Here is a 144,179-nt window from a genome sequence, read left to right on the forward strand (position 1 = left end):
ATTCAGAAGTCTGGAGAAGAGAGTTGGACTGCCTGGAGAATGGGATTTTTCAAGCCAATCTTATCTGGATCTCAAGGGTTCCAGAAACCCAGCTGTTGTCTGAATTATGTTTCTGAAAGACTTGACCACTTTTTCTCCCCCAGATCTCTTGGGAGGTCAAGAATTCCTAATGTGCTGGTCCTTGGCAGCTGGGTCTCTCCCTTCTAGTCCCCCTCTCATTCCCCAGTCCAGTTTCTGGACTGTTTCACCCTTGTCCTTGCTTGACTGTTTTGGGATTTGAAGGGATCCATTCTCCTCTGCCATGAAGCCAGGCTTCAACAGTATGTGAACTGTGAAATTCCAGATGTTCAAGCTGGATTTAGAAAAGGCAGAGGAACCAGAGATCAAATTGCCTACATCCACTGGATCATTGAAAAAGCAAGAGAGTTCCAGAAAAACATCTATTTCTGCTTTATTGACTACACCAAAGCCTTTGACTGTGTGGATCACAACAAACTATGGAAAATTCTGAAAGAGATTTGAATACCAGCCCACCTGACCTGCCTCCTGAGAAACCTGTATGCAGGTTAAGAAGCAAGAGTCAGAACTGCACATGGAACAACAGACTGGTTCCAAATAGGAAAAGGAGTACGTCAAGGCTGTATATTGTCACCCTGCTTATTTAACTTCTATGCAGAGTACATCATGAGAAATGTTGGACTGGATGAAGCACAAGCTGGAATCAAGATTGCCAGGAGAAATATCAATAACCTCAGATATGCAGATGACACCACCCTTATGGCAGAAAGTGAAGAACTAAAAGCCTCTTGATGAAAGTGAAAGAGGAGAGTGAAAAAATTGGCTTAAAACTCAACATTCAGAAAACTAAGATCATGGCATCTGTTCCTATGACTTCATAGCATAAGGAAACAATGGAAGCAGTGAGAGACTTTATTTGTGGGGGCTTCAAAATCACTGCAGATGGTGACTGCAGCCATGAAGTTAAAAGATGTTCACTCCTTGAAAGAAACGTTATGACCAATCTAGACAGTATGTTAAAAAGCAGAGACATTACTTTGCCAACAACTGTCCATCTAGTCAAAGCTATGGTTTTTCCAGTAGTCATGTATGGATGTGAGAGTTGGACTGTAAAGAAAGCTGAGCACCAAAGAATTGATGTTTTTGAACTGTGGTTGGAGAAGACTCTTGAGAGTCCCTTGGACTACAAGGAGATCCACTTAGTCCATCCTAAAGGAAATCAGTCCTGAATATTCATTGGAAGAACTGATGCTGAAGCTAAAACTCCAATACTTTGGCCGCCTGATGCGAAGAATTGACTCATTTGAAAAGACCCTGATTCTGGGAAAGATTGAGGGCAGGAGGAGAAGGGGGCAACAGAGGATGAGGTGGTTGGATGGCATCACCAACTTTATGAACATGAGTTTGAGTAAGCTCCAGGAGTTGGTGATGGACAGGGAAGCCTGGCGTGCTGCAGTCCATGGGGTCGCAGAGAGTCGGACACGACTGAGTGACAACCGATTTGCCTCTGCTCCACTGCCCCCAGGGCAAAATACCTCTAGCACTATAAACACAGAAGTCAGGTGGAGGGTAAAGTGCCGGTTTTGTATTGTCTGGCTGGAGAACACAGCTAATAGCTCCTGGCTAATGGGGTTCCTATGACTTTCCCCAAACGTCCAGCCCAGTGCCATCCAATTGAACTTTCTACGATGATGAATATGTCCTGTACCTGCACCGTCCAATAGGTAGTCATAAGCCATGTAAGGCTCTTGAGCAGTTGAAATGTGACTAGTACAATGGAGGAAGTGAATTTTAAATGTGTATTTAATTTTAATACCTACATATGGCTAGTTACTGGGCTTCCTTGGTGGCTCAGTCCCTAGAAAATCTGCCTGCAATGCAGAAGACCCAAGTTCAATCTGTGGGTCAGGAAGATACCCTGGAAAAGGAAACAGCAACCTACTCCAGTAATCCTGCCTGGGAAACCCCATGGCAGGAGAAGCTTGGTGGGTTACAGTCCATGTGGTCTTAGGAGTCGAACACAACTTAGTGACTAAATCACCACCAATGGCTAGTGGCTACTGTGTGAACAACACAGCTCTAGACCTTGAAGCACAACCCATGAAGATGAGCCAGACACCACACAGCAAGAAGGGGAATTGCTGCCTAATAGCAACTGAGTCTGTATTAGTATCTTACTGCTGCTGTAACAAATTACCCAAACTTCATGGCTAAAAGCAACACAAACTTATTATCTTATAGTCCTAAATATCACAAACACATGTATTAATTTCACTGGGCTAAAACCCTGTTGTCAATGGGCCGTGTTCCTTTCTGGTGGCTCTAGGGGAGAATCTTTCCTGCATTCCTTGGCTCACAGCCCCATCCTCAATCTTCAGAGATACCAGCACAGCATCTTCAAGACTCTTTCTTCATCACATCACCTTCTGTCTATAATGACTCTGTGATTTAACTGGACTCACCCAGATAAACCAGAATAAACCTCTCAAGAAGACTCTTAAGAGTACATTGGACGGCAAGGAGAACAGACCAGTAAAATCCTAAATGATATCAATCCTGAATATTCATTGGAAGAACAGATGCTGAAGCTGAAGGTCCAATACTTTGGCCCTGTGATGTGAAGAGCTGACTCATTGGAAAAGACCCTGATGCTGGGAAAGATTTAAGGCAGGAGTAGAAGGGGATGACAGAGGATGAGCTGGTTGGATGGCATCACCAACTCAATGGGCATGAGTTTGAGCAAGTTCCAGGAGATGGTGAAGGACAGGGAAGCCTGATGTGCTGCAGTCCATGGGATCACAAAGAGTTGGACATCCTTAACCTAATCACATCTGCAAAGTTCCTTTTGCCATGTAAGGTAACATATTTGGAGGTTTGGGGGTTTAGGATGTGGATGGCACATTAGTGAGATGGCACTATTTTGACCACAACAGCCTAAATGGGGAGAGCAAGAGATGCACTTGCAGACCTGCCTCTAAAAACTGTCTTTGAGCCCTGATCCAGAGGTGTTTTCCACTGGAGGCTGGAGATGGAGAAGAATGAAGGGCCAGCACCCTGCTCAACTCTAAGGAGTGCCATTGCCCCTTTATGCAAAGGACTGCAAGGAGTTTTGCAGTGCACAACATTAGCAGCTGTATGTGGGAGCCCTGGGAGAAAGACTTCAGCCTATAGACAGATCATAATGAAGGAAGAAAGAGAAAAAGAGGTGGGCATATATGTTCATTCTTTCTCCGGGTTTGGCCAATCAGATTAGATCCTCTTCATCCCTTGGGGGAAGATTCAGTGAACAAAGGTAGAAAATGCATTATTTCCAAATACTTTCACCTCCTGGAAACATAAGGAAAGAGGGGAAATTTCTCCTAAAGGGCTTCTTGGTTCAAAGCATCCAGCTACTACTTGGCCAGAGTAAAGAAGCCTCCCCACATCGCAACACATACCCAAAACCTCCCCACCTCAAACGCTCCATGGACTGATGCAGCTGGAAGACCAATAAACCCCAAAGTCCCTCACAACCAAGATCACTAGATAAAACTGGCCCACAAAAATGTCCTGTGGGGTTGACTTTTCCCCACTGCCGAGGACCAAGTGAAATCAGCATTCCTTACCCCGCTCTCGGCCTAAGTCCCATTCACCATACCCCACCTCCCTTCAAGAAGAGGATTTGTCATTTAGCCACAGTTTTCCCCTCTACCCAGTACCAGTAACAAACAGCATTTCTCTGGCTCCAACCCCACACATCTCTCAGGGGAGATCCAACCACCATCAGATTCCCCACAGTGAGCTGTGGGGGCCCCAGGTGGGGCTCAAGTGTGCTCACCAATGTTCCCTCCCAGAAAACAGTGGCCAGTCTTCCGTCCTGCTCCCACAATGACATGTCCTGGCCCTTGATGTCTGGGCCATCACGTCCTCTCTCTCCTCTGACTGCACTATAGGCTGGGACAGGTCATAGCCTGACTTGCTCTCTGTTTCATAAAGGCTACAGTGCTGAGCCTGGAGACAGCAGGGACTAGCCATGAGGAGACTGGACGCTTGGGATCGTCTGCCCAGTAAGAAAGATGATTTGAGCAGAGTTTCTCAATGTCTACCTCAGTGTCCCTCTAGAAGTGGCCAGATAGCATTCTGGGTGCAAAAACAGAATGAAACCCATAGATTCAGTGATAAATGAAATGCTCACTCACTTCATTAACAGTAGCTCCTCACTCGGTCAGCAAACGAACTACATCCAAAATATTAAATCAGTCACACCTTAAGTTGGCTGCTCTTATGCTACCACTGAAAATCTTCTAATGGTCTCCCATGCACTTAAAAAAAAAAAAAAAATCATGGATACATCCTTATCCAGATGTTAAGGCAGTACTAGCAGCTGTATCAAGCACAGACCCAAATCTCAGTGGCCAAACCCAATAGAAGTTTAATTCTTATATCTGTGCTGTGGACTGAATGTTTGTGTCCACCCCACCTCCAGCCCTGGCCCACCCAAATTCATATGTTGAAACCCTAATCATCAATGTCATGGTATTTGGGGCCTTTGGGAGGTAATTAGCTATAGATGAGATCATGATGGTAGAGCCCCCAGGATGGAATTACTGTCCTCTTAAGAAGAGGAAGAAACTACAGCCATCTCTCTCTCCCTCTGTCCCTCTCTGTCTCTCTGTCTGTCTGTCTCTGTGTGTGTGTGTGTGTGTGTGTGTGTGTGAGCGATAAGAGCGTACAGCAAGAAGGCAGCCATCTGCAAGAGAGATACCTTTTCCTGGACTTTCTAGCCTACAGAACTGTGAGAAATAAATGTCTGTTGTTAAAGCCACCCAGTCTGTGCTGTTCTGTTATGGCGGCCAAAGCTGACATGGATAAAGTCCAAATGGGTGCTCCTGAATGAAGGGTACCTGGCCTCTAAATAATGATTCAGGATTCAGGCTCTTTCCATCTTATGGTTCCACCATCTTAAAATGTGGCTTCTAATGTTATCATATTGAAGAAAGAGCATAAAGTATGGGGCTAATGGAGGTGCCATTGCCTAGAACTCAAGTCGCATGACCACACCTAACTTCAAGGAAGGCTGGAAATTGTAGTCTGTGTGCCCAGGAGGATGAGGAGGACATCTAATAGGCTTGCCCTCCATGTTTACAATGTTCCTCACAATCTGGCTTTTGTCTACATCTCCAACTTTCTCCCAGGATCCTCCTGTTACCTGCTATGCCTCAGTCTTCTTTCCATTTTTGAATACCAAATCCCAAACCTCCCAAGCTTTTCCTGCTATGAAACTAGCTGTTCATCTGCCCATGAACTGTTCATCTTCACCTGATCTCTCATTGACTAAATTCTTCTCATCAGGCTCATCTTTATTCAAAGGACATCTTCGATCTAGAAATTCCACTGTAAGTGACTTTCACATACATTATCTAATTTTCAAGTCCTTAATGGATGTCATATATATATATATATATATATATATATATATATATATATATATTTTGGCACAGCAGGCTACAATAGCAAAACTTCCAGTAAGATATGTATGGACAACTGTCCTGATGGTGGTGATTGGGAACTGGTATGGGTTGAATTGTGTCCTCTCCCCAAAATTATGAAAAATGTCAAAACCCCAGGACCTCAGAATGTTATATTATTTGGAGACAGAGTGTGAACTGAACAACAATACACATACACACACACACACACACACACACACACACGTATATTTGTTGTTGTTTAATCCTAAGGGAGATCAGTCCTGAGTGTTCATTGGAAAGACTGATGTTGAAGCTGAAACTCCAATAATTGGGCCACCTGATGTGAAGAACTGACTCATTTGAAAAGACCCTGATGCTGGGAAAGATTGAAGGCGGGAGGAGAAGGGGATGACAGAGGATGAGATGGTTGGATGGCATCACCGACTCAATGGACATGAGTTTGGGTAAACTCCGGGAATTGGTGATGGACAGAGAGGCCTGGCATGCTGCAGTCCATGGGGTCACAAAGAGTTGGACACGGCTAAGCAACTGAACTGAACTGAACTGAATCACTAAGTCATGTCTGACTCTTTTGTGACCCTACAGATTATAGCCTGTAGGTTCCTCTGTCAATGGAATTTCCCATGCAGAAATACTGGAGTGGGTTGCCATTTCCTTCTCCATACACACACACACACACACACACACACACATGTAAAATTTACAGGTGTATTTATAGGTATTTATTTATTTACTGATTTATTCATTTATCTATAAATATTTTTAAATCCTTGATAAATAGCAGTAATTAGTTCTGGTTGGTAGGCTTATGGGTGATTTCTGGGTTTTTTCCCTTTATATTTATTAACTATTCTATAAGAGACATGTGTTACTTACATAACAGGTTTTTGAGTTTTTTTTTTATTATTTTAGAAGAGTCTTTGAGATTCTGAAAATTATATTGCAACACAGTGATATACAAGTTGATCAACAGCCAGTTAACAAAAGAACATTTTCTCCCTGAGACCTGGGCTTGGGTTGTTAGTGTCAGGGAGAAAGAGACCTGCAAATTTGCCATTGGCAGGATTGAGCCCTTCTTCCTGTTCCTGGATTGGTCAGCATGGGGAGGAAGAATGTGGGTACAAAGAAGAAGGGCTCACAGGACACAGCCCAGGAACAGAGGGTAAAGCTAAATCTTGCAGGCAGGGGATCTGGCTTCTGATGATCACTCCCTCCATTCATAATGTGTGTCTATACCAGAAAGGTCTCAATTATTTATTAACTTATGTTCATTCCATTTATTGCATTCAAGAAACTTTTACTAACTACTACACACCAGGTATTATATTGAAAATAAAAAGATGATTCAGATGTAGTTCCTACCTTCAAAAAGCTCGCATTGTCCTTGACATTTTGTTCTTTTATATTTACACAACTAACTGAAAAGATGAAGTCAGACATCTGAGAAAGAAAAGTACTCCAGTCCCATAAAATGCAAGCATTCCAATTTTTGACACTGGAAACTCCTGCCAGGTTAATAATAGGCGATGAAACATGTGTACAAAGCTCTCTGCAAATCTGATAAAAAGGCATTGTAAAAGATCCTGGACAATGTGAAGAGAGATGTACATGATAACAAGAACAAGCAGTAATAAGGGGATGAGATGGTCAGATGGCACCATCGACTCGATAGACATGAGTCTGGGAGTCTGGGAGTATCATGACTCCCTGGGAGTCAAACTCAGGGAGATAGTAAAGGACAGGGAAGACTGTGCTGTAGTTCATGGGGTTGCAAAGAGTCAGACAACTTAGTGACTGAACAGCAACAATATCTGGATAGCATTCTGTAAACTCTCTCCAGAATCTCAAGTCTCAGACCAAGAGAACCCAACTGCTTCATATCATCATCTCCTAAAGGCTGAGTTGCCTCCTTCTGAAATGTTACCCCTTGGGTTGTGTGTTTTTTGACCTGCACTGCCTGTTATCCTTAAGATTCCTGCAAGACACAGAGAGAGGCTCTGAAACTGAGGTAGGTCAGAAAAGAATAAAATTTGTGAAGCCTGGGAAGGAGGAGATTAATAAGCCCTCATCCCCTCCATCATCACCATCATCATTCTCTCCTTCAGGAGATTTTATTGAGCATGATCTGTGTGTTCAACACAACTGCAGCTACAGCATGAGCAACACAGAGGAGGTTTCCGCCCTCATGGAGCCCCCGTCCTCATCAAAGAGTGACAATAAAACAATTTCAGAAAACACCAGATAATGATAAATGTTTTGAAAGAGATAAGACATGGTGACATGGCAGGGAGAAGCTTGGGTCCTCAAGCGGGGAGAAAACTTGGATAAGGAGATAGGAGGAAGCATCCTTGGAGGTAAGAATCTAGGGATAAGAAGGAGCCATGAAGCTAAAAGTTTGTGAGGACCATTCTCCGTGCATGCGCCTTCCCTGGAGACCCAAGTTCGATCCCTAGGTTAGTAAGATCCTCTGGAGAAGGAAATGGCAACCCACTCCAGTTTTCTTGCCTGGAAAATCTTATGGACAGAGGAGGCTGGCGGGCTACAGTCCACGGGGTCGCAACAGCAGGACACGACTTGGCGACTAAACCACCACCACCATTCACCATGCAGAGGGAATAGCACAAGCAAAGGCTCTGAGCTGGGAACAGTCTTGGCATGTTGGAAAAGGCAGAGAAAGAGTGGTGTTTGCAACAGTGTGTAATCAACAGCAGGGACAGGAGAGGAGACAGGGTGGGAGAGATATGAGGGACCAGAGCCTGTGGGGCTTGTAGACCACATCAAGGAGGTTGAATTGTGTTCATAGTATTACTGACTATCTATTACCTTCCAGGCATTTTACAGATACTCTCTCTTTAAATCTCAGAGTAACCACACAAAGTTGATGTCATGATTGCCGTCTTATAGATGATGATGACACAATGCAGGGAGTTTACAGGATGTGTTCTGTGTTCCACAGTAAAGGGCAGAGCTAGAATAAATCCACATTTGTTGGGCTGCAAACCCTGTGCAGCTAACCACTGCACCACGCTGGGTAAAAGGATAGGATTTTAGTGGTTACAATACCACTGTGTCTTCCCCTCTCCTCTCTCCTCATCACCCCCCCAACTCTTTCCCTCAAATATCTGTGGTATGTGAACAATTTGAGGGCCAGTGCAAGACAGCCTCCCTAGAACCTTTCACAAATCTCAGAGCCCAGGACTCTGCATCAGCAAGCACTTCTCACCATTGAAAGGGAAACTTTCTTTCCCTCCCCTGGAGAAGTTTCTAACTTCTCTGATTAATATGTACTTAAAGGACTGGGGTTCAAATCCTGGTTCTTACTGGTGAACTTTATGACAAGCCCTCACCCCCTATCTAGGCCTCATTGCCATATCAGTAAAATGAGTAAATTTAAGAAGTAAAAACTCTACGCCCTGTTGATGGAAAGGTAAATGATTATTGACATTTCCAAAAGCAATCTATCAGCCCTGAGTGAAATTAAATGCATCTATGTCCTCCTGGGTACATATATCCCAGAGAAATTCTGGTTCACAGTAAGGGTTTATGGTAATAGATGTTGCCAGGGAAAATAAAGTTAAATGTAATGAAAGTGGTCCATGGAACATAGTGTTGCAAGGAGGTGACAAATTTCACATCCCTAGGGCAGAGTGGATAGATTTCAAAGGGATGGTATTAATATGCAAAATAAGTGAGCAGCCAGAAACACATGAAAAGACCTAAACCCTTTACTCATAATAACAACAAAAAAAAATGCCAATTAAATCTATAGTAAGATACCATTTCTCACCTATTGTGTTGTTTAGTCGCTAAGTCATGTCTGACTCTCTTGCAACCCCATGGACTGTAGCCCACCAGGCTCCTCCGTCCATGGGTTTTCCAGAGCAAGAGTACTGGAATGGGTTGCCATTTCCATCTCTAAGACACCACTTTTCACCTATCAGATTACTCCAAATAGACGGGTGTGACTTCACTCTATTGGTCACTGGGAACGGGGCATCTGTCTTCCTGTTCCACTGACCTCATCTGATGGCTTTGGCCTCAAGGTCATTTCACAGTTCAATACGAATGCCAGAATGCCACAGATACATCTACATTACAGGCCAGATAAAGGGGGAAATGTGAAAGACCAAAAGGAAGGAAAAACACTTTGTCCCCTCCCTTTTAAACTTTCCAGAAGTACCAAAAAACACTACACTGTGACTACATTTCATTTGACCTAACTTAGACACTTGGGCACACCTAGATATTACAGCCCAGTAATGGAACCCAGGAAATACCATCCTTCATTCTGGAGGATGCACCCAAATGGAAATGATGGTTTGTTAGTGAAGAGAGAGAGTTCAGTGTCTGCCAAAGGAGTAGGAAAATGGGCTTTTTGAGCACAGATTATGTGCCAGGTATTTTAGCAGACTTAGCACACCTATTCATAGGTTGACCAAAAATCTTTGTTTGAATTTTTCCATAAGATCATATGGAAAATTCATACAAAAATTTTGACCAACCTAATATATGACCATAAAGCATGGGATACACTTATACTAAAAATTTATTTGTGGCTTACCTGAAATTTGAATTGAATTGTGCATGCTATAGTTTTGTTAGTGAAAACTGGCACTCTTACACCCTCAGGTGATAAAGGCTAGCAATTAGCCAGGAAACTGTACGGTTTAGCAGCAAAGCAAGCCAACTCCAGGGGCTGAGTACAAGGGTTCAAATCCCCACAAGTGATGGGACCTTGAATAATTTCTTGGTGTTTTTAGTCTCTTCCTATGCTTCAAGTTCTTTGATTATAAATGAAGATAATAATAGGCTCTGTTTCTTAGGGGATAGTCGTTAGGATTGGATGAGCTATGTGAACAAAGCACTTGGACAGGGTGTGTCTAAATACATAGAGGAAGTCAGTTTTGGATAAAGGGCCCAGTCCACCATCTTGTGCTTCCTGCTGTCTTGTCCTCCTGTTGCTCTAGCAGGCTGTGGTCCAGAGAGCACGTACAACCATTGACTTTCTATATTTCATAGTCAGTACTATTGCTAATTATAATGATTGATCATAATAGCAGGAATTCTAATCATCTATCCACTGTGCTTTACGAGGTATGAAAACAATCTCCCTCATACTAACTCATGCTCTCACCCTCCATTTCCTCATAAAATAGCAGTGATGATACCACCTCTGGGGCTGCAGTAACTAGTGAGTGAGGTCGTGTGTGTTGCATGCTTGGCACATAGTAGGTGTTCAACAATCATGTGCTTCATTCCTGTGCTCTACTGTGTAGCCCTGCTGCTGCTGCTAAGTCGCTTCAGTCATGTCTGACTCTGTGCGACCCCATAGATGGCAGCCCACCAGGCTCCCCCATCCCTGGGATTCTCCAGGCAAGAACACTGGAGTGGGTTGTCATTTCCTTCTCTAATGCATGAAAGTGAAAAGTGAAAGTGAAGTCACTCAGTTGTGTCCGACTCTTCGCAACCCCATGGACTGCAGCCTACCAGGTTCCTCCATCCATGGGATTTTCCAGGCAAGAGTACTGGAGTGGGGTGCCATCGCCTTCTCCACTGTGTAGCCCTAGGTGTGCACCAAATAGCAAGTGTTTATGTATTGAATATTTGTCTCATATATACTTGAATATTGAATGTGTATTTATATCTTTATTGAATATATAGGTTGCTGTTGTTCAGTCACTAAGTTGTGTCCAACTCTTTGAGACCCCACAGACTGCAGGACTCCAGGTTCCTCTGTCCTTCACAATCTCCCAGAGTTTGCTCAAATTCATGTCCATTGAGTCAGTGATGCTATCTAACCATCTCATCCTCTCCCGGCACCTTCTTCTTTTGCCTTCAATCTTTCCCAGAATCAGGGTCTTTCCCAAAGCATTGGCTCTTCCCATCAGGTGGCCAAAATATTCAGCTTCAACATCAGTCCTTTCAGTGAATATTCAGGATTGCTTTCCTTTAGGATAGACTGGTTTGAATATATAGGTATATATTGAATATTTATCATAAATAAATGCCTCCATGAACCAATTCTTGTCAGTGCCACTAGTCATCCTCAAAGATAACTTATTGGGGAATCACCTGAGGCAGTTTTGAATTGGGGTTTCCCTCTCTGGGGGTCTGAGCTTAGTTGTTTCCATCTAGCTTGGCCTTCACACCAACATAGTAACTCAAACCTCATAATCACCGGCCAGTGCCTCTTCTGCTCCAAAAATCTTGAGTAGAAAACAGGCTCCAAATGAGAGGGGGTTTTGCTGTTCTCTCTAGTGCTGGCCTGGCTCAGAGCTAAGAGGACATGTGGCAGAAGAAGAAAGGATGCTAGGTAGTACCTGGAGTGCTGAAAGCACCAGGTAGGTCCCAAGACCCAAGGAATGTTGTGACTGCTGGCTCTTCCTGGATGAGTGGGATTCTGAGGACTCCATCCCATTTCCTGGCAATGCCAGGTGGAGAAAGACAGCCAAAGGGACAAGAGAGCTGGTATCTGGTGTGAGTAGGTAGGAGAGACAGAAGGGTGAGGCTTCCTCATGCAGGGGGAGTCTCACCAGGAGGGCTCAGACATCCCTTGTCTGAGTCTAACATAATCACATCTATGAAGTCCCTTTGCCATTAAGACTTGAGTCTTATAGGGGCTGTAATTCAGCCCACCACATCTTCCTCTCCTAACCTACTCTGCCAAGCCTTAAATTTCTCTCCTTGCTCATTGACCAGCTTAAACCAGGTTTGGAAAGAAAGAAGAAAGTGGAAGCAAGTGAAGTCGCTCAAGTCACTGACTCTGCGACCCCATGAACTGTAACCTGCCAGGCTCCTCTGTCCATGGAATTTTCCAGGCAAGAATACTGGAGTGGGTTGCCACCTCCTTCTCCAGGGGATCTTCCTGACCCTGGAATCGAACTCAGGTCTCCCACATTGCAGGGAGACTTCTTACCATGTAAGCCACCAGGGAAGTGGTTTGCCTCCCTTAAATAGATTGACTGATTAGTCAAACCTTGAGTTATTTCACAGACAGCACTGCACCTGTTCAAGTTGGGTGTCCAAGTCTCCAGGATTACCCAGAACCCAGAACCTTCAGTCTACAGAGCTCAAAGAATAGAAATGCTGCCACCAGAACCCTTTACGAAGCAAGGAGTGCTGCAGTAAGGAAAATCTGGCCTCCAGCAGCCCAAGTAGCTAATATGGACTGATTGGAGACTAGCCAATCAGCTTCCATGTTTTAAATTCCCTGAACCCTTTAAATTTCACCCTAGATTCTGGATCAGGGAAACAGACTTGTGAGCTTGGCCTCCTGTCTCCTTGCCAATCGACCTGTCAATACAGCTCTTTCTTCTCTCAAAAGCCAGTGCCATAATATTGGCTTCTTTGTGCGTCACATAGTGAGCTCCTGCTCAGTAACACTAAGACTGTTGATCTGTCCTAGAAAATGTTTTACAAGCGTGATCCGATCTGTGTTTTAGAGAGATGCCTGTGGTGGCAGTGTGCAGGAGGGAATGAGGAAAGAAGAAGGCAGTATGCAGGAGGGAGTGGGGAAGAAAGAAAGAAAGATTAGCTGGGGTGGGAGAGGATAAGGGTGAAAACCAGGACGCTGGCAGTGGGAGCAGACATGGCATGGAGGGTGATGGAGAAACCGACTGGAGATGGAGGTGGAGAGCTGGCTCTTCCTAGTTTCCGTCCTCATCTGATGCCTTCAAGCAAAGCGGGAAACTAGGGAGGAAGAAAAGCAGGTTTGCTGGGTGGGGAAAAAGTGGCTTTTATTCTAGTGCGTTGCATGGGAGAGGCCTGAAAAATATCACAGTTAACATGCATCCCCAGGTCCCAGGAGGAGGCAGAGGGACTTAAGAAAACAAAAGTTAAAGCCAAAAACAGTCAAAGGAAAGGGAGGGAGGAGGGGTTGGGAGGGAGTGGGAAGCACAGTCAAGGAGGGAGAATTCAGAGCGTCTCAAACACGTGAGAGCGCTGCGGAGGACTCAGATCCTGCCGGCTCCATCGAATGTGACTTCAAGTTCCCATCTGCTGCCTAATCATCCACGCCAGCCATTGCTTCCAGAGCACAAGGCTCTTAGGCTTCCCGGCAAAGCTGCAGCTCGGCACCAGCCGGCTGGCCTGATTTCGCAGAGATAAAGGCTGCTTGCGGGGACTTCATGGAACTCCAGATGGCACTCTGGGATGCCTGCCCGCACGCCTTATGCTTCCCAGTTCAGTTCAGTCACTCAGTTGTGTCCAAGTCTTTGCGACCCCACAGACTGCAGCACACCATTCCTCCCTGTTTGTCACCAACTTCCAAAGCTTGCTCAAACTCGTGTCCATCAAGACAGTGATGCCATCCAACCATCTCATCCTATGTCGTCCCCTTCTCCTCCTGCCTTCAATCTTCCCCAGCATCAGGGTCTTTTCCAATGAGTCAGTTCTGGGAAGTCAGTTATGCTTCCCAGGCCCCTGAATTCTCCTCTTTTCCTGCTTCCCATCCCCAAACGGCCTACACAGCAGCCCTTTATCTGTCTCCTTCTTCCTGCATCTGCCCTGTGAAGCCATGGAAAGATCATGGACTCAGGAACCCAACAGACTTAGATTAGTACCTTCACCAGCTATGTAGCCTCAAGCAAGTTTCTTAACCTCTCTGAGGCTCGGCTTCTTCACACAGAGAAAGAAATCAGCAATACCAGTGTCAATAGGCCTGTTGCGAGTAAATTGCCTAATACAGTGCAAAGTAGAAACCCAATCAGGGTCAGTCCCCATATCCTGCCTGACACACAGCCTGTGGCTCTCTTTTCAGAAGCAGTAAAGCTACAACCACAAGCCCCAGGGCCAGAATGACAGTGATGAGCACAAGCTTTACAGTGAGAAGGAAGGAGTTACCATCTGTCTTTGTCACTTCTCATTGATGTAATTGTGGGCTCATCATCTATCTAACCTCTCTGAGCCTTGTCTTCCTCATCCAGGAAATAGAGGCAGTAATAGCTCATGCCTGTGCTGAGGATCTACCATGTGCCCCTCCAGAAGTACTCGCCACCTTTTGCCATGTGCTCTGAGCCCTTAGAAGGTGTCGATCACATCAGAAGATGTCCCTGCCCTGTGGGTCCCATTGAAGTTCGGCTGAGGGCTGGGTGGCAGGGGGGGCAACTACTGGCAGATCAGAGGAAGGGAGAAGAGTGTTGGCTCGGTCAGTGCCAAGCTCCCTCCCTTCAGGGTCACTGTGGAGCAGTATGGTGCCCAGGTCGCCAGTCCTGGGGGAAGGCTCTAGACACTTCTACCCCCACTGCATCTTGTTACCAGAGCCATCAGGAACACAGTGCAGTCAAATACTGGGTGGAGCAAAGCTTTACTTTCACAGAGAAGAGATGGGACAAGGTCAGCTTCCAACAGTGGGTGTGGGTCCCCCCTGGCTGTCGGGTCTCTCTCGGTGCTGGGTACAGGGCAATTGGCCTCTGTGGACTCCTCTGTGCCACCGTGGAAGGAGCCTGTTCCCTCCCCGAGGACAGGTCCAACAGCGCTGCTGGCCAGGTGCCATGTGACACACACGCCTTAGAAAAAGAGCACCCATTGTGCCTGAAGCATGGAAAGATAATCCCACAGAGTGGGAGGCCCAGCGCAGGTGGGGTGGGCCCTTTCTCACGAAGGAAGCCATCAGTAGGCAGCTGAGTGGAGGCTCAAAGACGGCCGGCCGGAGACCAGCTTTCCCAACGGTCCCCCCAGCTGTCGCTTCCCTTGATGACAGCTCCTGTCCTTCCAGAGTCCAGCACCTGCCCCCTTCATCACACGGACCTCACTACCCCTGGGGACTTCGGAAATTGTCCTTTAATTAAAATATCAAGTTATCCTGTTTCATGCCAGGACCCTGCCTAAAGCTGATAAGGGATGAATTGATTAAAAGATGCCAAGGGCTTTAAAAAATTTCTGGTATAAACACTAAATGTCAGCTCTTATGTTACTTCATAGGGATTCTGTGAAAATTTAATGAGATTATTTTTGTAAAGTGCTTGGTAAACGTGTCTGACACAAAGGAAGACCCCAGCTAATGGCAGTACTAGGAGAGTGTTTATTCTTCCTGCTTTGACAAAGGGGAGGGAACTCCTTTCCTACGTAACAGAGGGAATAGCAGGACTATTTTATCCTTCTCTTCACCCCTCTCTCCTATGGGACAGAACGATCAGCTGGTGAGACCAGAAGAAGTGCACAGAGCAAGGTCATCCAAGGACACTTTGGGTCACTCCCTTGCTCAGCATCCACCCACAGGAGCCTCGGGTTCCTCCCTTGTGCCAGGTGAGGCATCTTGGGTGGAGGAGGCTATGTTCATCAGTTGCTCTGCCTCTCACTGTTTCACGTTCACCTGAAGAGAAGACGCAAAAAGGCTCCGTATGGTCTAAGGGCTAAGCTGTAGTCTCTAATTTTGCTTGATCATCAATATAGCTAATGATAAAGCTAACACCTGGGGCAGTTTTCAGAAAAAATGAAATTGTTACCCTATCTTAAACTAGAAGTTGATTTGGTATCATCATCACCATCATCATTATTATTGTTGTTATTCTACTAAAAAATAACTTGCAAACAAAAGAGAAGTAGCATTCGTTGCTTGGCTTTTTGAGAAAATATGCCATATGAACCTATTTTTGCAGAACTTGTCAAATCTTAGTCTTCCTCTAAAGTATAAACAAAGTTCTTGGGGCCAAAGATGCTATATATTCAAACTTATTCCTTAATATGGTAAACACTGTGGATATTTGTCATCCACCTAGCTGCCTAACACCTCTGGACTCTCACCCTTTGTCCAAAGAAGTCCTCATCTTACGAGGCTTAGTGCAAGGTAGAGGTTGTTATAGAAACCAGATAGTCATGTCCCTTGATGCTAGGGTACAGGCATGTGACCCAGTTCCCATGAGTTAGACAAACCCATGCCCAGCTTTGACCCACAGGCAGACCCCACATGGAGTCTATATTCTAGAAATGGAGGTGGCTTCTATCTCCAATTTTCAGCGGCATCTGTGACAAATATTGTATCATTAGTGGCCTGTCCCCAGCATCACCTTGTCAGATGTTGGCAGGGCAAGGGGGAATGTCTGGAACTGGCTGGGGAATCTCTACCTAATAAAATCTACAGCAAAACTATTTCTGTACCTGCAGTCTCAAGGTCTGGCCCTCCCAAAGTTTCTATGTTTACAAAGTAGCCTTTAATAATTTCCATTTCTACATAAAAGACCCAGAATTTGATTCTAATGTTTGAAGCTAAGAACTCTGAATGATACAGCCATTGAAATGACAGCCTCTTGGACCATGAACAACATGAGGGCAGAGGCCAAGTCTGTCTTGATCACCACTGCACCACTAAGCGTTCTCTTTGGCTTTTTCTTCCAGGTTATGCTCAGAAACTGTATCAGACAAGAATTCTCTGGTCGCAAGTGACAGAAATCCAAATCGAATTAATTAAGCCTGCCCCCAAAGAGACTAACTCTTATAACTGAAGCCTTGGGCTACTGTTGTCTTTCTGCTCAGTTGTGTCCAACTCTTTGTGACCCCATGGACTGTAGCCAGCCAGGTTCCTCTTTCCATGGAATTTTTCAGGCAAGATACTGGAGTGGGTTATCGTTTCCTCCTCCGGGGATCTTCCTGACCCAGGGATTCAACCCAAGTCTCCTGTGTCTCCTGCATCGGCAGGTGGATTCTTTACTACTAGCACTATCTGCGAAGCCCACTGTTTGCTTTAGGGACAGCTGAACCCAGAAGTTCAAACGATGCTGCAGCACACATTCCATTACTTTTCTTGGTTCTTTTTTTTTTTTCTCACTTGGCTTCACTCTCAGGTCATCTTTCTTATCACTTGGTTATAAAACTGCCACCCTTCATATCTCTAGGTTTACCTCATTCTTACCGTGATTCCAGAAAGAAAAGGAAAAAACACAAACCCCTCTCTCGAAATATTCACACCTGATCACCCAAATGACACTGACTGACCTCGTTTGGGTTTTGGAGTAAATCTGGGACCCATCATTGGATTCAGGAGAAGGAGAATTCCAACTCATTAGAGTGGGTAAAGCACTCACTTGTGCAGCGCAGAAGGTAATTACAGCTGGTGGTGCCTCACAGGAGTCACATTGCTTTAGGAGGGACTATTCCCCAAAGGAAAGTGACACAGAACATGCAGAAATGACAAAAAGGGCAGATTTCCACCTGGGAACCATAAGCGGCACAGAGTTGGTAGTCAATAAAAGCCAGTAGAAAGGAAACAAAAAGTCTTCTCCTAAAACCAGTATATTTTTCTCTCTCTCTCCTATCTCACTGGCCCATACATTCACATACAAGGAAGTGGATTCAAACAGTCCTGGGATCCTAGGAAAGTGGAAGACGATCACCCCACTATTACTTAGGCAACAAAGCTCAAGTCTCTTGTTACATCAGGAGGAAAAGACAAACCGTGAACTGAGGCATAAACTTCCTATTGTGAGGCCCCTAACTGGCAGACAGTGAATACCTCATCATTCTCAAGTAGATCATAAGCTTCAGGAAGCTTTCAGTAAATATCCTTTTATGTTGACATGAATAAAGTTGATAAGGTGTGGGCTATGTTTGAGGTAGTAGAGACTGAAAAGAGAAAAGAAAAAAAAAACCCTGTGTTTCTGATGTCCCTTTGCATCTCACTCATTTCCAGATACTGACATTGAACCACCACAACGAGCCAAGTATCATATTCCCAAAATATCTGCCAGACATTCTTGCCATTTCAGCCTTATTGAATTACAATGTGGTGCAGCCTTAGAAATATAAATCATGGAGAAGCAGGAAATGCATTTATTTCATTAACCCATGTAGCCTTCATTTAAGGCCTGCTTAAGCCTCTCTTAGGAACAGCTCTGCAACCTCACCCTGCAAATACATTACATTTTGCTTTCCAGCTGCAGCAGACCTAGTGATAGACCATCATTTAAGTCCTGCCTCTCCTCAAAAGTCCTTTCTTTCCAATGCAGTTGCCCAGATGGAGTGCAGAGCTTTAAGATGAGAACATCTTTGTATGTTTTTGTTTGTCATTTCTTGGTCTCCTGGGCAGTTGTTGGCCAGACTTGCTTTTCGCTTCCATTCCAATCAACCAGCCACATAGGGGAAGAACTCATTCCTAAGTCTGGCAACAAACATCTGGATGACATGCAAGAGCCCTGATGACCTTTGGCACAGAACTTGGTGCTCTGTGGAGGGGCTGCATAAGCAAGATGCTCAATTGATTGCACGAGTAATGAAGATAGATGATTCGGTCATAGCAAGCAACTTTGCATGCTTAGATGACAGAGCAGATTTTAGGATTGGAGTCTCTGGAGTTACATGGCCTGAGTTCAGATTCAGGCCATGCACTTACCAGCTGAATGACTTGAGTCCATGACTCCCCTTCTCCAAGCATCCATTTTCTCAGTGGAATTAATGTTTGCCTCCAGGGTCTGTTGAGAGGCAGCTTCAAGGAAAAAGATAGTATGGAGGGAACTTGTAACCCAGGGGTCCCCAACCTCTAAGATCTAATGCCTGATCCTCTAAGGTGGAGCTGCTGTAATAATGACAGAAATAAAGTGCACAATAAATGTAGTGTGTTTGAATCATCCTGAAACCATCCCCCACTCCTTCCAATGGAAGGAAATTATCTTCCATGAAACCAGTCCCTAGTACCAAAATGTTGGGAACCATTGCTGTAACCTACAAAACATTACTCGCTTTGTTATTATGACACCCAGACCGAAAAAGGCAAGAAACATATGCTTGCCTCAAGTGGCTCAGCTTGAGGCAAATTTCAGAATGTATCCTTGCCACCTTTCCTGTGAGAATTTCTTTGTTTTCTCATCCAGTCCCATTTCCCAAGGAGCCATGTTGGTCTGCATTCTTATTCTCAGTTAGCCTTTAATACATTTCTCCTGAAGCACTGATGGCTGGCTTATGTTCAGTGGCTTGATATGTGATTCCTCCTGGGGGTTATGGTGCTTAATCAGGAAGGAGACCCTAACTTCTTTCCTAACCACTAGAGACCTCACCAGAGTCCAGGGAGACATTCTGAAAACGTCACCATCTGGGCATTTCCCACACGATCACATTAAAGTTTTGGGAGAATGAATAAGGAGAAGAAGAAGAAAGCAAAAGAGAACCTAAGAGGAGTTACTTCTTGTCCCCCAGCATGAAGAAAAGCCTAGTGTCTGGGATGTGGTAGTTATTCCATAATCTTGAATGGATAAATAATGATAGAGAGAATGAATGAGCAAATTAAGTGAAGAGCCACCCTGCATATTCTTCAGTCACAAGTAAAAAGAATAAATGAAAGCTCACTTTGGTAGGGCACCTATGAGAAGTTGGCACCTATGTAGCCAACTACAATGGCAAGCTCCTGGACTAATCCTCTTTGCTGGAATTACCAGTAAGCAGAATAATCAACTTGCCTTTCACTGACAGGATTTTTACCTACCTGCTTTCCAGAGTGTGTTTTTAAACAGAGGGTGGGGATGGTGAAGAGGAACATGATCTTAGTAACACTGAAAGCCACAGGCTCTAAATTCTGTCATATCTGAGTCTAAGATCCAGTTCTGCCATGAATTATTTCTGTGTTTGGACAAATAACTAAACTTCAACTTCTATCTGTGAAGGAGAAACTCCTGTGGGATACGCCTTGCCCCACTGGTTTTTTGTTTTGTTTATATTTTTTTCTTTTACAAAAAAACCCTGCAAGACAGGGCAAATATATTAAACAGTTGTTTGCAGACATTAGACAATAAGCAACCTAGGACTATAATCGCCAATAGAAAGGAAAAAATGAGGTAACCAGAGGGCAGTTTCTGGTGAGAATCACCAGGAAGGGGAACCAGAGAAAATGACGGTACTCAGGAAGACCATGAAGACTAAGGCAGCTCGATTTGGATCACAGAGTGCTGGAGCGGAGGGCACTGTGCAAAGAAAGATCTCCAGAAGTCTGCACAGGGACACTAATTTGCTAATGTGTAGGGGGAAAGTAAGCAAAGAAAAATAACATGAAAGAGAACTTTCTCGGGAGCAGCAAACCAAACAACTTCTGAGCTTACCCAGGCTGGAAATAATTCAAATTCCCACCAGCCAGAGTACAGGGACATTGATGAATTCATGTAAGTACCCAAAAGTACTTTTAGAGATGAAAGTAACAATATCTGAAAATCACACATCTAAAAATTTCACTAGATGAAATTAACAGCAGATTAAATACTATCAAAGAAAAGTGAACTTGAAGACATACTCCCCCGCCCGCAAAAAAAAAAAAAATCCAAAACAAAGCACAGAAAGACTAAAAAATATGCCAACAAAGGCTCATTGTTTTAAAGAATAAAATGTGTGAACAATATCAAGCAGTATAACATATATAACTTGAGTTCTGGAAAGAGAATAAATATGAAGTGTATCTGAATACATAATGGCAATTTTAAAATCAAAATTTTAGCAAAAACAATAGACTTATAAATGTAAGTAGGTCAATGAACCCAAAGGATAAACACACAAAAAAAGCATACCAAGAGAAATCAGAGCCAAATTACTTTAGAAAAAGTGATAACTAGAAAACATGAAATGTTGTTCAGAAAAAAAAGACATGCTAGACACGCTATACACAGAGAAGAAAGAGGAAAATTTTCATAGACTTCTCATCAGAAACTATGGAAACCAGAAGACAGTGGCATATCTTTAAAGAACAAAAAATAAAAACTGTCACCTAAAATGTTATAACTGGAGAATATCTTTCCAAACTAAAGTTGAAGATTTTTGTCAGACAAAAGCTCAGAGAAGTTGTTACCAGCTAATCATTACTAAAAGAAATATTAATGAAAGTTTTTACATAAAGAAGGAAAATGATACCAGAAAGAGAAACTTGGCACACAAAGTAGTAAAAATACAGCAAAAGTGAAATCAGGAGTACACGTGAATTATATGGTCTGATTCTTTAATGAAGCTAACTCTATTTTAAAGATAATATTAAGATAATTAAAACAAACAGTAATGTACTGTGAGGTTTAAAACATGTAAAAGTAAAATGGGTAAAAACAGTAGAGGAAGTGAAAGTTTTTACATTATATCAAGTGGTATAATATTATTTGAAGGTAGATTGTGATTAAAGTTGGATGCAGTAAACTGCAGAGCCATCAGTTTACCAAAAAAAAAAAGGTCTGTCCTCACTCTGATATGTAGTTGTGAAGATCTGGGGGATTTCTAGCCATCCTTGGGCCATATTTTTGCAAGTTTCAGGAAAATAATCTCTCCATATACTCCATGTGGGCTTCTGTGGCTTGGGATGACACAGCCATCTACCTCCTTGGCATCATCTCCAGTCATTTTCCTAATATTCCTCTGCTCCAGTCACCCTGGTCCTTGTTTTCTCTTGAGTTCCTCAAATGTACTCCTTACTCAAAGCCTTTGCACTTGATGCTTCCTCTGGCTGAATACTTTCTCAGTACACAGCTGCAGGGCTTACTGCGTAACTGTCACCTAATCAATAAAGCTTTCTCTGACAACTGTACCAAAAATACTGCTCCTCATCCCATCCCCATTTCCTTGTCCTGCTTTATTTCTTCCATTGACTCATCATCATCTGTCACATTGTGTGTTTGTTTGTTTGTTGCCTGTCTCCTCTGACCCACCATGATTCTGGATCCCAAAAAGACCTGAGCATGTGATTATGAGTTGTTTCTCTCAAAGGGGAAGCATTTTCCCCCAAGTGTCTTAATTCATCATCATGATGCCCCAAATGGTGTTTATGAGAAGTCAGCCTAAAGCAGCACCCACTACCTGGGACCATCTGTACTTCATAGGGATTAAAGCCACAGCCATGGCCTCCTTGGAGCTAACCAGCAGGCTTGGTTCAGAGGTCCACATCTGGCTTTCTGCTTTGCATGCATCTTTCGTCTGGGCTCCAAAGTCTGATGGCTGATGCTTCTGGAATGCCCTAGGCACTGCTGAATCAGATGTTATTTAGCTTCAGTGATTCACAAATTCCAATTTGCAGGACTTTCTCAGGATGGCCATTTTGGGGAGCTCCTTTTCTCCATTGCCTCGTAAATGAATTTTTCCCACCCTGAATTTCACCTAACCGCAAGGAGTTCCTCTGGAAGTCCAACTGGAACCATGCCTGTACAATGGCCCCCTGCTCTAGGCTTTGAAGACACGGTGATGCTCTGCGTCTTGTGTGATTGAAGATGCTGTTGCTGTGCCTGACCCTAAGCACATCCATGCAACCCAGACTGATATCCTGTGTTTCCATATGTTTCCAAGAAGTTGCTTTGTGCTCTCAGGTCTCTAGGAGCAGGGTTGTGTTAGGCACACTAGCACAGGAAAGAATGTGTGGAGCCCTCTTTGGGGACACACCTGATTACATAGCTTTGGACAGAAGGGACCTGGCCACTGAAGGCCTATGTCCTCTTTACTGAGTTCTAAGACCCAGCAGGTTCTCAGGATGGGAAAGACTCACTGTTCATCCCATGCCAGTCTAGTATAAACAAATCTGAGTCAACTATGTTAACTCCATCTACTGATATTAGGTCTTCTAGAACCTGATGCCAATGGGGTGTTGGGGGACTATTGCTCTCCTATCCATGTTTGTTGGGAGAATGCACAGACTTGGGCCAGCATCTTCATTTCTGATGGTATCTACTTAGCTTCTGCATGGAAATGCCATTTCCATGAACAGGAATGGTGACAGGATGGGTCATGTGATCAAGGAGCCTGACTTGAAGGATCATCCCAGGTGCACAATAGAACAATTAAAGTCTTGGACTCAGAAGCTGGTCAGTCTGGTTTGTATTGGAACCCAGGTCCACATTTAACCATTGGATGATCTGGACAAGCTACTGTATGTTTCCAGGACTGCTTCCCCATCTTTGAAGTGTTAGTTGTTCAGTTGCGTCCAACTCTCTGCGATCCCATGAACTGTAGCCCACCAGGCTCCTCTGTCAATGGAATTCTCCAGGCAAGAATACTGGAGTGGGTAAGACATTCACTTCTCCAGGGGATCTTTCTGGTCCAAGGATCAAACCTGGGTCTCCTGCATTACAAGCAGATTCTTTACTCTCTCAGCCACCAGGGAAGCCCTTCATCTTTAAAAACCAGAGATAAGGAAACACAAGGAACATTAAAAGAGGTAAAGCATTAAAGGGAAGACTCAATGCTGCAGCTCAGTGGGTACCTGGTTGCTATTAACAATACTGATTTTTGTTTATGCTGCCCGCTCACCCATGGTAAACAGGTGGAAGTTATGACAGAGCCATTGTTATGGGTCCATCTGATTTTATTTTACTTTTCACTTTTTTAAGTACTATATACTTGAAGACTATGAAGGAAGTTAGGTTGGGGTCAGGTGACTGATTTCTAATGATGAACACCACATCCAGTCCTGATCATTAAGAAGTCCTGACTTGTGCTCTCTCTTGCCTTCACTGGAATAGATAGAAAAGAAGGACCCCAAGATGACAGAACCACAGGATGAAAGAAGCTCAGATCCTGGAGTACCCACGTGGAGATGGCATGCTCAGAAGAGCTGCCCAAGTTATATTGCACTTGGTGAGACTAAGGGCCCCTGAGTAACCCACATTTCAGGGTTGGCTACTTTAATATAACATAGCCCATCCAGACTAATTGAAAAATGAAAACTAGCACAGGGAGTGGACAGAGGAGCCAGTTGGTCAAGATAGAGTTGCTATTCCCAGTCAGGTAGGGACAGGAAGTGTAAATTTTTTATCAGTAAGAAAATAACTGTCAGTTTTAAAATAAAATGGATTGCTAATTTTCTACACAATTCCTTACTGGAACCACACAGTTGTGATAGAATGGGGCAGGTTTTATGATATGAAAACTTTAGTCTGCATTTTTCTGATCTTTATAGAACATCACTGCTCCACGTCCATGCCCCAAACTTCACATGGTTCTGTGAATTTAAAAAAAAAGAACCCTCTCCATAAATGTCAATACATTGGCAGCGATTTTCTGCAGTGGAAACATATTCTCCTTGAAAATTGCATGTCCTGGCATATGTCTCGTCTGGGGACCACCTGTCAGAGGAAGCAGCCATTTGTAATTAAGGATACACAGAATCATAAATGATCACAGCCAGTTCACATTAGAACGTGGCCACATATGTTTAGCAAAACACCAGACTTCCTGGATCATGATTGTGCTATACAAATGGACCTGAATTTAACCCTATAAAGCTCTGTTTTAAAGACACTAAAGCCTTTGCATACATTGTTCCCTCTGCCTGGAATGATCACTCTTCGTATAGTTAGTTCTTCATCTTCAGACCTCTCCCCAAGGGTCATCTCTTCAGGGATGCCCTCCCTGACTACTCTTTCTACAAGAGGTAGCCTTCCCTTAATTCTCTGATTCTGGGCCCTATCCATTTAATTTATAGCTGTCACTGCAATCTAATTTGGGGTGGTGTTTGTGTGTGTGTGGGGGGGGGTGTTTGTTTACTATCCATTTTTGGTGTTTGTTATTTACTATCCATTTTTCCCACTAGACCTAAGTAACCATGATATCCGTCCTATCTAAAATCCCAAATATATGAACTACTAAAGTCCCTGTAGTGTTTAAACCAGTCTCAGCTGAATTTTCTGATGTTATACCTGATTGTACAGCTAAAAATCTTCCTAAAAAATGTGTTTCCTCTCTATATTGCCTTTCCTGATCTCTTGTTTATAAATTAAACAAGAGATCTGTGTCAGATCCTGTATTAAGTGATTTATTTCATTTAATCTTTACAATAACTCTGAAAGTTAGGATCGTTTAATGCTATTTTATAGATGAGGAAATTAATGTCCAAAAGTTGCAACAAATATGGGTCACTTTTTGTCAGGTTTACACATCCCTTCTTTTCAGACAGCAGCCCTCCCCCACTCTGTGATTCTGAAGGAGCTGTCACTCAAGTATACCACAAGGGTGGGCACATGATCCAGGATAGCCAATCAGAGCATCTCTCTACATGGACTCTGTGATTGGGTCAGAGTGAGACATGTGACCCCAAAAAGCCAATCACGGTCCTTTTTTGGCACATAAAAGCTAATATATTAAACATCTCTCTTGACTCTAGGATCAAACTCTAAGAGGACTACATAACTCTGTTACTAGCTGGAGCTCTCTTGCTGCCATGCAGAGAGAACTTGCCCCCAAATAAAGCTTACATCCGGCAAACGTCAGTGAAAAAGAGACAGAGGAATCACTTGAACTCCTGGATCAGCTGTGCCTGAGACATACATCTTGGACTTCTCAGTTGCACGAAGCAGTAAATTTGTCTTGTTAGGTAACAGGGTCGCTTCAGTCGTGTCTGACTCTTCCCGACCCTATGGACTGTAGCCCACCAGGCTCCTTCTATCCATGGGAGTCTCCAGGCAAGAATACTGGAGTGGGTTGCCATTTCCTCCTTTAGGGGATCTTCCTGACTCTGGAATCGAACCAAAGTCTCTTATGACTCCTGTATTGCAGGCAGATTCTTTACTGCTGAGCTACCTAGGAAGCCCTAACATGGTCTAAATTGGGTTTATACCACTTGCCACTGAATAGGATGAAGCGAGCACCCATGTAGAAGCTCAATTAATACTAATTTTCTTGATTTTCCTGAACGTTACCACTTTACATTAACCTCACATAACCTCAGTGACATAGTTTACAATATGTTAGCTGTGGCAATCCAGACAGCTCTATTTTCTGGCTACCCTTTACATGTCACATTTGATTCAGCCTCTACAACAGGGTTTCCCAGGTGGCACAGTGGTAAAGAATCCACCTGCCAATGCAGAAGACATGAATTCAACCCCTGGATCAGGAAGATCCCCTGAAGAAGGAAATGGTAACACAGTCCAGTACTCTTGCCTGGGAAGTTCCATGGACAGAAGGAGCCTGGTGGTCTACAGTACATAGGGTCACAAAAGAGTCTGACACTTCTTTGCAACTAGACAACACCTGCCCAGATGGAGAGAACCCTGGCAGGGTGCAGGCAGAGGAGGCTGACATGGCAAGCAAGTGTGGCTGAGTTAACCTTTGATGCTATCTCCAGTACAGGTTGCAGGAACCTGGTCAACTTTTTGGAAACTAGAACTGAGAACATGTGAATTTGTAAGCTATCGGGTAAGCCAAGGTGGGTCATTAAAACCTGGGAGAAGAAAGTAAGGCTATGGAAACAGAATAATAAAATCGGACTGTGAGAAGGAGCAGAAAAGAGGGCCTGGATCCTACTTTTTCAATTCCTGGTTCCAACTGCACTGCCAGCTACATTTCCTCTTCTGAGAACTTTGAAGAAATTTCCCTTTTGTACTTAAGCTAATGGGTGGGTTTCTGTTACTTAATACCCAGGCTATCTCTTAACTAAGAGAAAAACAACCAAATAAAGACACAAGTTTCCAGTTCAGTTCATGGCAATTTATTTAATTTAAAAATAAAAACAAACAAAAACAAAATCAGTTTCCAATGAAAATACAAACATTTTGGGTGGTTATCCAGCTTTTTTTTTTTTTAATCCCCTATAGGCTGTCCTGGGCTCAAACCAATCAAATGAATGAAAACCAATTTTGACTGGAGCCATAAAGCATGTTGCACCAATTAAATTACACCAATATATTATTATAATACCTTTGAAATGCCTTTCAGACCAATAAATAAAAAAAGACAAATTCAAATAAAAAAGTCAACTTTTTATTACCAAAAAAAAAAATAGAAATTAAATAAAAGTCACAACATGGATTAAAAAAAAAAAATGTGCAGTCAAGTTTCTCTCTTTTTTTTTTTTTTTCTTCTAGGAATGATACCATGCCAGTAAATCCCTACAGAACATTTCCAGTTTGGCAATAAGCAGTCAGTCAGTCATTCACATTTGTACTCAAGACAACAGGCTTGGCCTACACTCACCTGAGTTTCACCCCAAGAGGTACTCTTTGCCATCTGCAGAAGCAGCACCTTATAACAGGGATGGAAATTCAGAGAGCACTTGGCATTTTCATTTCACCTGAGGTCTTGAAGCACTTCCTGAAAACTGATCATGCCTTGAAATTTACCTGTAAAAAGAAGTATTAACTCTACTCCTTTGGCAGATGTGTAAACTAAGACACTGAAAGGCCCACGGAGGCAAGGAAAGGACCAGGAGAGTTGACCTCGAATCTCCTGCTTGGTCCACCAGGTCATCAAAATGTCTCTCACTTGTAATTCCATGGAAATAAATCAAGCATGATTTCCTTGGCTGGAAGGGATGAGAGGACTTACTCAAGAAGGAAGGGAGCTGCTTTGCGGTCTTTTCCCTCTATTCCAAGTTTTTTCTTTCTTTAAAAGGACAGAGTCAACATCATATCCAGAATCAGAGGACGTTAGCAGAATGTCAGAACTAGGCAGGGACTTGACAGACCAGCTAATCCAGCCCTCATTGAAGAGAAAACTCAGCCCCTGAAATACTGCAGGTGCCTAAGACCACCAGCAGACTAGGACTCAATGCAGTCTCTGCCTCTGAGTGGAGAACCGTCTTTGCCACAATCCACTGTCTGGGTCTGCTGAGAAAGAGAAAATACATGTTTTCTCTTTTGGAGGCTAGGGATAGAATGACTTTCCTTAATAGTGTCACTTTTACTTAAAGATTATAAGGATGGAAAATACCAAACAGACACAATCACTTGGGCAAAAGGAAACTACATCAACCAGTAGGTAGATGTTATACCTAAGTCACACTGACAGCTACCAACTAGACAGGCTGCCATGCATGAGGGACCAGCAATGTGGCAGTATAGGCTGTCCAGAAAAGGTTGCATAAAGTGATACAAGGAAGAGGGAGCTTTAGAGGTTGGAGAATGGCCTCCACGCACCCACATACCCCACATACAATTTGCTAGCTATAGGTTTTTTTCCCTTTGAACCTATATTGGAATTCAGGAAGGAGGTGGAATTGAATGAAAGGAAACCCGCAAAGCTTCCCATATTACACTACTCGGCTCAACCCGAAGGGATGCACAAGCCAAAACCCCAGAGCTGGTGACAAGGGGAGAACTGGAGCCATCTCCTTTGGCAAAGGGCAGTTTCATTCTAATTAATGTTCTTAGTGTCTGAAGGTAAATTCCAATCTCAGCTCCCCATGTTGGTTTTCCCCCCAAACACCCCCCAAGACTAGTTCTTCTTAAATATCCAGGTGGCTTTCAGAAGTTGACCATCTTGAAACAAGAGTTTCAATTAGCTGGGGCCAGTAGAATCTGAGGTCGTCCCAAACTCCCAAATATGACCATCAATCCCAAACTCAGTATCTGAAGATGTCGCACCGTGGGAGTGATGTCTTCTCACCTGCAATGTGGGTGTCCAGGAGTTACACAAGTGAGTTATGTGACTTTTCAAGATAAGAGTCCTGTCACACCTCTCGTCTGCCTTCTCCAGAACCATCAGGAAGACGTCCAGGGAAATGTTCCCTCTCCCATTTTCTTCCTCCCAACCCACTCTGCTCTTTCAGCAGCTTATTCATTTGAGTGGCTGGAACCTTTCCCTCAAAGTCTAGGGGTTCAAACCCATGACAGAGAATACCTAGATTTGAGGGGGAAAACACCTTCTGCCTGACTTGACTTTCCTCCTTCAAATATCCCACCTACACTCTAACACCCAGAAGCAAACTCGCCTACCTCTGAGGATTCTACACTGAGTGGATGAGGAAACTGTTTACTGTGAGTAAACAGGGTAAATAGTTGAGTCAGTTATTCCTTTGGAGACTATAGCCAGTATCACATCCAATTCAAAACATTCATGCAGGTGAGAACCCACAAGGCAGCATTCCAGTTAATATTGAGACATTAAAGAAATTGACAAGTTGCCCCCTCGCTGGTATGGATCAATTTCCGTTCATTTAGAAAGATCACAGAGGGTCTCGAGCACTGTTCTACACCATAGTTTTGACCTCTGACACCACCAACTTTCCCCCTGTCCACCCTTGGGAGGTTGTGCTAAAGAGCCAGGCAGACACTAGGAAAGAAGAGGCAGACTACAAGAAGCCAAACAATCACCATGGGCTGACTCTAAGTCCTTAGCAGTGTCCAGAGCATTCTTTCTCTGACCAAGGCCCTGTCTTCCATTCAAGGTAGAGTAGCAAATTAACAAATGCCCCACGGTGGCATAAAAGAGACAACATAGATCCCATGGGATCTACACTAACACTCCCAGGGCTTAGCCAGGTCAAGGATGACAACTACAAGGCATGAGTGCCCCCACACCCCTTCCCCTCCCCATGACAGCCATTACTAATCAATCACAGCACTCCTTCCCACTGGGCTACTCAAACCAATGCACCCAGCAGCCCTTATCAATCGATCACTGATTCAAGCTCAGATAACTAAAATCGACATGCCCACCCTATGCAGTCAGACCAAGCCTGCTAATAACATGAGAAGGAGCGAGCTCTGAGTGATTTCGCAACAGATGGCTATAGTCTGTCCTGCCCTCCTCCAGAAGCATGTGGATGACTTCTAGAGAAATGCTTCCTCTCCCATATGCTCCCTCCCTATCCTGGAAGTGCTGGCCAACACCACCTCCCCTGGACAGCTGGTCCCCTAGGAGATGCCATAAAGCAAAATGCCAATTAGGATCCCAATTCTAACTGGCAATCAGCAGGACTGGCCAACTGCCCACCTCTCCCACATAGGCACTGACTCAGCTTTCAAATTTGGCCAAAGCCAAACATCACCAATCCCTTTGTCAGTCTGTTGTCACGGCCATCAAAGAGGTAACCAGCTCCAGAGCCCAGTCATCATTCCCACTCCTCTCCCTCATACCCACCCCACCCCACCCCTGCACCCCGGGAGCTAGTTGAGCTTGTTGCAGATCTCTAGCGCCTTCTTGTAGACCTGAGTCACGTCATCCATGTCCGTGAGGAGGGAGAAGCTGCTGTCTGCCAGCCGGTTCCGGTACCGCTTCAGGTACTGGGGCCGGGGCCGGTTCTGGAGCCCCTCAAAGTCCTGGATCTGGAGGAAGTTCTCGGCAGAGACGCAGCTGCGGATGCGCTGGCGGGTGGGGCGGTTCTCCTGCAAGTCGAGCAAGTCGAAGGAGTCGCTGGACAGGACGCTGTCATCGCTGATGACGCTGGAAGGCCGGCTGTAGCTCCGGGAGAGGCCCTCAGAGGGGACGCCCGGCTCTAGCAAGGATTCCAGTGTGGGCATTTCGGGGCTGGCCAGGGCCGGGTCCATGGTGCCCGCTGAGTACTTGCTGTTGTGCTTCAAGATGCCCTTCCTGCGACAGGAGAGGCTGTGGGATGGCACCCTGGCCGGGTCCGGGGGACTGGGGGAGGGGATGCTGCTGCCAAGCCCATCGTTACTGTCAAGCAGCTCCGAAGACTCGCTGCGCTCCGGGGATGAATAGTAACCCGATTCTCTCTGCTGGGTCTTTTTCAGGATACCTTTCTTGGGCATCGTGGCCGACTGTTTGGGGCTGAGTTTACCTGGCACTTCGGCCTCTGGGGGGCTTGGCAGGGGCACAGCAGTCCGGCACAAGTCCTGTTCCAGCTTGAAAGTGGGCGGTAAGGCCGGGCTGACGACACCCTCGATGAAGCCAGTGCTGTGGGAGCGATGCTCGCTGTTGCTCCGCTTCTTCAGGATCCCTTTGGGCCGCTTGGAGCTCAGCTTGGATGGGCTCTCGGGCACCGAGTCCTGGCCAGACTGAGGGAAGTCGTTCTCTTTCTTGGACTTCTTCAGCGACCGCTGACGCTCCAGCACGACCTCAGGGGCCCCAGGTTTGGCCAAGCCTTTAACTTTGGCTTCGGCTTCAGCCTGCAACCCTGTGGAACGGTGGTGCCAGTCGATAATGCGGGCCAAGAGTGGGGACTCGGAGCTGTGAAGGGCGTCACAGTCGCAGACACTGCTCTTGTAGCCCCAATTCACCCACCAATGGTTGGCGATGTCCTCGATGGTGGCCCGGCGGTCGGGATTCACCATCAGCATCCACCGAATGAGGCCTCGAGCATCTACGGGACAAGAAGCAAAAGGAACAATAAATTTTTTTGTTTATTTTTGGCCATGCCCTGCATGGACCAGTGATCGAACCCATGCCCCCTGCCATGGAAGTGCAGAGCCCTAACCACTGGATCACCGGAGAATTCTACGAACAATACATTTTATGGGAGCTTTGGGCTTTGCCACAGGGCTGACACTCCAGGAGACACTCATTTGAGGAAAATCCAAAGGAAGCCCTAGTTCAGCCACACTGTGGAGCGGGAAGCTGCAGCCTTCCAGACTGGACATCAGAAAGCACCAGCCAGACTCAGAGCCACAGGCCGGGGTGCTGTCACAGCCTGGCATGCTTCTTCACACAGGTGATGCAATGTCGAATTGTTGAGCTTTCCATCAACTCAGATCTTTATAAAATGGGGAAGACCAGGTAACCAGGAAAGAATCCAGGCCCAAGCCCAAGCAGGGCCCCACCATTCTTTTGGTGGGTATCATCTTACCAAAAGGGAAACAGGTGTAGATTACCATGACTTTCTTTAGTCCTCCAAAGGTAGACTTATATAAATACACACTGCTCGAGTCATTGGGAAAGTATGTCAGCACAGAGAGGGAATTTTAGGGCTAAAATGGCAAAAAAAAAAAAAAAAGAGGCTTATCAGAGAGGGAGAGACAGAGAAGGATGGAGCGGTGCTCATAGCTGGCATACCTGGGCACTGAAAGGCACTGTACTCAAGGCTGGCCTGAACCCCAGGGCCTCAGCCAGGCTGAGACCCACACCCAGCGCTCACCTCCTATCCCTCTCAGACATAATCCACAGCCTACCCAGCTGTCGGATCAGAGAGCTGATCTCTATCTGCTATCCGTTTATGGCCCGTCTGAAAAATTCCACTTGCAAATTTCTGCTGCCAAAGAATTAAGGGAAAGCCCCAAAGGGATGTTGAGGAGGCCACAGGAACCAACTGACTCTCGCAGCTTATAAATCACCTTTTAAGATCAAACTGTGCTTCCCCAGTGGGGGTTGAATTATATCCTGGGAAGGTGCCACCTCCCCTCTGCTACTTATGCAGCTAATGAGTAGCTGGCAGGGGCCTGGCAATGGCGCCGGGGGTGAGGCACACCTCTGTACAGCAACAGGATGTTCATTCATTCGGTCAAGAAATAGTCTCTGAACCCCTGTAATGTGCCAGAAACTGTGTTGGGACCATTTGGCTACTGAGCCAAAAAGGCTACCATAGAGGTCACCCTGAATTTTCTCCAACAAACCCCACAGGTTGGCTCATTGAAAAATATATACAGATATAGATATGTGTATATCTATATCTATTTATATAAAATAAGTCAATGTTCATTATTCAGATTCTATATTTGTAAACTTGCCCACTCACTAAGCTGTATTTGTAACCCCCAAATCAACACTCGGGGTGCTTTCCACAGAGGGGCAAAAAATGTGTTGCCCCCACTGTGCATTGTGTGTTCCCAGCTGAGCCAGAGCCAGGCAACATGGCACTGTCTTCTTGCTTCTGCTCTTGTGCTGTAAGTGTCCTTTTCATAATCCATTTAGTTCATGCTTTTCACATTGTTGCCCTTTTTGTTGGTGATTTCACTGTTGAAATGGCCCCCAAGTGTGGTGCTGAAGTGCTGTCTGGTGATTGTAAGGGCAAGAAGACAGTGAGGTGCCATGCAGAGAAAATGTCAGACAGGTATCAGACAAGTGTCAGACAAGCTGCTCTCAGGCATGAATTAAAGTGCTGATGGCTGTGAGTTTGATGTTCATGAATCAACAGTATAGTTTAAAAGAGGCATCTTTAAACAGAAATGTACAAAAGACAAGGACATGGAGTGATCCGTTGACAAAAACGTTGTGACCAGAGGCTCACAGGAGTCGAGCCCTGTATCTCCCTAGGAGCAGTGGCTCAGTATTCAGGAATTCAGCATTCACTGCAACTTTACTGAATTGCCACAAATAATGAGAATCAACTTGTGTGTGTGTGTGTGTGTGTGTGTGTGTACACATGTAGGATGCACGTATATGAAAGGTCTGTTAATTACATTCTAAAGTCGACTACCTATACACACCCCTTCTATACCCACATGATGCTCTCCTGTCAAGAGATGGAGCTTATGGCCTTGGTCACTTTGACTGATAAAACACGGCAGATGTGACCTTATCTGGCTTCCAAGGAGACATTAAGAAGACCTGGCAGCCACTTCTTCCTCCATCTTCAAGCCCTGAACTGCTATGTAAGAAGTCCAGGCTACTCCCTGGAGGGACAGGCCTGAGGAGGCTGCTCATAGAGACAGCCCACACAGAGGGACCCCAAGGTGTCCCCACAATTGGCCCCAACCTCAGCTACCATCTGACTGCAACTGCAGGAGAAACCCCAGCCAGGCCAGAGGAGCTCTCACCAATCTGGGAACCAAGAGACATGGCTCATCGAAGTCATTTAAACCGCTGAGTTTGCTAGGAGAGGGGGTCAATGGGACAGAGTTGTTCTCGGCCATGGTAATGAAACAACACCCATGCACCATACCTGCAGTGGGGCAAGGTGTGAAAGAGAGTAGTTGCCACCCTCGTGCACTTAGAGTCTACCAAGGGATTTTATGTCTACACAGACTCGAAGGGATTTCATGTAATACTTTTTCCAAAATGTGCACCAATAGCGGAAAACAGAATCTAAACCGGGTAAGAGCCTTGCCCAAGTTTGCACAGCAAGCAAACAGGACTCTTAGTCTGCTCTGTAGAACAACTGATCTGCAGGTACCACATTGGAAAGGTTTGGGGAAAGCGGACTAACAAGTCAGCTCAGCAAAGATCTGGGGAGGAGGAATAGCAGCTGTCTTCCTTACAGACATCGACACAAAAGCGGGACATGTGAGCTGGCCTCGCCCAGCCCAGCCGCTGGCTGTCCACGGGTGCATACCTGAGGGCTGCGTGGGCTCCCGATATTCACCACTGCTGATCTGCCGGATGAGGTTCTTGTGATCGAAACCATCGAAGGGCATCGTTCCGTAAACAAGAGTGTAAAGCAGTACGCCCAAGGCCCAGCTGTCCACCTGAAGCAGAGAGAGACAGGACAAGTAGATTCCCTTCCCAAACATCAGCATCACAGACCATGAGCAGCCACCCGCAACGACCCCAGGAAGGGAATTTAGCACCTGGCAGCCAGGTTCCCACCATGGCCTGACACCTGATATGTAGTGCACCTGGGGCCTGCTTCAGAGCCTGACCTTTCCGTTTCAAACAGTCCTAATTCATAGAACTTTCTTCAATAGATGATCTTCTTTGATCCTCACTATAATTTGGGGAAACAGGTAGGGCCCTGCGTTATTTTCAGCCCCATTTGACAGAGAGGCCCAAGGGAGTTAAATGGTTTCTCCGGAGACGCCCCATCCCAGTGATGGAAGTCAGACAGGAACACGGATCTCTGGACTCCTAATTCAGGAATCCTGCACCGTCTTCAAATGGCTCAGAGGCTGCAAACCCAAATGGCTACAAGAGCCAAGCAGGCAACAAACATGAACAAGTGGGGTACACAGGGTGTACACAAGTGGGGTACACAGGGTGGGGTACAACGTGCAACAAACATGAACAAGTGGGGTACACAGGGTGGGGTACAACGTGGAGTGTTGGTTTGAAGGCAAACTGTGGCGGGCAGTCACCCATCTTAAGCAGGCAGCCTCCTCCGGCTAGTGGGTGCCACTTAGTCAAGCAGGCCCAGCACTATTAGAGCCTTTGGGTTTTCAAGAGAAGTCAGAAAACAGACTTTTATGTGAAATCGCCCACTGATTAAATGTTTGTCCACTTTTTTAGAAAGACTAATGTGGCCAAATAAAGTATACTTGCTGGCCAGATCACAGGCTGCCAGCTTGTAACCTCGGAAACAGACCATCAGCGATCACAGGAGCATTCGTTATCTATGATAAATTTAGTGTCGAGTTTCTGCAGTTTTGTAAATTGGATCCTAGGCTCCTCCCTTACATTCTTATTTTAGAAAGACTTTACTGCAGTTGATGGAGGCTCTTGGCATCCATCTCTCTACCCTCCTGCCCTGCCCCTAAACACTCTCAAACAGATAAATATTTGGAAGAAAACATTTCAATCCACTGAACGGCTGCTATTTAAAGGATCCTAAGTAGATGACTCTGTCTGCAAATAGAACTATCTTTCTAAAAATGAGTAATCAGTCACAACTCACCCATTTTCAAAAGGACTTTCTCACATACACGTCTTTCATTGGCCCTGATAGGTTTAGGCATATAGAGAGATGCATTTCTCATGAGTCAGAAGATGCAATTAATGTATTAATGGAAATGTATTTCCATTAATGTATTTCCTGGATCAAAAATACATGCTGTCCAAAATGCATGCAAAAAGATTCACTGCAGACTGAGACAGTTTGCTTTCTGTTTTGTCTGTTTTGTTATAACAGGGGAAAACTAAAAACAATCTAAATCTAGGTAAGTGATTAAATAAATTATGGTATATGCATAAAATAAGTGTGTCATCACTAAAAACCATGTTTTTAATAACAAATTGAGAAAGTGTGACAATTTTAAGTTAATAAAAGGTGAGATATACACATATATAGTGGTCTCAATTATTTGAAATATGAGATCTACACTGGGGGGAAAAAACCCTTTTAAAAAATCACATAAATATTAAGTGCTTATCTCTCATGGGGAAATTTGGAGGCAACTTTATTTTCTCTTTTAGGCTTTTCTGGATTTTTCTTCCAGATATATATATATACACATATATGTTATGGCTTTTATAATCATATAAGGTTTTGCTTGCTTGCTTTTATGGGTTTTTTTTTAAGTATTCCTAGGTTAAGTTCTTTCCTTCCCTTAAGCCCCCCACCTTACACACCAGGCAAGCTGCTTACCTCTGGCCCTCGGTAAGGCCTCCCATTGACAATTTCAGGAGAGGCGTAGAGTGGGCTCCCACAGAACGTTTGCAAGAACTTGTCCTTCTGGTACAGGTTGGAAAGCCCAAAGTCCGCAATCTACAAAGAGAAGTGAGACCCAGGGAGCCTGTTAGCACTGCAGTCAGTGTCTGCACGAGCTCCGCTCACACCTCCCAGACTAGAGCATCTGAGGCGCCCCTGGCTGGCTCTGCCAGCTGGGTTGAGTCATCCTTTGCTCTCCAGCCCTGAGCTTTCACAGAAGGACCAGTTTGCACAACTGGGCCTGTGACTCCCGACTGCAGTGCTTGGCACCCACTGCGTGGTCTATTACTTAAAAATCACTCTGTGCAAGGACTCTCTTCTCACATCAGTAAAGATGTACCCTGAGAAATACCCACAGAATCACATGCTTGGTGTTTCTGATGAACACTAATGTTTATAGTTGCTACTCTGAGAACTGTCTGCGGCCTACCGAAAATCTCATGGCATCCATCCATGTGGTACATGCACCTACCTGTGCACCAGACATCGCCTACACACTGATCAGAACTGTGTTGTGCACACCTTGGAACCCTAGATGAAATGGACCCAGAGCACCGGGCTCTGTGTCACCACATTGCAGCCCACACTCCACCACCAGCCATCTGTGTGCCATGGAGCAGGGTCACTTAGCCACTCTGAGCCTCAGTTTACCTACAAGAAAATGGAAACCCATGATCCCTACCGTGTTCTAGATTGCAGGACTATTGTGAGAATGATAAGAAAAAATTAATCAAGGTGAGATTGTGAAGGCCAAGGTACTTTGTAACTTTCAAGTCTTTAGGGTCCAGCCAAATGTTTTTCTTAACCTTGCTTCTCTTGTATCACACACCCCTTGGAATCACTCTCTTCTCCTTTGGTTTCTTGAAGTGTTTTATTATCCTTCATGGCAGTGCTCTTCCATGTGTTTGTGTGTGCACCTATTCATATATTCATATAAGGCACATATGTTACATGTATACACATATTGTCACATGCATATGTATATTATACATTATGAATTATCACATATATTCATATATACTACATATGTACGTATAAATTTGTATATACATATACCCTGACATATACATAAGTATGTAGTATATATAAGTATATATATACTACATATATATAGTATCTATATACTATATACTACTTATGTGTGTATGTATATGTCAGGACATATGTATATACAAATATACACATACATATATATGTAAATTCACCTTGCATACTAGGTTGAGTCCCCTGAGTCAGGTGGCAGGTTCCACATCCACCCCTCATCTTTGTATCATCCACTGCTTAGCCCCTGTCCTCACCCAAGAAACACTTGTCACCAGAATAGGCCTTATATTTTGAAAAGCACAAGATAATTAGTAGATAATATAAAATAATAATAATAAACTTAGTTACCACTTATTGAATAACCTCCAGTTATTAGGCTCTGTCCTAAGCACCTTAGCTCCTTACACTCTCCAATCTAATCCTATCTAAAATCCCATTTACACAACAATGTGAATGTATTTCATGCCACTGAACGGTACATCTAAAAATATCGAAAATGGCAAACTTGACATTATGGATGTTTTATCACAGTTTTTAAAAAACCCACTGAACAGATGAGGAAACTGAGGTTTAGGGAAATTAGGTCTTTCATCTCAGGAGAGCTAACTAGCAAGCGACAATGTAAACCAGGTGTCTCTAAAGGTTCAAGCCGCTGCCTTGTGCTACCCGTGGGCAATCTGCAAATTTCAGCCAGTCTAAGACAGCCTTCCATGCTGAGCCTCTGAGGACTTCTGCCCTACCCTACACCCATTTCCACTCGAGCCTTATAAATAGGGTGAGTGATTTCATCCATCCAGCTGAGGCTCTGAATGCAGCGCCAAGAAGCCAGTTTTGTAAAGTCACCCCAAATGAATGGAATGGCACAGAAAGCAGTTGGCACATAACCGCACTCAGAAAATGCATTCTCGGGACTCAGATTGCACTTAATTGCCCTGAATTTCACTTTCTTATCAAGGCCCCTCCCTGCCTGGCTTGCAGGAAGTTGGTTAGAAGCTTTATGAAGCATGCCCTGTCAATCAGGACACGAAGGGACCAGCTGCAGCCCTGGAACATTCCAAGAAGTTGGCTAAGGCAGGAGCCGACACAGCACTGTGAACGCTGGTGGCATCTGGGGCACTGCGTGAGCTTCCAAATACACACACACACACACACACACACACACACAAGACACCCGCCACCACTACATGCAAATCCCCACATGCACACCCGAGTGCTCCAAGTCTAGGCATCCTCGCTTTCTTTGTAGCCCTTCTGAGAAGCGTGTTTATGTTATGTCCCACTCCCATCCTTACAGACTGATGTCTATCAGCCTCTCCCAGTAAAACTGTCATTGCTGCTGACATAAAATTAATAGAAATCTAGATTAGTCCATGTTCCTGGCACTTCAACAGAAAAGCAATATTAATCAACACATACACTTTTCCATCTTTGAGCCACTTGAACTTGGGCTGCAGCTCTAAAATTCCACACCGCATGGAGCGTATAACAACGGTAAGACAGGGAATGTCCACTGGTTCTAAAACTTCTCACAGTCTCCATTTCTCACCTGTAAAATGGAGGTAGGAATAGTATCCAACCCCACGATGTCATGGTGAAAATTAAATGATATAATGTATGTGCCAATTACCATTTTAAGCATTTTTACAACGTTGGAGCTCAAATACATGGCCCCCTTTAAATCCACATGGGTAACTTGATTAGCTTCATTATACTCAAAGCAATACTGGTTTTCCCTTGGAAGTAATTATGTAAGGTTTCTTTTTCAAATACATAGGATTTTTTAAGTGAATTGAACTCAATAAAAATATGAAAGTGAAATAACACAGAAGATACTAGAAAAAGGCAAAGAGAATGAAATAAAAGATATTTGGGGATTTGGGGAAATGATTATTTTATACATGCTGCTAAGTCACTTCAGTCGTGTCCGACTCTGTGCGACCCCAGAGACGGCAGCCCACCAGGCTCCCCTGTCCCTGGGATTCTCCAGGCAAGAACACTGGAGTGGGTTGCCATTTCCTTCTCCAATGCATGAAAGTGAAAAGTGAAAGGGAAGTCGCTCAGTCGCGTCCGACTCTTCGCGACCCCATGGACTGCAGCCCACCAGGCTCCTCTGTCCATAGGATTTTCCAGGCAAGAGTACTGGAGTGGGGTGCCATCGCCTTCTCCAATTTTATACATAATAAAACAAAAAAGAATCCCAGAAATAGTTCCAACCTGAAAAAGTCATAATGGAGCTAGTCCTGCCCCTGCTCTGGAAGTGAAGCATATGAAGGTTAGAGGACGTAAGAAGATACTATGTATACAACAGTGAGAACCACTGTGCAGCACACAACTCCACTCAGTGCACTATGGTGACCTGAATGGGAAGTCCAAAAGGGAGGGGTATATGTACATGTATGGCTGATTCATTTTGCTGGACACTAGAAACTAACACAACCTTCTAAACCAACTATACTCGGGTAAAAATCAGTTTAAAAAAGAAAAAGAATCTCTGCTGAAGGTCAGAGACAGAAGACCCATGTGAACACTGGGTTCTCTAAGACTCTCTGTAGCAGAACATCAGTTGTGTATTGAGACTGACTCTCCACCAAGGAGGCATCTGGTTTTGCTTTCAAAGTTGTATTTTGCTGACACACTGGTAAGCTTTGGAGGAAGGTAACCACTTTGCATTTGTACTGCTAATGGACTGCTGCTCTACCCTGTTCGGAACCACCTCTGTCCTCACACTGGGCTGTTCAATTCAGCCTGAACTCTGAAAAAGACGTCAATGCTCATGTCCTTAATTTCTGGAGTTTTGTTGTTTTCTAGAGGCGTGCCCTGCTGGATGAAAATCAGAGACACAAACTGGAAAATGATTATTCATATTTCAAAAGAATTAGCCTCGCTACAATATAGATGACCCTTGAAAATACTATTCGCCTAAGTGAAACAAACCAGACACAAATGGATAAATGTTACATGATTCCACTTATGTGAGGTACTTAGAGGAGTCAGGTTCATCAAGAAGCGGGGATGCCAGGACCAGGATGGGGGACGGGGGATGCAGGGGCAGGGGTTCGGGAATGGGGAGTTTCTGTTGAATGGGAATGAGTTTCAGTTTGGGAAGATGTAAAAGTTCTGGAGGTAGATGGATGCGGTGGTTGCAAAACAACGTGAATGTACTTAATGTTACTGAACTGAAAACCTAAAAATGCTAAACTTTATGTTACGTATATTTTACCACCACTGTTTTAAAAATTATTGTGAGTAATCCCTGGGAGTTCACCCAATGAAAAAGGAAGTACTGGCTTGCTGATGGTTAACCTCTGGGAAAGAAAGTCGATGTTGATAACATAAGCTGTGGTCAGACAGTAACTGCGGTGACTAAGAGGACGTGCATTGGACAGATCAGAGATTGTGCAGCTAGAAGAACCTGGAGCTAGCCTTAGACTCGGCACTGCCAGGTGATGTGGGAACTGCCATCAATTTCCTCATCAGCAAAACAGGAATAATAGTAGAACCCACCTCTAAAGCTGTTGTGAGGATTAAAGACATGTATGTAAAGCCCTGCAATAGCCCTAGTACTGGCCGACTCTATAAACTACAGCCATTAGGATAATGCCAAGGGTTTGGTTTACTTAACAACTGTTTGCTCAGAGTCCACCAAAGAGCCAAGAGAAATGATTAACATCCATTTCCAAAATAAGCATGTCCAGCCTTACAGAGGCTGCATCATATGATGAGAAAAGCAAGGGATGCTGGGTTTGAATGTTTGAGCTCAAATCCTGGCCTCACCACCTACCAGCTGGGAACCCATTGGAAACTGAGGCTCCCAGGCCCCGCCCAGAGCCTACAGTGTCAGGGTCTGCACTGTCACAAGATCCCCAGGGGATTTGCTTCATGTCAGCCACTCTGACCCTGGGGTCCTTCAACTGTAACTTAGAGGATGATGGTTATGATGTAACCTACCTCACAGGGCTAACATGAAATCAAATGAATTGGTAGATGTTAGCCTTTGACTGTGTGGATCACAATAAACTGTGGAAAATTCTGAAAGAGATAGGAATACCAGACCACCTGACCTGCCTCTTGAGAAACTTATATGCAGGTCAGGAAGCAACAGTTAGAACTGGACATGGAACAACAGACTGGTTCCAAATAGGAAAAGGAGTACATCAAGGCTGTATATTGTCACCTTGCTTATTTAACTTATATGCAGAGTACATCATGAGAAACACTGGGCTGGAAGGAACACAAGCTGGAATCAAGATTGCCGGGAGAAATATCAATAACCTCAGACATGCAGATGACACCACCCTTATGGCAGAAAGTGAAGAGGAACTAAAAAGCCTCTTGATGAGAGTGAAAGAGGAGAGTAAAAGAGTTGGCTTAAAGCTCAACATTCAGAAAACGAAGATCATGGCATCTGGTCCCATCACTTCATGGCAAATGATGGGGAAACAGTGGAAACAGTGTCAGACTTTATTTTGGGGGGCTCCAAAATCACTACTGATGGTGACTGCAGCCATGAAATTAAAAGACGCTTACTCCTTGGAAGGAAAGTTATGACCAACCTAGATAGCATATTCAAAAGCAGAGACATTACTTTGCAAACAAAGGTCCGTCTAGTCGAGGCTATGGTTTTTCCAGTGGTCATGTATGGATGTGAGAGTTGGACTGTGAAGAAAGCTGAGCACCAAAGAATTGATGCTTTTGAACTGTGGTATTGGAGAAGACTCTTGAGAGTCCCTTGGACTGCAAGGAGAACCAACCAGTCCATTCTGAAGGAGATCAGCCCTGGGCGTTCTTTGGAAGGAATGATGCTAAAGCTGAAACTCCAGTACTTTGGCCACCTCATGCGAAGAGTTGACTCATTGGAAAAGACTCTGATGCTGGGAGGGATTGGGGGCAGGAGGAGAAAGGGACGACAGAGGATGAGATGGCTGGATGGCATCACCGACTCAATGGACGTGAGTTTGAGTGAACTCCAGGAGTTGGTGATGGACAGGGAGGCCTGGCATGCTGCAATTCATGGGGTCGCAAAGAGTCAGACACAACTGAGCGACTGAACTGAACTGAACTGACTGAAGTGCCTTAAACCATGCCTTATACATAGCAGGCCTTCAGTCAATGTTTGTGATCACTACTTCCAGCTGAGTCTATTTCCTTTTCTGGAAAAGGGAATTGCAACAGGCCCAACCACACGCTGTTGTGAAAAGCAAAATCAAACTAAATGAGAAAATCATAACAGCAGCATTGCTACACAACAGTCGCCATTCTGTGAGTGGTACGTATATTAAATTCTCACACCAACCCTAGGTGTTATCCCCATTTTGCAGATGAGGAAGCTGAGGCCAAGGGAAGGAATGCAGCTAGTCTGAGATGTGGGTGAAGAGCTGCGCTGGCTGTAAAGCTCCACATAAAGGGGAGTTATGGCTCTCGGTGGGTAAGGAGGACATGGGCTCTCTGTGTCACTCTTTAGGAAGACACACTCCATAGCTCTCTTGGAACCTGGAGTTCACCACCGTGGCTCTCCCCATAACAGCCTCGCTCGAGTTGTCCCAAAGTGAAGGTAGGGAGTGAACCGGTGAGCAGGAGTAAGTGGAGTTGGCTTCTATCTTAAGATCTAAGATCACACCTCCTCCCAAGAGAGACAGGAAATGACGCACCCCAAGCCACCTGGGGAAGGGAGGCGCGTTCAACCATGGTTTCCCGAAACAGCTGTTCTGACCACAGTGACTCGGGCCGCCTGGCCACAGCCACCATCGGCACTTGGAGGGTTTCCCCTTGGGCCTGCTGTCTCCAGGCCGCCTACACACAATGTCAGGCAACTGAAGCAAGAACGCTTGTGAGTGTGAGGATGCACTGTTGGATTTAGGGCAAATTTGGGTGGGAGAGTTAGAGAATTTATCAGGTGCCTGATCTTCACTGTCAAACAGCCCTTAGGATGGTAGCCAGCCCCACTGCTTATCAGCTATGGGAGCCTCATCTGTAAAATGGTGGTAATCAGACCCACCTTAGTGGAGGCATTCTCAGAACCAAATGAAATAAGGCATGTGGAAGCTCTGCCACAGGGTTCTGGCTTCTAGCAGGGGCTTAGACTAGACTTCCTAGTCTAGCCTCCATGACTTGCCCTATTCCTGTGTTTACTGCTTCTTCCCCTAGGAAGGTCATCATCACATTGGGCTTCCCTGGTGGCTCAGCTGGTAAAGAATCCACCTGCAATGCAGAAGACCTGGATTCGGTCTCTGGGTTGGGAGGATCCCCTGGAGAAGAGAACAGCTACCCACTCCAGTATTCTATCCTGGAGAATTGCATGGACTGTAAAGAGTCACAAAGAGTCAGACACAACTGAGAGACTTCCACTTTTTGTTTCACCCCTTGGAAGGCTGTCATCACATTCCTTTCTATTGAACTCCTACTCATCCATCAAAACCCAGTTCAGTCACCACAACCTCAGCAATGACTTTCTGATCCTCCCATAGTTCAGACCCACTGCTTCCTTTTAACAGGAAGGTTACAATGGGGCTATAATGCACACAGCAGAGCATCTGGGCCTGCTAAGAGATAAGGACCAAAGAAAGCTTTCTGGAAGAAGAGGACTTGAAGGTGAGACTCTAAGGATGGTTAGGTAAAGATCAATAGGAAGAGCATTCCAGGTTGAGGGAATTGTGTGTACAAAGGCCAAAAAGCCTAGTGAATTTGAGTTGAGTCCTATTCAAGGGGCCATCTCTGACTGCCCCCACCCCCACTGGCCCCTGGCCAAAATAACACCCCCATCCTCCAGCCTCACCCTGCATGGATTTTCATCACCACCAGGGAACTACATGATGTATTTATTGTTTGTGACCCCAAATGGAATTCTAAATCCATTAGGGCAGGTACCTTACCTTCCTCATTCACCTCCATAACCTTCTCAGGCCTCATTATTACTACAGCTAGTTTAACAACTGCTAGAGCCTGAGCTCCGAGAAGAGAAGAACCTGGACATCTGGTTCACTATTAAATGCCCAGCATCATCTAGCACCACATCAGGTACACGGTAGCAACTTAGTAAATACTTGTGGTCGAATAAGTAGTGCTTATGGGAGATGTTCACTCTGCTGAACGGATAAGTGCAAGGATGGAGGAGTGAATACAGGCATTCATGGATATATATGTACCCACACACACACGTAAGTGGACAAATGAACAAGCAAATGAATGGATGTGTGAATGCATGAACGCAGCATCCTCACATTCACATAATCAAAGCCCAGAGGTCCGTACCCTGAGCTGCCTATCCTGGTCTTGTTAAGCCTCGGGCCTTCCATTTCAACTCAGCCCTGGCCATTCAGAGCCGCTCTTATCTGCAGCAGTGGGTGTTTCCATTGTCATCAGGGGCAACGGGCCATTTCCCCTGCGTCCTTCTACTCTGAGCCCTGGGAGCTCACCAAATTCCCAGCCCTCTTTTCTTGGGGTCGGTTGACCCTGGTGCCGGGCCCTCTTCTCATTGTCAGGCACTTTAACAGGAGCCATCTATGGGAATTGTCAGCATTCCATTCTCCCAGAGAGTGGGATGTGAATCTGGCCCGTTTTTATTAATTGCAAATTAATGCTATGCTGGGTGTCTATTTTGGTAGACATGCTTCTCCACAGAGGACGGAATGCAACCCAGAGAAGCACATTGCTCTCATTCTTTCTGCCGACTGACTGTGTGAATATTTTTAGAAGCCGCACCCTTGCGCAGTGGCCAGATAAATAATTCCCAACGCCAGATGTGCTCTTTGCAAGTCAACATCAGGAAGGGAAGGGAAGAGGAACGAAACAAGAGCCATGGCTCACACCAAAATTGCAATGACATGTGACAAGTTTCCACCAGTAACATTTTTATAGGCTTCCTGGGCAAAGGCCCTTTACCCTTGAAACACAGAAGATGGACCCACCTTTTGAGAGGCACCTGCTGCTCATACTCTGCTGGTTGGTAACAGACCTTCAAGGTCAATGCCCACCTCCACCCCTTCCACCCCCTGCCCCCTACCCCGTCCAGACACTGATGACATGGGATCTCTTGAACTCGGAGGCCAGCTTGCAGCCATGTGTCTGTCTGTCTTTGCTACAAGTGCCCTTTCTAAATATATTTCCAGCAAAATGCTGAGTCAGGAAGAGCTGAGCACATGCAGCCAGAAGAGAGATCAACAGCAGCTGAAACACATTTTCAAAAACCTTGGAAGTGGGTGTGAGATGATGAAAAGAGAATCTTCCTGGAAGTCAAACATGCGAATTCTAATCCTGGCTGTCATCCCTTCACTGCAAAATCCAACAGTTCAGAGTACCTACTGTGTGACAAGCTCTGTGCCACTTTCCAGGGAAACAAAGACACAGTGATGTACTGAGGCAATCAGACTTTGTAGGCCATAACGGTTAAAACAGCAGTCAGAAAATGACCTAAAGACTCCTTCAAGCTCTAGGTTTCTCAGATCCTTTTAGGAGTCCTTGAACAAGCAGAAGGAAGGGATAGCATCAGAGAAAGGGAAGGTTATAGCTTCCCAGGTGATGCACTGGTAAAGAATCTGCCTGCCAATGCAGGAGGCTCAAGAGAAGTGGGTTCAATCCCTGAATCAGGAACATCCCCTAGAGGAGGAAATGGCAATCCACTCCAGTATTCTTGCCTGGGAAATTCTATGGACAGAGGAGCTTGGTGGGCTACAGTCCATGGGGTCGCAAAGAATTGGACACAGAGCACACACACACTCTTCTCACTCTCAATTAGGCATTTTAGGTTGGTAAATGCCAGGAGTAGAAATTCTTAAAGACTCCTAAGGCAAAAGGATCAAAACCTCAATTTTCATAATATTTAATGTATCTGCTTTTTCCCTACATAATGGTCAGGGACCCTGGAAGGAAGACTTGGTCCTGGGAGCTGAGAGGCCCTATATCACTGCCCTTTTGCTTTATGTAAATGAGCCATTCTCTCAGGCCTCCTGCCCATTGTTCCCAGCACAATTGCTTTCTGAATGCTAACCATTCTTCTCCTCCATTGGGGAATTCTATGACTCCATAGGAAGCTATGTGCCTTATCACTTCTGCTACTACATCGTGGGACCAGGAGGTCAAGCTGTACCACAGAACCCAATCCCTGAATGACAGGCTTGCATTCCAGGCCTTGTAAAGACTACATCTTGTTTTGAGAGCTCTGGGAGCAGGTGGCAGGAAGAACCTGCAGAGAAAGTTGCCAGGGTGGAAGACACAAGCCCTTAGAATGTGTCCCTTGGTGCAGAACCCAGTTCTCTCGCTGTGGTCTGACCACCAAGCCCCAGGCACCTTCAGTGCAGCTGACTTCCTGTTCAACTTCCTCCTGGACGGCCAGCCTTATCAGCAGGTACCTTGGATATGAAGAGTCAAGTGCTAAGAGCTTTGACTGTCTAAATTCCTCACATCTGTCATGGATTGTCCAGGACTAGGCACAGGGCCTGACACATGGTAATGAACAGATAACCAACAATCCCCAAAGAAATGGGCTGGCATCTCTACTGGACAGATGAGGAAACTGAGGTTTAGATAAGTGAACAATTCCTCTAAACACTGCCGTCAGTAAGGGGCAAGGCTGCGTTACCAAACCAGGCCCTCCAACCCCAAAGTCACTGCTTTTCTTAACTGTGACTCACTGAACAGTGCTCAGATAAAGCTAAACAGAGTATCTTGTTCAGTCCTCAAGACAAGCCTGTGGGCATTACCACCTCCCTGTTTTATGGCTGAGGAAACAGGGTTAAGTGGCTCCCCCAAGGTCAAGCAGCTAGTAAACCACACAAGATGGAACTCTTTTTAACCCTGCAGCCACTGCTCCTTCGAGAATCATCCAACCACTTTGCCAGAAATGGAGAAACCCTGAGATTTCACTTCCTGTTCCTAGAAAGACTAATTTGACCAACTGTTTCCTTCTTACACGATGGACTACAGAGAAATACGTGATCACCGCCAACCACTCACAAAAAAAAAAAAAAAAAAGATCACCCTGACGTGTCTTCCAGGGGCCTCTCATAGGACGATGGTGACTAATGGTTGCCACCATGATCCACGAACAGAATCCAAACAGCGAGGCAACTCCACTCTCCCTGGCAAGGAAATAGTCTCCCTGTGACGCACTCCCCCAACTGAGAGCAACAACCAAAGGAGGGGATGATGCAAGGTCATTCCCATGCCTGGTTTGGGGACCAGGGCTGAGACACTAACGTCACCAGCAGCCAATGGGAGGGACCCCTGGTGCCGGGAGTACCAAGGCCATTTCATAATGAAACCCATGCGGTGAGCTCCCGTTTATTTTGAAACTGCATTTGCTTATTTTGTAGCCATGATCAAAAGGCCATTTGGAGTGCTCTGCGGGAGGCACTGGAACCCTGTTGGCCAGGAGAGCTTTCTCCAGCTCCGGCAGCAGCCAGCAATAATATTCCCCATAAAAGTCAACCCCATCACTTTGCTGGTATGTTCTTTTCCCAACAGCATTTCAGTTTCCCGGTTCCACAGCTGGGGTGGGGGTGCGGATGAAGGAGAAGTAGGAGACAGGGGATGGGAGTGACAGAGGAGTGACCAGGATAGATAATAAAATTGGGGGCCTGCGGGCAAACCCAGCACAATGGTTCAAACTTGGGCTCAGTGGATCAGAGAGACGTGGGTTCAAACCCCCAGCTCCGCTGCTTACCACTGTGTCATTTCAGGACAGTTATTTAACATCTCTGTGCCTGAGTTTCCCTATCTGTTAAATGATATAAATAACAGTCTCTATCTCACACGGCTGTTGTGAAGATTCTATTTAAGTGATATCGGGCAAATATGATGTGACGTACAAATGCACTGGGCTACTCTAAGTATTTTGATGGTGATCATTACAGACTATGAGTTTCCCAAGGGCAGGGACAGTATTTTAAGTCAGTTCTTAGGACAATGTCTGGCATGGAGTTGGAGATCGATAAAAGCTCATTGCATGAATTCAACCGAACTGAGGGCTCAAGCCTCGTGATGCTCCCCACCCGGCCAGCCAGGGAAGGAAGTGGCTGTCTTATTCGTAGGCTGCAGCTTGAAGCAGCATTTAACCACCATCTCCCCGCCCCCCACCGGCTACAATCCCCAGGTCTGGCACATCCATCAGCGTGGCAAGAGCTTTACCTTAATATTACAGTTGTCATCGAGCAGTATATTTTCCAGCTTCAAGTCCCGGTGGACCACACCATTCTGAAATGAGAAGACATGCAGGGAATTGAATGGGAGTAGTTGGGATGAAGGAGAAATGTGGGGAGGGGGAGGAAGGGGAAGGAGGGTGAGCAAAGGGAAAAATCTTTGACAGATTAAAGTGCACCAGCGCCGGTGGTCTTCGCCCCCATCCTTCGGGGGCCTCTCTCACTGTCATGAAGCGTCCCGCCAGCGACCAGCACCAGCAACAGGAGAGCATTAGTCACTTGCTGCGTGGTTAAGGGAAAAATGACTGGAATCCATTCTCCCCCAGAGCCTGTAAAACAGCGGGGGGATTCTCTGTGGGAATGTCATTCCACCGTGTGAAAGCAGTATCGTCCCAGGCAGGGGCAGACATCGTCTGTCTGTGATGGCGATTCCCAGGGAAGAGGCAGATCTCCCTGCTGGCGGCTCAGAATGCAGGGCTCACAGACCGGGCTTGTCTCTCTGGTCTACCTGTCTCCCCAACACTGGGTTCAACCTTTTTAGACCCAGAAAACCATGCACAACTGTCCTGAGGATTAACAGACGCCCTTTCAAGGGTTATTTCCTAAGCAGCTGGGAGGGAAGGTTCTAGAAATCCCTCTCTTCTGGGCAGAACTCAATGTGGGGTGAAGGGTGAAAGGCGGAGAGGCCAAGGAGACCAAAGCAGACCACTGCCATACTGCAGGACCTTTCCGTTCAAGCAAACACTGGCAAGGCTGGCTGCTGAGCCCAGTGACAAGCACACAGCCAGTTGAACAGTGAAAAGAAATCCTTAACCAATAGGCCGCTGGTCTATACAGCAGTTACAACTGTCCAGTTTAATTCTTTTTAAAACCCAACGATCTTTTAAGGGGGTGGGTGGGCAGGGAAAGAGAAGAGGAACTGAAAGAACCAGCTACTCAGACCGGGAGATGTTTTTAACATCATTCAGCATAAAAGACCTTTGCAATTGAAGCTGCCCTTTTAAGCAAACCAACTGGCTAGGAATTCTCTTTCATTCAGGATTTCTTTAGTTCAGAATCTGCATGTTCACAGCTGGTACTTTATTGCTTAGTTTCCTTTCCATTTGACAGTTCTTAATTTCTCCAAAAACACTGACCGAAGAGGTTGAAAACATGTATTTCTACCACTCTTTGTAATTCAAACCTTCAGGGATGTGTTCTGAAATCAGAAATGCACAAAGCAGGGCTCCTGAACAAAAGATACAGATCACAAGGTGGCTGATTTTGTTTAAGCATTGGAAGTAGTTTGGTTTACACGGCTGCATTCCTAGTTTTCATAAGATGGAAACCCCATTCATACACAATCCAAGTTTCACACTCTTAAATAATGAAAATAGGATCTATGATGCTTTATGATAATGCATGATGATAAGATACAAAACACTGTACAATCTGAATCATAAGTGCCTTTTGAGTCAGCTAAGAAGTCAAATAATGTTCATGGGTTAAGGATTTTAAATTGTAAATAATTAGAAGATGGTCATCCCAGAGTGACTCTCAATTAACCGGAATATTGAACAAACCAGAAGGCCCTGTGTTGCAATCACTTCAATGAAGAAAATGACTCTAGTTTGGAGGCTATGCTGGATTCAAGTCACTACAGTCCTCAAAGTGAGGGACTGTTCCAGGTGTGACAGTTCTGTGGAAAAGTATGAATGGGATGAAAATCAGGACTAAAGTGATAAATAATAATTGGGTGAAGTACGGCTTGGAGTTATCTGTGTACTTCACTCCCTTCTGCAGAGGCCAAGGGTAGCTAAACTAGGGGTATTAAGAGTACATCCCATTAGTTGTGTGGCAATAAACTGTACATGTGTGTACAAAACCTGGCTTCCCAGGTGGCGCTAGTGGTAAAGAACCCACCTGCCAGTGCAGGAGACTTAAGGGACTCGGGTTCAATCCCTGGGTCAGGAAGATCCCCTGGAGGAGGGAATGGCAACCCACTCCAGTATTCTTGCCTGGAGAATCCCATGGACAGAGGAGGCTGGCGGTCCATAGGGTCCATAGGGTCACAAAGGATCAGACACAACTGAAGTTACTTCCTACACTCGCACACTCGTACATAACCTATGTGGATGTAACCTATGCAAGGAAAAGAAACCAGGGCATAGAAAGGTTCAGAACCTATGGTCTACTAATTCCAGTTCTGGAATTTCTCTTAAGTCAATTATTCAAATGATAGAAAAAAGGTTACTGTAGAAAGATGTCAGTCATTATTTATAATAGCCAGGACGGCGGAGCCTGGTGGGCTGCCGTCTATGGGGTCGCACAGAGTCGGACACGACTGAAGCGACTTAGCAGCAGCAGCAGCAGAACGTCTAAACATCCAACAATCACAATAATGATAGAGAATTTTTAGTAACATAGAAAACTGTTTAAAACCCTAAGTGAAAAAAGTAGCAAGACAGAAATATAAAAATGCTTACAAAGTGGTGTCTGGATTGGATCCTGGAATGGAAAAAGGTCACTGGTAGGAAAACTGGTGAAACCCAAGTTGGAAAACTGGTGAAGCCCAAGGAAAACTGGTGAAACCCAAGTAGGGAAACTGGTGAAACCCAAGTAAAACAAAACTGTGAGTTTTGTTAATCACAGTATACAAATGTGGGTGTCTCCGTTTTAATGAGTGTACAACAATCTTGTAAGATGTCAGCATCACGGTAAACTGAGTGTGGTGCATGGGGACTCTGTACTATCATGGAAACTCCTATAAACCTAAAATTATTAAATAAGCTTTTAATAAATGTGAGGAGTAGAGGGAAGAAGATTGGAAAGAAACAAACAAGAATGTCGATAGTGGGTGATTCCTGGATTCTGAGATTCAAGGTGATGGTGATTTTCTTCTTTCTAGTTTATAAATTCTATGTATATACTACAATGACTACAATGGCATCACCGACTAGAGGGATACGAGTTTGAGCAAACTCCAGGAGTTGGTCATGGATAGGGAAGCCTGGCGTGCTGCAGTCCATGGGGTTGCAGAGTTGGACACGACTGAGCAACTGAACTGAACTGATACTACAAAGAACAGATGTCACCTTCATAACATGAACAGAATCGCGTGGTCCCATGGAAACCACCTGCGGCGGAAGCACTGGTGGGCGGGCCGTACCTTGTGACAATAGTGCACGGCGGAGACGATCTGCCGGAAGAAGTGTCTGGTCTCCCGCTCGCTGAGGCGCCGCCGCTCGCTGATGTAGTCGTACAGCTCCCCTTTACTGGCGTACTCCATGATGATCACAATCTTATCTTTGTTCTCAAACACTGCGGGGGGAACAGCGACACACAAACAGCCAGTTTAACCGACAAGCTCACTTAGGACTACAGACAGCACAGTAGAGAGAGGCGATGGTGGAGATGTCGCTGCACAGGGAGCAGACCAGTCAGGCCATCAGCGTGACGAGGAGAGGGGCAAGTTGCCCAGCCAGGTGGACAATGACATCATCGCTGCTCTGACTGGACTCGCCTTGCTAACGCTGCAGGATAAGTGCCTCTCTTCTGAGGACCCCACCCACTTCACCAGGTTCATTTCTCACAAGCCCCTCCCACTTCTACATCTCCCTTCTTGATGGGATGATGGGGAATAACAAACACAACGACCATTTATTAATCACTGGATATGTACCAGCTACCTGGATCCCCAAATGGGTGGCTGAACTTGTCACCTCTTTACTCAAAACCTTCCAGATTCTCATCTTACTCAAAACAAAACCCAAACTTCCAAATGTGGCCCCCAGGTCCTACAAGTCCTATGGGCCCTTCTTATCCCTGTTACACATCTGTACATTTATTCTCTCTGTCCCATTAGAATGTAAAGTAGGCGGGTCTGTTTTATTCACTGAGGTATCCCAAGCATTCACGGCCTTTTGGCAAAGGGGTTCAATCAATATTTATTAAATGAGGGGTACTCAAAACTTCATAAATGCATTCTGGACTGTTACAGTAAACCACTGCATGGCACTAAATGCTTCTTTCTGCTCAACCCTGATATTCTCTAGCAATGACACTCAAACTCTGTTAGACTGACCTAGGAGTTCTAGGCAGTCAGATGCCCATGGGGCCAGGTCAGAGGAGGACATGAAAGACGGGCTCCAGGTCCTCAGCTCCACCTCAGCCAAAGCTATTCCACTGCTGTTTTATGAGCAGAAAGCTTGGGGCTTTCACATATGATGTCTTTTGAGCAAGGACAAAATAATCATTGTGTTGAAATCCATCAGTCCCAAAGGATATAATATAAAAATGTTTGTAGGATACCCAAGGCCCTCCTTCCCAGGTAGACACCTGCCTACCTCTCTCCATCTCATCAGCTTCTGCCGCTCCCTGTCAGGCCCCCTATGCCCACTGATGCCAGACTGTTCACTGTTTCTCACTATCACACACACACACACACACACACACACACACTGCTGTCTCCCACCTCCATGCTCTTCCCTCTTTTTTTACTCCCACCTGTCTGACCTACCAGGGCCCCTCCAACTCATCAGGCAACAATAAACTCAAATATGGCATCCATGTTGCCTCCTTTCTACCTCTTACCATACTTTCAAACTGTGTGGATATATTTGCTGACTTACATATTTATTTCCTCTGTCTGGACTGTGAGCCTAGACTTAGAGAGGTAATAACTAGTTTTGGAACCAGACACTCCTAAGTAGATTTCTGGATCTGCTTCTTACTTGCTGTCTGACTCTGGGAGAGTTGCTTGCCCTCTCTGTGCCTCACTTGAACGGTAAAATGTAAATATATCAGTACGTACTTCTAGAATTTTGGGGAGGATTTATTGATATCCGGTATTTTAAATGCTTATAACAAAGCCTGCCTTTTCACTCAATAATGTTAGTTATTCTTGTTGGTATCAATACTATTGGAGCCCAGGACCTAGCACTGAGCCAGACACACAGACACACTCAGTGAACCGGAACGTGCCCGGGCCTGGGTCCCCTGTCCTCCCACATCTTGTCACTGGCTGCTAGAAGCTCAGGCCCCTCCAGTTCCTTTTTGGCTCCTTCAAGTCCAGCCAAACCTCTCTGATAAAAAAGAAGGGAGAAGCAGGAGGGCAGGGAGGAGGAGGAGAGAGAACAGCCAGATAAAACTGGCTGCTCCCAAGTCTCCTGGCCTCGCTGCACCCTGCAGTCTTGGCTCCTGCTGGGGATTTCAGCCTGTTGTGCACTTTTCATTGACAATAAACTCTGGAAACTGGAAAACCTGCCTCAAGATGCATGGCTCAGCCTCAAAAAATGACAGAGTAACAGGCCCTGGAGAGGGCAGCAGGTTTTCTAATTTTAAAAGTTGGGGTGGCAGAGCGGGTTTGGGGGGAGGTAATTGAGGGGGAGAGAGGGAAAGTACTTTGATAGGGAAATAAACACGGAGCCTCACACTTCCAACAAGCCTGATACGTGCTTAAAGAAGGCCAAAGCCACTGGTCCCTTCAGTGACCAGCAGAAGGTGTGGTCACTGGCTGCCTGCATACAAGAGGCCTGTGACAGTGACCAGACGTGTCCCTTTCCAACTGGCTAACTTGGTATCAAGGAGGTATAAACACAATTCTGTTTGACATAGTTCAATGTGCCAAACATTTTACTACACAGCTTCCAACAGTCAGTCCTGCTGCTCCTACCTTTAAAATAGACCCTGGTTCTGTCCACCTGTCTCACGTTCCTAGGCATGCCTTTCCTAATAATCTCCCCCAATCCTTTCACTCTTGTTCCTTTGCTGACTGTGTTTGGAGGGGCTGGGGAACAGCCAAATACATGTTTCATGGAGCACTAGTCCCGCAAGACATCCAGAGGAATAAAGGGTTCCACGGTCAAACATCGGTAAAATACTTGGAAAATGCTGATACTTGATCACCCCTGGAGAACCTGGCTTCTTTAACCCTGAGTTTTGCAGGGTGATTTGGCCATTTCAATATTCTTACTGAACTAACTAGGAGCCAGTTTGGGAAATGCTGGATGAATGAGGCAAGAGCCCCACTGTTGCCGGCAAGGCTGGTGGGCAGCTGGGTTAAGAGAACTGTCCACGTGACCAGGCCTGGCTCTGGAACCCCACTCTTAAGTCCTCCAGTAGGAAGCAGCTGGAGTCTCGGGGTCAATGCCATAACTGCAACCCTGTATAAGGTAACTGCAAACATTTCTAGACTTGGAGCATCAGTGATTCATCAAGGAGGCCATGAAGTGTTATATATGAAGCTTTCTGAGCCCTTCCTAATAATAGCAGCATTTTTGGAAGGCCTACTATGTGCAGGCACTGTGCCGATATTGCATGAATTATATCACATGGCTTTGGTCCTATGACTATCCCTGTTCTACAGATGAGAAAGCCCAGGTACAGTGAGGTTAGTGACTGCCATGGCCACAAAGCAAATACAAGGCCTGAGCCCTCGAATGACTGCACACTCCACGCTCTTAGCCCCTATCCTACTATCCACATACATCAACCTCTCTGAATCTCAGTCTCTTCATCAGTAAATAAGGCCAGGAACCTCCTCACACAGTAAGGGGAGATTCAGTGAGCTCACGGGCCCTAGCCCCCTAAGCACGGTGCCCAAGCCACTGCTCAGTCACCGTGAGCTATTCTTGTAATTACTCTGTCTGCTTCTTAGGCAGCTCTGGCAAAACAAAACCCTAAGACTTTCCTCTCCCCACTGGCATCACTCTTTAAAACATGTGGTGGCTGCTCCAGAATCACAGGATTTTTGAGCAGGAAGAACCTTAGAGATCAGCTATTATTTTTCCAGAGTAGCCCAAGATTTATCACATATAAGAGCAAGGCCTTGGGAATTCGTCCTGAAGAATGACCGGTTTCCGCACCCCCAGCTCACGGCTCGGGCTTGCCTACTGTAAGGTCTCTATCAGCCAGGTGATAGGAACATTCTCAGCCATTCTTTGGGCAAAAAAGGGCCGCTTCCCTTGGGCACTTTTACAACTGGTTATTTATAAGCCCAGAAATCTCGTCTGTGTTTATGTTATTAGTCACTAAGCAAAAGCTTATTTTCCACCAGTTGGGAAGGGTTTCCTTTCTGAAAAATGAAAGCCTGTGTCTCTTGGCCAGACAGTTTTACCCAGAAGCCTGGTGGCTCCAGAATGGTAAGGAAAACTATGGCCCTTGACAAGCCAGGCCTACCAGGAAAATTAAACCCCTGAATAGAAACTGAGCTCAGCTTGAGTCAGCCTACAGTGTGGGGCCCGAGTCCATGTGGTGCAGACCCAGGTTTTTAACAGAGCAACAGAGCTTTACAGAGCACCCACGGGGGTCAGTGGAAGAAATCTCTACCAGGGTAAGAAGGGGAGGAGACACCAGCCGTCAGAAAGAGCAGCGTGAGCGTGGGGGAACCAGGAGCGTGTTAAGCAGGCTCACCAGAGTGGACAGTGCTGGGGACTAAGATGAGAGAAAGAAGGAACAGACTATGAATAGAACACAGAGTCCTTGAATGCCCACAAGGAGCTCAGCAGACATGTGACCAAGAAAACCTGTGACCAAGAGCCCATAAGGAGCTCAGCAGACATGAGACCAAGACATTGCCAAGAAAAATAAACAGATGGAACAAGGGACAGGGTAGCATCTAGGATCCTGGACCCATGAAACAGTGCAGGATTTCATCACATCACCCCGAGAACTTCTCCAGACAGTGATCCCTCCAAGAAGGCTGATCCATAATCACTGTGCATTGTTAGTTGCTCAGTCATGTCTGACTCTTTGCAACCCCATGGATGGCAGCCCACCAGGCTCCTCTGTCCATGAAATTCTCCAGGCAAGAATACTGGAGTGGGTTGCCATTCCCTTCTCCAGGGCATCTTCCAGACCCAGGGATTGAACTCGGGTCTCCAGTATCACAAGCGGACTCTTTATGGTCTGAGCCACCAGGGAAGTTCATCATAATCACTGTAGTGAACATTTATTGAGCAATTACTACACACCATGGATTGTCACATCCAACCCTAACAATCCTATGAGATTAACATTATCCCTCCTTCATAAATAGGGGACCAGCACTCAGATCGTGAAACAATGTGGCCAGCACCCTGCAAGTACCCACCATGTCTTCTTCAGTCACTAACCATCTCCCCAGGGGTATGTATATAGGCCACTATCACAGATTAGTTTTGGATTTTGAGTTTTCTAAAAGTGGAATCGCATCATGTAGTATATTCTTTTGTGTATGGCTTCATTCGTTCAACATTATATTTGTAAGATTAATCCATGCTGTTCTATGGAGTCAAAGACTATCCATCTTCACTGCGGTAGAGTACTCCAATTTGTGAATGCATCCATTCTGCTGGTGAGAGACATTTGGGTTGTTTCCAGGTGAGGGTCACTACGAACCAAGTCGCTATGAACATTCTTGTGTATGTCTTTTGACACTGCTCCGTATGCATTTCTGTCAGGAAGATAACCAGTTAGGATTTGATCCCAAATGTGTGTGACTCAAAAGCGTGTGTTCTCGTCATGACTCCGCACCACCTTCCTCCATCATAGGTTTACCCTTCTTGCCTAATACTCAATAAAGACTCTCTTTCATTAACCAACATCACTCCCTTTTCTGAAAATGCTTGTTTATCAGCCTATCTGAAGCATTTATCTGAGCATCTCGCTACATGATAAAGGGAATACAAACATAGCATAAGACACTGTTTTATGGAGGAGTTGCTATCTAGTTGAATAAAACTGCATGCATGCATGCATGCATGCATGCATGCTAAGTTGCTTCAGTCATGTCCGACTCTTTGCAACCCTATGGACTGTAGCCCAACAAGCTCCTCCATCCACAGGACTCTCCAGGCAAGAATATTGGAGTGGATTGCCTTTCCCTTCCAGCACTTACAAGTCAAGGGCTAACCTGTGAGATACAGACTTTAAGTACCTGGATGATCAGAGAGGAAGATGGGAAAGGCAGTCTGAAAGGGGGTGCAGAGATTTCTTAGAGAAAACAAGGGTGGAACTGAACCATCAAAAACGCCTTGCATTCTGTTTGCACGAACTGGTTTTACCATTGTCTCAGCAAATCCTAAAATATCCAGACTCTCTCCTTTTTCTCCTACTGTTCCACAGAAGGGCCTTCTTTCCAGACACTCACTTGAAGTATTTGTCCTGTTTTCTGTTTATTTTCCATTTTAAGGGAGAGTGGGAATTGGTTACTATGGTAACAGCTACTTCTCCCAATTAATTCTGAATTTCATCAGATGTTGAGTTTGACAGTCCAGTTCTGCCTTCTGATTGCCTGGCTTTCACAATCTCCCTAATTACCCGACTCCTAACCATTCCCTCCTGCTGCCCTCAGGGTTAATAACACAACTTGTAGATCTTGAGAAAATGCATATGATAAAAACAATGCCCTGGCCTGGGAGAAATGCTGATGAGTGAGGAGATCGTGGGATTTCAACCATCCACTGGCTGCTTTAGAGCCAAAAAGAGGCCATTTAGGAAGAAAATGGGCTTGGGAAGGGAGAGGGTGGGAATCATTTAATGTTCCAAGAGAAGCAGGTTATAAAAATTGGAAGCTATCATTCTGCTTTACATGTAACCTCAAGAGAGGCAGGCAGGATTTCCATGGTGGTCCAGTGGTTAAAAATCTGCCTTGCAATGCAGGGGATGTGTGTTCAATTCCTGGTCAGGGAACTAAGATCCCACCTGCCTCAGGGCATAAGCCCTCATGCCACAACTAAGACTCAATGCAGCCAAATAAATTTAAAAAAAAAAAAAAAAAAAGAGGAAGGCTCATTTGTTAGTTTTAAGCAAAAAGCCAAGGGCCTAAAATGGATCAGTCAGAATTCTTTTCACGCCTTTGCGTTCCATTAGCTCCATTTTCTAAATCAGTTCCAGGATGCTGCCCTTCCCTCCGTGGTGGGGCCTCCTCACATTGCCAGCATTTTTATTACTTTCCTAAAACCTCAGACCATTCCACTCCTCAGGGATGCTCTTTTATTAAAGTTCAGAAGGACCCTCGCAGAAAGCCTCTTTCTTTTTCATTTCAGAAATAGAGTGATCTTTCCTTTGCAAGAATTGTCTGCAGCCTAATTAGGTCATTTAGTCAATACAAGATTCATTCTTCAAGAGTTCCCTCCCCAGAACTAAATTTCAAACACCTCATGGGTTCACGGCTTCATAAAACGGTCCTCTAAACCCTTACATCAGAAAGCCTAGGGCAGTGAGAGTGAGAAAAATAACCTAAACTGGCAGCTCTCCCATTGTCCATGAGTTGGTCAGTGTTGACTCAATGTGTTTCCTGGTGTGGACAATGAAAGATTCTTTAATTCACTCATTGTCTTTTCTTAAACCAAAACTCTGGATGTTGGTTGGCATGCCCAAGGAGAACCAGAGCCAATCAGGCCACCCACAGCCAGCAGTGGACTCCACAGAAGGCAGACGAAATGAAAGAAAGTATATAAACTACCTAAGGAAGAGTGGATGCAAAAGCCTGGCCAAGAACTATTCATCAGTGTTATCTGAAGGGACCAACGGCAAATACCGAGATGGCAGGAAAATAGCCAGCAGAGGGGTTGTATGGGAGAAAGATGCCAATCAGGGAGCCATGTTGGACCAACTATTGGACTCCACCCTCCTCCAATGAACTTCTAGGAAAAAGCATGCTTCTTCAGTTTGGGCAGTGAAGGGGTAGAAATCCCATCCTCTGTGAAAACAACCTTCATCTCCCTCCCCTGAAAATCACTGTAGGGGATTTCTCTATATGGTTTCATTCCACCTTTTTTTTTTTTTACTTTCTATTTTGTATTGGATTCCTTCAGGATCTAACTTGCAGAGTCTGAGATTTCTTTGATTTTGGAATATGTGTTCTGTCCCTTCCTGTAATTCCTGATGGTGGGTTCATCTGGTATGTGCAGCTCCGAGATTGCTTTGGAACTCCACTGGAAACTGAAGAATGGATTCCAGTTAAGACAACCAGTCAATCCTAGAGGAAATCAACCCTGAATATTCATTGTCAGGACTGATGCTGAAGCTGAAGCTTCAATACTTTGACCACCTGATGCGAAGAGCCAACTCACTGGAAAAGATGCTGGGAAAGATAGAAGGCAGGAGGAGAAGGGGACGACAGAGGATAAGATGGTTGGATGGCATCACCAACTCAATGGACATGAGTTTGAGCAAGCTCCGGGAGATGGTGAAGGACAGGGAAGCCTGGCATGCTGCAGTCCATGGGGCCGCAAAGAGTTGGACACGACTGAGTGACTAACAACAATTTTGTATTGGAGTATAGCCCTTGGACTGCAAGGGAGATCCAACCAGTCCATCCTAAAGGAAACCAGTCCTGAATATTCATTGGAAGGACTGATGTTGAAGCTAAAATTCCAATACTTTGGCCACCTGATTTGAAGAACTGACTCATTTGAAAAGACCCTGATGCTCGGAAAGATTGAGGGCAGGAGGAGAAGGGGACGACAGAGGATGGGATGGTTAGATGGCATCACCAACTCAATGGACATGAGTTTGAGTAAACTCCAGGAGTTGGTGATGGACAGGGAGGCCTGGCATGCTGCAGTCATGGGGTCACAAAGAGTTGGACATGACTGAGCAACTGAACTGAACTGACAGCCAATTAACAGTGTTGTGATAGTTTTCAGGTTCATCCCCCCTTATCACTTAGGGTGGATAAGTCAGATTTGCGGTTATCACACTTTTGGTTCTGGTCACTGCTTGACCCTCCAGGAGTGGCTCATGACTTTCTTTTCAACCCTAAATCCTAGTCTGCTTCATTAGACAATAGAGTGCAGAGTTTAAGAGCTTGACTCCCAGTTCAAATCCAGGTCTGCCATTTACCCAGCTGAGTGACCTTGGCAAGTTACTTAACCTTTCTGTTCCCTCAGTTTCTTCATCTGTTAAATGGAAGCTTCTAACCTCATCGTAAGGATTACCCCAGCACATAACAGTAAGCAGACACATAAGTATCAGCTGTTATTATTAGGCAGCGGGTCTTAGTTTAACAATGAAGAACAAATGAAGACATGCCTGGATCAAATCCAGGATTATTATGAATCTGTGTTGGCAGAATCCACTCCTGAGATTGTATTTGTGCCCTTGGACGAGAGGGGTTCGAGAATAGAGGAGATCGTGAACTAACACTCAAAGGCATCAAAGGACTCAGCAAGCCTGGCTCTCTTAACTAGGGTCCATTCTTCAGTTCCCAGTGGAGTCCCAAAGCACCGATGTCGATCTTGGATTCACACCTACCAGATGAACCCACTCTACAGAATTGCTAGAGCAGGCAGAGCACAAATTCCCAAATCAAAGAATCTTGGACTCTGAAAGTTATAAGTTACAGTTCATTAAGTCCAGTCCCCCTTTCATGATCCAAATGCCCCTGGAGGGTATGGTCATTGTAAAGACAAGTCCATGAGCCTTTCTAATAGTTGCAGCCTTGGCAAATTTACAGAGACATCCCAGTTCATTTCAAAAGACCCTATGTTACATGGCAATACAGTTCATTTTTTTTTCTTTAAAAATTAGCTTCAAGTACAAGTGGTATTATTTGAGGCACTAGAAAATATTGAATTCCAGGAAACCCAAGAGGGCGAGGCTGGACAGCCAGGGAGTAGCATTCGCGTTTGGTTGTTTTATGTCTAATCTCCTGCCTCTAGAAAAATGACTTGGGTGTAATCAAATGAAAACAATGAAAATAATACACTTGAAGGTCAAATAGCTAACTTCATAGGAAACTCATTAAAAACGTGACTGGACAGATTCATAGCCCAAGAGCTTGTTCATCTGATTCTAAGTGAAGAAAACTCTCTGAGGGCTGTGCAATTGATCGGGGGTGGGTCCTCCATTTGGATCCAGTCTGATGAGAGAGACTTCATGTGGAACTTGTGAATCTGGCAGCAGAGGGAGTGTGTTAAACTACTCAGCAATTCGCCATGGGTTCAGAAGAGTAAACACAAGCATAACACACCACTTTGCCAAGTTCAACAAACTGTTTCATGGGGCTCTGAGTCCCTGATGAGGGCAGCAACCAAATGGCTGAGGAAGGAAACCCAGGCCCAGAGGTATCGCCCACGGCTCACTGGTGACGACTGCCAGATGCATGTTCTGCTCTGGAATCCACTGATGACAAATGATCGGACCAAGACAACCGTTTCCTCCTAGTTGGAGGATCAACCCAATCTTTCTCAGCCTGGCCAATTAAACTGAAATCTCTAGGGGTGGCATCAGCATTCCTTCTTACAAACACCCCATGAGATTCTAATGTGCATCCAGAGCTCAGAATCACTGACTGGGGCAATCTCGCCTCAACCCCGCCACCACCCAACAGAAGTTTCTACTCCAGCCAGCAATGACCTCTCAGATCTCTAACATCACATCAAGAACAACTAATATGACTTTATTGAGCATAGAGCTTGGACCATGCTTAGCAATTTTATTCATTATCTTTTTTTAAGATGTTTTTTAATGTGGACCATTTTAAAAATCTTTATTGAATTTTTTTATCTTACTGCTTCTGTTTTTTTTTTTATGTTTTGATTTTTTGGTCATAAGGTATGTGAGATCTTAGTACCCCGAGCAGGGACTGAAGCTGCATTCCCTGCATTGGAAGGTGAGGTCTTACCAAGACTGCCAGGGAAGTCCCTACTCATTAGCTTAATCCTCACAGTCTTATAAAGTAGCTAGCTATTGACCTCATTTTATAGCTAAGAAACCAAGCCTCAGAGGGCTTAAGTCACTACCCCAAAATCACACAGTAGTAATTGCAAAGCAATTGATTCATTCAAATCTAAGCCCATTTGGACAAGAAATACATACTCACCCTACTAGACCTATTAGACCAGTACCTGGAACATAGGTGCTTAATACATTTTTGTAAAATGAATGAATGAATGACCACAGAAATGAAGAAGAACATGGGGTACTATTAGTGACCAACAGATCTTGTTAGATCAATTCAGCTGTCCCCTGCCTTCAAAAGGGCCAAAGTCCAGATCTGCTTCAGTTCAGTTCACTTCAGTCGCTCAGTCGTGTCTGACTCTTTGCGACCCCATGAATCACAGCACGCCAGGCCTCCCTGTCCATCACCAACTCCCAGAGTTCACTCAAACTCATGTCCATCGAGTCAGTGATGCCATCCAGCCATCTCATCCTCTGTCGTCCCCTTCTCCTCCTGCCCCCAATCCCTCCCAGCATCAGAGTCTTTTCCAATGAGTCAACTCTTCGCATGAGGTGGCCAAAGTACTGGACTTTAGCATCATTTGCTTTAGCATCATTCCCTCCAAAGAAATCCCAGGGCTGATCTCCTTCAGAATGGACTGGTTGGAACTTCTTGCAGTCCAAGGGACTCTCAAGAGTCTTCTCCAATACCACAGTTGAAAAGCATCAATTCTTCGGTGCTCAGCTTTCTTCACAGTCCAACTCTCACATCCATACATGATCACAGGAAAAACCATAGCCTTGACTAGACAGACCTTTGTTGGCAAAGTAATGTCTCTGCTTTTGAATATGCTATCTAGGTTGGTCATAACTTTCCTTCCAAGGAGGAAGCGTCTTTTAATTTCATGGCTGCAGTCACCATCTGCAGTGATTTTGGAGCCCAAAAAAATAAAGTCTGACACTGTTTCCACTGTTTCCCCACCTATTTCCGATGAAGTGATGGGACCGGATGCCATGGTCTTCGTTTTCTGAATGTTGAGCTTTAAGCCAACTTTTTCACTCTCTTCTTTCACTTTCATCAAAAGGCTATTTTTAGTTCCTCTTCACTTTCTGCCATAAGGGTGGTGTCATCTGCATATCTAAGGTTATTGATATTTCTCCCAGCAAGCTTGATTCCAGCTTGTGTTTCTTCCAGCCCAGCGTTTCTCATGATGTACTCTGCATATAAGTTAACTAAGCAGGATGACAATATACAGCCTTGACATACTCCTTTTCCTATTTGGAACCAGTCTGTTGTTCCATGTCCAGTTCTAACTGTTGCTTCCTGACCTGCATACAGATTTCTCAAGAGGCAGGTCAGGTGGTCTGGGATTCCCATCTCTTTCAGAATTTTCCACAGTTTCTTGTGATCCACACAGTCAAAGGCTTTGGCATAGTCAATAAAGCAGAAATAGATGTTTTTCTGGAACTCTCTTGCTTTTTCCATGATCCAGCAGATGTTGGCAATTTGATCTCTGGTTCCTCTGCCTTTTCTAAAACCAGCTTGAACATCAGGAAGTTCACGGTTCACATATTGCTGAAGCCGGGCTTGGAGAATCTTGAGCATTACTTTACTAGCATGTGAGATGAGCGCAATTGTGCGGTAGTTTGAGCATTCTTTGGCATTGCCTTTCTTTGGGATTGGAATGAAAACTGACCTTTTCCAGTCCTGTGGCCACTGCTGAGTTTTCCAAATTTGCTGGCATATTGAGTGCAGCACTTTCACAGCATCATCTTTCAGGATTTTAAATAGCTCCACTGGAATTCCATCACCTCCACTAGCTTTGTTCATAGTGATGCTTTCCAAGGCCCACTTGACTTCACATTCCAGGATGTCTGGCTCTAGGTCAGTGATCACACCATCGTGATTATCTGGGTCATGAAGATCTTTTTTGTACAGTTCTTCTGTGTATTCTTGCCACCTCTTCTTAATATCTTCTGCTTCTGTTAGGTCTATACCATTTCTGTCCTGTATCGAGCCCATCTTTGCATGAAATGTTCCCTTGGTATCTCTAATTTAGTTGAAGAGATCCCTAGTCTTTCCCATTCTGTTGTTTTCCTCTTTCTTTGCATTGATCACTGAGGAAGGCTTTCTTACCTCTCCTCGCTATTCTTTGGAACTCTGCATTCAGATGCTTATATCTTTCCTTTTCTCCTTTGCTTTTCACTTCTCTTCTTTTCACAGCTATTTGTAAGGCCTCCCAGACAGCCATTTTGCTTTTTTGCATTTCTTTTCCAGGGGGATGGTCCTGATCCCTGTCTCCTGTACAATGTCACAAACCCCATTCCATAGTTCATCGGGCATTCTATCTATCAGATCTAGGCCCTTAAATCTATTTCTCACTTCCACTGTATAATCATAAGGGATTTGATTTAGGTCATACCTGAAGGGTCTAGTGGTTTTCCCTAGTTTCTTCAATTTCAGTCTGAATTTGGCAATAAGGAGTTCATGGTCTGAGCCACAGTCAGCTCCTAGTCTTGTTTTTGCTGACTGTATAGAGCTTCTCCATCTTTGGCTGCAAAGAATATAATCAATCTGATTTCGGTGTTGACCATCTGGTGATGTCCATGTGTAGAGTCATCTCTTGTGTTGTTGAAAGAGGGTGTTTGCTATGACCAGTGCATTTTCTTGACAAAACTCTGTTAGTCTTTGCCCTGCTTCATTCCATATTCCCAGGTCAAATCTGCCTGTTACTCCAGGTGTTTCTTGACTTCCTACTTTTGCATTCCAGTCCCCTATAATGAAAAGGACATCTTTTTTGGGTGTTAGTTCTATAAGGTCTTGTAGGTCTTCATAGAGCCGTTCAACTTCAGCTTCTTCAGTGTTACTGGTTGGGGCATAGACTTGGATTACTGCCTAAAAACCCTGCTGCTGCTGCTAAGTCGCTTCAGTCGTGTCCAACTCTGTGTGACCCCATAGACAGCAGTCCACCAAGGCTCCCCTGTCCCTGGGATTCTCCAGTCAAGAACACTGGAGTGGGTTGCCATTTCCTTCTCCAATGCATTAAAGTGAAAAGTGAAAGTGAAGTTGCTCAGTCGTGTCTGACTCTAAGCGACCCCACAGACTGCAGCCCACCAGGCTCCTCCATCCTTGGGATTTTCCAGGCAAGAGTACTAGAGTGGGGTGCCATTGCCTTCTCCGCCTGAAAATCCTAGATTAAGGTTTCTTCCGCCAGAGGAGAAAAGTGTTAATTGCTCTACTACAGGTGTTTCCAAACCACTGATGCTCACAGAGCAGCCCTGCTTTGGTTTCTAATCTAACCTACTGAGTAATGGTTATTCTATGATGCTTCTCAAACTTGAGAGTGCATTAGAGTCACCTAGAAAGGGAAAGGGAAGTCGCTCAGTCGTGTCCGACTCTTTGCAACCCCATGTACTGCAGCCTACCAGGCTCCTCCGTCCATGGGATTTGCCAGGCAAGAGTACTGGAGTGGGGTGCCAGAGTCACCTAGAGGACTGGCTATTACACAGCACATCCAGGCCCACCTGCAGGGTTCTGATTCTGTATGTCTAGGGCAGGGCCCAGGAGACACTGATGCTACTGGTTCTGAGTCTCTGTCAGAGAACCATGCTCAGATGTATTATTCAGCAGTTTCTTGGGATCCTGCCACCCTCAAGGGGTTCTTTTCCAGGGAAGCAACAGTTTCTGACTCCAGGACCTCTGCTGGGTTTGTGGAAACATGTTTTACTGGCCCAACTGTCTCTGGCCACAAGCTGTGAGGGAGGAGAAGGCAGGAACACCCTTCATTGGAGCCTGGATTTTTAAAGCAGTGATTCTTCACTAAGAGACAAGCAAACTCTTTACCTGCTGAGCCATGGGAGAAGCCCATATCCCCTTCCAGAAAGATCTAATGGAATCTCAGAAGGCACAGTTTGCTTGAGAAAGCATATTATGTTTCTAAGAAGCTGGAAGGAGCTTTTAACTGATGTAAACTCATGCAAGACATCTCCATGGTAGGAGTTCTGAGAATTGAGTAGAATACAGTCTCTTTCACATCTTCTCATGGGCAGCAGGTTTAAGGCAGATGGAGCCAGGCCATGAAACTCACATGATTATCAAAAGAGACACATTTGCTTGCGATTTTGTTTCTGAAGTTTGAGAGACTCTCCCAAAGGCAAGCGATCACAGCTGACAGATGCCAAACAGCCATCCTACTTTGTCCCAGAAAGCCAGGCTCCCTCTTACCTAAGACAAGGGATGTGATGAAAGGGCTAGCCAGTTCCAGAATATCACAATGCAAAGGGCCAAGAGAGAGATGTAATCTTTCAGGGCCAAGAAGAGAGATTTCCAGGAACAAAAACACCGAGGGCATCAAAGTGAAAGCAGCAGCCCAATCTCCCCCACTCCCCACCTTTCTGCTTTTACGTGCGTGACTGTTACCAGATGGGTGCTGTTTCCCTGAAGTGTTATGCAGCAAGACACTGCTTCATGGTTTTGCAGATTTGAATCTCCGGGGCTTTCAAAGGGGAAATGGGGGTGAGACAATGTGCCTTTGATGTTTGAACTTGGGTCCTGAAATCAGAACCCCGGGCAAAAACCATTTTTATCTCTTCCATCCTAGGCAACCAAGTTGAATGCTCAGGCGGACACTTCCTTTTCAGCTGTTCTTTCCTTATTGTCAATTACCTCCCTGCTGAGAGAATGGAATCCCTTTGACTGAAAACAGGGGTCCATCTTGAGACCAGTTATTTCTTTCTTCCTTTTCTCTCTTGATTAGGTTACCCTTAGTATCACACACCAGAAGGTAGATGTCTATCCCCTCTTATTTACTTAGCATTAGGAGCCAGTGATGGTTTGTGTTTACACAGAGTTGACAAATTTGAGGGCCAATCACGTTCACTACAGGTCAACACGAGAGTAACCCTGGGGTCTGGTTTAAGAAAGAAACATTTGAAAGGAATTATTTTGGAGATCTGGTGACCAGCAGCACTGATTTAGTGAAGCTGCAGATTTTATGAGCCTGCAGATATTGTGTGGTGGTGGTTTAGTCACTAAGTCATGTCTGACTCTTTGCAACCCCCTGGACTATAGCCTGCCAGGCTGCAAGTACTGTGAATAATATACAAAGAACTTACATTTCCATGAACTAAAGCTCAGAAAACACTTGACCAGTGAGTTCACCAGACTGGGGACCCAAGCTTCTTCTTGAGATATATGCAGAATTATTTTCTAAGGTACACACCATGCGGAGATTGAACGCTCTCACATATTTAAGACAGTAACCACTATGAAGGCCAGGAATTTTGTCATGACTGCTATTATTGTTTCTGCTACTGCTGTTGTTGCTAGGGTATGTTTGGTGTATATGTTTGTGTGTGTGTGTTTTAAATCACAAAGGTCCTTGTTCAAGAAGAAATTGTAAAGTTCACTTGGCTAATGTCCCAACAGCCACTTAGATGCCTGGGCACTGATTTTTCACTCCAAAAATTAATGCATCTCAGCACTAAGCTAAGGCTTCTGATTGGCTCATCAAATAATCAGCTGTCAAGAAGAAGGTTCCCCTTTCACTCTGTGAGCTGCAGAGACCAGTGTATTAACTGATAAACTCGGGTTTCATCACCATTGCTGTCACCACATTGTCCATGCCATGCTCCAGGGTTCAAAAGGAGGGGACAAAGGCCAGGCTGAGGGGGATGCCTGGAGCACAGTGGTGGGCTGAAGAACCAGCAAAATATGACATGAGGTCAGAGGTCCAGGGCTGAGGACTGGCAGAGGAAAAAAACAAATGCAGTAAGAACTTTGTGCTAGGGCCATCAACTAGTCAGCATACTCAATATTACAAGCTGAATGTGCTGTGCTTAGCTGCTCAGTTGTGTCCAACTCTTTGCAATCCCATGGACTATAGCCTGCCAAGATCTTCTGTTCATGGGGAGTCTCCAGGAAAGAATACTGGAGTGGGTTGCAATGCCCTCTGCCAGGTATAAGCTGAATATCCCCCCCTGAAAAAGTTCATATGTCAAAGTCCTAAACACCTAATTCTTCAGAATACAACCCTATTTGGAGTCTTTAAAGAAATGATTAAGTTAAAATGAGGTCATTACAGTGGACCCTAATCCAAAAATGGGCTTCCTTGGTGACTCAGTGGTAAAGAATCAGTCTGCCAATGCAGGAGATATGAGTTCAATCCCTGGGGGAAGGTCCCCTGGAGGAGTAAATGGTACCCCACTCCAATATTCTTGCCTGGGAAATCCCAAGGACAGAGAAGCCTGGCGGACTACAATCGGTGGGGTTGCCAAAATGACTAGTGACCTTCTAAGAAGGAGAAATTTGGATACAGACACATACAGATGTGAAGATACACAGAGAAGACAGCCATCTACAAGCCAAGGAGACAGGCCTTAGAAGAAACCAACTCTACCCACACCCTGGTCTTGGACTTTCAGCCTCCAAATCCAAAATAAATTTCTATTGTTTAAGCCACCCAGTCTGCAGTAGCAGCCCTGGCAAGCCAACACACCCAGCAAGTCATGAACCTGCCTCAGGTTCTACAACCACAAAATGGGAACACCTAGGCTGATTACCTCCTGGGTAGGCTGCAGGGATCAAACAAAAGTAGGTATGGGAGAGCTCTGTGCACAAGGCAGAGTTCTACAGATAACATCAGGATGTCTAACCTCACTCTGGGTGCTGCGTTCTCGGGTCCTGAACAGGAGACAGATAACGTCACAAGACCTGGAGACTCTGGGGTCACAGGCGGAGGGTCACAGCTGGAAACACATTTTGGGGATCACCTGTTTCTAACCCCTTGGGAAGGGAGGGGAGCTGCCCTCCTCCACAGTTATTTAGTAGATGTGGGAGAAAAAGAACTTGCGTGGGAGAAGGGAAAGAGAATGGAACAGAAACTGGAGATCTCCAAGAAATTAAAAGAAAAAAAAAGGCATATTTAAGTTCCTGGGAGTTCTGTGGATTAAAACAATACCTTTTATTTGTAAGGTACACTGCTGGTCACAAAACATTTAAAGGCAATATAGTTCTTTTTAACCTATTTGAGGTCAGGAAAGGCTTCCCTGGTGGCTCAGACAGTATAGAATCCGCCTGCAATGTAGGAGACCGGGTTTCAATGCCTGGATTGGGAAGATCTGGAGAAGGGAATGGTGACCCACTCCAGTATTCTGGCCTGGAGAATTCCACGGACTGTACAGTTTATACTTCTGAGAGTCTGATGAAAGCTATGCATTCACCCGCTACCTAGAGAAAAATAACTCATGAACTTAACACATAAAATATTATATACCAACATGGTCCCATCCTACAATAATGAAAATGCTCTATATCTATGCTGTCCAATACGGCAGCCATGAACCACTAGTGGCTGTTGAGCAACTTGAAATGTGGCTAATGTGACAGAGCAACAGTATTTTTTATTTATTCCAATTAATTTTAATTCAAATATCCATCTATGACTAATGACTTCTGTTTTAGACAATATAGTTATATACTATTCCAGAGGCTTTACAGACCCCTGCTGCTCACCCATGAAACACTTTGTCAATAGACCCCACATTAAGAACCACTTGGGATGAAGCTGACATAAACTTCACATCAGTGACCTTTTGGAACCTACCTGTATATGTATCATCTCATTTAATCCTGCTGCCAAACCCTAGGAGAGGAGTAGAATGGCTATCCCCATTTTATAGGTACAGTCACTGAGGCACTGCAAAGCCAACCATCCTGCCCAAAGTCTCATGTCTAGTGTAACTCAAACTCTTTCTTGACTCCCTAGACCAGTTCAAAGGGTTTTAGAAATTGAAGCCCAAGCTCTCGCCTGAGGCCTTAGTAGAAATTATTTCTAGTCACCCAAAGAACTTTAATGCATGCACATCTTTAAAGTTACAAGCAAAGGCTTCTCTTCTGGAAGCCACCAGCAAGGCCTGAAGTAAGGCCATTTTGACCTTGATAATAGTATGTGATTCCATTGAGGTTCATCTCTGGCCTTCCTTTGGGAAGTAGACAGACTCCTGTTTCCCATTCAGCCTGAAGAATTCCCAAGGCCAAGGAGGGCATGATGCTAATGAAGAAGCAGGCTTCTTGATGCCAGATTTCTGTGACCACAAACTGCCTCCCAAATAAAGAACTGGAAACTTCACACTGGATTAAAACTCTCTCTGCCTTCCCGGCAAAGAAGCTTTCAGCTCTAGGCCAAGAAATCTCAAACACGGAAGTGCGCACAGAGCACGTGACCCACACTGGTCCAAGCCATGCACGGTGGCCTTCAGGTTTCCACGTTGGGCAAAAACACTCCACATTTAATAAAATTCACTTTCATCCTGCATTTTGTATCTCGACTCACTTCTCACTTCTGGAAATTCCCCTCAATTAGCAGGCGTATTCAGATTTGTTTCTATCAGCCTGGAATTCTCCTTTTGTCAACTCTTCCTCAGGCTTCCCTGGTGGCACAGTGATAAAGAATCTGCCTGCCAATGCAGGAGATGCAAGAGATGTGGATTTTATCCCTGGGTCAGGAAGATCCCCTGGAGTAGGAAATGGGAACCCACTCCAGTTCTTGCCTGGAGAATGCCATGGACAAAGGAGCCTGGTGGGCTACAGTCCATGGGGTCACAAAGAGTGGGACACGACTGAGCACACACAGGCATGCAATTCTTCCTCAAGAAAAAATTCCCTTCAAGGTCCAGGCTGGATGCCATATATTTCCATGAAAACGTCTAAGCTTAGGTCTCCATGGTCCCAGAATATGTTATTTACATATCTACAGCAGGCCCTAGGACTCTTACATTTCTAACAAACCCAATTGATGCTGTTACTACTGGTTCAGGGGCTGAAATCAGAGACTCACTGCAAGAGATGTTTGTGGAATGAATAAATGACTGAATAAATATAAATTTCCCATAAAACCCTATCCCCAAGGGCCCCAAAAAATGAGCTTTAGAAAAATCAAGATAAAAGATATTACCAGCACTTACTTCTAGATGAGGAGCAAAAACAGAAATAGCAGGTGGGGGGGAAAAAAACAATAGCAAAAATCAACAGGGAACCAGAAGAAGGAAAATTTGAAATATCAGAAAAACTTTAGGGTTACCATCTGGTTTCCTCTTAGCCCTTACTGTATAAATTATGAAGAACAGACCAGAAATTAAAAATAGATTTATTTTTCTGAATCATATATTAAAAATATTCTGTAGAACTGCTTTGACTCAGTAAGTCCAAGACTAGGACTATTTCATAAGAAAATAATCAGAAATGAATGTAAAAATGATCTGCAAGGGAAGTCATTAAAAGCCCTGTTTATTATAACCAGAAATGTGAAACAATTTACATATTTGACAAAAGGAGATACAGCCAATAAATTATGGTATGCCCATAAATGGAATACTATAAAGCCTTTCAAAAATGCTCTTATAGGGGAATATTTATTCACATAGGAAGAGATGTATGATATAAAAAATGAAAAACAATAAAGCTAAAACCCAGTATAAACAGTATGATCTAATTTTGGATTAAAAAACACATACATATACAGAGAAGTAGATAAAAATCTAAATATGGATAGAGAGCTATTTATCATACTAATAATTATGTTAATTTTAACAGTTATATTTTGATCATTTTTGCAATAAACACATGTTGCTTTTCTAATTTTTTAAAGGATATTTTTTTAATGTGAGTTGATTTCTTCCTGTGAAGGACCACAGAAGTGAAGCGTGAGCATATATATAAGCTTTTTCCCTCCCTATGTTTCACCAAACACCAACAACGTGCGTTCTATTTGTAAAATATCTGTCACACCAACTGATCCCTCTTCTTTCTTGGTATTTCTTGGACCGGTTGGAAATTCTTAACTCAAAAAGGCTAACTTTCAATAAGTAATGACACCACCCCTGAAGCGTCAGCTTTGGGGAATGACATTTACAACAGATCCACCGTTACTTGGCCACCCAGAAAACTGCCATTTTTCCAGAAAGCATGGGTGTCTCACATACTGGCTTTCAATAAGGTGGGTTGCTTAGCAACTGCCAAGAAACTGGGAAGATGGAAGAAGGCACCAGCCAGAGCTATTTTATGACCAAAGTACACTGTGCTACATGTGTCTGGTTGCATTCAAGGTAACCAAATAAGAGATAACACCCGGCTATTTTTGCATCATGAGGAAAAATACTTGGCTTCTGCCCAGAAAGGCAATTACCTAAAAATCTTGGCAGGCCCCATGGTATGAGAAATGGTCACTGATACGGGGGTGAAAAAAAAATCACTGACCTTCATAAATACTGATGATATGAGGATGGTTGAGGGATGACATGATCTCAATCTCTCGTCTGATGTGAACCATGTCTTGTTCATCCTTAATTTTGTCCTTACGAATGGATTTTATAGCCACCTATAAAGTCAGGAAATGAAATGTTACTCAGAGACCTAAACAGATGCAAATCAGCCATTGGGAGAGTTTAGAAAATAAATACAGATGTTACTTGTTGGCAGAACTGACAATAACCAAAACAAAACTTCGAAATACCCCCTATCATGTCTTTCATTTATAGCAAAAACACCCTTCTCCAGACAACAGAAAATATCAGGTTTTAACAGCCTCAATTCGGGATGGTGTTTCCCCCCCACAAAGCAAAGGGCTCCTTCAACAGGGCCAGATTCATTTACTCTAGGAATCCTGATCCTTTTTGAAAGAAGAAAAAAAAGAAAAAAGAGCCTGGTGTACAGGAGGTCAGTGACTAACACCAAAAGATGAAATCAGCATCAATCGGCCCCACCGTGCAGCTGCCACAGTGATGGACAGAAAAGGCCTTATTGCATGGCCTGTCTGGAGGCCAATTCTGATTAAAGCTTGGATTTTAAGACTTTAGCCTATGCTGTGCTAATGCAATTGCTCAGAAGCCAAATCCTCCCTATATCCTTCCTCTCACTAAGGTACCTTTGATAGCACATGATATGACCAAAAAGCTCTGCTAAAGAAAAAAATCAGAGTAAATCCAAGAAAACAAAGCTAGACTCCCTGCCTGGCCCCGGTTGATCCCAAAGCTCCATGCCAATGTGGTCTGCAAATCCAAACTGTAGAGAATTCCCAGGGCCATGACACAGAGCACTTACTCAAAAGAAACACAGAAATAAAAAAATTAAAAAACAATTTTTTTTAATTAAATGACAATGGGAATCTCATAGGGAAAAACTATGTTTGCCAATGGATTCATCTCTGCTCATAAACAAGTTGGTTGATAATTTCATCTGCCCTGTTTCTAAGGGGGGCAAAAACTACTTTGTTGGGGAGGGGGGGGCAGGTTTTGCTGCCAGCTCTGAAAGCCTGCTTGGTTCCCTCCAAACTGGTCCTCTTGTGACCTCAGCCCTCAACTTAGCACTCTTTCTTGGAGGAAAGGCAGTAAAACCACCCCTCGGATTGCAAAATCACAAAGCACTCTGGAGAAAAAGTCCTTGTTAGCAGCTGCCCAGGGTCACACCTTGACTGTCTAAGAGTCAAGCAGGGGTGGTCTCCGCAGGAATGCACTCATCTCTGTGAACATTTGCAACTTCTGACTTGCAGCAGATACCCATGCAGCCCTAGACTTGGAAATGTTTCCATAAAATACAACCAGTCCAAGAGAACTAGGAAACTCTCATTATTCTTGATTTTGCTATGTGTTGGTTAAATCAACCAGCAGGTCCCCGGATTTCTCTTTTGCAGAACTTTCCCCAGTTGTCGTTAAATCCATATTGGTGTCATTAATATAATAGTGGTGATCTTATTCATTGCTTTAGCTCCAGAGCTTAACAACAGGCCGGGCACATGGCAGGCCTGCGAAAACACTGAGCATGGGCAAGCAGGGAGAGGGAAGGAAAGGGAGAAGGAGAGAAGGAGAGTGGACAACGGGGAGGGGCTGATGCTACTGGATGGCTGGGAAGCCAGACCAGGGAAGTGATAGTCGCACTGAAGCACAAAAGGAGGGACCATTCCAGTCGAACGTCACCACCAAGACAGGAACGTTAGGTTGATGGCTTAGGATTTCTTTGCATCCTACCTATGTGGGCCATCGAGGAATGGGGAAAGCAGAGGAGGAATACATGATGCCCAGGGGCAGGGAGCATCTGCCCTACACTGTGGGTGGACCACACAGCTGGAGACAAAGAGATTGCACAGAGATGAATGAGCTTCCAGCTTCAAGGCCCCCTTTCACCAGGGTGTCAGGCCCCCCAGCTCACCCAGGCCCTCACCTCAGCCCCATTCAGGACACAACAAGAAAAGCCTACCTTTGCTTACGTCAAATGTAAAGACATGACTGGGAGGCTTTATTTTATCTAAGCGGGGCCTGCAATCCTGGGAGCCTGCTCTGGAGGAAGCCGACAGTGAACACACGCAGGCCAGGGAGGATGTGGGTGGCTGCTGGACCAACTACTGCATTCCTCTATGAACTAAAGATGGGCTGAGGGGAGAAACCACCCCGGTGATTATGGAGCAGGCTGAACTTGGCCTTGAGGAGGCCCTATTGTCAAATGACAATAGAAATAAATTCTTTCACCATTCAGGGTCAGGCGAGGGTAGTGACATTCTCAGGGGTAAGAAAATAATCCCACCTGTCAATCTCCCCAACAGTCCAGTGAAGGAAAGTGCCCACATTCTAAGCAAACCCCACCCCAGCACTGAGAAGACTAAAAGGGCTCCATATATGTTAATAGCCGTGGTGGCTGTCCTTCTACAAAAGCTTCCCTCATCCGACAATGAATCTTCTATTAAAAGTGTAAAAGAGGACTCATTCTGCCCCTATGTCAAAGGCATAGTGGGAGACAAATGCTAGAAATCACTTAGAACCGTGCAACTGTCGAGGACAGAGGGAAGACATTCAGTTCAACTCCCAAGAGCGGTGTGATGATTCACCCAAGGTCACAGATCCAATTACTGGCCAACCATGAGAGCAATAAGGATAAGAATAATAGCAGGCATTCAAGAGGCACTTAATATATGGTACAGACATCATACTGTGGTTCTTTACGTCCTTAACGTTCAGGCTTCAGCTCCATGGTCCCTTAGGGAGACCTTTCCTGACCCTCCAGCTGCTTAGAGCTCCTCCCCTACCCTCTCACTCCCTTCCTGCACAATCTGAAATTAGCCTGCTGCATATTCAGCCGGAAGCCAAATCCAGCTACCAAGATGTTTCCAGAGGAAACCCAGAGAGCTCAGAATGGTTGTCGCTTTTTTGAAGAGTTGTTTAAAGAGGAGAATGAGCTCATAAATGCCGCTCCTGTAACATAAGGTAGTGCCTCCTTTGTGGAGTGGAAGGATATAAACGGAGCGCAGCACATAGTGAAGCAGTATGGCAAGATGGGTTATGAACTTGGCTTTGAGTCCGGGCTGAAACCACGTGCCAGCTGTGTGACCTGGAGCAGGTGGCAAAACCTCTCTGTGCTCTTGTTTCTTCATCTGTCAGGCAGGAAAATACAGCACCTGTCTCACAGGTCCTTATAAAGATTAAATAAATAGCTTAGAATACGCCTGGCCCAGGATAAGTGCTCAACAAATGTTTAAGGCAGAGAAAACGCCCCATAGATAGAGCCTTCCTTTCTTACCCTCCACGCTGGGAACAAACTTAATTCCTCCTGCTTCCTCATGGGGCAGCAGGAGAAGGTCTAGGGAATGGGGACCCTGCTTTGTTCTCACAAGGCATTAAGTGAACGAGAATTTCTCTCCTGGGACTTTAAATTGTACCCTCAGCGGAAACGTCCAGAAACTCAGAGCAGCTGGGCTCACGGGAGCATCGTGGCTCCTGAGTCTGAGACCAGACAGGAGGAGTAACAACTGGAATCCAAAACACAGCCTCGGGGCCGTTTTCCCCTTTCTTCTAACAGTGGCTGCCAGGTGAACATGGGAATCAAATGTTCCCACTTAGAGACAGAAGTCTGACTCGTGGCATCCACTTGAGCCTTTCTGGATTTTGACTGTTCGTGGACTTAATCCTTTTGAGTGCCCACCTGGGACTGAGCACAGTGCTGAGATGTCGTGATGCAAAGTGATTCTGCCCCAGCCCTTGGGGAGCAGGGGATGAGAGGACAAGGGCAATAAGCAAAAAACACACAAGTAATTACATGATTACCCTCATGGCCAAAGGCTACCAAAGAGACCCACAGATACACGATGTTATGGAGCAAACCTCCTCTCCAGTTTTCCTCAACCCTCACCCATATCTCCCAGGTGGCTCAAACAGTAAAGAATCTGCCCGCAATGCGGGAGATGCGGGTTTGATCCCCGGGTCGGGAAGATCCCCGAGAGTAGGAAATGGCATCTCACTCCAGTATTCTTGCCTGGAGAATCCCACGGACAGAGAGGGGAGCCTGATGGAGTACAATCCATGGGGTCGCAAACAGTCCGACACAACTGAGCAACTAACACACACACCCACATCTACAAAGAAACAGAAGGAAAGGGCCCAGCAGGAAAAGACTACCAAACGTCTGAAATCATAAACCCTCTAAAAAAATAGGTTCAGTTTGTCCCTGCAGGAGTTGGAGAGATTTCACTGAAGCTGGGAACCCAGGTGTGTGAGCCCAACACACAGCCCGGCCCCTTTCCTAAGTGTTCCCAAGTCTAGACAGCATCGTGTGCCTTATAAAATGGTCTGCTTTTAAATAAGGCCACCTTATCGTTTAATGATTAAACCTTCTGGCTGTGGACCTGCAAATTCTGCCCCGCGGTGCCTGCCTGTTTAAGAGGCAAACAGCCCAGCCAACGCTGATCCCTTGTTTAATGTAACAGCCTTCTCTTCTGCAGTGTTCATTTTTCCTTTTTTGAATAATCACCCAAAACCACCTGCTCTGCAGCCACTTTTCCACAGTGGCTATTGTGAATGTTCAGAGCTCAGGGATGTAGGCAGGGCTATGCAGAGCAAAGCAGTATGATCAAAATTCAGGCTTTTGCTGACTGGGTGACCTCAGGTGAACCCAAACCTCACAGGTCTCAGTTTCCTCATCTGTAAAATGGAGTCGGCAAGTCCTAACTCTTGGGGCTGTTACAAGGAGGGGAAATAATGTAAGTAAAGTGACTGGTACTCAGGTATTCACTGAATGGCAGTGACTATAACAAGGTCTGTCAGGACAATATAGTGATACAGGGTCCTGGGCCACATGTAAAGGCGTGACAAGCCCACAGTATATCATCATATTGACTTCCCCCCTGCTGATTTCTCCCACACATATCCTCCCCTTCCCCATATTTGTACTGAGGCAATAGGTGAAATTTTATATCCACCCTGCCTGCCTACAAAGAGCAGGGCAGCCAGCCATCTTCCTGGCCTGCTTTGAAGAGTGGGGGAAATCCTAGGCAGACTGCATATTTGAGCCTCTAACCAAGAGAATCACTACCCTGCTCCCTCCACAGCCTCCTCCCATGATGCTCATTGATTGACACATGTCAGTCTGAAGAGAGGGTTCTAGAAGAGTATCTGTCAAAGGGGTCCTGGGTTTCACGTCAAAAGTGAAGATTTTGAATCCAAAGGTCTAAGATGGAGCCTGGGATTCTGGATTTCTAACAAGCTCCCAGGTAATGAGCCTGTGATGTCAGCCCAGGGACCACACTTTGAGGAGCAAGATCTTAATGCTTTGTCATGAGCCTTAACATTACCAACATTCTTAAAACAGTAGCAATATTCTTAATAACAACAACACCTAATATTTATAATGTGTTAACCAGTTAAAAAAGTCCAAAATGCAGTACTTGGATGCAATCTCAAAAACGACAGAATGATCTCTGTTCATTTCCAAGGCAAACCATTCAATATCACAGTAATCCAAGTCTATGCCCCAACCAGTAACACTGAAGAAGCTGAAGTTGAACGGCTCTATGAAGACCTACAAGACCTTTTAGAATTAACACCCAAGAAAGATGTCCTTTTCATTATAGGGGACTGGAATGCAAAAGTAGGAAGTCAAGAAACACCTGAAGTAACAGGCAAATTTGGCCTTGGAATATGGAATGAAGCAGGGCAAACACTAATAGAGTTTTGCCAAGAAAATGCACTGGTCATAGCAAACACCCTCTTCCAACAACACAAGAGATGACTCTACACATGGACATCACCAGATGGTCAACACCGAAATCAGATTGATTATATTCTTTGCAGCCAAAGATGGAGAAGCTCTATACAGTCAGCAAAAACAAGACCAGGAGCTGACTGTGGCTCAGATCATGAACTCTTTATTGCCAAATTCAGACTGAAATTGAAGAAAGTAGGGAAAACCACTAGACCATTCAGGTATGACCTAAATCAAATCCCTTATGATTATGCAGTGGAAGTGAGAAATAGATTTAAGGGCCTAGATCTGATAGATAGAGTGCCTGATGAACTATGGAATGAGGTTCCTGACATTGTACAGGAGATAGGGATCAAGACCATCCCCATGGAAAAGAAATGCAAAAAAGCAAAATGGCTGTCTGGGAGGCCTTACAAATAGCTGTGAAAAGAAGAGAAGCGAAAAGCAAAGGAGAAAAGGAAAGATATAAGCATCTGAATGCAGAGTTCCAAAGATTAGCAAGAAGAGATAAGAAAGCCTTCTTCAGCGATCAATGCAAAGAAAGAGGAAAAAAAACAGAATGGGAAAGACTAGAGATCTCTTCAAGAAAATCAGAGATACCAAGGGAACATTTCATGCAAAGATGGGCTCGATAAAGGACAGAAATGGTATAGACCTAACAGAAGCAGATGATATTAAGAAGAGATGGCAAGAATACACAGAAGAACTGTACAAAAAAGATCTTCACGACCCAGATAATCACGATGGTGTGATCACTGACCTAGAGCCAGACATCCTGGAATGTGAAGTCAAGTGGGCCTTAGAAAGCATCACTACGAACAAAGCTAGTGGAAGTGATGGGATTCCAGTGGAGCTATTTAAAAGCCTGAAAGATGATGCTGTGAAAGTGCTGCACTCAATATGCCAGCAAATTTGGAAAACTCAGTGGTGGCCACAGGACTGGAAAAGGTCAGTTTTCATTCCAATCCCAAAGAAAGGCAATGCCAAAGAATGCTCAAACTACCGCACTATTGCACTCATCTCACATGCTAGTAAAGTAATGCTCCAGATTCTCCAAGCCAGGCTTCAGCAATATGTGAACTGTGAACTTCCTGATGTTCAAACTGGTTTTAGAAAAGGAAGAGGAACCAGAGATCAAATTGCCAACATCTGCTGGATCATGGAAAAAGCAAGAGAGTTCCAGAAAAACATCTATTCTGCTTTATTGACTACGCCAAAGCCTTTGACTGTGTGGATCACAATAAACTGTGGAAAATTCTGAAAGAGATGGGAATCCCAGACCACCTGACCTGCCTCTTGAGAAATCTATATGCAGGTCAGGAAGCAACAGTTAGAACTGGACATGGAACAATAGACTGGTTCCAAATAGGAAAAGGAGTACGTCAAGGCTGTATATTGTCACCCTGCTTAGTTAACTTATATGCAGAGTACATCATGAGAAACACTGGGCTGGAAGAAACACAAGCTGGAATCAAGATTGCCGGGAGAAATACCAATAACCTCAGATATGCAGATGACACCACCCTTATGGCAGAAAGTGAAGAGGAACTAAAAAGCCTCCTGATGAAAGTGAAAGAGGAGAGTGAAAAAGTTGGCTTAAAGCTCAACATTCAGAAAACGAAGATCATGGCATCCAGTCCCATCCTTTCATGGGAAATAGATGGGGAAAGAGTGGAAACAGTGTCAGACTTTATTTTTCTGGGCTCCAAAATCACTGCAGATGGTGACTGCAGCCATGAAATTAAAAGACGCTTTCTCCTTGGAAGGAAAGTTATGACCAACCTAGATAGCATATTCAAAAGCAGAGGCATTACTTTGCCAACAAAGGTTCGTCTAGTCAAGGCTATGGTTTTTCCAGTGATCATGTATGGATGTGAGAGTTGGACTGTGAAGAAGGCTGAGCACCAAAGAATTGATGCTTTTGAACTGTGGTGTTGGAGAAGACTCTTGAGAGTCCCTTGGACTGCAAGGAGATCCAACCAGTCCATTCTGAAGGAGATAAGCCCTGGGATATCTTTGGAAGGACTGATGCTAAAGCTGAAACTCCAGTACTTTGGCCACCTCATGCGAAGAGTTGACTCATTGGAAAAGACTATGATGCTGGGAGGGATTGGGGGCAGGAGGAGAAGGGGACAACAGAGAATGAGATGGCTGGATGGCATCACCAACTCGATGGACATGAGTTTGAGTGAACTCCGGGAGTTAGTGATGGACAGCGAGGCCTGGTATGCTGCAATCCATGGGGTCGCAAAGAGTCAGACATGACTGAGCGACTGAACTGAACTGAACCAGATGCCAATGGACCGTATCTCATTTAATCCTAACTACAATCCTAATCCCCACTGAACAAAGCCACCAAGTCACCAAGAAGATAAATATTGCCTAAAATTCCACAGCCTGTAAAAGACGGAGCGAAGATTTGAACCCAGGCTGGCTGAGCCCAGAAGCTGCTGATTCTTGAAGTTATGGATAAAGTTGGGGTGGACAGCAAACACGGCAGGTGAGAGAATTTCTCCGAAGATCCCAAAGAATCTCCAAAACCCAGTGTGACGAGCATCCTCCAAGCAGATGAAGTTTTTTACAGGGTCCCATGTGAGGTCCCGGGGAGGCAGGACTAGGGGACCAAGCAGCAGGGAAGAAATGGGGCCATAAATATGGCATCAGTCTCACTTAGTGAGAACAAGTTTGAGTTCTGCTCCAGCAACGGGAGCTGGCCACTTCCCTGCCATTCACAGGTATGATCTCATAGCCAGCCACATTCCACAGGAGCTGCAGGGCACTGCATCAGAGGTAGCTTGGGGGATCTTTTCTTACCAAGGGGCCCAGAGGCCACTAGCAGTGGGAATGGTTACCCAAGTCAAGTTGGAGAGGTGGGGGTTCCTGCCCTGGTCTGGCTGATGGTCAGAGTTCAAGGCCAGGCACAGCTCCTTGTGGGACCCATGGGTCCAAAGTTCCCTAGGATCACCAAAGAACTCCCATTAAGAAAGGCTATGCCCAGCCGTGACCATGGTGATGCCAGCCAGAAGGCCACCTTCTAGCCAAAGCCCCTGATTCATCAAATGACCCCCAGCATTTTGTGAGGAGTCCGGCCAACTCAGGCCAACACTCACTTCTGCAAGTTGCCGTGATGCAACCAGCCCCGCAGGGACGCAAGCCAGCTCCGCCGCAGGGCCTCTGGGCCTCTTCCCTTCTGGCCTGTTGATTCATGTCGATACACGATACATGGATGTTTTTTCAGACAGAAGCGGGTTGGAAGCCAAGAGTTGTATCAACAGGCTCCGAGGAGAGGCATCCTGATGCCAGGGAGCACGGCATGTGTAAGAAAGAGCTTTTTCTTCAAAGAAAAGCATCCTACCATTTGCTGCCACCAGCCCTTTAATCATGCAAGAGGTTATGAAAATATAATCCTAAGTAAATCAGCTCTCAATCTTCAATTTATCAAAATTCCCCATAAAAGATGCTGTTTCCTCAGATGACACTGAGTTTTTTTTTTCTACTGCCATGAAAAATGTGTTCTATCTCCAGAACTAAAATGGCAAACCAGACTTTGATTTGACCAGGCCAGGGCCCACCTAGGACCCAGGGACATTTCTATCTACTTGTATAGCCATCTCTGGTTCCATGCCTGCCCCTTCAAGGGTTGAGTGGAGCATGTCATCATTACACGTGGCGATGCTGCAAGGGGAGTAGAATTAATGACTAAGAAACTGAGGGCAGATTTACACTCCCTGTATGGCACTGAGGTTTGTAAACAGGAGATAGTGGCCAGGGCTGACCAAGTAGAAACCAAAAGAGCCACTGATGGAAAGTTAGTGCCAGCAGCAATGCCAAAGCTAGCCACGAGCATTTGCATTTGATTGTTCAAATGCAAACCCCAGGGTCCACCCCAGACCTACTGAATTCGAGCATGAGGGCAAGCTGTAGGCACCCAGGTGATCCTACAATAGTGATGTCTGAGACCCATCACCTTAAACCCCAATCAATGAGGCTAAAGGGCACTCATTCCATAACTTAAACTATGAGGGGACTTCCCTGGTAGTCCAGTGGTTAAGACTTCACCCTCCCAAAGCGGGGAGCACGGGTTTGATCCCTGGTCAGGGAACTATAGGGCTTCCCAGGTGGCACAGTGGTAAAGAATCTAGCTGCAATCAGGAGATGCAAGAGACATAGGTTTGATCCCTGGGTCAGGAAGATCCCCTGGAGTAGGAAATGGCAACCCGCTCCAGTATTCTTGCCTGGATAATCCCATGGACAGAGGAGCCTGGCGGGCTATGGTCTACAGGGTCACAAAGAGTCGGACACAACTAACCACGTACACACGGAGAACTAAAATAAAAACGGTACACCCAAAAATAAAAAATAAATACATAAAGATGAATTAGATAGAGCTTGAGTCAAAAAAGAAAGAAAAAAAAATACCCTGTAGCCAAAAAGCTAGATAATTAAAAAAGCTAGATAATTCAGGGAAATTCATGAACTGCCTATCTATAAAGAAAGGAATTTAAAGCAAGTTACTTCCTTGAGGAGACTCAGTGACCTGAATGAATTTGCCCCTGGGAAAAGGAAGGTTTGTTCCCAGAGGACATCTGGGTCATCTGGACGTCTGGGGCCCGTCTTAACCCAAGGCAGGCCTGTGGATGCCCAGAGACCACAGACGCTTGCTGCTCATGGGTTACTTATGGCTTCGCAGGCCACCTGGAGCTCCCACGCCGGGTCAAAGTGAATGTGTCCGAAGGAAGAAAGAGCAAATGAGCTCTAGAGCCCCGCCCCCAGTCCTGCCTGCTCTGTGAGAGAGGGTCTGCCTGGGGCTGTGAGGAACCCCCTCTTACTGGGATCTGCTGGAAATCTCTATGAAACAACCCCAGGGCTCCTTGCAGGAAAGGCCATCTGGTAGCAGAAGAGATGCCACAAAGGCAACACCAGAGTCCCAAAACGACTGAAAACGTAAGGCTGGGACCGCAGGGTTTATCTGGGGACTCACACTGAAAGTGAGATGCCACAGCAACTCAGAAATAAAATACAACAGCAACTTGGAAATCTAAAGGGCAGCAGCTCTTGCTCCAGGTTTTAATCATTCTGGGGAGAGGACAGACCAGACCAGAGGGCTGAGGTTACTTCTAAGTAGGACAGCCTCAAGCAGTAGCATCTGATCACTCTGACACTGTTTACACCACGGTTTGAATAAGCTTAGGGTTGTGCAACTCTGATTCATCCAGCTCCAAGCCCAGCAGAGCCCCAGCCAGCAGTGCTGCTAAGAAAGCCAGCCTCAGCCCCTCGGCCCTGTCATCAGTCACAGGAACGTGGCCCAGGAGCCCCCCCTTCACAGGGAGGTCCTCGGGCCACCATGTCACAGCCTCAGTTACCTCATCTGTAGGGGAGGTGACAGAGCACCAACCCCACAAGGTGGCCGTAGGGATCACATCAGATCAGATCTTGCACGTGGTGAAGGGTGAGAAGGCGTAGCCAGTACCGTTACTGCCAGCAGACGTCTGAGCTGCAAGGACCCCCGAATGTTCTATGCCAACCCCCTTGTTTTACAGATGAGGAAACTGAGTCCCAGGGAGGTTAAAGTACAGACCCAAGTTCACGAAGTTAACAGCAGCACTGGAACGGCAACAAAGGTCCTCAGTTCCTCTCTAGTCTGGGATATAACACACCTAGGGTGAGGATTCCTAACAAATTCCAAACCATAGCTAGCTTCAGAAATGAAACTGCCACCCCAAAAATATCATATATTAAGGCATATACATGGAATCTAGAAAAAATTATACTGATGAACCTATTTGCAGGGCAGGAATACAGACGCATAGAGAACAGACTTGTGGGCCCAGAGGGGAAACGAGAGGGTGGGACTATTGAGAGAGTAGCAGTGAAACATATATATTACCATATGTAAGACAGCTAGCTAGTGGGAAGTTGCTATATAACCTAGAGAGCTCCCTACAGTGCTCTGTGACAACCTAGAGGAGCGGGATGGGGTGGGGGGTGGGAAGGAGGTTTAAAAAGGAGGGGACCTACGTATAAATATGGCTGATTCATGTTGTATGGCAGAAACCAACCCAACATTGTAAATCAATTATCCTCCAATTAAAAATAAAAATTTTTTAAGGGGTTTAAATTAACATTTACATGTAAAGCAGGCCCCAGCACAACAAAGTTCCTATTATTAATAAATTGAGGTGGGGGGCAGTGACAGCCACTCGTAAGTGTGCTGGCAAATCAGGATCCGTTTCACAGCACGACGCGTGATTTCATTCCATTTGATGCCAGGGAGCTGTCCTCACACAGACATGCTAGGGACGCAGTTTGCAATCCAACTCAGTCCAAACCTTGCTCCAATTCCTGAAGCCTGATTTGATATCACACATGAGTAGGCATACCTGGGAGGTTCTTATCCCATTTGTTCTTAATTCACTGAAAACACTTCTTTTAAATTTTAACTTCAGACTCCCACTGGATCAGTGACCCCGGGAACCAATGAAAAAGAGACAGAAAAGACCTAAGAAACAACATTAGTTTTCCAAAGGGAGAGGAAATTAGCTAATTGAGTTGGCTGATCCAGGTGAACAGAAGAAAGAAAAGAAATTCTTCATGTCTTAAGATGGTAGGATACACATAACACACACACACAAATGAAAGGACAAGGCTTTAAGTTTTCCTTTTTTTCCATGGGTGATTTCACAGACAAGTGAAAGAAGGGAGTCTTCAGAAGTTATTTTTATCCTGACTCAATCCCCCTTAGTCTGAAAAGGGATGCATAGCAATTAGGGTGCACAGACAGAGCAGACAGGAAGGAACAAGAGGATGGGCTGCAGTCGGTCCCCCCAGAGGCCTCATTCATCATCTCCTCAGAAGCAGCAGCTTCTTTCTGAGGAAGCTCGCAGTGGCTCTCAGTGTCCATTAGCCAGAGAGTTCACAGGCTGGTCCCTACTCCACAGCCCCCCCCACACCCCCCCACAATCCATCTGGATGCTTGTCAGCTCCCTAATTACCGCCCTACCATCCTTCCAGGGATGCTGTCACAGCGGGACCTCCGGCTACAAACACACAGACCCCACCCAGCACTGACAGCCCGACTCTCAAGGAGCAAGCTCAGCCCCCTTGCGTCCGCCACCACATCAGGCCGGCTGCCTCCGGGACCCTCACCCAGCACCCATCACTCAACTCCCACCCCTGGGGACACTGGGGCAGGGTCTGTTGGTCTCCACAAGGACTCAGGGAGCAGCCTGGGTGTGTCTATGCCCCTGGACATTTGTGCTTGTCATTTCCTCTGCCCAGATCCCTCCATGCCCTACTGTCTGCAACTAACTTCTCCAGCTGACCACCTCCTCCACATCCACCCCCTGCAATGAGCCCCCATGACACATACACAGATCCCGTTTCATAACCTCACTCACCATTACTTGTAGCTTTCACTTACACAGAGACCGTTAATCTTTTATTCACTGCAATGTCTCCAGTGCCTAGCAGGTGACTGGTGTTTTGTAAATGCCAAAAAGCTGTGTCTGAAATGACCCTCCCGCATATCAAAAAGACCTTTATAAAACCCTAAAACAATAACAGGGCATCTTATTCCACCCAACCTAGCCCCCAGCTTCCTGTCACTGACTCCTCTCTTGCTGAACTCTCAACTGTCAAATCCCTACTTATCCACAAATTATTGAGCCTGAAATTCCTCGTCTTTAAAATGGAGTGGTAATAGTGCCCACTCCAGAAGGGCTGGAAGAGAATTCACAACAACAGCTAATGGTAATCATAATAATCACCAGTTATCAAGCCCTTATTGTGTGCCAGGCACTGGGCACCACTCTGTTAAACCTCTCCACTGCTCGCTCACTCATTAAAGTCTTGCTAAAACATTATTTCTGCTTGCTTGATTAATTTAAACTGAGTCTGAGGGAGGTGAATAACTTGCCTTAGGGCACACGACTAATGAATAGGAGAGCTGGGTCTCACTAAACCCAAAGACCACATTCCGAAATTTGGTACCAACGCTGACAAAGCAAGGAGCACAGGGCCTGGCATTTAGTGCATGTTTAGAGGAAAAAAAAAAAGAAAGAGCTGAATCAGAGTCTCTGGAGATGCAGGTCCCACCAAAGCCACACTGCACTGCTTTGTCCCCACCCTAAGTCCTTTCTTTTTTTAATTTAAATCATTTCATCTTCAAAAACACAACTGCTGCTGTTCCTTGCTGCTCTCTGTGGGATCAGTCAACACAGCTGAACAAAGGCCAGAATCAGACAGGAGGGTCTGGGAAGTGCACCCCTAAAATGATGCAACAACGAGTCAATTCTCCAGCAAGCAATTCTGGGAAATCTGCTCTGGATAAGGCACTGATCAAGGTTTAGCAGATCATGGGCCTACCCTTCCGGTTGCTTGTAATTCCCTGGAGAGGGCAAAGAACAGGTGGGCTCTGTCCTGCCCTGCACCTGTTCATCCTTCTACTAGTAGGAGCACCCTGACTTTGCACTGGGGATCACCCCTACCCCACTGGATACAGTTTTATAGAGACTACCAGACGAGATGCTTCACGTTCCCTGTGCCAATGAGTAGACACGTGACCCAGGGTTTGGCCAAGGAGATGCTCTTTCTAGGACTCTGAGTCCCTGGCAAAGGGTTCTTTTGTGAGGTAACAGGCAGAAACTGATGTCTGTGTGCAGAGGCAGGGCCTCGTGAGAAGTCCTTCCCTGCCTCACTCCCCATCTCCACCCCTGAGTCTCACTCTTGCTCCTAAACACGGAAACGAGTCCCACTATGCTCAGAGTATGAATTGTCCCATCCCCAACAAAGAGACCCTGCCCTGTCCCCTTATACGCCTCTTGTTGTGAGCCTTACTCTCCATCACCTCCAGTATAAGATGGACCTCTGACTACTTCACTTCACTAGTACTAGTCAAAATACCATCATCAGGACCCAGGAAGGTTAATTTTTACAATTTCCTCTCACGCCCCAATAAAGCCAGAGTAAATTATTATGGAGTTTTGCCCTTTTCTTTTCTGGTTGACAGGGGGTCCAGTCAGGTCATTTTGATCTATCTTGCAAAAGAGGTACAGGAAGTCCAACTATATTCTCTGCCAAATGATGTTCACCCCTATAAAATATGTGTGTGTGTGTGCTCAGTCATGTCCAACCCTTTGCCACCCCATGGACTGTAGCCCACCAGGCTCCTCTGTCCATGGAATTTTCCAAGCAAGAATACTGGAGCGGGTTGCCATTTCCTACTCTAGGGGATCTTCCCAATCTAGGGATCAAACCCGAGTCTCCTGCATTGGTAGGGGATTCCTTACTACTGCGCCACCTGGGAAGCCCCTATAAAATATTTACCAGTTGTTATAAACTGAATTGTGCTCCCCTCCCCCCAGCATTCTTGCCAGGATAACCCAATGGACAGAGGAGGCTGGCGGGCTACACAATCCATGCGGTCACAAAAAGTCGGACGTGACTTAGCGACTAAACAACAACTGCCATGTATACAATGTCATCCACTTTATTTTGCACTTTCTACAACCCATAAGGCAGGCTACTTATTTTGCAGAAGAAGGAAACTAATACTGGGGAAAGGAGTGCCCCGAGTCCCTGCAGGTCATCAATGCAACATCCCAAGTTCAACCGAGGTACCTGAATTGTGCACCCAATACTACCTGGGACATACCTGTTTCCAAGTGTCATCAAATGGAACCACAGGGAAAAGAAGAAACACCCCAAGTCCTAGCACTGCGATGCTTCCTTTTTCTGTCATTTAAACCTTGGGGAAAAACTAGTTCAGATATAGAACTATTCCCCGTGGGCGATCTGGCCGGAGAGCTAATCAGAGCAATTTGAGTGCACGGCTAAACGAGGACACCCCTTCCTGGACCAAGCCTTGCCTTTATGGCAACACTTCATAAGAACCATTCCCTTACAACAAAACTGTCAAATCCAGCAACCACAGGCCAGAAACATCCCAGCTGAAGCCCGCCAAGCTGCTTTCTGATGTACTGTACACACAAATACCAATATTCCCCAGATGTTCTCCATGTAAAACATTTGGTTTGAGACACAGCCCTCCTTGCCCCAAAACTCTTACATTTGTTTAATGGACTCATACAGTTCAGCTAAAATATCCTGGAGCCGACATCTGAGGCCAGCCAGGCTCTGATGCAAGCGCCCCATCTGCAGAAAACACGAACAAGTAAATAAGACCGTCCTCCCCGAGATTTATGCGCCCTGCATCTCTAAGCAGGTCATAAAATGTAAGCTATGTATGGAGACTGATGCAAGTTGCTTTCAAGTGTGTTTCTGCGTCCATCTCGGTATTAATCTAAGACTGATGTTCAAAAAGACAGTAGGTCTGGCATGCTGAAGAGGAGGCTGCATCCTGCTTCTCTTTTTTTAATTAATTTTATTTATTTATGTATTTATTTTTGGCTGTGCTGGGTCTTTGTGGCCGTGCAGGCTTTAGTTGCAGCAAGCCCAGGCCACTCTCCAGTTGCAGTATGCGGGCTTCTCATTGCAGTGGCTTCCCTTTTGCCGGAGCACGGGTTCTAGGGCATGCAAGCTTCAGCAATTGTGGTTCCCTGGCTCTACAGCACAGGCTCAATAGCTGTGGCGAGCATGCTTAGTTGCTCCACAGCATGTGGGATCCTCCCAGGCCAGGAATCGAATCTGTCTCCTGCATTGGCAAGCGGATTCTTTATCACTGAGCCACCAGGAAAGCCCTGCATCCTGCTTCCTACTCCTTCAGAAGTTAAAAAATCTGTCACTTGAGCAACCTAGGTGAATGAGGTGAAGGTAGGTTTTCTCCTGGTTTTAGTTTTCCAAATACTCCGAAGTCATTTATCCCTTAACCCACAATCTGGAACACAGGCAAAATGTGAACAAAATGGAAAATGCAGTGGACCCTGAATCAACAGAACCAGCTCACCCACATACTAAACTGAGTGAGTCTGGCTGGCCCAACTCCCCCCAAAATGGCTCATTCCATTACATGAGAAAACAGTACTTTTCTAGATTCACTGTCACGATTCTAGACTCTAGGTTCATTTCTAGATTCATTTCTAGATTTGTGGCCCATTCATCTCTGAAGATTGTATGAGGAAGGGAAATAAACTCTTAGAAAAGCCACTCCAAGAAATGGCCTAGAATCTATCCACTGAGCCCCTGAATATGGTCGCCCAGCGTCTTCCTGCTACCATGGTTCTAATAAGCTTGTCATGGCAAATCTGTAGGGAAGTGGGAACATGAAACTAGGAAGCCACTACAGACAGCCTCACTGATGGATCAAGGCAGGATAACTAGCTTTACCTTTCATCTTTAACTTTTCTGTACCTTGTGAGTTTTCAGTTACCGAGCATGCATTATGTTTGCTAGAGGTGAAAGAAAAACATTATCGTGTAAAAGGGTCACAAAAAGTCATGGAAGCTGATGAAGGAGCAGATTGAGAAACTATGAACAGCAGGCATGGGATCGCCACAATACAGCACTGAGAACAGTCTAGAAGTTCCCCCAAAGACATCAAGAAAATGTTTAACTACCTTCGAGGTACTTTGCTTTAAGAAGGAAGGAAGTGTACATCTTGAGAAATCTTGAGAAACATTTCCTTAAGAAACGGCTACAATTTTTTTAAAAAGACTGGCTTGTACATGGACGAGTTTCAATTACCTGAAAAAATATATACGGAGCTCTCTTATAACTTTTTAGTATTTCCACTTGACCAATGCATCAGACTAATGATAATTCTCCACTTTCTTGATTGGGACTCATGGCAGGTTGAATCCTAGAGACTGCTGGGCTGCTTTCTGCTTTTCCTGCCCTCTTCTGTTCAATCAGCCAATGACCGACCACCATCCCAGCCAAGCCAACTGCCCCAATATGGCAGCTTCTATAATCCATGGGACATCTCATCCTCCCAGTGTGTGAAAGTGAAGAATGAAAGTCACTCAGTCATGTCCAACTCTTTGTGACCCCATGGACTGCAGCCTGCCAGGCTCCTCTGTCCAAGGGATTCTCCAGGCAAGAATACTGGAGTGGGTAGCCATTCCCTTTTCCAGAGGGTCTTCCCAACTTAGGGACAAAACTCAGGTCTCCCGCATTGCAGGTGGATTCTTTACCATCTGAACCACCAGGGATGCCCAAGAATACTTGAGTGGGAAGCTTAATCCTTCTCTAGCGGATCTTCCCAACCTAGGAATTGAACTGGAGTCTCCTACATTGCAGGTGGATTCTTTACCAACTGAGCTACCCGGGAAGCCCCCTCTCCTCATCCTCCAAAAAACACCAGCAAACCAGGCTACAACTGTAACTTCCCCCACTCAAGGATAAAGATCCCCAGATTTCAGAAGTGTTTACACTCATTATTGCCAAGAAAAGGCGAAATGCAATGAGACAATGTATAAAAAATGCCCAATACTGTCCAACATACAGTACGTGCTACGAAACTGCTTTTTAAATTATTGTTATTAACAAATAGGCCATATGCAGAAATGTGTGTAAGTAAAAATCCTGCAGCAAAACCTTCCAAATACGAGGTTGAGAGGACGGTGTCAGAGGGCAAAGGGAGACGGGGGTTGGGAGACAAGGAACAGCTGTAGCCTCTTTTGAAAGGGGACAATTCGGGTCACCCCAGTAAAGAAGTCCCTCCAAATGTACTTCTGTAGCACTCAGGGAATCGATTTTGCAGGATGGAATTATTTCCCTGAAATAAACAGACGCACAAAGGTCGCTACAATTGAAGCCTAAAAAGAAAACAAGCCAGCTGCCGATTTACGGGCAGCCTCTGATGCAACGGAGCAAAAGGTCCCCGGCTCAGGTCCAGTGGGATGGCTTAGGCCCCACCAGCCCTCCCTGGAGGAAGGAGGCCACACAGGGGAGGGGCCTTGCCTTGCTGCGGGCAAGGTCCTAGGGTGACCAGGCATAGAGGGGACACCTTCAGGAGTTGCAGACCCTAGGGCCCCTGTTGTCAACAGGCTCCACCATGGACTCAGCTATGCACTGAGGCATCTGTTCAAAAATGGGCCCCATCCTCGAGAGCTTCTAAAAGGGCCCTAGGCTATTCTAATGCTCAGCGGGATGGAGAACCCACAGTGTAGGGGGAAGAGCCCACAGTGGGGTCAAATGTGCCTGAGTCTTTAACTCAGGTGCTACCCTGCTTCCTTGAGCAGATGAGTTACCCTTTCTGAGGATCAACTTCTCTAAGCGCAAAGTAAGGATAATGGTCACTTCACGACAGAGTCACTGTGAAATGGAATGAGGCATGGAAACACTTACGGAGGGTGATTATCCTACCAAGCTCACTTTATTCTCCTTCTTTCAAGGTTCTCCCAAGAGGGTCAGGAGTTCTGGCATCTCTCAACTCTAAGGGGTTGCTTGCCTTGCTAGGTGGGGGGAAAGGGCACATCGTTCCTTATGTTGAATCCCCCCCATCATACACACAAAATATCCACACTCAGAACCCCTACTGGGTGATATGGGCTTGTGTGCTAAGTCGCTCCAGTCATGTCTGACTCTTTGCGACCCTATGAACTATAGCCTGCTAGGCTCCTCTGTCCAAGGGATTCTCTGGGCAAAAAAATACTAGAGTGGGTTGCCATGCCCTCCTCTAGGGAATCTTCCCCACCCAGGAATCAAACCCACGTCTCCTGTGGGCTCCTGCATTGCAGGCGGATTCTTTACTGCTGAGCCACCGGGGAAGCCCCGAAATAGGCATATTCTATAGCAAAACTATGTAAAGAACGGAGTCCCAAGCAGCAAAATGAGGGAACAGCTAGTTGGTAAGATTTGCTTTGCTCTTCCTGTCCAGAGGACAACCTAACCTGGGGGCAACACTTTTTTGGGAGGTCCCTGCCCCTGCCTCTGTCTCCTCTATGAGCTGCAAGCCTCTTTCACCTTCCAGCACCACACAGGGCAAGGTCATCTTAAGCCCAAGGGAATGTCTGAACGAATTATGCTCCCTGAAGCCAGGGATGGGCATTTGTAGATCCACAGAGTTCCTAAGGCCTACACGTGTTAAGTCCCTAAACAGGAATTTCATAAATATACCTGGAACTTTGATTCTGAGTAACTGGCAGAAAAGGATATAAAGGCACATTTGACTTTTGGGGAGCAGCAGCTCAAGGCCCAGTGACTGAGAGCAGCAGCTTCACAGCACTTCAGGGTTGGAATTCCACCTACAAGTAGTGTAAACATGGGCCAGTGACTTAATTTTCTGTGCCTCAGTTTATCCACTGTCAATTGGGGATGATAATGCTGGGCATCTCTTAGGGGGACCATGAATTAAGTCAGTGATTCAACAAGCTTAGACTACTGCCTGACCCAATTCCTGCTAAGTAATTGTTTGCTATTATTATTATTCCTCCATGGGATAATAACAGACAAAGAGATCTCAAACTATGGCTCCAATATAAAGGTCTGCGGTCTTAGGAGGGCTCCAGTTATCACAAAAGGTGTGGAGTGAAGAAAGTGGGGTGATATATCCTCAGATGAATGCAGAGAGCTTCCCACTGTTGTGTTTCCCAAGGACACACCATGGACCAACCCCATCACATTTCCTTGTGGTATTTGGTTAAATTGCTGAAGACTCCCAGGTCTCCATAAGTCCCCCTACCCCGCTAGACCAAGCTCTCTGGGGTGGGTGTGAAGGATGGTACATTTTAACAGGCACACCCAGAGACTCCCATGTCCCTGCAAATCTAAGAGCCCTTAGACTGGCTAAGCTCCTTAACTAGAGTCATGTCCATTTGCTCACCATCACAGCCTTTAAGCCTTGCACAGAGTATGCCTGACATATACTACATGCTGGACAGGTATCAGGTGAATCCATTCAAGCGTTACAACTCTGTAAGTATTCAGTCAAGGTCTGCTATATGGCAGCTACATGCAAAGTGATGCTAAATCAGACAGACAACTTCATTCATTTACTCAAAATCTTCACCATGCTTACTATATACTAGGTAACTGTACTAGACCCTGGAAATGCAGAAAAGATGATGAATGAGGTTGCTTAGAGGTAATTACAGATGGTGACAAGAGCTATGAATGGAGCTAATAAACAAGGAAGCGGATGGAGCATGCTGTCATTAAGCTCAGCCTCTAGAGCAACACCATCCTTTAGAACTTTCTGTGATGATGGAAATTATCTTCCCCACACTGTCCGATGGTTGCCACTGGCCCCGTAGGGTTATCTAGCACTTACCATGTGGCTTAAGGAACTTAAGGTTTTAATTTTATTTCATTGTAATGAATGTTAACTTTAATAGGCACATGTGTCCACAAGAGACAGTGCAGGTCTGGAGGAGGAAAGAGATTAGTAAACGGGAAATTATAACACAAGGCACTCAGTGCTATGCCGGGGGGTGAGGGGGGTCAAGCACCATGTGTTATCAAATGCCTCTCACCCAATTACCAGATGCTCTAACATTCTCTGGCTCTGGGAATCGAAAGAACAAGGTCAGGTACAAGGCATTGTACTTGGGCTGGAATTTTTATAGGCCACGATCAGTTGGAAGTGGTATGCAGCCCGGCCAAGCCCCAGAGACCGTGGTTCAAGAACATCCCATCATCCACCAAGCCTGCCCACAGCTGCCAAAGAGATCTCTCTCGTCCCGTCATTCCGCTGACGGTCATTTTGTCCTTGGCTACAACATCCCACTGGGCCTTGCATGGATTTTACGAGATTTCTTTGCTTCAAGCATAAGTACGAATACAAGCCTCCTAAATTCCACCGGAAAATTGGTGGCTAATCCAAACATTTCATAAAATTAGAACTCATTGTGGGGCTGAAAGGAATTCAGACTGTGCCGCCACCAGAGAAATGCAAAATATTTGTTATAATTTCTTCCTTCATGAGCTGTTTCAACCAGCAAGGGCTCTTTCAGCTTGACATTAAAGAAGGCGGTGGGGTGGGGAGGGGAGGGATGGGAGAGTTTTTGTTTTTGTTTTGTTTTCTTTGTGGTTTGCAAAAATCTTCACCAGATGATGAAAAATCGAGGAATCCTGCCGGCCTCCCTAATCCCTCGGCTAGCAGGGATAATAACTGTCCCCATCTCGGCTGCATCTTGGCTTTATAAAGAGGGTGTTTTTCCTGGAAAATTGTACTTTTGCTGCTTAACTTTCTTCTTGGGCTTTAGTGACAGAATTTTTGATATCCTGAGATTTCACCAGCAAGAGAGATACCTGCAATCATTCATTCAGGCATGCATGCAGGCAGGTCAACAATACTGATTTGCCAGGCACTGTGCGAGGCACTTGGGCTACACCAGGAGACAAAACTGGTGGAAATCCAAGCCCTGGGAGAGCCCGCCTTCCAGGGAAGGGAGACCAACAACGGAGGATTCAGTGACTCCCACTTTGAAGCAATTTGGAGACCAGACCTAAAGGCTCACCAATTGCAGAATCTGGATGGGGCTGGAGTGGAAGTCCAAATCAATCCTAGAACGCTCATCTCACAGAGAAAGTAGCTGAAGAAGTACAGAAAAGGGGATATAATTCTCCCAAGGTCAAGCGGCCCACATGGTGCAATGGAGGAACCAGCCCCCAAGCTTCCTGACCACATCCCCAGACTCCTAACACTCCACAGCCATTCAACCAACATGGACCGCCTTCTTCCTGTGCACCAGACACGGAACCAGGCACCAGGAGTAAGACATGGAACAACTGGCTTCACAGAAACAAGTTCCTCCAGTTGCTATTTTCACAAGCCCGGAGACAACAGTGAGTCTGGCTGGCTTCAGTGGGACTCCACCCCTGGCCCCCAAGTGTGTGTGAAGAACCAAAGCAGGAAGCTGCAGAAGATTCCAAGGATCCACACCCGTGAGAGGCCCAGCAATTACTACCTCGAACCTGAAGGCAGATGGCCCAGGCCTAGAGCCCAGCTCCATGACTCTGCGAAAGTCATGTGACTTCTCTAAGACTTTCCTTCCCAGTCTGCAAAATGAACATACTAATAATGCAGGTTCAAAGGAGAGAAGGCCCCTAAAGTGGTTAGAACAGTGCCTGGCATACATGCACCATTCAATGCGTGTTTCCTGCTATTATGATCATTAGGGAAAGGATCGTCCTTCCACTCTGGACCTTCCTACACATTCAAGAAGGTGGCTACGAATCAGTGGAGATTTCCACTTCATCCCTCCCATCTCCAGGATTGATACCACCAGCTGCCAGCATTCCCACTCACACACTGATTCCCTCCCAGAGCATTCCATTTGATTCTGCCTGGGAAACAGAGATCAATTAACTGTGAGGAAGACGCAAAGTGAGGTTCTCCTGAGCGGGTGCATCACAGTCCTGCCTTTCCATTCAAACACATCCATGTGCTGGGCTGAGCTCACCAGGTCAACCCAAGTCTCAGTCTCTTCCCTCCCACGGCTTCTGCTAAGTGAGAAAGATTCACTTTCTAGTCTACCCAGAGCTAGACAAGCTGGAATGTTACATCAAGGACCGCTGAGAGCTTCTCAAAGTTTGCTGGCAGCTCTTCTAGTTGATAACAAGAAAGTCAAGGCTGTATAACCAAAGTATCTGATACAAAGAGATGAAATTCTAAGAGATGAGAGAAAGGGAAAAAACACACAACAGGGAATGGGTCTCCTTCAATAGACGGGCGGGAGGGGTAAGTGCGCACCACAAAGGCTGGGAGGCTGGGGATGTAGAAATGACAAAGGGCAGCTGCATGTTCTAGAACCCAGAGCTGGTTGAGTTCCTCTGGGGCAGAGGCTGTACTCTGTCCCCTTGCCCCGGCCTCCCCAGTGCCCACACAGTGCCTGGCACAGAACAAGAGCTCAGCCAAAATGTGCACAAATATGTTTCAACGTGCGACCTGGGAGAGGCAGAAGGAAAACTGACACCTGTTTCTACTTCTTGGAAGCCATCTAGAGTCACAGCCGAGAGCTCAGACAGACGTGAGTTTCATTCCAGCCATCATCCCCAGGTCGTCACAGACAGTGCATCCCTGGGGGCTTCAGTTCCCTCTGCAGTAAAACGGGGGCTGTGATAGCATCTCTCTTGGAGGAGGGAGGGTCTAAGAATGACCAGGAATTCAGTGAGACGATGCAGGCAACACACTTACCCCAAGGCCTGGCAGATATAAAGTGCTCCACAGAAGTGAGTCTGATGGCGTGACTTCATCTTTAAGGATGGCAGAGTAGTAAACATGAGCATCTATTCTGCCTTTTAAATGAGGCTGCCAAAAACATGCCTTTCCGTGGGGAGAGGGCCTCCTCCTTGAAGCCTTGCCTCCACCCACCTGTCCCCCGGATGAAGGAACTCCCTGGATGCCGAATGCCCCCCATCACTGCTAAAAGCACGGGGACACCCAAATGCACAACAGAGAGCAGAGGTGGCCACAGGCCTCCAGCCTCCAAGGCAAAGTCCCCTAAACTAAAAGTACCCAAGGAATGAGTGAAGATCCCATCAAGCAACCCAGCAGAACATGAGACTGCCTTCCTCTGAATCCTGAATAATAACAGTCTATAATTATTGACAACCAGCTACATGTCAGGCACTGTTCTTGGCACAGTCCCTGACAACCTGGGAAGTAGGTTCTACCATCATGCCATTTTATAGATGAGAAAACTGATAGCTTCTTTGAAAGTATTTTCTAACTCACATGGGTTGTCCAGAACCCACTTCATAAACAAGCTTAAAAAGCAATGTCTGCCTTGAGCTGAAAGGAAATGCAGGCTCTCCCTACACTTGACAAAGCCTGCACCAAACAATCTTAAAAGGGTTTGGGGAGCCAAAGATACTTCCCTTTCCCGCAACAAAGAGACCTCCTGCCAAAAACCAGGCAAGAGGAAATGAAGTCTGTTTCATCAGTTCCATTCAGCAAATCCCAGGATTCTCTTCCTATGAGCTGGCAGGGACCTTGCTGAGCATTTTGTCTTGGTCTCTCGATTTATAGGTGAAGAAAAGGGATTCAACACTGGGGCACCTACTGTGTGCTGTCCCGTGCCTAGGCTACTGGAGATACAAAGACAGCTGAGCCCCTGTCCCGCCTTTCCCAAGAAGAGGGCTCCTTCAAGAATAACATTTCTCTATGGGCCAAACACTTTTCTAAGAATTCGACAGACAATTCGTTGATCCTCACAACCACTCCCCATTTCACAGATGAAGAAACTGAGTCTCAAATTTACACAGGATGTTAGAGCAGGGTCTCAAACCCCAGTGCCTGGCTCCAGAGGCAGACTCAGAACCACTCCTTTTGTACACTTTCCTTCCACCTTCCTGTAGGAGCTTGGGGTTATGAGTGTCCTTGGCAGCTGGGGTGAATCATACATGAACTGAGCCCAATCACAATGAAATGACAACAGCCAGCAAGGATTCCCTCCAACCTGCACCCATCAGTTGCCTCCGTGGCTTTAGAGTCAGAAGAACTAGCAATACACAAAGTGTGACACCAGCGGGAGGGGATGGGATCGTAAGGAAACACTGACAAAGCAGCAGCTCCCTTTTCTTACGCTGGGGAATTGCCCCTTTGGCCACAGAGATGCAAGCTGCGCTCTGAGCCATCTGGACACCGCCCTTCCCCTCCCTTCCAGGGAAAGAGGGAACCAACCATGGCGGCCTCTTAGCACCCTCCCATTAAACACCTCCAGCTGCCCCTCAATACCTCTAAGGAAAGTAAACCAAGTGGAATTCTTTTCTCAAGTTTTAAAGGCAAATCACGACGGTGTTTTTTTCCAGACATACATTAACTCTGCACTCCAGCTGGTTTACAATTCTTTAAGTACTTGATTTACAACCCAGGGAGAAAATGTTTTGAAAATCTTGCAAATGCATTTTGCATCTCAAGCTTGCCTACTCCCAGAGCTGATCACCGGGGATTCTCAGACAGGGTGGGGGATGCAGTGAAGGGGGGCGGTTGCTGGTGGCTCCCGGAAGTGTGGGAGTGACCAGGGAGACCAGAGAGTTGCAAAGAACTGCGGGAAGCAGCCGCCAAGGGTGAGAATCAGCTCCCTTCTTCCTCCCTGCAGCCTCAGCGCAGAGCTATGATGGAGAGGCACCTGGCCATGCTGGGCCGACCCTCCACAGCTGTCCAAAGGGTGATAAGGAGGGGGGTGACCCGGAAAAGGGGGAGGATGGGGGCCCAAGGGGCCTTCCCTGCTGCCTCCCACCTCCACAGACCCCCTCCCTTCTCAGGACTGCTGGTGCACTCTTCATGCAGCTGTTTATTCATTCATTCATTCATTCACACTGAGCATCTACTATATTGCCTGGCTACAGGCCAGGATGCAGTGGTAAGACAGTGACCCTGCCTCCCTCCTAATGGGGGAGGAAGGGGAGGGTGTGTGTACAGACAAATCATCAAACCCACAAGCTCTGGAGGAAACTGATACAGGCCCAAGACAAGAGGATATGGAAGCAAGAGTTGGGCAGCCAGGCAGGACTTGAAGGATATGCAAATTCAGAGTTTAAGTCCTCAGCCACCCATGCGAAAGTTTAAAGCAGGGACAGCCACGACCAGGAATAAGAAGGCCACCAAGGTGCTCGTTGCTTGCACTTCTCACTAGCTCTGATTTCCAAGAGCCTAATATGCACAAGCTCTGCATCGGAAGGCTCCCAGTCCTACTTCTCATGGCAATCCCACTTTGTTGTATGTTGGCAGCCGCATTTTCTAGAAGAGAAAACAGAAGCTCAGAGGAAATATGTGATTTTGCCCAGGATCATCCAGGTGCTGAGCCGCAGGGGAGAATAGGAACCCAAGTCTGTCTGATTCTACAGCCATTTCTTCCTCCTCATTCATACCCTTGTGCTGTGCTCAGTTATTCCAGATGTGTTCATGACACGCCCCAACTAAGTCCTCAGTACCTCCATGGCAGGACTTGTCATATTCTGTTCTGAAACTTCCCACTGTCCTGGGCACTTTAGGAAGCCCTCGGGAAATATACCTTGCCAGAAGGAAAGGAAAAGATGGGACGACCCTAGTGGAGGCTGTGTCTTCATGATAGGGAATCTTTAGCCCAGCCCCGGGTTGAACATGCAGTTAAAAGTTTACTGAAGAGCCTCACTGTGAAGTCAACATCTGGCTGCCTCTGGACCATTTCCAGAGAATTTTATCAATACAGCCAGACTCTACTCACGGGTGGGTCATCTGGCCCGGCCCCTCCTGGGCCCTGGGCCTGGGATCTTCTCATTCCTGCACTGCACAGTGTCGTCTGGGCTGGCGGGATGATAAATGCATTCTGCTTTAAAGCAGATACTTCGCAAATCATAACTTACAGATGCTCCAGGACTTTCATGTGGGAAAGACAAATGAGACTTAAGCTGTCTGACTCCGGGGCCACTGAGGACAGGAAGCCACAGCCAGGACGGCTCTCTCCTCTCCACGAGCACAAGACCGAATGGGAATTCGAGCAGGGAAGGGTCTGCCTGACTTTGCAGACACTGCTATGTTACCCGCCATTCATTTCCAGCCATTGTCTTTTCAAGCCCACAAATCAGAAAGCTCTTTGAGGTCAGGGGTGATGACCTACAGCTCCCATACCTCCTGAAATAGTTACTCACTATTGTATTCCCTTCTGTGCCATCCCACAAGCCTTTTGCCCGGGACCTCCTATGTGCCTGGCACTCTGCTAGGAATGGACAGCAGATCCAAGATGGCTGGATGGGACTTGTCAGCAGACAAGACACCTTGACTCAATCCTTATCTCCTGCAGCTTCCTGGGAGGAAGTGAGATCAGACATCCTGGAGTGGTGAGGGAGCACTTCTGTCGCTGCAAAGTGAACCAGCTGACCTCCAGAGGGCCCCAAGGGATTCCAGAACCTGAGGCTGCTGAAGGCACAAAGAACTCAGTGTGTGCCCAGGAGAAGCGCTACTGGACCTGCTTCATTAACAGACTCGTGGCCCAACAAGCAGACCTCTCTCCCCGCCCTCACCCCTGACACCATTCCGATCTTTATCTTCTCATAGCTCAGCTCTTGAGAAAACCTCCAGGTTGGCTCCCTGCTCCAAGCCAGCACTGCAGATCCCTGGGCTCGGAGCCCCGCTGTGATCAGAGCCCAGCTCAGCCCACCTAGGGGAAGGGAGCTGGCCACAGTCTTCACGTTCACACTGCCTGAGTCCAGGCCCCGACTCTGCTGCAGCGTGTGACCTCAGCAGGCTAGCGAACCTCTCTGTGACTCAGCCTCTTCATCTGGAAGATGAGACGATTACAGGATTGTTATGAGAATTAAATTAGTTAAATGGACCTGGCACGTTATAAGCACTCAAGAAGAATTAGCTGCTATTATTTATTGTTATTAAATGTTATTATTATCCCCCTATTCCTATCTTACCTGCCTTGCCTCCTACTGCATAAAGCCCATATTCCAAGACATCTGGCCTGCTCACCCCAGAATCTGCCCTCTGCCTGAAAGCTTCCATATTTCGGTCTTTGGAAATACAAATCAAGGGTCATCTTCAACAGCCCTTGCCCTCCCTAAGCCTACAGTATTCCCTGGCCCTCTCTCAATCCCCTTCCTGAACAATGAGAAACCTCTCAGGAAAAGCATCTCCTCATGGCTAGTTCTCTTGAACAGGAGCAAAATACCACATCCAAATCCGGAGGTCACAACAAAGATAAAAGGTTCTCCATGTCTCCAGCAGCAGTGGGTCTCAAAATAGACTTGTCTGATGCTTCCTTGCTACTTAACCCTGGGCAAGTTACTTAAACTCCCCAAGTATTGTTTTCCCCATCTGTTGAATGGGTCTGAGGTGAGTGCGTGCCTCTTAGGGTCATAGTGACAATCAGACATGAGAAAATATCTGTAAAGCACTTAGCACAGCCTGACATACCCCAAACTCTCAAAAATATTGGCTGGTAGTAATAAGAGCAGTTGTGGCATTTGAGGGAGGGGGTGTTCCTATCTAGCATGGCACTCAAGTTAATGAACTGATCTTCAATGAGCTATGTTTCAACTTGAAAATCTCCAGAAGTAATCAATTCCTGTACAGAAGAGGTACCCACAGCCTAGCAACTGCTCACTCTTGTCTCTTCCACCAGACTATAAGTTCCTTAGGTCTTATCCATGTGTATGCCCCATAATTTAACATGGTGAGAAGCATATGGCAGATGGTAATAAATCTTTGCTGAACTGAGCAGAATTAGTTCAATATTTGTAAGTACATTTCATCATTGCTACTAGATTATAAACTCTTTTTTTTTTTAGATTATAAACTCTTTAAGAGTAAAGATCATGTCTTGTTCTAGTAAAGATGTATTAAATGAGTGATGGAGAAATACCAAATGAAGAATCGGGTTTTTTAGACTCAGCCTACTCAGTTACCAGCTGTGCAACCTCAGAGAAGTCACTTGACAATTCTGTGCCTTATTTTTCTCACCTTAAGGATGGATGAAAAGTTTGGACTACACATCTGTCGAGGTCCCTTATACCTTAAAACTGGGTTTGGGCCTTAGCTGCAATATGGTACCCCAGCCACCCTGCATATGACAGTCATCCACCCCTGGTTCGGCAGGCCAGCTTACTAATTTGCACCCCTGAGCTGCAGTTTTCCAGCATCAAGCTATGAATAACTTTGGGCCAGTGCTTAAAATGCCCACTTTTAGTCAAATCAGTTGCTTTGCCGGGTAAGGATGCTCCATCACCCATCCCAAGGCATCATAGTAATTTGGGGGCACAACTGACCCACCAGCTCTGCCATTCCCATGCCAGACCCTCCCGGAGACCTGCTTCCTGCTCACACCACACCTCAAACTACTCACAAGAGATAACTTGGAGCAGAGAGAGAGTTGAACTTAGTTGACGGTGAGCTGATCGCATAACACCTCTCCCCAAAACGTTGTTTATTTTTGCTCTTGGATTTTTTGGCAATTCTCAGTGCAGCCTGAGGGTCCAGGGAGCTTGGCTCAAAGAAAATGCCATGTTATAACACAGGGCCCGCTCTGCAGCCCTGCCCGAAACTGTATCAAAACGAAAGTTGTGCAATAAACAAAGCCCAAATTCAAGGCCTTAGAAATGTGTTCAGATCCTATCAGAATCTGGCTGATGGTCTTGGCTTCCTATGGGTGCACTTCCCTAATTAACCTGAAAAGTTGCTTATTTCTCCTACCTCTCTCTGAGTGAGTTAATTGTCCAATGCATCATGCCTCTCTGATGGTCTTAAAACCTAAATGAAAGTCCAAGTGAAATGAAGGGGAAAAAAATCTGCTAAAAAAAAGAAACTGAATTTGCTAATTTCCCCTTTTAAGGCTTTCTAAGGGCTTCCCTGGTGGCTCAGCTGGCAAAGAATCCACCTGCAATGTGGGAGACCTGGGTTCAATCCCTGGGATGGGAAGATCCACTGGAGAAGGGAACAGCTACCCACTCCAGTATTCTGGCCTGGAGAATTTCATGGACTGTATAGTCCATGGGGTCACAAAGAGTCAGACACAACCGAGCAACTTTCACTTTCATATAGGTTATTTTATTCAATTCTTACAACTAGTTCATGAGGTGGTACTATATTAGCCCATTTTACAGATGAGGAAATGGAGGCTTCTGAAGGTTAACATAGCTTGCCCAAAGTCACAAAGCTAGTCAGCAATCAGTCAGGATTTGAATATAAGCCAGGGCTCTTAGTCCTTCTGCCAGAGTGCCTCACTTGTGCAGCTTATAAACTCTGGAAGAAGCCACTTTGAGTCCTTTCTCATAGACATGCCCAGACAGTAGCAGCAAGACTACATTTGGGATGAAAAGGATGCCTGGAGAATGCCTGGACCACGTAGAGGGCTGGACCAGCTGACTCCAAGTTCCTGATTCTGCAAACTCTCTCTTCCGAACTGGCTTTCACAGAATGCTGATGCTCCGTGGTGTGCTGTTTGACTCAGAAGGCCATTCCAGACGTGCAATTAAAAGCCACAAGATTCTTAAACAATTCTCTGTCTCAAGGGTGCTGATTTCATAGCATCTCAGGCAGCCTAACACCCAGCACTGTACTTGGGCCACTTGCGTTGGCAAAGCAGCTGAAAGGCACGGCGCCTCTTGGAAAGTGCTCGGAAAGGCTTGAGTACAAACAAAAATAAAGCATCACTTTGCAATTCTACCCAAAGACCTAAAAGGCAGAATTGAGACAATGTGCTCTGAATTTGGAATCGCACCTCAAAAGCAAGTGGATATTCAATGTATCCTTGGAACCACAAGAAAACTCCAAAGTCACACTTCAGATGAAAATTTCTTGCTGCTCTTGACAGATTCTGAGTCACCAAGCACTGTACAGGCAAGAACAACTTGCTGACCAATTTTTTCTAACGTATGTTTTATTTTCTGTCCAGTCAGGCATAGGGAATTTTCCACCTGACAATTTCTGTTTCTCACTTAAGGTCTAACACCATCTGTGAGCAGTGTGCTCCACGAGGGGGGCTGAGGGGACGGAGTTGAAGTCAAGGAAGCCTTCCCTTCACTCAATCTGTTTTCTCATCTGCTTAATGCATCTACTTAGATGATTTTGCTAACATCCTAAGCTTATCAGGTAGAAAGCAGTCTGGGGATTGCCAGTTTCTGGATGTGGATCTGCTACCAGATTGAGAATCTTTACATAATCTTTGAGTAAAACAAGAGATTGAGCTGTAATGAGTAGCACAACGGGAAACTGAACGGAGAGCTGGACAACAGAGGACTCAACAGCTTGCTGTTGTGAAATGAGCCTCTTCCGTTCTCAGGGCGCCCCCTAGTGGCCATTCGATTAAATTCCGAAGGAATGTTCAGAGTTCCTGCAAATAAAGGGAAAGAGACACCCACCACAAGAGAAAGGCAGGCTCGCGCCTACTGATGCAATCAATCCCTTTCGTTCTATCCTAGTCCGTGGATCAGACAGCTATCAGAGGGAATACCTGAGGCCCCAGTGAAGCTCAGAAAGATGTCTGCCATAAGACAAGCTTTCACTCTTGCAGTTGGCGGCAAGCTACTCAGCCTTCCGGAGTCTGTGCCCCCTCACAGATCCCAGACACACCCTTACCACTCAACCCCTCACAAGCTCACATCCTCAACCTGCAGCTCCAACCGCGTCTGGTTTTCATTACTCCGCTTTCGAACTTCCCAGCATGATTCTTCAACAGCTATTAAGACAACATGAGCAAGGAGCTAGGCTTAGGTTTTGCTTATTCAACATCCAGCCTGGGGAATATCACCTCAGACAAAAAGCATGAATGAAGCGCACGTTTCTCAGCCTCCTCTTCCACAGACCTTCGAGTGTGCTCCTCAAAGGACATTCCTGCATCTCCTCTTGAAAATTTTCAATCTACAAAAATGGCACCTGCCCTCTCGACTACTTGCTATAGATTTTGTTGATAGGAGACAGCTTTAAAATACTATGTACAATCTCTCAAATTTCCAGTTAATCTATAATGGACTTTAATTTTTAGGATCTGGGATAAAGCTGTATCAACCCAAAGAGTGAAGCCTAGAATGAAGGAATTATCCAGATAAACCAATATTTGAGAATTGGGCTGGCTGAACTTTCTGATTGGTGTCAGGTTTTGTCCACAGAACTGTCACTGCACAGATGCAAAAGAAAAATACTGACATCAACCCACCACTTACTTTATTCAGCAGCCCATTTTGCTTTTCCCCTGTGATCATTTGTTAAGTTTATAAGCAACCCTGGGCTCCCAAACACCCCCCAAAAGTGTGCACAAGGAGTTTCATAATTACTTTCTGACTTTGGCCCTCAATGGATTAAAATCCATCTGATAACGCTGAAAATGAAAGAACCATGTTAATTTTCTGCCACACACCACACAAAATCTTTCTGCAATAGTCAGTCACTTTAAACCCAACCCTCTAGCCACAAGCAGCGTGGATTGCAAGGGCCTGTTCTGCAGAAAGGAAAATGACAACAAGCCAAAGTTGGGACAATGCAAAGACTCCAAAGCACTCAAGATGTTACTTGGGGCTGAGTAAATGGCCTTAGGACCCTGGCAGGGTTACAGCTGTCACAAAGAGTGGGGAGGCTGGGTCAGACCCCTTACACAATACAGCAGTCTTGCAGCCGGGGCCTGAAAGGCCATTGAATCTGCAACTCAGTGTGGCTATCCATGCCCTAGGCATTTCAGTCCTTCCAGAAGCCAGCAGCAAACTGTCACAACCCTCAGGCATGAGTGTTGAACCTTCACTTCTATTCCCTAACCTTCTCTCTTAAAAACAGGCAGGAGTCCGTCCTCCCTTGCAGCGACCTCAGCACCGCGGCGACGGGGACTGGGAGGATGAAGGGGAGCGGGGGATGGGGGGGGGGGGGGGTCTCATTCATCTATAGGATACTGGACCAGGCGAACCAGCTCCGAGCTGCGGATGTGGCTGTGTGTGGAGTTACAGCAATAAGGCATTCCAGGGCATGAATGCGTGCCCGCGAGGGAGACCCCAACGGTCCCGATGGTGCAAAGTGTTTGCAAATCATAAACACTACTTTGCTGCTGGGATCAAAACCCCCAAAATATGCGCAGACAGGATGTAACAAGTGTTTCGGGAGAAAGACACGCCTGAGCCACGGGGGGCTGGAGCGGCGGGGGCGGGGGTGAGAGTGAGGAATCTGTCTGGGGGTTCCGGGGAAGCCCCCTCTCGGACCAGAGACCCCCCTCTGCGCCCCCAAACCCCGTCGCGTGAGCGCTGCGTCCCCAGCCGCGTCTAGACCGAGCCCGCCGGGTGTCCCCCCAACTCACCACTCGGCCCGAAAACCTCTCGGTGGCCCGCTTGACTTTGCCGTAGGTGCCTTTGCCCAGGGTCTCCTGCAGCTCGTAGCGGTGCTTCAAGTTGTGTTTGTGGTGATGCCGCTTCACACCGTGCGGCTTCCTGGGTTCCGGGGTCGCGGCCGAGGGGGCTGCACTCGCCCCCGCCTCCGGCGGAGAGCCTGGCGCCCCCGGCCCCAAGTCCGGGCCGGCCGCGGGCGCAGCGGCCCCCTCCATGTCCGAATGCAGGGCAAGCCGGGCCGGAGAGGGCAGGACCGAGCACAGCGCTCGCGGTGTCGGGGTCCCCGCCGAGAGAAAGCGGGGCGCGCTCAAGGTCGCCCCCGCAGCATCGGGAAGGCGGCCGGCTCCCGCCGGGGCTGCGGCTGGGTCACTGGCGGCGGCGGGGACTGCACATCTGGCGCCCCCGGCGCGCACGATCCGCGCACCGCCCACCGGCCGCGGCGAGCTGCGGCGCGTCGGGCGAGGTGGCGGCGGTGGCAGGGGAGGCGGTGGTGTTCGCAGAAGGGAGGGGAGAGGGGTGGCTCCGAGCGCAGGAGGGGGAGTGTTATGTGGGGCGCCGCGCCCCCAGACCCCTCCCCGGGAGGACGCGCAGACTGGGCGGGCGCGGGGGCGGGGGCGGCGCGCGGGCCGGCCCCCGGGGAGGGGGGCTAGGGGCGGCGCGGCCGGGGCTTCCCCCCACCTCCTGCCCGCCTCCCGGGCCCGGGGCCACCCCGAACTGGGAGGGGGATGGAAGCGTGTCGCGACTCGCCCTTTGTGCTGCGCCGGCTAGGCCGTGCCGGCGGCCAGGGGGCTTTGTCCTCGCTCGGCTGGGAAAGAGACGGGGGGGTTCCCAGCCCGGGCGCCCCCTCCCCCGGCTCGCCCTCCGCAGCCGCCGCCGCTACCGCGGGCTCTCCGCCGCCGCCGCCTCCTCGGACTCCGGCTCCGGCCGCTCGGCCTCCCTTCCTGCTCGCGCCCTGGCTGCGGCGACGGCGGCGGCTCGCCGAGCCCCGGGGCCGGGTAGAAGAGAGCGCTCGGAGCCGGGGGCCCCCGGGGCCCGCTGGCGATCCGGCCGGGGGCGCTGCGGGCTCGGGCGCCCCTTCATTTTCTTTTGGGTGTCGCCGCGGCCGCCAGGCCGGAGACGGGGAGAGGTGGGGGAGGGGAGGCGCGCGGGTGTTGGGTTACAGGCGGTGAGTCACGGCTCCCCCTCCCCCGCCGCGGTGCGCACCCCCTCGCGCTCAGCCCAGGCTGCCACCCGCGCCTCGCAGACCCCTATCCCGACTGGCGAAGGGCTGCTCTCCCGGGCCGGGGTCGGGGCAGCTGCGCGCCCCTGAAAACCCCAAGAGGGGCGCGTTGACCTCGGCCCCGCGCCCTCGCCGGAGAAAGGCTAAGGCGGGGAGGAAGGGAGGCTCCGAGGCTGAATCTGCGGCCGGTCGCCGCACTGCAGCCTTCCGACACTATCCAGGACTCCCGCCTGGGAGAGGAGGAGAGTTGGGTCGCTAGAGGTGCCTGGATGCAGCTGGGCGCCTACCCTGCCCGCCAAGGCTGTGTTTGGAGATGGGCAAACCAGGGACCTCGGATGGAGCAGGGCCTGAGACTGGCTAAGCCAGAGGCGATAGGCAGGCCTCTTGGCCCCTTGGGCGTTTGTATTTCTCCTTTAACTGAAATGGCCAGATCCTGGAGATGGTACCCAGCACCCCACCCCCACAAGCGAGGGTCAGGCAGGAACGGCTACGACTGTGGCAAGACTGCCACCTTCTAAGAAGTAGCAAGGGAAAATAAGGAAGAAGGCAAGAGAAAAAAGAAGGCTTCGGGAGTTGTTTCAATAGTGTGGTATACCAGACTGGGATGGGAAGAGTGAGGGGTGAGGAATGTCTGGTGCGTTCTGCAGATGGCGTGGTGGTTCATTTTTTCACCAGTGAGCCGGACTCGCCCTTCCTCCGCAGCTCTCAGGTTCATCCCTCTGCATTCCTGCTGTCTTCAGGCCTGTCTATACCTTATCACCTTACCCTGGATCCCGCAACAGCACGTCCTCCCTGCAAGCCCCCTCTGCGCTGCCAGAGTAATAGCCTGTAACACTAGTCACCATAATGTGTCCTCCACCCTTGCAGGGTCTCCCTGCCTGCCTCCTGCAACTATTCTGCTTTTATACAAAATCTGTAGACTTTGCATATGTAGATTAGAAAGTCAGTATAAATAACATGCAGGTTGAGCCTGGCTTCCTAGTGGCTAGGCTGTGTGACATTTGTCAAATGACTTAACCTCTCAGAGCTTCAGTTTCTTCTTGAAGTATAGATTACTGGATCTGTTTTACAGGTAAACGGATCATGTCTGTAGTGGTAATTAAAACTGTTAACCCTGGGTCTTTCCCTTCCCAGGGATGTGGTGTGCTGTGCTTAGTCACTCAGTCGTATCCAGCTCTTTGTGACCCTCTGGGCATGGGATTCTCCAAGCAAGAGTGGCTTGCCATGCCCTCCTCCAGGGGATCTTCCCAATCCAGGGATCGAACCGAGGTCTCCAACATTGCAGGCAGATTCTTTACCATCTGAGCCACCAGGGAAGCCCCTGAACATGGTAGGAATCCACTACCCCATCTCTTGAAATTAAATGTGGCCACATTACTTAGACCAATGGAATGAGAGCAGTGATGTGCATTGCTTTTAGGTGGAAACTTTGAAGGACCAACGGGTACATGCCCATGTCTTGACAATCCTGAAAATGCAATGTTGGCAATCACAACAACCATGAAGAACAGATATAGAGCCTCCATCATCCAGCCTGGGCCTCTGTAACGATGGCAGAACTGGCCCAAGTAACCTGCATTGTAAAAGTAGTGTGAGCAAATATTAAACATGTGTTAAACCAGGGAGATTTAGCAGTTGTTTGTTACAGCAGCATAACCTAACTTATTCTGGCTGATGGTGATCCTCCCCAGTGCCTAGGACTTAATCAGTATTGAATAAATAGCACCTACAGTGTGCTGATCCTATTTTATGACAGTAAACCCTGTTTTCAGTTGAGGAAACCATATCAGAAAGGTTAAGTAATTGGCCTGAGATTACACAAGTTGTAAATAGCCACACCAGGAATTAAACCCTACCTGTCCAGTTCCCAAGCGTGTGTTCTTCCACATATGCAGTTCTACCTCTCCTTAATTGGGAAGGATGGAAACAGTACAATGCCTGGCACAAAGTCATGCCCAAGAACAGAGAGTTCCTCTCCAGACTGAATTCCTATAGCATTTATAATTTGAACCGCACTTTAGCACAATGTTATCGTGCATTGTGCTCGAGTGTTTTCACATAGATAAAGCATTTCCTCCAACAAGCTCCCAGGCTCCTTGGTTAAGAGCTTGAGTTTTAGAGTCAGAGTGCCTGGGTTCAAATCCCTGTTCCACCACTCATAATTGAGCATTTTGGACAATTGTTTTCCCTCTCAATCCTTCTGTTCTCTCATCTGCAAAATGGTGATGGTAATAACATAGGTGGTATTGGCAGTGGTAACAGTAGGTCTCGGGGTTGGTGTGAGGATTGAGAAAATCAGTAAATCATGGCTATGAAGATTATACTCATTTTTCACCTTCTTATGACTCTTACTAGAATTCAGGCAATTATAAGCAGGTTAATCATACTGCCTGCTTAGACTCTGATTTCTGGCTTCATTATGGATATGGGACCAATGTTGTCACATTAGCAGTTGGAAGCGTAACATCCACACTGTCCTACAACTTATATTTTCATAAGGCCCACTATTTGTTTTTTATTACACTTTCCATTGTCAAGGCAATTTAAAAAATAGAAAGTAATATTTGCTCTCTTAAGAAATAGCTGTTTAGAAGACCTCGTAATGCCAGTTATGGTTTATCTGCTATCTACCGTCTGCCAGGACCTTTATATATATTGGGGGCTTCCCTTGTGGCTCAGCTGGTAAAGAATCGGCCCGCAATGTGGGAGACCTGGGTTTGATCCCTGGGTTGGGCAGATTCCCTGGAGAAGGGAAAAGCTACCCACTCCAGTATTCTGGCCTGGAGAATTCCATGGGCTGTATAGTCCATGGAGTTGCAAAGAGTTGGATACGACTGAGCAACTTTCACTTTCACTTATATGTATTACCTCTAATCATGATGAAACTGCAAGATGAGTATTAATGATCCCCACCTAGCTGTTCACACTGAGTCTCAAAAAGGTTAAGTTGTCTATGATCAAGCTTTCCTGTGATCCCTGTTCCAAGCTGCCTAACATCCCAGCTCATATCCATGAATGTGTATGCTTTGGTTAACTAAAGTCTTACGTTTTTCTAGACGAGGTTTTGAAAAGTTACCAAAGGTTGTAATATTTCTAACTTAAGTATGTTGTTTGGTAGACACCTTATGATAAAAAGCAACCCAGGAAAGTGTTTGTTCTTCACAGTGGCAGATTTCTAGTTGTTGTTCAGTTGCAAAGTTATGTCCGACTCTTTGTGACCTCGCCAGGCTCCTCTGTCCTTGGGATTTCCCAGGCAAGAATACTGCAGTGGGTTGCCAGCATTCCCTTCTCCAGGGGATCTTCCCGGACCAGGGATTGAACCTGTATCTCCTGCATTGGCAGGTGGATTTTTTGCCACTGAGTCGCCTGGGAAGCCCAGATTTCTAGTTGCCCACCAAATATTCATGCTTCTCAAGCAGGTGAGTTCACAGACAGCTGCTCTGCTGGGAATGTATGTCCCCACTTCTCTTGCATCCCAGTGTGGCCATATGACTGGTTATCTCTAATGGAATATGAACAGAAGTGATGTGCATTACTTCTAGAGCAGAGTGTTGAAAAATGGATGTGTATTCCCCTCTTGGCCTAGCTGTAAGTAGAGGGCTCCAAAGCCCCAGAAGATGGTGAGGTCACCAAATAAAAGAAGCCTGTGTTCCTGCATCACCTTAGGAATAAAGCCAACCTCTGGCCAGGACATTGGACTGGTACATGAGTGAGAAGTAAGCTGCTACTGTGTTAAGCCCCTGAGATTACAGAGCTTCTTTGTTACAGCAGCTAGTACTATCCTAACAAATATATACAGTTTATACCGTACGTGTGTTCAGTCACTCAGTTGTGTCCAACTCTTTGTGACCCTATGGACCATAGCTCACAAGGTTCCTCTGTCCATGGGATTTTCCCAGCAAGAATACTGGAGTGGATTGTCATTTTCTTCCTCCAGGGGATCTTCCAACCCTGGGATGGAACCCTCTTCTCCTTCATCTCCTTCACTGCCAGTGGATTGCTTACCACTACACCACTGTATTTACATATAAAAAGCACAATGGGAGATTATAACAATCTCAATATTTGGAACCCAAAATGCCACTTTTATGTTCTCTGGCCACTTGCTTATTTAAAGAGAAAGCTTATTATTTGGAACTGGAAGTTTTTCCTCTAATTTTCCCTGTATTACATGTATCCAAGATCCAAACAAGAATAGTATTCAGTAGTCATAAAATGATTTAATAAGAAATTTAGTCATTCAACAATATTCTTGTTTTTCCCACTACATACCAGACATCTGGGGCTGAGAATGCACTGTGACAGGACAGGCCTGGTCTCATCTTAAGGAAGCTGAACATCTTACTCACCCAGTCTGTGGGTAATAAATACAATTTACAGCTTTCAACTGACCTCCAGCCACCAAACTTCTTGGGAGATCCCAAGCTATTTAGAAGTGCAAGATATGCTTAAAAACGAAAATTTCCTTGTACATCAAAACAGAATGCTATGTTTCTTCCCCTGCTAAGTGGCTAGAAAAACAGTAAGAATGGTGGATAAGAGCATAGGCTTCAGAGTCAGAACTGGCTGAGATCAAGTCCTGGCTCTACCATTTTCAAACTGTGTGGTCTTGGGCAACTTCTTTGTTTCTCAGTTTCCCCATCTTTAAAATGGGGATGCAATACCTAGCACAAGGGGTGTTTGTTGAGGATTGACTGCATTAATGCAAAAAAGAAAAAGCACTAAGAACAACATGAGATAACACGAGACAGCACCCAATAATGTTGGCTGTTACTATCTTTGGCCACCTTCCCACTGGAATGACATTTTGTGTATACAAGGATATAGTGGACAACCATTTCAGGGGGCTGACGTGACACCAGGAAAAGGAATTATCAAGAGAATCAGTGGATATTACAAGTATTCAACTGAAATAACCCAGGTTGAGATCCTACTTTCCATTCTTCTCATCTACTTGCTGATTGAGGGGCCAGAAGAGTCCTGTTGGGATCAGCATCCCTTTGGGTAATCCCTGGAGAATGGGACAACCCATGGGACAAGAGACAGGGCTCCTGACCCCTGTCATGCCTATACCCCGGTACTTTGGCCAGGTACCTTCACCTCTCTGTGGAATCCTGTCATCAGGCAAGATGCTCCTAAGGGCTGACAATTTCCGACCCCTTTTGGAGATTTCAGTTTTACATCCCCAGCATGTTCCTTCTTTTCCTCCCTGCTTCATGCACGTGTGAAGTGAATGGAGCAAGTGGACGATTGGCAGCAGCTCCATTTGCTTTGTTTTCTCTGTCCTAAACTTTATACTGAAAAATAAGATAGCAGCTTCCTGTGGGAACACAACAGCAGGGATTCGTTGGAAGGTTCTGTTACTGAGAAAAGAAACTGAAATGTGATAAATTCCCCATCAACAGAGAAAGCGCTGGCAGGACTCCAGCAGGAGCAAACAATACTGTACCACCCTGGAAAGAATGGCTGCCAGAAAGTCGAGAGCGTACACGTGTCACATGCAGAGATGCACTGGGGTCATGTGGGAATAACTCTAATTGGCTACAATAGAAGAGCCTTTGGGTTTCAAGGAAGTTGAATGGAGATTTCTGGGCAGGTTCAGGAGATATAATGAGTTCTTGATGGGGAGGAGGGGATAGTTAGGGAGTTAGGGATTGACATGTACACACTGCTAGATTTAAAAGGATAACAAATAAGAATCTACTGTATAGTAGATCTACAAAGAATTCTTTACGATGTTATATGGATGGTCTGGGATTTGGGCGGGGAGGGTGAAGTGAAGTGAAAGTTGCTCAGTCGTGTCCAACTCTTTGTCACATCATGGACTATAGAGTCCATGGAATTTTCCAGGCCAGAATACTGCAGCGGATAGCCTTTCCCTTCTCCAGGGGATCTTCCCAGCCCAGGGATCGAACCCAGGTCTTCCGCTGATTCTTTACCAGCTGAGCCACCAGGGGGTGATGGATACATATATATGTATGGCTGAGCCTCTTTGCTGTCCACATGAAACTATCACAACATTGTTACTCTGCAATACTCCATTGTAAAATAAAAAGTTAAAAATAAAAGTCAAGATATTAGAGATAGGGTTTCCCTGGTGGTCTAGTGATTAAGAATGCACCTGTCAACACAGGGGATGTGGGTTTGATCCCTGGCCAGGATGACCCCACACAATGAAGAGCAACTGAGCCAATGCACCACAATTACTGAGCCACCTGCGGCAGCTACTGACGACCTTGCGCCTTACAGCCCACGTTCCGAAACAAGAGGAGCCACCACCATCAAAAGCCCCTGTTTGCTGCAACTAGAGAAAGCCCACGTGCAGCAATGAAGACCCAGTGCTGCCATAAATAAATAAATATATCTTTTTTGGAAAAAGATATTAGAGGCAGCCCTGCAAAAATAATTAATAAATAAAAATAAAGAGTTTTCCTTTATTACATTTTATAAGTGTATTCCTTATACACTCCCTGTATGGGTAAATGCACTCAGTCACATTAGCTACATGCTTACCACAGGCTCATCGTGATTCTAGGTACTGCAGATACAGAAGTGAACAAAAACTAACTCCCTGCCTTCATTCAGTTTTGTTGTTGCTGTTCAGTCACTAAGTCACCTTCCACTGTTTGCAACCCCATGCACTTCAGCATGCCAGGCTTCTCTGTCCATCATTATCTCCCTGAGTTTCCTCAAACTCATGTCCATTGAGTCAATGATATCATCCAATCATCTCATCCTCTGTTGTCCCCTTCTCCTCTTGCCTTCAGTTTTTCCCAGCATCGGGGTCTTTTCCCACAAGTCTGCTCTTCACATCAGGTGGCCAAAGGATTGGAGCTTCAGCATCAGTCCTTCCAATGAATATTCAGGGTTGATTTCCTGTAGGATTGACTGGTTTGATCTTCTTGCTGTCCAAGGGACTCTCAAGAGTCTTCTCCAACACCACAGTTGATCTCCTCTCTGCCATCCTTCCTCCACGTGGTCACCATATGTCATTCCTAAAGCACAGTCTATCTGACCCTGAATCTCCCTCCTCTGCTATCTCCTGTGGCCTTCAGGACAAAGTTCAAACTCCTTAACCTCACATACAGGGCAGCTGGACAGGGTAATAAGAGTATCAGCGTTAGCATCAGAAAGACCCGCGTCAGAATCCTGGCCCTGCCTATCAACAGCTGTGTGATTTTACCGAAGTCACTCAGCTTCTCTGACCTTGGTTTCTTCTCTTTTCTCCTTGTCCTGGATATTACTATCTGCATGTCCTTGAGAGCAGGGACTTGGTCTTGTTCCCTCTGTATATTCAGCATGTAGAACAATGCCTAGCACATAGTAGGTCCTCAACACATTCGTGTGGACTCAGCCAATGAGCTACTCTAGAAGAAAGCATGTTATGGTTGCTGGCTCACAGGTACCCAGCCATGCATTTTTCTTTGGCTGAGTAATGCCTGCTTCCCTTGCCCTGATGGTCTGACCCTAAAAGCCGTCTCCTGATTTGTATCCACACCACCTCCTCCCACTTAGCATCCATTATTTCTGGGGTACCTCACTCTGTTTTATATCTCTCCACCTTTATACATGCCGTACCCAGTGCCTAGAACATCCCCTTTCCTGCCCTCCAGGTGACAAACTCCAACTCACCTTGGACACTGAGCCAAAGATGTCAATCTGCCTCTGATCCTGCGCTAGACAGAACAGAAGGCTCTGTCCCCAGAGCACTCAGTCCCTGGGTCTATTACAGCACTTACATCATGGCAGTGTAGTTACTCAATTGTGTGCCCAGCTCTGCTCGGTTTCCTGAAAGCTCCAGGGCATTCAGGTCTAGAACAGCACCATCCAATAGAAATATAATGTGAGCCACATATAGCGTTTATTTTTTCTAATTCATCATTTTTTCTTTTTTTTTTTTTTTCTTTTTTTAGTATTTCTTTTTCTTTACTTATTTGGCTGCTCCAGGTCTTAGTTGCAGCATGTGGGATCTAGTTCCCTGACCAGGGATCAAACCCAGGCCCCCTCCACTGGGACCACAGAGTCTTAGACACTGGACCACCAGGGAAGTCCCTGTATAGCATTTAAACTTTTCTAACAGCCACATTAAAAATTAGTTTAAAAACTGAGAAATTAATCTTAATCCTATATTTTATTTAACCTATTCTGTTCAAAATGTGATTTTAATGTGCAGTCAAGATGTAATCTTGACTGTAATATTAAAAAACTCATTGATGAGATATTTGACATGCTTCTTTTTGTGCTAAGATATCAAAAATCCCTTGCATAATTTACTCTTACTGTAAATATCAATTCAGAGCTTTGTTTCCAATGGTTAAACTGAAATGAAATCCTAGCAAAACAATTAAGCTGTATTTAACAGAAAAATATTTTCCATTGTCCCAAGGTTTTCTGCTTTGAATTTTAATTAATTGCATGAAATTAAAAATTTAGTTTCCCAGTCACATAGCCACATTTCAAGCACTCAATAGCTACATGTAGCTAATGTCTATTGTATCCAACAGTACAGAGCTAGATCTTAACTTCATTCTAATAGAAGTATAGATCTGACTTATAATGCTGCTGCTGCTGCTGCTAAGTCGCTTCAGTCGTGTCCGACTCTGTGCGACCCCATAGACAGCAGCCCACCAGGCTCCCCCGTCTCTGGGATTCTCCAGGCAAGAACACTGGAGTGGGTTGCCATTTCCTTCTCCAATGCATGAAAGTGAAAAGTGAAAGTGAAGTCGCTCAGTTGTGTCCAACTCTTAGCGACCCCATGGACTGCAGCCTACCAGGCTCCTCTGCCCATGGGATTTTCCAGGCAAGAGTACTGGAGTGGGGTGCCATTGCCTTCTCTGAACTTATAATGAGTGCCATACAAACATTGGAAAGATGACGGATGGATGGATGAATTTGACTATCTTTACTTTCTTTCTGGTTTATCTTCTTATTTCTTACTCTGAAAATACATAGCCCCAGAAAGAAAGAATGAACTTAAGAAAAAGGTGAATCCATAGAAATCTTCCTTGAACTCCAATTTTTCAAGTTGCCCAATGGGCAAAGTTCAAAGGCATTAAACTTCTACTCTCTGACCCACTTCCACACAACTCAACAACCCAGCTCAACTCTGCTCAGATGTCACCTTACCGATGGGGTCTTTCCTGATCATCTTGCTTAAAACTACAGCCCACCCTCTCCTCCCCCACTCCATCAGTGGTGCTCCTTACCCCCTTTATTCTTCACTATTGCATTTACCAGTGTATAATATTATGCATGCCTGCTAAGTCCCTTCAGTCATGTCTGACTCTTTGCAACCCTATGAACTGAAGCCACCAGGCTCCTCTGTCCATGGGGATTCTCCAGGCAAGAATACTGGAGTGGATTGCTGTGCCCTCTCCAGGGGATCTTCCCCACCCAGGGATCGAACCCACATCTCTTACCTCTCCTGCGCTGGCAGGTGAGTCCTTTAACACTAGTGCCACCTGACAGCAGGATCCTCTATGACCCACCTCCCAGAATATCGGAAATAAAAGCAAAAATAAACAAATGGGACCTAATTAACCTTAAAAGCTTCTGCACATCAAAGGAAACTATCAGCAAGGTGAAAAGACAGCCTTCAGAATGGGAGAAAATAATAGCAAATGAAGCAACTGACAAACAACTAATCTCAAAAATATACAAGCAACTCCTACAGCTCAACTCCAGAAAAATAAATGACCCAATCAAAAAATGGGCCAAAGAACTAAATAGACATTTCTCCAAAGAAGACATGCAGATGGCTAACAAACACATGAAAAGATGCTCAACATCACTCATTATCAGAGAAATGCAAATCAAAACCACTATGAGGTACCATTTCACACCAGTCAGAATGGCTGCGATCCAAAAGTCTACAAATAATAAATGCTGGAGAGGGTGTGGAGAAAAGGGAACCCTCTTACACTGTTGGTGGGAATGCAAACTAGTACAGCCACCATGGAGAACAGTGTGGAGATTCCTTAAAAAACTGGAAATAGAACTGCCTTATGACCCAGCAATCCCACTGCTGGGCATACACACTGAGGAAACCAGAAGGGAAAGAGACACGTGTACCCCAATGTTCATTGCAGCACTGTTTATAATAGCCAGGACATGGAAGCAACCTAGATGTCCATCAGCAGATGAATGGATAAGAAAGCTGTGGTACATATACACAATGGAGTATTACTCAGCCATTAAAAAGAATTCATTTGAATCAGTTCTAATGAGGTGAATGAAACTGGAGCCTATTATACAGAGTGAAGTAAGCCAGAAGGAAAAACACCATTACAGTATACTAACGCATATATATGGAATTTAGAAAGATGATAACAATAACTCTGTGTACGAGACAGCAAAAGAGACACTGATGTATGGAACAGTCTTATGGACTCTGTGGGAGAGGGAGAGGGTGGGAAGATTTGGGAGAAAGGCATTGAAACATGTAAAATATCATGTATGAAACGAGATGCCAGTCCAGGTTCAATGCACAATACTGGATGCCTGGGGCTAGTGCACTGGGACGACCCAGAGGGATGGTATGGGGAGGGAGGAGGGAGGAGGGTTCAGGATGGGGAACACATGTATACCTGTAGTGGATTCATTTTGATATTTGGCAAAACTAATACAATTATGTAAAGTTTAAAAATAAAATAAAATTAAATTAAAAAAAAAAACCACTAGTGCCACCTGGGAAGCATATAATATTATACAATTCATTTATTTGTTGTGTTTGTCTGGACAAAGCAGAGATTTTTATCTATATTACTTGCTCATGAATCCCCAGGACCTGGTATATAATAAATGCTCAATAATTCTTTGTGAAATGAATGAATGGATGGATAAAAAATTTGAGTTCCAGCTCTTTCATCTGCTAGCTCTATGAACCCAGTAAGTAAGTAAAGATTAAACCTCAGTTCCCTCATCTGTAAAATGGATATCATAGTAACACTTTATAGTGATAAATATACTTTATATTTATTAAATATATATATAAATAAATATATTTAAATAAATATACTTTATATTTATTGTACAATGTGATCCCATGGGGTTAATACTTATGTTATAGGACTAAATAAGATCATGTCTATGAAATGTTCAGCATGGTACCTATTCGTGATAAGCATTGACAAAAAGGGAGCTTCTATCTGACTGTTAAATTAATAATTTTATTCAGTTTATTTCATCAGCTATAACAACCTTGTAAAGCAATTACAATTTCCCAAGTAATTTTGTCCCAAACAAACAAACAAAAGAAAACCTAGGTCAGGGAAAAACAGCCTTGGGATCTAGATAGCCTACATAATTGCCTGTATTTACCTGTCTTGTTTTTATTTGTATTTCTAACCCTGGGATACGGGTCCCTCAGCCCTGCCCTGCCAAGACCCAGGGCAGCTCAGTGCCAGGCCCTGTGTCCATTATGTTTATGGTCACCAGGGACTTAGGCACTGAACGCAGGCTGGAGAAGGGCATTCCGGGCGTGGCACCAGCCGGCCTGTGACAGCAGAAGTTCCTGGCCCACCTGCTCTAGTGCGGTCCCCTGGGCCTTAGATGGCCTGTGGCCTGGCAACTGGGCCCAACTGGAGCCAAGCTGCCCAGGCAGCCAGCTGCTGAGGGACGTGTTAGCTGCCTTCCCAGCACCTGCAGCACGTGCCCCAACTTCCTCTTGAGGATCTGCCGCTTCAGCTCCCTCTGCAGCCTCATCTTTTGAAACCCTTAATTTACCAGGCATCTTGCCAGTCTCCCCCTCTCTTCTCAATCTCTGCATCTCTGTGTTTTTTCATTCATTCACACAACAAATGTTCCTTGAGCGTCTATAAGAGGCAGTCCTTGTGGCAGGACTGGGGATCAAGAGTCATCTAACAGAGTCCTCTGCCCTCAGGAAGTTTCTAATATCTCCCATGGGCTTGCTTGACAGTCTACCAAACGCCTTGACACGACTGGCTTCTTTTCATTCTCATAATGATCTTTTACTTGGGATTAGAGATTTTGATTTTTCCCACATTTCACTGGATGTGTTAAGAGACTGAGTGCCTTATCTAAGTTCTCACAGCTCATAAATGGGGAACCAGGGGCTCAAACTCAGGTATATTTGGCCCCACCGCAGCTAGTATCCAAGCAACATCACATCTCACAAATAGCAGTTCTATAAAAGTCACAAAAAGTCAGCTCGCTGAAAGATAAGGTCCATTTGAATGGCTCCAAAGAGAATTGATGTTTTGTTTGGGGAGGAGAGAGACTGATTCCCTCCCTAAACAAGACAGAAGTGGGGGTGGGGCAGGGATCTGGGAACCAACCAAGAACCAGATGAATTGGGAGTCTCCCCAGATGTCTTCCCCTGGTCCCTCCAAAGCATATATCTGACTTGGGATTCCTGAAACCTCAGAATCCAGAGCCCTGAATACCCAAATTAACAGAATGTGGACAAAAGCAGAAAACACATGCCCAGGTATGAACCACACCTCTTTCCCTGCCTCCCCCCAAGAAATGCCAATTCTGATGTCCCTACCCTGAAACCTGAAGTTCTCTGGAAGGAACTTCCAGGTGGCATTATGAGTAGAAACATTTTACCATAGCACCACCAAGTGGCCGAGTCTCTGCCCACAAAAATCTCTATGAAACAGGCAGAAGAAATTTAGTTCACTTCAGGGCAAACCAAGGCACAGATTAACTAATGACCAGGACCGAGAGGGAAAAGGAAAAAAAAAAAAAAAAAACTTGGCTAAAATGGAAGCAGAGTGGAGAGTTTCAGGGGCAATCCAGGAGGCGTGGATGTCCTCAGGCCCAGGAAAAGGCAGGAAGTCAAAGCTTTTTCTCAAGAATTTGGCAGGAATTTACAGACTGCCAGGGCTGCAAGTGGCCAGCTCTTCACTCTTTGTGCTCAGTCACTCAGTCGTGTCCGATTCTTTGCGACCCCATGGACTGTACCCCACCAGGCTCCTCTATCTATGGGGATTCTCTAGGCAAAAATACTGGAGTGGGTTGCCATCCCCCCCTCCGGGGATCTTCCCAACCCAGGGATCGAACCCAGGTCTCCTGCATTGCAGGTGGTCTGAGCCACCAAGGAAAGGAAGCCCAGGGAAGCCCATGCTCTGACAGTGGGACAAAAGAGCAATGATGCCCTCTGTGAACGTGTATCCCCTGTCTGATCAAATTTAATCCATAAAAATCTAAGAGAGAGGTATGCACACTCCCCAGTTTTACAAGTAAGATAGAGCAGGGGCCTTCACCACCTTTTTTTGTGCCCCACACAAGCTGAGACTGATTTTCACATGATTACGTGGTTGGAAAAATCAAATAAGAACAACACTTTATGATATCTGCAAATTACATGAAATTCAAATTTCAATGCTATACATAAAGATTTCTTGGAGCACAGCCATGCCCATTTATTTATGTACATCTGTGGCTGCTTTTGAGCTATAAGAACAGAACTGAGTCGTTTCAACAGAGACCAGATAATCATCAAAGCCTAAAATACACATTGCCTGGCAGACAAAAATACATTGACCAGCTCCTAGGACAGGGACTCAAAGAACTTGAGGAATCCAGGGAGAAGTGATGTGATGGAGAGTAGAAGATGGAGTTAGAGGACCAGGTCTGCCACATGTGACCCATAAAATGGGAAATAATATTCCATCACAGAGACATTGTCAAAATGAAAAAAGAGGGGGCATGTTTGTGAAAGTCACTTGTGAAACACTTTCTATGTTGTTCATTACAGGGTCTTGATGTGCTTTTGCTAAAGAAATGGACTGTATGTAGCTCTCGGTCTCCAGATTAGAGTATAGTGAGCCACAAACAGGATAGGACGAAGAACCCGGCCTGGCTCCAACTTGACCTCCTGCTCTTTCAAACTTCAAGCTACCTCGATGTTCTCTGAAAAGGGCGCTGACCAGACCCTCCACACCTTCATTAAGCTGGAAGGGCTTTTAGGGAAGTTCGTACGTCCTTGGAGTATTTCCACCTAGTAGACTCGCACTCTGGCTCTCACCCCTGGCTTTCACGTGTTACCAACGGGCTTTCTTGTCAGCAGCACAACCATATTGAACTGTGTTTTCCATCTGGTGCATAATGAGGGCTCGATTAAAGGGAGATGTTATTTTTGACTGTTGCAGCAGCTGTTTCTCCTCATGCATCTTGGTAACCCTCTGCCCCTCAGATCAGAACTACTGAGAACCACCTGCTAAATGTGAATGAAGCACCAACAAGCAGGGGCTTCCCTGGCGGCTCAGTGATAAAGAACCTGCCTGCCACTGCAGGAGGCATTGGTTTGATCCCTGATCCTCGAAGATCACACATGCTGAGGGGCAACTAAGCCCATGCATCCCAACTATTGAGCCTGTGCTCTAGAACTGGGAACTGCAACTATTTTTAGCCCACGTGCCACAACTACTGAAGCCTGAGCACCCTAGAGCCCGTGTGCTGCGATGAGAGAAGCCACCGTGATAAGTCCACATACTGCAACTAGAGAAAAGCCTGCGCGATAACAAAGACCCAGCCCAGCCAAAAATGAATAAATAAAAATATTTTTAAGAAAAGAACTAACAAGCAAAAGAGCAGCATGCTTCATTTGGTCCTCCTGATGACATCCACGAGAGCTGTGCTATTGCATAGTTTTTTTTAACTAATGATAACACTTCCTTTATTTTCTTTAATTTACTTTTGGCATGGCATGTGATCTTCATCCCCTGATCAGGGATTGAACCCAGGCCCCCTGCAATGGAAGCACTGTCTTAACAACTGGACTGCCAGGGAAGTCTCAGCTATTGTATTATGGTGTCCGATCTTCACATGAGCAATGTTAAGACCCAAGAATCCCCATCCCCCATAGAAATATGAAATTCAAGCTAAGGGTTTAGATTTTGGCTTCTGTTGGGCCTCTGTTTCCTCATCAATTAAACAAGTATAGTCGTCAAACATCATACTGGGCTGCTCAGGAGCATCCAGTGAGAGGCAGGAATATGAGAACATCACTTTTGCGACTCATAAATGTAACAATTCACTCTCCAAGAAATGTACTTAACAAAGCACAGATTGCCTGTTCGACTTTAGCCAAAAGGATGAAACTCTGATTACTGAATTTCAAGCATAGCCAGATGAGCTTAAGAAGTGTCAGTGCGAGTGAAAGAGAACTTGCCATCACTTTTGCAAATAAGTGCCATGTGACAGTGTTGGCCAGAGGTGAGCTTGTCCTTTAAGGGTATTTTCCTGGATTTGTAAAGAGTACAACCTCAATTATGATCCTGGCCTCTTGAGTGAAACATATAGACAACAGAGTTGCAAAGATAGTTGATCCTGCAAACTGCATCCATGTTATTCTAGGAGTACCTGACATAGTCCCTGTTTACAAGCACCCTGTCAGAGCTACAGGGGTTTCAGGCTACAGCGAGCTGGGCTTTGTTCATTGCACTGACTCTGCCATATGTAAAAGCCCATCTGAGGACATCTTTCAGATTATACACACAAAGAGGATTATTTAACACTAAAAAGTCTCCCAATAGAAAATTACCTAAACTGTCTAGACTAAACCTTTGCGTTAATGCAAACACATCTACTCCTTTGAGATAAAAGGCTTTATCAGTACCCTAATGTTCAGGAAGGTACCTGTAGGAATCGCTCACCTGTAGGAATGAGTATTCTCTCTCTTGCCTCAGCAATCGTCTCAGCCATGACTGTGGTTATATCCAGTCCCAAAGTTCTCATCAGAGCATGATCCAGTTCAGTTCAGTTCAGTTCAGTCGCTCAGTCGTGTCTGACTCTTTGCGACCCCATGAATCGCAGCATGCCAGGCCTCCCTGTCCATCACCAACGCCCAGAGTTTACTCAAACTCATGTCCATTGAGTCGGTGATGCCATCCAGCCATCTCATCCTCTGTCGTCCCCTTCTCCTCCTGCCTCCAATCCCTCCAAGCATCAGGGTCTTTTCCAATGAGTCAACTCTTCACATGAAGGGCCAAAGTATTGGAGTTTCAGCTTCAGCATCAGTCCTTCCAAAGAACACCCAGGACTGATCTCCTTTAGGATGGACCGGTTGGATCTCCTTGCAGTCCAAGGGACTCTCAAGAGTCTTCTCCAACACCACAGTTCAAAAGCATCAATTCTTCAGTGCTCAGCTTTCTTCACAGTCCAACTCTCACATGCATACATGACCACTGGAAAAACCATAGCCTTGACTAGACGGACCTTTGTTGGCAAAGTAATATTTCTGCTTTTCAATATATTATCTAGGTTGGTCATAACTTTCCTTCCAAGGAGTAAGTGTCTTTTAATTTCATTGCTGCAATCACCATCTGCAGTGATTTTGGAGCCCAAAAAATTAGTCTGACACTGTTTCCACTGTTTCCCCATCTATTTGCCATGAAGTGATGGGACCAGATGCCATGATCTTCGTTTTCTGAATGTTGAGCTTTAAGCCAACTTTTTCACTCTCCTCTTTCACTTTCATCAAGAGAGCCTCTGGCTAAAGACTTTCAAGGGTTACTTAGGTCAGTGAGAAAGGGACATGTAGAGGTATACAGTGTGGGCCCTACAGTGTCAACAGATGCCATCCAGCCCTGAAAGCGCATAGTTCCCGGCTCCTTTTCTGTGATTGGTTTCACTGGAGTGTTGCTGTTCACACTGTTGCTCTGATTGGCTATATGCAATAAGCAACCCCTAATACAGTGATCCTAGGTATGTTCTTAGTGCCCAGGCTGGCTATACTACACCCTCATCTCTCTGTCATTTATGGAGGTGTAAATTAATCTGTCTTACTACGATGATGCCACAAAAGTGAGGAAGGAAGGGAGTTCTCATGAGCTGATGTAGGTTTCCAGAACTAGGAATTCGAGATACAAGTCATACATTCATATACCCTGTATACTCCCTAGTGAATCAGATGGTAAAGAATCTGCCTGCAATGCAGGAGATCCAGGTTCAATTCCCAGGTCAGGAAGATCCCCTGGGGAAGGGAATGGCTACCCACTCCAGTATTCTTGCCTGGAGAATTCCATGGACAGAGGAGCCTGGCAGGCTCCAGTCCATGGGGTTGCAAGGAGTCTAACATGAATGAGGAACTAACACTTTCACTTTTTAAATTTTTCATACACCCCATAGTAAGTGTTCAATAAATACTCTCTTTTCTGATTTGATTCACTACCTCCATCATCTTCCCCAACCATGTGGTTGGTTCCCCTCCTTTGAACTTTCATATCATCATTGAAATTTCCTTTTTTTGAAACTGTTTATCCGTTTGTTCTCCCCTCTAGACTGGGCAGAGTCTGGGTCTCTTTTTCTTTGTATATCACCAGTGCTATTACTGTGCTTGGTACAATTGGTCCTAAGTAAATATTGAACTAAGCTAAGCTAAAGCCCACGTGTGTAACTATAAAGAAATGAGACTGGATTTAAAAATACATTAAGACACATAAATCCAAAGTGAATGGTGTCCATTTCAGAGTACTCACCATGGGGTGGGGGAAGAACCCTTGCTGGACACTTTTTGGGAAGAGCTTTTTAGGGTGTGGCACATTCTTTTGAACAGCCTTAGTGAGAATGTACCTTTCTCCTGTCGTGAGAAGATTTATATAAAAATGCTTTTAACAGCAAGGAACAAAACAACGAAGTAAAAGTGACAAACAGTGAAGACATATTATTATCTTACATGACAAAAAGCCTGGAGGTACATTCTTCCAGAGATGGCTCAGCAGTTCAAAAAGACATCAAGGACACAGGCTCTTTCTATTCTTCTGAACCGTTCTTAGTTTATTGGCTTTTCTGTAACTTTGGGTTGTTGCCTCATGGTCACAGATGGCTGCTATAGTTCCAGACATCACATTCTCATACTATTGCTTTCAAAGTAAGAAAGGCTGGGGTGGGGTGAGCCCTTCATGTGTCTTTCTCTCCTTTTATGAAAGATGAAAATACTTTCCAGCCTACTGGAAAATACTTTTCCAGTTCCACCAGAACTTGGTCACATAGTTATGTTTATCTACAAAGAAGGCTGAAAGTAATAGCCAGGCATATTTAGGTTCTGAGAAAGGAGGCAGGGAAGGAGAAAGGAAGTTGGGGGGCAAGTAAGAAAATTTCTCAGAAATTTGATCTCCATTAGATTCAAGATTCAGTTAGAGCCAAAAGAATCCAGTAGTTAACTTCAAGGTTTGGAATCACATATAATAACCTGCTGAACACTAACTGTATGCCAGCTTTGTAGTAAGGAGAAGGAAGACCACATCATCCTCAAAGCCAAGCTGAGATTGCTAGTCCACCTTCAGCAGTATACAACTGATTCCTCTGCCTGATTCCTGTGTTCTTTTCTCAGCTGGTTCACATCTAGAGGGGAGGAGAATGCAATAGAGTTATACCAAACCCCTAACATCTAGAATGCTCTGACCTCTCCCAAGCTCTCCTATGGCTAACACCTACTCATTATAAAAAAAAAAATTGATAACAATAGCTAACACTTACATAATGCTTATTATATAGTCACTGTTATAAGTACTTTTCAAATACCCATTTAATACTCATGCAAACATTATGACATCTGCATGTTAAAGATGAGGGAACAGAGGTACAGAGAGGTCAAGTGACTTGCCCAAGATCACACCCCAATTCAGAGCTGGGTTTCACTTTGGGCAAGATGGCTGGAAACCATGGCCTTAACCACTATACTTTACTGCCTCTGACTTCTCTACACCCCCATCCCCACTCCCAGGCTGGATGAGGAGAGCCCATCTCTTATTGGTGTCTGCAATACTCCATCCACACTGCTAAAGGCCACCCTGACCACGCTGTATCAGAATGATCTGTTTAGGCATCTGTCTTCCCTTTTGGCTCTGAGATTCTTGAGGACAAGGACAGCATCTTTTCTTACTTTTATCTTCTCTGCCTAATAAATTGCTTCTATTTATTTATCCAACATTTCATGAGCATGACTAATGGCAAGCGCTGTGTTAAGTGCTGCTTCATTATTTCTCCCATTCACATGATGTCCCAGATGATAGCAAACTTGTAAAGTTAGAATGATAGATTGTTTCCAAAACCAGCCTGCCATCATTCCCCTCCTTGAATCAATTTGCCCATTCCTTGAATCTGGGCTGACTTTGTGACTCACTCTGACCAATAAAATGCAGTGGAAGTGACATTCGGTCAGTTCCAAGCCTGAACCTCAAGGGACCTTGTCCACTTCTACTCTCTCTCTTGAGGTCTTGGACAACTGCCACTGGAACAAGCCCGGACTGGGTCACCCTGTTGGAGGATGGGAGGTCACATGAAGCAGAGATGAACCAGCACAGCCGAGGCCACCCAAGACCAGCCAGCTGCCAAGCCATCCTGCAGCTGACCACAGATGCGTGAACCTAGTGTTGTAAGTCACATTTGGCCCAGATAAGAGAAGCAGGGAGTCACACCTAGTCTCATGAGCTAAATAAATGGCTGTTGTTTTAAGCTACTAAGGTTTAGAGTCTTTTGTTACACAGCACAAGCTAACTAATGTAACTGATAACTCTGGTGTGCACAGAATGGTAGTGAAAGTTGCAGTAACCATGTCCAGACTCTCTTAAGGACAAAGAGGCAATAAGCACTCATCTTCTTCCCTTGTCAACTGGGTCAGAGACCCTAGTTCTGCCTCTTCCTTTTTTCTTCTCACTCCAATCACATGGCCTGTGAGATGAGAAAGGACCACAGTGGTTCCAAATACTCTGTGAAAATAAGCCAGACAACCAAACAGAGCTTTCATTCCAGTTCCAAGGGTTTTCATCTACTGGTTCTCAAACCCTGAGATAAATCTTGCTCTACCAAGGAATGGCTACTGTGTATCCCCCAAATTAGAACATTTCAAAGGAATGTTCAATGAATAAAACAAAGTGCCAGGAAAGCCTCTTATTCCTCTTGAGGGAATGAAGCCAGTTCCTTTGGAAGTGAACTTGAATCCTGGAAAGGATTCAAAACATGTCTGTTTTTCTGGTTAGTGATTAAGGACTCAGCATTTCTGGAAAGGGATGAAATCTTGTTGTTCTCTCACCAAGTCTTGGCTCCTCTGTCCCCAAAGCTTTCACTTTTCTCCTCTCTGGTTCTATCACAATAAACTGAGACAGCTCTGATCCCTCTATTAGCTTTTTGTGGAGTGGAGGTGCCTCCCCACTGCACGGCATATGGTACCTTAGTTCCCCAACTGGAGATCGAACCTGCACCCCCTGCATTGGAAGCACTGGCCCACCAGGGAAGTCCCTTTATTAGCTTCTTAATTGCTCTGCTGAGTTTATACAACCCACGTCAGGAGCATCAAGTTGCATTTCTAGGAGTATAAGTGGGAGAGCAGAGGCAAGTTTCCTAGGAATAGTCTTTATCATTTTTTCACTGAAAAAAATTCTAGTAAGTAGGCACTGAGCTAGGTTCTGGAAATAAAATGGGGTAAAGACCCAGGACCTGACTTCCCAAAGAAGGAAATGGGGAAGGAAGACCAAAAGTAGAAGATGATCTTATAACTACCAATGGGTTTTGTTCCTTTAGTTAAAATTCCAAGGTTTGTTTTGCTTGAAGCTTTCTTTATTGTAGAGCCTGGAACTGTGCTGGGCTAGGAAAGACAGAGTTAAGAAAATAAACAGGATCCACTTTCATAAATATAACGGTAATTATTATTAATAATAACATTGCTAGTATAACTTCCTTGGTTTGGTTTTGTTTTGCTCCATTTTGTGGAAAAATATGCATAGCATCAAATTTACCATTTTCATCACTTCTAAGCATACAGTTCAGTGGTATTAAGTACATTCACACTGTTGTCCAGCCGTTGCCACCATCTGTCTCTGCATCTTCTTCATCTTCCCAGCCTGAAACTCTGCACCCATTAAATACTGATTCCCCTTCCACACTCCCTCCAGCCATCACCATTCTACTCTTTGTCTCTGTGCTTTTGACTACTCAAGGCACCTCATAAAAGTGGAATCAAACAATATTTGTCCTTTTGTGACTGGCTATTTTACTTAGCATAATGCTTACAGGTGCATCTGTATTATAACTTTCATCAGAATTTTTTTTGTTTTTTTTTGAGACTGAACAATGTTCTATCCTATGTCTACACCACATTTTGTTTATCCCTTCATCCATCCATGGACACTTGGCTGCTTCTACCTTTCGGCTTCTTTGAACAAGGCTACTGTGAGCATGCATATCCAAGTATCTCTTCACGTCCCTGCTTTCATTTCTTCTGGGTGTGTACCCAGAGATGGAATTGTTGAGTCAAATGGCTATTCTGTAGTTAACTTCTTGAGGTTCCACCATACTGTTTTCCACAATGGCTGCACCATCTTACATTCCCAGCATCAGGGCACGAGGATTCTATTTTCTCCGTATCCTCACCAATGTTCATTATTTTCTGAGTCTTTTTTTAAAAAAATAATATGCATCCTAGGGAATTCCCTGGTGGTCCAGTGTTTAGGACTCTGCACTCTCACTCCAGGGAGCACAGGCTCAATCCCTGTCAGGGAACTAGGATCCCACAAGCCACACAGTGCAGTCACAAATAGTAATAATGGCCATTCTAATGGATATGAGATGCTGTTTCATTGTGATTTTTATTTGCATTTACCTAATGATTAATGATGCTGAGCACCTTCTCATGTGCTGATTACCCTGATTGCCCATCTATATGTCTTCTTTGGGCTTCCCAGGTGGCTCTAGTGGTAAAGAACCCACCTGCCAATGCAGGAGACACAAGAGGTGCAGGTTCAATCCCTGGGTTTGAAGATCCTCTGGAGAAGGGCATGGCAACCCACTCCAGTATTCTTGCCCGGAAAATCCCACGGACGGAGGAGCCTGGTGGGCTACAGTCTGTAGCACCGCAGAGTCAGACACAACTGAAGCGACTTAGCAAACAAGTGCACACACGTCTTCTTTGGAGACGTGTCTATTGAGATCCTTTGGCTTTCTTTTTCACGAGCATATGCTGCCTTCCTGTTTTGTGCCAGGCATTCTAGCAAGCTCCACAGATGCATTATAACATTGCACTTAACCTCAAGACAAGCAAATGGTTATTGTTCCTATTTTGCAAGTGAGGAAACTGAGGCTTCTTTCATTATTTGCTACCTAAGAAGGGGCAGAGAGGGCTTTCAAGACCCTGCCTCATCTCAGGCAGGGGAGACCTGTGGGACAGCAGCCAGGTCAGGGGCTGGGGGGACCCAGTGCAGTCTGGTCCAGAAGGGCTGGTCTTGCCATCTCCTGTGTTCCTTCCTGCCTTTTGCAGCACTTTTTGCCTCTTTTTCTTCTTCCCCTTCCTCTTTCCCTCCTTTCCTCTCTGAGCCACTGAATGTCTCCTCTCTTCCTGCCCAGATCTCATAAACTCTTAGCACCTCAGTGAAAATAGCTCCTTCCCCCAGAGGATTTTCATTTTCAAAGGCTTGAACTGGAATAGAAGTACCCAGAAAGACCCTCTAGAGGCCCTGACTGTGAAAGCTGAATCTCACATGGGCTGAGACTACTGGAAAAAGGGCAAGCCAACCCCAGCCCCACCCCACCCTGATGATCTGATGACTGGTTCTTTTTTATTTCCTTGCATGAGGAAGTGTTGCCCAGCTATTCACTAGTTCGTAATACAATGGGTTATTGGCATAGCTACAAACTAACTGGTAACTACTCTGTGCCAGGTAGTGCTCTAAGCACTTTACACATATTCACTCATCCTCCCAACCTGGTCCCATTGAGAGATGCAGAGACTGAGCCTCAGAACACTGAGATAACCAGTTCAAACTCTGACTGCTCATAAATGGTCCAGCCAGCACTCCAACCCAAGTCATGCAGTTTCAAAGCCTGAACTTAGCTGATACTTCATACCACCTACAATTTTCTCCTAGAAGAATTTAGAGACATATATACCTGATGGTTGGGTTTTCTTGGTGGCTCAATGGCAAAGAATCCACCTGTCAATGCAGGAGATGCAGGTCCAATCCCTGGAATGGAAAGATCCCTTGGAGAAGGAAATGGCAACTTACTTCAGTATTCTTGCCTGGGAAACCCCATGGACAAAAGAGCCTGGTGGGCTATAGTCTATTGTCTATAGGCAACAGGATTATAGATGTTTTTGATTTTCTATGATATTCATGACAAGTTTCTTAATGGTCTTTCTTTTTGAAAGAAATGCTGATCCATTGGTGAGTAGGCAGAGCCAGTGAGGGCAGGGGGCGGGATGAGGGGGCGCATGGATATATTTGAGCACCTGGCTTCTTCTGATTTTCCCTGAAATCACCTTAGGAAGAGAGGTACCTCGGCTGCCTTTGCAAAGACTCCCCCCTCAAGCCCTCTCATGACCATCACAGAGCTCTGAGCCCAACCCATTAAGAGCCCTTCTTTTCCCCCAAAGTGGCCAGAAGTATCAGCTAGCCCTCTAGCTGGGCCTTTGTCCCCCTGTAGTCCCCACGTGAGGTGTGGAGCCCACCCCCAAAATCCCTTGCTCTCTGTCTGTGAGGGGAGTCAAAGGTGGGCTCATTTGTGAGGACACCCCAGGCTTCCCAGGCAGTCTAGGAGTCAGGTCAAGACCCCTGGGCAAGAAGGGCCAATGCCCCTCACCCAGGCAGGGGCTGGGCCCCCAGAGCCCACCAGCCCTCACCAGAGCTGTTCAGTAAGAGAAGGGAGTTTCCTACACCTCGTTGTCACTTCCATCTTCTCCCCACCTCCACCCCCTCACAGCACCCAGTTCGATTCTCTTTCAGGACCTGCTGGAGATCAGAGCAGCTCTGGCTCTGGCAACAAAAGCAGGTCAGATGGAAAAGTGCTGCTGCTCCCAGGGTTATTTACATTTTAAATAGAGGAATCTTAGCAAGGCAGCCCCCAAGGAGGGCCTTTAAGGGAGCAGTTTCAGGCAGGGGTGGGTCTCTTGAGAAAATGAAGGTGTCACAGGGCCCTTGTTCGAGACCATAATCAACTTTCTACTGCATTTCAAAGTAGGGCCACCAGTCGGGTCACTGCCCATGGCTGCTTCTGAGAAGCTAATCTAACCAGGATCTAGCAACACCAAAGGGAGGAACCAGCTATTGAGACAGGAAAGCAGGTCCAAGCAAATGAGTCTAGGCTCCACCCCACTCCCCAGCGCTGTGGAGGCTTCCAGGAAGCAGCAGTCAACAATCTCTGTGGGTGGCAAACAGCCCCAGGCCAAGAAGTTGAAAATCCTGTGTTCTGCGCCCAGCTATCTCCAAACGTGCTATGTGACCTTGACAAAATAAACCTCTCTGAACCTTGTAGTCATGACTGGGAGAGGGTAGACTACATGGCCTTAAGGTCCTCGGCAGCCTCAGTGTGCTAAGATCTTCCTCTCCTTTCCCTACCTCCCCCTCCTGCCTCCCTACATCTGGAGGCCAAGAGCCACAGCTACTGAGCCATGCCCAGAGCCGTTGCTTCGCAAATAGAAGCCCGTGCACCACAATGAAGAGTCGCCCCCGCTCACCTCAACTTGATAAAGCTTGCTTGCAGCAACAAAGACCCAGTACAGCCATAAATAAATATACAGACTTTTAAAAAGAACTGAGAAATAAAATATCTAAAAAAAAAAAGAAGCCTATATATATATATATATATGGGCTTCCCTGGTGGCTCAGTCAGTGAAGAATCCCCCTGCATCGCAGGAGACCTGGGTTTGATCCCTGGGTGGGGAAGATCCCCTGTAGAAGGAAATGGCAACCCACTCCAGTATTCTTCCCTGGGAGATCCCGTGGACAGAAGAGCCTGGCAGGCTACAGTCCATGGGATGGCAAAGAGTCGGACACAATTTAGCAACTAAACCACCACCACAAACACACACACACACACACACACATACATATATAACTGAATCACCACATGTACACCTGAAACTAACACAATATTGTAAATCAACTAGACTTCAATTTAAAAAACAAAAAAATGAAGACAAAGGCAGAGAGTCTGGCTCAACTCAGTCCAGAGATGTCTGGAAACTGCAATTTTCACATTTAATCAACCATGGCAAGCTGGATTAGGGACCAAAAGAGCATCTCTTCCCAGGTTCCACAAAGGTCCAGACCCAGATAAAGGACCTGCCCCAAGCTCGGCTAGTTGAGTTGCTCAGCCCACATCCAGGATCAACCAAGGCTCCTCACTGGCTCTCTGGTTTCAAAACAAAACTTGAAGGAGAACTGCATTCCGTGGAAAATCTTCCAGTAACAAGACTCCTGGGAGCACTAGGGGAACAGCATCTGTCAAGCATTGGTTTGCACAACCTGTGACCAAAAACAGCCTTTTAATGTCAATACCAATCACAATCATCGCACCTTGTGTACTTAGACAGCGCTACTGACCTTTCAAAGCCCTTCATCTGGGCTTAATTTGGCCTTGTGCAACTTTCTAAAGTAGGCAGAGCAAAGGACTTACAAATAACTCAGTCCTGTGTCAGAGACGGAGAAACTGAAGCCCGGAAAAATAACAGAGCTGGCAAGAGAGATACTCAGAGTTTGAACCAAATCCCCTAAGTAAAGCTCAGTGAGTTCCCCCACACCAGTGCATCCCAAATGCCATCTTCAGATGGCTGCCCAGCTAGCAGTATCACAGCCATCCAGACCCCACCACAGAGACATTAGAGGTCTTGGATGTCACCTCCAAACAAGCAGTTTTTTTAATTTCCAGCATGATGCACAAATCTGGAGACCACTGTCCACTATACTGTGTTCACAGAATCTGGGATTCCTAGAAATTCTAGGCTAGAGAGATCGTCAGAGCTCATTAGATACAATCACCTGTTCTGCTCAAACCACCCCCTACACCTCAACAAGTGCTAGGACACAGGTTCTGCTGTAGATCGTGCGTGCGTGCTCACTCAGTCGTGTCCTACTCTTTGTGACCCCATGGACTATAGCCCGCGAGGTTCCTCTGTTTATGGGATTCTCCAGGCCAGAATACTGGAGTGGGTAGCCTTTCCCTTCTCCAGGGGGGTCTTCCCGACCCAGGGAGTGAACCCACGTCTCCTGCGTCTCTTGCATGGGCAGTTGGGTTCTTTACCACTGATCCACCTGGGAAGCCCCCAATGCAGTGTGTTGCTGTTGTTCAGTCACCAAGTCATGTCCAACTCTTCATGACCCCAATGAACTGCAGCACACCAGGCTCCCCCATCCCTCACCATCTCCTGGAGTTTGCCCAAGTTCATTTCCATTGAATCGGTGATGCCATCCACCCTTCTCATCCTCCGTCACCCTCTTCTCCTTCTGCCTTCAATCTTTCCCAGCATCAGCGTCTTTTCCAATGAGTTAGCTGTTCACTGCAGTGTAAGATGCAGCAAATAGTACAGGCTTAAATGTAGGGGTAATTTCTTTTTTTCTATATTTAATTTTTCTGTGTATATTCTTTCATTCTATATTTTTATATTTATATTACAGTAAACAATAGAGGCTGATTAGGGCAACTCCCTGGAGGTCAGACACAGGATCTTCTCTGCCTTGGATCCTTTAGGGTTTGTTGCTGTTTGAGCTCCCCAGGAAACAGACTCGGGGTTGGAGACCAGCATACAGGGTGGACATCTATGGAAAAGTATACAGACTGGATTGAGCAGAGGGAGGCGTGGGCTCTGAGGCAGTCATAGCCTCAGCCAACCCCTTGGGGTGCCCTGCAACTGCAATGGCTTTTCAGGGTTGTCCTATTTGAGGTCCTGAGACCAAGACTTTATACCACACACAAAGATTGGTCACTGGATCCTGTCTGCCCCAGGGAAGACATGTGACCTTGGAACAGAAAACAGGGTTCAGCCGAGGGCACATCTCAGCAAGGGTTGAGAGCTGGGGGCCAGCAGCTGTCGGTACAAATCCTTAAGTCCTAAAAGGTAATCACAGCACAGCATCCACTATGAAGTGATTATGGGTTGAATTGTGTCCCCTCTAAGATTTATACATGGAAGTCCTCACCCCCAGTGCCTCAGAATATGACTTTATTTGGAAAACTAGGGTCATTGCAGATGTAGTTCATTAAGCTTGGATGAGCTCATCCCAGAGTAGGGTGGCCCCTAATTCAATATGACTGGTGTCCTTATAAAAAGGAGAGATTTTGACACATAAATGCACACAGGGAAAATGCCACAAAGGCAAAGACTGGGGTGATGCATCTCCAAGCCAAGGAAAATCCAAAGATTGCCAGCAAACCATCAGAAGCTGAGCCACAAGCACAAAACCGACCCTCTCTCACACCCCTCAGGAGAAACTAACTTCTGCTGACACCTTGATTTTGTACTTCTAGCCTCCAGAACAAGGCCAGAAAACAATAAATTTCTGTTTTTTAAGCTGCTTAGTTTGTCGTACTTTGTTACAGCAGCTCCAGAAAACTAATATGGAGATGTTGCCTTCATCTACATGGTCCAAAATGGTTTACCACCATGTCTGCATTCCAGCCAGTAGAAAGGACAAAAACAGAAGGCAGGGAGACCACCTCCCTCACTTCCTGTCACATCCCATTAGTCATAACCTGATCACATGGTCATATCTGTTGCAACGAATGCTGGGAAATGAAGTCTTTATTCTGGGCAGCCATGTGCCCAGGTAAAAATTAATTACTAAACAGTGAGACTAGTCCTCCACAGGGGCTCAGTGGTAAAGAATCTGCCTGCAATGCAAGGGATGCAGAGATGTGGGTTCAGTCCCTGGGTCAGGAAGATCCCCTGGAGGAGGAAATGGCAACCCACTCCAGTAATCATGCCCAGAAAATCCCATGGACAGAGGAGCCTGTCGGGCTGAGTCCCCGGGGCCACAAAAGAGTCTGAGCAACTAACCAACAACAACAATGAGACTACAAATAAAGTTAGGGTTAGGATGCTCCCATTGATCCCACCTTTTGCTTAGACTACTTGGTGAGCCTGATCTAAGACATCCTTTTTCAAGTCTTTCCTTAGCTCACTGATTCTTCTCCCGTGCTTTTGGTTATAGGCATCCTAGTTCTTCCTCCTACAGTTGAAGACATGAAGTTTAGAGCACACATCTGATAAGCATCAGAGTCAAAATTCAAACCCCATCACTCTGTCTCTCTGGGGAATGAACATAGTTCCTGGAGTCCAGAGACCTTGGGTGAAGGGGTAGTCCTATCCCTCACCAACCACATGACCTAATCCAGCCATTCAACCTCTGAGCATCCCATCTGATTCTTTTTTTTTTTTTTTAATTTTTTTTTTTATCCCATCTGATTCTTCTGTAAAATGGGAATAACAACATCTCCTCCCCTACCCTCCAGGATTATGGATGAAATACTACATGTGACACGCTTTTCTAATTGCAAAATACTAGCCATTTATTCATTCATCTGTTTTTCTATATCTTTCCCTGTTTTATGAGATTGTTAAATTGAAGATGCCACTTAGACTTGAATGTCCCCCAAGAGCACCTGGAAGTCTGTTGGTCCTCGGAAAATGTGCAATAACTCCAGGTTGAGAAATCCCAAACACATTTGTCTTCCTAAAGTAGAGGATATAGATTTCATAAGGAAAGTAAATATGTTAAGAAATTACTCAATTTCTTAACTCACGTTCCCAGCTGTTCTTTGGAAATGCTGTGGATGGCATTTGGCATGATTAACAAAGAAGAAATAATTTATGTGAATGTCTGCATGTTGTTTCTCAAAGTAGCTATTAACAACACAACCAAATAGCATGTGTTTTTCCATTCTCTGGAAAGCAAGAAATATAGAGCTGTTTTTACCCCAGTTTTTCCAAAACAAATCACCTTTTTGCAATGGAAAATGTTGCCCTAAGGAGAGAAAGTTTCAGAAAAATTCTGAGTGAGTGAAAGAAAACAGAGCACCCAGTGGAAGTTCTATTTAATGAGAACAAGAACCTTAGCCATTAAACCTGAATCTGTTCACAGCCCGTGTCACTCAGTTGGCATCTACAGGCAGGCATGCTGAAGTCAGACAGACCTAGGTTCAAATCCCACTGTGATTGTTCGTGGGGTGCCCTGGGCTATCTTGTCATTTCCATAAGCCTCAGTTTCCTCTATAAAATGGGGATGAAATACTCTCCTCATAGGCTTCTGGAAAGGTTGAATGTGGTTACATATTTAAAGTACCCACGATGTGGTAAACTGAACATCATGTCCTTTCTCTGGCTGCACTGGGCACATTTAATCCCATTGAACATATCACACTGCCCTAAACAGCATCTCCTAGGACCACACTCTTCCTAGTGATGCCTACTAAAATATTCTAGTTTCCAAAACTGAAGTTAGACTCTCATGTGGGCATGCGTGCTAAGTCACTTCAGCCGTGTCTGACTCTTTGCGACCCTGTGGACCTGTCCATGGGATTCTCCAGGCAAGAATACACTGGAGTGGGTTGCCACGCCCTCCTCCAGCCTGGGTCTGGGTCCTCCAGACCCAGAAGTGGACTGAATCCACATGTCTTAGTCTTCTGCATTGGCATTGGTTCTTTACCACTAGCGCCACCTGGGAAGCCCATGCCTCTCATCCTGGTATCTAAAACAATAGGGATTGGGTAAAGAAAGAGAAACTGGAGCAGGCAACCCACTCCACTGTTCTTGCCTGGAGAATCCCATGGACAGAGAGCCTGGCAGTCTACAACCCATATGGTCACAAAGAACCAGACACGACTGAAGCAACTTAGCGCACATGCACACAAAGAAAGGGGAAATGATTTTGTTCTCTTATTTGTATTTATTGTTCTAAACAACATTGCTAAGTCCAAAAAGACCCATCAAACAAGAGATGTCAATGCCTGTGGTGTGTGAGGAGGTAAGGTGGGGAGAGGAAGGAGGCTGAGGATGTGGACCAAGAAAGAAGGGGAAAGAGAATTTCCACTTTTATTTTAAAATTTCATTCATATAAAAATATTTGAGGGAAAGAAGATAAAATATCAACAGCAATTCAAAGTGGTAGATACATGGATATCTAGTAATAATATTCTTTGTACCTTTCTTCATGTTTCACTATCAAAATTATTTCCAACTAAACAAATTTTTCATTGAAACCATAATACATTTTTTAATGGCAAGAACTTCACTAGTATCCTGGCTACCCTCACAATTGATATCGTTTGTATCCTGTTTCTTTTTCTCTTTGCACCTGAGTGTAGCTGTTTTATACAGAGCATGATATATAATCCCTCTGCACATAGGGATGTGCCAGGATATGAGTAGCAGGCCCAGGTGTTTTGTGGGGCAGTTTGCCCAGGGCTTCCCTAGTTGCTCAGACAATAAAGAATCTGCCTGCAATGCAAGAGACACAGGTTTGATCCCTGAGTTGGGAAGATCTCCTGGAGAAGGGAACGGCTACCCACTCCAGTGTTCTTACCCAGAGAATCCCATGGACAGAGGAGCCTGGTGGGCTACAGCCCACGGGGTCACAAAGATCCAGGAGTGACTGAGCAATTAACACTTGCTTAACCCATGTAATAGGACAGAAAGTAGATGGTTCATGTTACAAACAGCCAAGCGCCTGTGGTCTTAAGGGCAGCCAGCTTCAAGGATTTTTTTTCCCTTGCCTGGTCCTTGAGTTGGCAAGCTCTGAATCATAACATAACACCTGCCTGCTTTAGCTCTTCATCGATCATTGATTCATTGATTCGTTCTAAAAGTCTGTTGAGTGTCTCTCTGTGCGGGGCCTGAGGAAAGTGAGTCAAGCCAGGTGGTCATCCTTAAATAACTCAGGGTCAAATCTGGACAAGTACGCATCCCGTGAGAGATTACACAAAGTGATAAGACCCGATGATGATGGAGAGAAGCAGAAGGCATGGGGGGTACTCAGAGGAGACAGGGGGAATGAATGACTCCCCAGAAGAAGTGATCACTGGAATGGGTCTTGAAAGAAAAATAAGAGTTTGCTAACATTTTAAACTTGGGAGATTATTTTGTGCTTTTAAATCCAGATGTTTGAACTTATCTTTAAAAAAAAAAAAAAAACAACCCAAACAGGAGATCTGACCATGCTGGGGAAGAGTTCTACAGGGTGAGAGTCAGCTGGACCTGAGTGGGGGACAAGTGCCTGAGCAGGTGAAGGGATTCCACAGCCAAATACCATCAGGTTCAACTAACCCCATATGGACTGGTGGTGTAGAGTGCTTTGCACACCCTCTTGGGTTTCTCTCAACTTTGTGGGGGGTAGGGAGGAAGGACGTATTGGCTCCCACAGGCAGAGGAGCCTGGATTCAGAGAGGTTCCCTTCTGGAATCTTCTAGGGTGGAGACAAACTGCACCTGCTAGAAGTAAGTCTGGGTCTCTTGCTTCTGGGCCAGAGAAGTCCCCATCGTGATGAAGGTATTGGGCACCAAGGGAGGTCAGCCGAGGATTTGGTTTAGGGGGTATGGAGAATTCAGTTCTCTGTAGATTATACCTCAAGGCCCACTTCCTTCCCTATGGGCTCACAGGGAGGTGTTCCTAGGTAAAGGAAGAGAGACAAGAGACTAGTTGAGATGATCCCAGGCCCAGAGGTAACTGGAATGAGATGAGAGCTGGGAAGAGTAGGCAAAGGCTGCACTGACCTACTATCAATAAAAAGCCTATGTGCTAAGTCGTTCATTCATGTCTGACTCTTTGCAATCGATGGACTGTAGCCCAGCAGGTTCCTCTGTCCGTGGGATTCTCCAGGCAAGAATACTGGAGTGGGTTGCCATGCCCTTCACCAGGGGATTTTCCCAAGCCATGGATCGAACCCACGTCTCATGCATTGCAGGCAGGTTCTTTACCACTGAGCCATCAGGGAAGCCCCTATGAGTCTGTAAGTTGTATCATTTCAGTTTCATGTGTTCAGAAAATAACTGATTGAAAACCATTTTATAGGTGGAAAAGCACGACAAGAGTTGATTGGCACCAGTTATTTCCAGGCCGATCTGGATATCCCAAACTCTGGGATATTTTTTAAAATTATGGTGATGCCATTTGGATTTGGCCAGATCACTCAGCTAGTAAAGTGGCCAGGCTGAGATTCAAACCTTGTTAGCACTATGCCACATGGTCTTTGCAAGATGTGGCATAGCATCCAGAGTTGGGGGAGCACCTCTAATGCTCTGAGGTTGATGTCATGAAGGAAACCTTGCCTCCCCAAAGACCCAAACCCCCAGCACCCCACCTCACCAGACCCAGCACCCCAAGTCTGATCTTACCAGCAGTCCTGAGCTTGTACTGTGTATTTATCCATCCCATGCCCACACAGTAAGTTGTGAAATATTAGAGTAGATGACCTGGTTCAACCCTCTCTTTGACAAATGAGAAAATGGACACCCAGAGAAGTAAAAGGACTTTCTCAGGGTCACACAGCTAAGTGGTGCCTCTAGTCCTAACTCTGACTGACTTCATGGACTGTAGCCTGACAGGCTTCTCTGTCCATGGCAATTCTCCAGGCAAGAATACTAGAGTGGATTGTCATGCCCTCCTCCAGGGACTCTTCACAACCCAGGGACTGCAGGCAGATTCTTCACCATATGAGCCCATTTCTGCTAGAACTGTACCCCAAATGCTTTGGCTTCTAGCCCACTTTCCATTTTTCCTCTCTAGGCTTAATTCTCCCAAGTTCCATTTCATTCTTCTAAGAAGAAGAATCATTAGTCCCAAATGGGAAAGAAAGCAAGCTTTTATGCCCCCTAAAGATCTTATTTCCAATATTCAAGGGATTATTGCAAATGACAATAAGTAATATTAAGTTATTGAAGCAACCCCATGTAAAATGAAAACATCGTCTCTCAGAAACTGGCTCCAAGACCATCTTTCAGAAATTAGAGGGAAAAAAGAGACTAGAATAGGGCAGGAAAATCACCATCAATCCAAACTGAACACATGAAAGGTCCAAGGCTCAGCCCAAGGCGACAAAAATAGCCAATTTCTTTCAATTACCCCATTTTCCATCCCCTAAACTAGATGAGGACTGTCATCTTATTGGCTTGTCAACCTTCAGGAAACTTGACCCTGCTCTTTATTTATTCAATTATCTCCCCAGCCCCAGCACACAGCAGAGAAAAGCGTGTGGCCCAGCAAACTCACTCCCGCTCTGGGGCTTCTCTACCTTTCCTTGCCCAAGAAGCTTCTCATTTCTCTATTTGGTTACTTTTAATTTCCTGACATCCTTAAAGTCTGTGCTTATACCACCACTCCAGGCATGCAGACTCTGGAATCAGCCTGAAGTATAGCTGTATAAACTATACAGATTGCCTTGAGTATTGGAGCTCTCTGAGTTTGTTTCCAAACCTATAAAATGGGGATAATGAAATGACACGGGACTTTTGTGAAACATACATAAGATTATGTATATCAAGTAACCAACACATAGTCAGCCCTCACTCATAAAGGCTGGTTTTGTCCCCCAAGGCACCTAGCATGACACACATATCAACCAGCCCTTTAGCTCAGTGAAGTGAAGCCGCTCAGTCGTGTCCGACTCTTTGTGACCCCGTGGACTGTAACCCACCAGGCTCCTCCCTCCATGGGATTCTCTAGGCAAGAGTACTGGAGTGGGTTGCCATTGCCTTCTTCAGGGGATCTTCCCAACCCAGGGATCCAACCCGGGTCTCCTGCATTGCAGGCAGACACTTTAACCTCTGAGCCACCAGGGAAGCCCTCCTTAGCTCAGTAGACCTTACTAATTAACACTCAGAGTACCACAAAAGATTCAAGGTACTTTAAGATGTAGAAGGCCCAAAGGGGAAATAGTTATCAAAAATAAATAAATGGAATGCATTTAACTTAGTTCTATGAGGTGGATGAACTTAGAGCCTGTTACACAGAGTGAAGTATGTCAGAAGGAGAATTAGAAATTTCATGTATTAGCACATATATATGGAATTTAGAAAAATGATACTGATGAACCTATTTGCGGGGCAGGAATAGAGATGCAGGCATAGAGAACAGACTTTGGACACAGCAGGGGAAGGACAGAGTGGGACGAATTGAGAGTGTAGCATTAATATATATACACCACTTTGTGTAAAACAGATAGCTGCTGTATGGGTACCTGGAGCTCTGTGATAACCTAGAGGGGTGGGATGAAGTAGGAGTTGGAAGGGGTTCAGGCGGAAGGGGACATATGGGTACTTATGGCTAACTCAAAATGACGTATGGCAGAAGCCAAAACAATATTGTAAGGAAATTATCCTCCAATTAAAACTAAAGAAAAATATTCCACAAAGGTGAACAAAAATAAATAAATTCTTCCTAAAAGCTATTAAAAAATAAATGAATAGGAAAGCCATGTCTCTTTTTTTTTTCAAAAATCAGAATTGAGAATCCTAAGAAATAGGACTAGAGACAGAGTTGGAGAAGAATTCAACTAAAGGCATTGAGAAGTTCTATAGAAAGAAATCTGCATATCTTGTATTGTCTAACTTATTTGGCTACAGAAACTTTTGTCAAGTAATACCTCTTAATTCCAAAAAAAAAAACCCTGCACTTTAGGAACTGTTAGGAACAGTACACTTTAGGAACTGTTGGTTAACTATCTTAAGAGTATAAATAGCTATCCCTGATCAAGGTGACTGTTATGTGTTAGGCATTTCAGTGACTCGTCTGGGCTCACACAGACCTGAGAACTATTGTTGTCCATTGGAAGCAATAGTTTCTAAGGATTTTCCCGACATTACACAGGCTACCATGTAGGAAGCATCTGTACCCAAGTCTGCCCAACTCTGAAGTCCGTGGCTTTCCCCCCTGTACCATACACCCTCCCAATTCTATCTGATTTCTACCCCTTTCTTCCCAACCTGAGCTGCAGCTAGTCCTGGTCCAAGGGTCCAATGAATCAGACCAAACTCCACAACCAAGCGATGGAGAGAGTTTGCCTTTGGTAAGCAAGTATGCACAGTGACTCTCCACAGACACCACCCAGGCTTCACCCACCTCCAGTCCCATCTTTCACAGAGCATCTCATTATACCTGCTTCCAGAAATACGTCGTTGAAATCTCTATTTGAAGTCACCAGGGAGGTGGTATTCTGATTGTTTTAGCATAGTTAAATCCTGATCTTTTTCTAATATGTGTCTAAAGTAGAGTCAGGGACTGAGTTCTTACCCAGCTCCATCTCCAGTCACAGGTATGACCTTGAGCAAATCCTCAAGATGCCTCCTCTCTAGATTTCTGAAGTCCCAGGTGTACAAGGAATAGGGTGGACCCAATGACTAATCTTTGGGTCTCCCAACCTGCACATGAGATAATCTGGGTTTATGATTTCATAAAGACTTAGGTTCTGCAGTCCAGCTAGGAATCCTGGCTCTATCACTTACTGTATGACCTTGAGCAAGTTACTTAACCTCTCTGTTCCTCAGTTCTTTCCTCTGTCAAATGGGATTAAATCAGAGAATAAAGGCTTTGAAGGGTGATCAGAACAATGCCCAGCCCATTGCAAGTTCTTGATAAGTGTTAGTTTCATTTGCATTAGCCTTGTTGCAAAGCATTGCCTAAGAGGTTGTCATTGTTCAGTCACCAAGTCATGTCTGACTTTGAGATCCCAGGGACTGCAGCGTGCCAGCTTCCCTGTCCTTCATTATTTCCTAGAGTTTGCTCAAATTCATGTCCATTGACTCAATGCTATCCAACCATCTCATCTTCTGCCACCCTCTTCTCCTTTAGTCTTCAAACTTTCCCAACATCAGGGTCTCTTCAAAGTCCAAAATGCCCTGGTTTCAGGACCAAGCTGACCTCTTACCCACAAAGCTCATTCCCTTCTCCCCTTCTCTCCTCCTTCCTCCCCTCTCCCTCCAACTCTACCTTCCACCCCCTTCTCAGCCTCCCAGTCTGAATCCTTCAAAAAGGAGTCTCCAACAAGGCTAAATGGAAAGCACCCCGCCTGAGGATAGAGAGGCTGACCTCTCATAGCTGGACAATGCTCACAGTGGCCAATGGAGCCGCACAAAGTCGGGGGCAGCAGCAGGGTCAGCAGAGAGACTGGCTGGGCCGCCAGCCCATTTACTAACACCTGGCACCCTGCCTGTCCCCAAGCTCCAGGGCCTCTGCAGCTATTGTGAGGTGGGCTCAGCCACCTGGACCCCACAAAGGCAGTGGCTACCCAGAGCTGGCCCCAGAAACCAGCAGGGGGGTTTCACTGTTGCAGCTGGACCAGGGAGAAGCTGGTGGGGTCCGGGGGAGGGGAGGAGGGGACAAAGATGGGAATGTGGAAACGGACAACAGTTAAACATGCTAGGATTTTCAACAAGAGCTGGCGCTTTTTACATGATGATTAGGAGATGGTGCTGGGGAGGGAACAGGTGAGCTCACACAAGGCTGCACCACTGTGCCACCCACAAGCCCCCATGTCACCCAGCTCTTCCATGCCCCAGCTCCCTGAAAGGACCGAGTGAAATGATACATAGAAAACTCTCAGAAGACATGAAATAAACTCATCAGAAATCTTAACTATTATTATCAGCAGTTATTCATTTATGCCTCACAATCCTCTGAGACAGCAATTATTACTATCTCCATTTTCCTAATGGAAAAATGAGACTTTACATTTTCAAAGAGCTCATATTTGGATCCTGGGTTCATATACAGCTTTATTTCCAGTGTCCACACTGATGCAAAGACACCTTTTGCCTGGAGTGAGGTTCAGACTGCCCCTCTCTAGCACCTTCTTCTCTAACAGAGACAAAAGCTATAAAGTGTGTTATTCAGGCATTGTCTGGAATGGGCCAGACTCTGACTACAGGGTCAGGGATACAATGTGAAGCAAAAGAAGTCATGTCCGCCCTCATCAAGCTTACGGTCTGTGACTGACACGCACAGATCAGACCAGAAGGGGTGAGAGTATAATTCCTACATGAGGCAAAAACTCCAAAGCTGTGCTGTCCAAGATGATAGCCACTTGCCCCAAGTGGTGATTTTTATTCAACTTTCAATTAAAATTAAACATAGTCAATAATTCAGTTCTTCAGTCACACCAGCCAAGTGCCCAGCAACCAATGGGATTAGTGTCTACTCTACTGCTCAGCACAAATACAGAGCATGCCCATCATCATAGAAACGTCTACTGGAAAGCACTGCTCAAGAGGAAAGAAACCAAAACAATGAGTTCTGGAGGTTCAGACACCAAGTGGCTTCCCATAGGAAGACGCATTTGAACTAAAGCTGAAGGATGAGGAAAAATCCAGGGGTGAGGAAAGCTGGGGAAGGACAGGAAAGCCTGGTAGGTAGGGTAACAACACCCATGGAAAAAGCCTGTGGTGGGAGGGACCTATGTGACTGGAATGCAAAGAGAAAGAATGGAGTGGTTAGGAGTGGAGTCTCTAA

At 45.7% G+C, this 144,179-nt stretch overlaps 2 protein-coding genes across 2 annotated transcripts; one reads left to right on the forward strand and one right to left on the reverse strand.

Moving 5' to 3' along the window:
• Positions 1-26,837: 26,837 nt before the first annotated feature.
• On the reverse strand, positions 26,838-106,399 carry NUAK1 (NUAK family kinase 1). The gene is made up of 7 exons (XM_019961235.2): positions 105,762-106,399; positions 72,394-72,514; positions 51,661-51,812; positions 48,502-48,567; positions 36,274-36,393; positions 34,309-34,441; positions 26,838-31,404 (listed from the first exon to the last, which is right to left on the reverse strand). The coding sequence occupies exons 1-7, from the start codon at positions 106,002-106,004 to the stop codon at positions 30,251-30,253; spliced, it is 1,989 nt and encodes a 662-aa protein (XP_019816794.2). The 5' UTR covers positions 106,005-106,399; the 3' UTR covers positions 26,838-30,250.
• Positions 106,011-113,321, forward strand: LOC139183040 (serine/arginine repetitive matrix protein 3-like). Its single transcript, XM_070788771.1, has 3 exons — positions 106,011-106,252; positions 106,357-108,338; positions 108,429-113,321. The coding sequence occupies exons 1-2, from the start codon at positions 106,011-106,013 to the stop codon at positions 107,096-107,098; spliced, it is 984 nt and encodes a 327-aa protein (XP_070644872.1). The 3' UTR covers positions 107,099-108,338; positions 108,429-113,321.
• The last annotated feature ends 30,858 nt before the right edge of the window (positions 113,322-144,179 follow it).

This window comes from Bos indicus, chromosome 5 (assembly GCF_029378745.1).
Source record: "Bos indicus isolate NIAB-ARS_2022 breed Sahiwal x Tharparkar chromosome 5, NIAB-ARS_B.indTharparkar_mat_pri_1.0, whole genome shotgun sequence".
Taxonomy (NCBI): domain Eukaryota; kingdom Metazoa; phylum Chordata; class Mammalia; order Artiodactyla; family Bovidae; genus Bos; species Bos indicus.

Bases quoted from the DNA above. Each gene is read 5' to 3' on its own strand.
- LOC139183040 (XM_070788771.1), top strand. From the start codon at position 106,011: ATGCAGGGCAAGCCGGGCCGGAGAGGGCAGGACCGAGCACAGCGCTCG. The intron at 106,253-106,356 runs GTGGCGGCGGTG...CCGCGCCCCCAG, and splicing joins GCTGCGGCGCGTCGGGCGAG to ACCCCTCCCCGGGAGGACGC.
- NUAK1 (XM_019961235.2), bottom strand. From the start codon at position 106,004: ATGGAGGGGGCCGCTGCGCCCGCGGCCGGCCCGGACTTGGGGCCGGGG. The intron at 72,515-105,761 runs GTGAGTTGGGGG...CTGACTTTATAG, and splicing joins AGAGGTTTTCGGGCCGAGTG to GTGGCTATAAAATCCATTCG. The intron at 34,442-36,273 runs GTAAGCAGCTTG...TCTCTGCTTCAG, and splicing joins GGCCTTACCGAGGGCCAGAG to GTGGACAGCTGGGCCTTGGG.